At 39.9% G+C, this 105,468-nt stretch overlaps 4 protein-coding genes across 5 annotated transcripts; 1 reads left to right on the top strand and 3 right to left on the bottom strand.

Moving 5' to 3' along the window:
* Nucleotides 1–2,187: 2,187 nt before the first annotated feature.
* Nucleotides 2,188–8,090, bottom strand: ephx1 (epoxide hydrolase 1, microsomal (xenobiotic)). Of its 2 annotated transcripts, XM_076272319.1 has the most exons (10): nucleotides 8,006–8,067; nucleotides 7,271–7,407; nucleotides 6,101–6,287; nucleotides 4,587–4,767; nucleotides 4,264–4,473; nucleotides 4,029–4,158; nucleotides 3,563–3,777; nucleotides 3,355–3,463; nucleotides 3,152–3,274; nucleotides 2,188–2,846 (listed from the first exon to the last, which is right to left on the bottom strand). In XM_076272319.1, exons 3-10 carry the CDS (start codon nucleotides 6,281–6,283, stop codon nucleotides 2,645–2,647), a joined length of 1,353 nt encoding a protein of 450 aa, XP_076128434.1. In that variant the 5' UTR covers nucleotides 6,284–6,287; nucleotides 7,271–7,407; nucleotides 8,006–8,067; the 3' UTR covers nucleotides 2,188–2,644. The 2 variants fall into 2 exon arrangements, with proteins under 2 accessions (XP_076128434.1, XP_076128436.1); XM_076272321.1 differs by lacking the exon at nucleotides 7,271–7,407 and having other exon boundaries at nucleotides 8,052–8,090.
* Nucleotides 8,091–22,120: 14,030 nt separating this feature from the next.
* On the top strand, nucleotides 22,121–23,820 carry chac1 (ChaC, cation transport regulator homolog 1 (E. coli)). The gene is made up of 3 exons (XM_076272838.1): nucleotides 22,121–22,714; nucleotides 22,842–22,877; nucleotides 23,102–23,820. Exons 1-3 carry the CDS (start codon nucleotides 22,544–22,546, stop codon nucleotides 23,501–23,503), a joined length of 609 nt encoding a protein of 202 aa, XP_076128953.1. The 5' UTR covers nucleotides 22,121–22,543; the 3' UTR covers nucleotides 23,504–23,820.
* A 2,573-nt stretch (nucleotides 23,821–26,393) lies between these two features.
* On the bottom strand, nucleotides 26,394–88,373 carry ino80 (INO80 complex ATPase subunit). Its single transcript, XM_076273345.1, has 36 exons — nucleotides 88,281–88,373; nucleotides 76,904–77,084; nucleotides 75,283–75,443; nucleotides 75,125–75,186; nucleotides 74,877–75,020; nucleotides 74,649–74,763; nucleotides 74,016–74,218; nucleotides 73,881–73,934; nucleotides 71,800–72,003; nucleotides 71,350–71,548; nucleotides 68,739–68,806; nucleotides 68,443–68,652; nucleotides 66,108–66,188; nucleotides 65,617–65,712; nucleotides 63,011–63,070; nucleotides 62,787–62,929; nucleotides 60,833–60,917; nucleotides 60,594–60,711; nucleotides 57,196–57,281; nucleotides 52,109–52,276; nucleotides 51,869–52,002; nucleotides 51,674–51,741; nucleotides 46,789–46,882; nucleotides 44,090–44,258; nucleotides 43,810–43,950; nucleotides 43,157–43,382; nucleotides 42,198–42,325; nucleotides 39,358–39,452; nucleotides 38,686–38,758; nucleotides 38,135–38,293; nucleotides 36,271–36,373; nucleotides 35,409–35,497; nucleotides 31,794–31,955; nucleotides 31,311–31,464; nucleotides 27,963–28,178; nucleotides 26,394–27,587 (listed from the first exon to the last, which is right to left on the bottom strand). Exons 2-36 carry the CDS (start codon nucleotides 77,044–77,046, stop codon nucleotides 27,385–27,387), a joined length of 4,614 nt encoding a protein of 1,537 aa, XP_076129460.1. The 5' UTR covers nucleotides 77,047–77,084; nucleotides 88,281–88,373; the 3' UTR covers nucleotides 26,394–27,384.
* A 503-nt stretch (nucleotides 88,374–88,876) lies between these two features.
* Nucleotides 88,877–97,988, bottom strand: vps18 (VPS18 core subunit of CORVET and HOPS complexes). The gene is made up of 5 exons (XM_076272307.1): nucleotides 97,609–97,988; nucleotides 97,372–97,513; nucleotides 96,913–97,004; nucleotides 90,204–92,074; nucleotides 88,877–90,065 (listed from the first exon to the last, which is right to left on the bottom strand). The coding sequence occupies exons 1-5, from the start codon at nucleotides 97,709–97,711 to the stop codon at nucleotides 89,337–89,339; spliced, it is 2,937 nt and encodes a 978-aa protein (XP_076128422.1). The 5' UTR covers nucleotides 97,712–97,988; the 3' UTR covers nucleotides 88,877–89,336.
* Nucleotides 97,989–105,468: the final 7,480 nt, after the last annotated feature.

Below are 105,468 nucleotides of genomic sequence, written 5' to 3'. Positions count from 1 at the left end.
ACTCTTGTGATCCCATGTGTTAAACAGTAGGCCTACATCACATCTCTGCAAAGTTTATTTCAAAAATATTTCCCAACCAGCAGTGCTCAGTATGACTGGATTATGGATCCATTTAATGCAGCATGTTGGTATTCCATTGAATATGTACAATGCTGTAAAATGGCCTATGCTTAATATGTTGCTGGAAAACAGAAATGTGTGTGTTATTATGTATTTATTTATTATTATATCTGCAGCACCAGCTGATTTTAACTCTGTTGAAGAGGATATATTTAGAACTTGTCATTATTTCAATAAATTTGACAATTTTTAGCATAGTGACAATTTATGTTGTGTAGGGCCTAATACCCCTAGCGTATACCTTATAGCTTAGGAAAGCTATCAGCTTTCTATTAGGATCTAGTTTGTTAACTACCACAGTCATGAGTTGGGTCGCGATAGTCTGTCATTTTTAAAAAGTGGGTCCCCAGAAAAAAAGTTTGAGAAACACTGCGCTAGTGTATTGCCGGAAGTTGAGGGTTTACAGATGCTGCGTGATGTCTTTGCGCCTGGCAGCGGTGCTTTGCCGGTGCTATGCCCGAAAATAGTTCCAAATCTAAATTGGTCTAGTAAATCCCTTTGTGTTAATTTGCATTGATATTTGTACTCGATGTGAATGTACAGGTTACGATAAATAATTATAAAAAATCTTCAACGACACGCTTTGGCTCACTCATCCAACTCTAGGGACTGCGGGGAGTGACCCAATTTTTACCTAGGGGTGGCGTTTTCCTTTAATGAACTAAGTGCATGTTGAACAGATATTTATGTCCTTAGAACCCTCTTAAAAGACCCAAAACTCACAGGAACAGAGAGCACTGGACAACTCATTCCACCAACATGGAACCACTGAGGAAAAAAAGTCTTGAATTCGACCTAGTGTTTATGACTGGTCGACACAACAGACGCTCTTCAGAAGACCGCAGTGGGCGGTGGAGGATGTACATCTTGACCATTGAATTAAAATAACGGAGCAGATCCAGTCAGTGTCCTATAGGCCAAAGTGAGAGATTTAAATTGAATTCTGGCTGCTATAGGGAGCCAATGGAGAGTAACTAGGAGAGGAGTTACATGTGTCCCTTTTTGGCTGATTGAAGACCAGGCGTGCTGCAGCATTCTGAATCAGCTGTAACGATCTTACTACACAAGCAGGTAAGCCAACTAATAGTGAATTACAATAGTCATAATGGTATGTAAAACGGACATAGGCCTACAGTGAACCTCAAATCCCATTGTCGCCTGCTTCATATGCAAATCCCACAACTTGAAATGACCTCTAATTAATATGATAATGATAACTGACATGTAAGTCACTTTGGATAAAAGCATCTACTAATTGAATAAATGCAAATGTAAAACGGGGCAATTGCAAGAAAGCCCCAATGTTACATAAAACACAAGGACTCCACTTTTGGTACACAGCCACAATGTACATACACCGGCCCACTTTCTGGGCTAAGGAATATGGATGTAGCTTACTTATACAGGATCTAGAAGAAGAAAACAAAGTTTAAATCAACAATATAAAAAATGGCACACAACTGGAGAAAATGCTGTGCTCCAGGTTGTACAGGGAATGTCAGCTGTTTGTATTTCCTTCCCAGGGAACAGTCGATGCCTCAATACTTAAATTGACCATTTGCTCAAACCATTTGCTCAAACCATTTCACCCCAGACTGTTTCTAAACCCTAGAAACATTTCAAGCAAGCTTCGCTCAGAGGCTGACACTGAAAAGAGGGGCTGTTACAACCATATTGGCATCACAACCGCAAGCTGTAACAAGCCATACTATGGGATTTTGTCATTAACAGTTATTGGCAAGGTCCTATGACAATGCTATTTGCTAGGTAGCAGCTGTAGAATACAATTTAAGATGCATGTCTGTCCATATCTTTGGTTACATTTTAGTTCAGCATGTATTTCAACAACCAGAAGTGGCACATCACCAGTGGCAAGTGCAATCGCATTTCACTAAATGGGTGGATGGATGGATGGATGGATACTTTAAACACAGCAACAGCTAAACTGAAGCTGTAGATTAAGCCACAGGTGCTGATGTGAGAAATTCCTGTGAAGCCATGTCAAGTCAAGTCAACTTTATTTATATAGCACATTTCATACACAGAGGTCATTCAATGTGCTTTAAACAAAGGCGAACAGGAATAGCTAATAAACGCATAGAAGGGCAAGAGTGTGATTTCTTGCATCACATAAAACCATTAAATGTTAATTTTATTAAGAAGCATCTATGCTAGTGACAGACCAATTGCCCCTTTGTTTTCAATTACATAAGCAATCATGTGACATGAATTCTCACATAGTTTGCTTCACCTTTACAAAGGGAAGTCATCATAGAATGTGCATGCACACTGCGTTTTAAAATCTGAAAGTTTTTGTGTGTAAGCACTTCATCTGTACACCTTGTATTTATAATGATTCTATAATCAAAGTCTTTTCAAAATCATTCTCTAAGATTTCCAGTTCAACCTCAAACAGAGTGAAAGTTAAACATATTCGCACCATTCATTGTAAAGTACAGTGCAGAACAGAAGTTCTAAACAGAAGTTTAGGCTGCTAGAGTAAATTGAAAAAAGAATTTAGAATTTACTTCTTCTCCAGGATCTTGATGAAATGTTGAATGTCCTGCATCATAAGTTCTGGCTCCTCTAGGGCAGCGAAGTGGCCACCACGAGCCATTGGGGTGAAGGCAATTAGTTTGTGATACTTTTGTTTTGCCCAAAGCTTAGGAGTGTGCATCAGCTCGTTGGGAAAAGAAGCCAGGGCAGTGGGCACATATACTGGTATACTACAGATGTGGGAAGAGAAAGAAATTATTAAAAACACTAGTTGCCAACCTAATATAGGTTCTCTGAAGGAAGGCACAAAACATCATCTTCGGGATACACCTTATTGGCTATATCCCAAAGGTGACTTAGGATTACTTTGACAGAAAAACAAAAACAAAATGTACAACTCAATTAACAAAACATGAGTATACAGTATGAGTATACAGTATGTATCAATAAGACAGTATAGACTCAACAATATACTTATGGACAGTGGAATTGGTGATACATTTCCATTTATATTCCATATTTTTTTCCTGTGTACCTTGCATGCGGCTGATTCAAGCCCTGGCCAAAATTTTCCTTGTAGAATCGCATGGATGAAATAATTGACTCAGTCGTCCAATAGATCATTACATTTGTTAAAAGGTCATCCAGGGAGAATTTCCTAACAAAACAAAAATTGTACACAATTGTTTGGGTAAGGATGCTGTTCAATTGTGTGATGCTGAATTATTGATTATTTACCTTTCTAGTCCTCCATCCTCAAGGTCCCTGAACTCAAGATCTGTCCATGTGGAAAACTTCTCTAGAATGTAAGCAGCTAAACCAACTGGCGAATCATTCAATGCCCGTCCTGTAAGACATAAACTCAAGTTGGGTAAGAGGGATATGAGGGAAAACATCCAGTGACCACCATGGTTTTCCCTGTTTTATAAAGAGCAGCTTCTCTCACCTGCAGTATCTGGTTTGGTAGCCTGGATATGCATGTATCCCATCTCCTTCACTGGCTCTACAACCATTTTCTCCATGCAGGGGTAGAGCCGTTTCACGTCATGCTCAGTGAAGCCAAATAACTTTGGGAATCGCCAACCCAGCATCAAAGACAGTATCATTGGAAAACCAGGCTTAGCAGGCGGTGCAAAATTCAAGTGAAGGCCTTTGACTGCTCTGATGGACAAGACCATTTGAAAAGTTTAAATTTTAATTCGAAAGGTTTTGAGGACTTAATTGTTTTATGTAAACACATATTATCTGTAAAGGGCCATTGGTAATTGACTATCTCTTTGCCTTGGTCATCAGTCATCCTACCCACAACATCCCAGCAGTAACATGTCAGGGTTGCCTAGACAAATCTTGCGACTCCAAATGAACTTGTTTGGAAATAGCAATCTTGTTTCAAAGCTGTAACAGACACTCACTTGGGATCAAGCTGTGCCATGTTTGTAGTGATAAGCCAGCCCCAGTCTCCACCATGTGCATAGAATTGACTGAAACCAAGCCTCTTCATCAGCTTGAGGAATATTCTGGCTGCACAAACAGAATCAAACCCTACCCACAATCCATGGATTGATGTTAGTTACTTTCATAATGACTTTAGTTTGGACAATTTGTAAATGTAATCTAACATGCACATCAGCTCTTTTCATGACTAACCTTTTTTATGTGGGGCCTCTGAAAATCCATAGCCTGGGATGGATGGGCAAATAACCTCAAAGGCAATGTCATCAAGGTTGGCAGGCTCAGTGAGAAGGGGTATAATCCCATATAACTCATAGAAGGAGCCAGGCCAACCATGTACCATGATTATGGGTACACAATTTGTTTTTCTCTTTGGTTTCACATGGACATAGTGGACACTGATACCTGACATTTAGTAACAAAAAAAGCTTGATTCTTGAAAGAGTCAATCTACTTTATCATCGTACTATAGAATGGTCACAAATACACTTTTACAATCACATTCACAATCAACACACCTTCAATTTTTGTTTTAAAATGAGGGTATTTGTTTATTTTGTCCACTTGCTTCTTCCAGTCAAAGACATTTCTCCAGTATGTTACAACTTTCTGTAGAACTTTAGAGTTGAAGCCATAATTAAATTGGCTGTCCTCCAAAGAAGGAAAAGGCCGTGTTTGATCTATTCTCCTGTGCAAGTCCTGCAAAATAATGATAAAGAATGTAAGAGAACTTGCAAATGTGATTATTGGAGAATACTCAAAATGTGTGTGAGAAAACCAGCCAAAAATCTGATAAAAATACACATTTAAACATGAAGAGCCAAACCAACATTATAGACTTTAAAATTCAACGTCTCTCTTTTTTCATATAATTTTCACTTTGGCGCAGGCATCAGCGTAGTGCCTGGTGTCAGATTTTTAGCATGATAAATGCAAATGACTGAAGTTTCCACTCACTGTCAATGACATGTGCAGTAGGCTACCCTAACACCAAAGTAATGTGTGGTATACCCCCCCATGATTTGTCCTTTTTTTGGCCATTCACTGATGTTCCAACTGGACCTGATAACTATTCCAGGGGGGGAAATCTGGGACTACTTAATACATGTATAGTATAAGTATATATACTATTTTGATCCCGTGAGGGAAATTTGGTCTCTGCATTTATCCCAATCCGTGAAACACACTGCACACAGTGAACACACAGTGAGGTGAAGCACACACTAATCCCGGCGCAGTGAGCTGCCTGCAACAACAGCGGCGCTCGGGGAGCAGTGAGGGGTTAGGTGCCTTGCTCAAGGGCACTTCAGCCATGGCCTACTGGTCGGGGTTCGAACCAGCAACCCTCCGGTTACTCCGAAGCGCTAACCAGTAGGCCACGGCTGCCCCCTTGTTGTAGTCGCTCATCTAAAATCTTCTGTAGTCTGTACCCATCTCATACACTACACATCTCATAAGTTGCATGTCAGGTTATCAGTTGATACCATGCAAGGAGAGGCTGTGGGGAGTGAGTGAGGGGCTGCGATTGCACAAAGCTCAGAGGCGCAGCTTGTACAAACAACAATATGCTATTCCTAAGATCACAGTTGGGGGCGCTGTGGCGCAACTGGCTATAGCGCCCATACCACATTTAGTAACTTCCTGATCCTACCCCATCTCTTTCTCCTTTTACATGAGTATGAGAATTACTTTTCTCATGCTTCTTTTACTAATTTATCATGGACACAGTATGCATGGCCATACATGTTCAGACCAAGAACCACACTGACCAACAATACGGGAAGTCAGCTTCTCTGTCAGCTGTCATTGTTCTCAAAATCAGTTTGAAAGTGATCCCTAATGATATCGTTCATCTCATTACCGTTATACTTTGTGTGTGGATGTTGTCAATTCATATTAGCTAAAGCCTTTTTTTTTTAATTATTATAGCTATCATTCTTGGTGTGAGGGACCCCATACACAATTCCATTCACAGGTATGTATAATAATAAAAAGTTAAATATAAAACTAGAATTTGCTTAACCTCTCTAACCTCAATCTCTTTTTGGGATGTTTCAACCATGAAGGTAGAAATACTCTCATCCTCATTCCCCAGAGGTGCATCTCCAATACCCCACCAGCCATCTTCTGTCTTCAGTACAACTGTCTTTCTCTTTAGCAACACAAGACAGGCTACAATACCCAAGGCTAGAACCACCACAAACTCGATCAACATGGTGCTGAAAAGACAGGTAAAATCATGTTCATGTTCATAGAATTTGCCTGGCAGTGAAAGCAACTAAACATATTTAAACAAATAAAGCATTATGCATAATACCACAACATAACAACAAAACAATATAGAATATCAAGAGTGAACTCAACTAGAGAAGCATTTTCTGAAGGAAATACCAGAACATGCAAAGTGGTTGCTGGGATGTTGCTATAGTAATTGAAGTGATTGCTAAGGTTTGTTAGGGTCAATATTCCTAATTTAAACCGTTCTTAAGTTATTGCATACAGAACAATCCTGGAAGAGAGTGAGGAGAGATGAGAAGAGCACTGAGTGTCAGAAAAGAGAAAAAGGTAGGCTAGAGATTGTAAGAGTAATTGAAAGAGGGATGGAGAACAAAATAGAGAGTAAGTGAAGAATGAAAAAGTGAGAGAGGGGGAGAAGAGATCCAGCTGAATAGAGAGGGACACAGAAGAACACAGGTGCGAGATAGGATAACTAATAAATGGCTCAAGTTAGGGCTGGGCGATATACCGAATATACTTGATATATCACAGTTTGCTGTACGTGAGATAAATTAATGAAAACATAGCCTATTATAGAGTTTACAAATGATTTCCTTTAATTTCACGTTTCCATATCATTATAACCCGATTCGAAATTAGCCTATGTATTATTTATTAATTAATTAGAGTAGGCCTATTAATTAATTAATCATTTTTAACTCCTTTCCGCCATTGCCCTTTTCATCTCGAGTACCCCATAGTGGCAGCTAGTGTCAAGTCAGGGGTACGCGTACCACAGTTTGGGAATCCCTGGTCTAGTGTCTACCTACAGTACAGTCAATTGTCTGAGATAGTTATAACTGCTAATTTACTCCAACATGCAAATAAACTCATTAACTATGCGTGATACAAAAATGTCCCAAGCAGAAATGGATTCTACGTGAAAAAGTACTACAGAATCAACTGAGAAAAGTTTGGTAGTGACCTTAATCAGATCGTTGTAGGTTTTGCCCTGCGATTTTTCAACGACAATCAGGTGAGAGACAAGCTGTCTAGCAGCTCCACAGACCCCCATTCATTTTGCACTCACCAGCGATCGCCCCCAGTGGAATTCTGGTGGAACTGCAACCAAATTTGGTACATTAAATCTGATCATGTGATCTGCCAAGTTAAACATATCTAAGAGATAAACATACTTGGTAAATATGGCCCTATGTTCATGGATCATATTTCACGCAATTTAGCGATTTAGAGGGCTACAATTCAAGTGTTTAACTGCTAGAACAATCGCCTAGCCTACTGGAGTAGGCTATATAGGCTAACGATACAGAACAAAGTTTAAAATTGTGCAACACCGTGCAGGATTATGCAAACAATGAATCCCTTAGTAAGACTCAGAGCCATGTAAAGTAGCCTAAAAATGCATGATCACCCACACTCATTATGATCCAAAGGACACAAGGAGAAGTTCGAAGTAGAAGTTACCAAATAGTTCAAACCAGTGACATGTTTCACCAGTAAGCATCTAATTGAAAGAAATATGTTTCTTCTTCTAATGCGCTAAATTGAGCCGTGATGAATTGCGATAGTGCAAGAACCACTAGCCTACACACCATGGCTAGTAAGCCTATTCAAAAAATTGCAGTTAAACAAATGAATGCATAGCAAATGAAGTTAGCTAAACCGTGTAGACATGCATCAAGCGTCAAAAACAATTCACCTTTAAATGAGCGATTAGGTCATGTACATAACCATAACCAGCCTACCTACACGCTGCAGGACGTCACAACGGGAGGACGAAGAAAACGCTGGTGGCCAGACAGACCCTAACAGTTGTAGCCTAGCAGCACATGATGGCGCATGATTTCTTCCAAAAATTCAATGACCCATCGACAGACCAACCAAACTTCATATCAAGGATTAGGGTTCGGTTGCCACGATGGATTTCCATCAACTGGATTCTTTATCACTTTTATGTCAGAATGTTCATGGTAAGGGCCGTGGAAAGAGGGTGCAAAATCATTAATGTGCGAACTCCCCATCATTCACATTAAGCAAAGGTTTCATTAGGTCCCTTCCCTCAGCAGGTGTATAAAATCAAGCACCAGCCTGTCTGTAGATTTTTCTCATTTCCATACTCTATCTGTAGGCCTAATGCATAAAAAAACTATTTTGCATAATTCTTTGATTAAATTTGAACATGTTGAGGCCAGAAGACATGACTGTCTACCTACAGTCAAATGATCAAATGTCTGAGATAGTTATATCTGTTAATTTACTCCAACATGCAAATAATCTCATTAACTATGCGTGATACAAAAATGTCCCAAGCAGAAATGGATTCTAGTGAAAAAAATGTAGCCCTCAGAGTTCAGGCAGGATTTTGCTTATAGGGCCCTATGGAGGTCTGAATCTGCACTGAGAGCACTACTAGCACCTGCTATAGTCGGATAAATATCAAGAAATCTTTGCCTCAATGTTTTTGTTTGCAACCTCAAATGGCTGCCTTTGGTCCAGTGGTTCCCATGCAATGTCCTCTTTCTTCACAATGGGAGCATTAATAGCCTCATCCTTGGGCTCAACCTGACTTTGAACGGCTGGGGACAATTCAAAGATACATTTGAAGTTGACTCCTGTGATGTGACATAATTCATGGAATTTTCTTCTGAACAGTATGATTCCGAATCAGAGGTGTTGCCACTTTGAACATGTCTTTGCAACTTTGAGGTTTTTGCCTCATCACCTGATGGACTCGAAGCAATACTTTCATGTGTGATTCTGATAAGATGCGATTCAGACACTTGCATGATTCTTGATATGCAAGTGTTTCAGTCTGATTCCTCAGAATTTTTTAAAACAGTCAGAATGACTGTGTGATGTACTGGCAAAGGGTTACAGAGGGTAGAATGTTGTTTTTCGTTCAGCCGGTTGTGTACATCTCTGGAACTGACCACATTTTAGCCCTCTAGGTTACTTATTCTGCCTTTGAAACACAGCTGAGGCCTAGAACCAACCAGGTGAAGCTGTAACTCAAATTTGGCTATAGAATGAAAGATGAGTTCTCTACATGTATTTGTGTGGACATACCCATGCGTTTTGCTCAATGTCCTTTTGGAATCTCCAAAAGGACCTTTGGCTACCCAAAACGCATACTGACAATAAAAGTGTCAGTAACCTTTTCTAACCTCTTTGGATAGAATAATCTTGGTGTCAAATGAAAGCTAGTATCACCAGCCAAGTGCCAATGACCTTGAGTACCAAAATAATCCCAGTTACACACACCACAACACGAAGTAAATTTTATTAAAAAAAATACAATCTTTATTAACACGTAATAAAACATGCATTTAATCTAGGCAGGGGAGCAAAGCTTATAGGGGCAGATGAATTCAGGATTGGCCACTCAGATCATTTGTGCAATAATGCCCATCTCAGCACTACAGGGCACTTCATAAGTCAAGTCTGATCTCCCGAAGGACGCTGTTAATGATTTCAGTTACATAAGGGTGAAATTGTCTCACAGATGAGGTATCAGAATGGTTATGGTGTTCAGAGGACTCAACAAAGAGTCTGACAGGCCTGACTGTGTGCAGAATTATGTCAGTAGTGCCCTATAAGGACGAAGTTCTTGTCAGCATAGTCTCATTCCGGATGCACTCGGCAATTTTTCATCTTAAAAGAATCGCTACTTGAGTGGTCCAGTAGAGCCTGAGTAACTCTAACCTTCTTGTTAGCCTCGGGATCAAGTTAGTTGGTCGGCAGCATCGCTTTGCCAAGACAAGGCAATTTTGGATATGGTGTCAACCGATGTGGACGGCAATTTGGTGTCTGATGAAGATGCCCGCCATACAGAAATAACAAACAAATTAAAGGTATTCATTCAGAGGTCAGTAAAAGGATAAGACAAGTGGTATTATGCATATAAAATGTAAAGTAGCATCTGCTTAATCTATCTGGCTAGTTATGTCATGTCCCCTGGCTGGCAAAAGAGCAAGGCGTCTGAGTGTGGGCCTCCTCGGCACAGTCATTTTCTGGGATGATTTTACTACAAAAAATATTAAATAATTTACAATTCAGTGACAATCCTTTGGGTAGCTGTGGAGTAAAATGCACTTTAGATAAATTTACGGATGATTGGGAGTACATACGTTGAGTTGACATCCAAATCATGTCATTCGGATGTGTTTTGAGAAAGTTTGATGTTACCGTTTTTAGTCAAAACTCGTTAGCCTGGAAGTGACGCGGGCATGTCATTTCGCCGCTACAAAACGCTATTTTTATACCTCTTCTACAGTTCCAAACAACATTACACTTACGTGGTAGTGAGTAGAAACCGAAGTCAAAGCCAAACTGAAGTATCCCGAGGTCTTTATGTGGTCGGATAGAGAGTCCAGAATGAATTTCATCAAGCCGGTACCTTTCCGGAAATGTTGCCATCTTTGCTGCCATCTTCAGGTGGAAAGTCCGTAGGAGTCGATTGCTGAGTGTGGAGTAACACCGTTTTTTTAAAAAAAAAACGGTTGCGTCATCTCCACTGTCCAATAAATGTGCTGATTCAATTTCCTTCCTCCATTTCATAACCCTTGTTCAATACAGAGGGGAGTTTGAAGCTACATTAGCTGGTGATGGATAATAGTCACATCCGGGGAGTTAAACGAGTGAGTGTATGACTCTGCTGGTTAAACAAGCATTTATTTTTAGTGTATGTCCGTCATGTTGAATATTTTGACTTTTTTACTCAGAAATTCTGACTTTAATCTCAGAAAATATTTCTGACTTTGTTTCTCGAAAATTCTGACTTTTATCTCAGAATTTTCAAAAATATTTTCTCTTCATGTGGCCCTAATACGCTTCCGTAGATTACACTGATTCTAGCTAAGCTAAGAGTTTTTTTTAACAACGCCCCTTAGCTGTTGTAGAATCAGTGTAACCTACAGCCTCTCGGGGCTTATTGCTTAAATTGATGGCACAGGCCATGAATAAAACAATTTGTTTACGATGGTCCCTGTCCGTTGTCATGGTGGTAACAGGATTCTGGCCTCCACACTGGATCATGAGGAGGGGACTACTGGACAAGGGCCTGCGGGACTGGTGACCTCTTGATCACCTGCTGCATGATGAGTTGGGTTGATGAGTTGAAAGGAGCCTTTCATTGAGCTGAGTGCTCTCCCTTGCCAGTGCATTGAAAGAAACATGTTGAATCAACACGCCCTCTCACGTGGTGTAAATCCTACCCGCATGTATAGTATAAGTATAAGTATATATACTCTTTTGATCCCGTGAGGGAAATTTGGTCTCTGCATTTATCCCAATCCGTGAATTAGTGAGACACACACAGCACACAGTGAGCACACAGTGAGGTGAAGCACACACTAATCCCGGCGCAGTGAGCTGCCTGCAACAACAGCGGCGCTTGGGGAGCAGTGAGGGGTTAAGGCCCGGTTATACTCGCCGCACCGGACCGGTAGCGCGACAACGTGACGTCAAAATGACGTAGATCTCTCTGGCGCGCCAGGGTTTTGGCCGTGTAGCCCACGGTAGCGCACCACTCATTTTTTTTCAGACGAGCGCTACAAGGCGGAAACAGGAAGATGGACTAGTTCGAGGGCAAGCGAGTTGCAGTGTTTTGTTACAGTCGTGAATTTTTAATAGTTTGCTGGATAAGTTAACAAAGTTACCAGTCAGAGTTGCAACACATGGAATTAAGAGGAAAGAATAGAAACGATTTATTTTCAAAAAAAGGATATCTATTAAGGCCTGAACAAAATCTTTCCACTTCAGGAAATTACACAAACTCAGCCAGCTGCTAGCTAGCTAGCCAGCTAACTAAACTGTTTAAATGATTAAAATTTCCCTCGGGATGACTAAAGTATCTATCTATCTATCTATCTATCTATCTATCTATCTACCTGTGCGCACACCTTGGAAACTAGATGATAATGATGGTGGTAGTTGTGAATAGTAGCAACCAAAGTCTGAAGTACCATCACAGAGGCTAGGTAATAGCAGAGCCCGTTTACATTCTCTGCTACTAGTGTTTCTTAATGCAGCTTCTTCTGCTGTGTAGCCTAACGTAGTTAGCGTTAATCTTTTCACAACAGCGACACCTCTGTTCAGGACAATATTGCAACTAGTGTCGTGACCACGACGCGCGAGTATAAATGGTTACGGCGCTTCTGTGACGTCACATTGTCGCGCTACAGGTCGGGTGCGTCGAGTATAACCGGGCCTTTAGGTGCCTTGCTCAAGGGCACTTCAGCCGTGCCTACTGGTCGGGGCTCGGACCGGCAACCCTCCGGTTACAAGTCCGAAGCGCTAACCAGTACGCCACGGCATCACATCGTTGAGCTTATTTGATGTCCGCTGAAAATACTTGGAGGGGAGTAGTGTAAAAGTTTGGAGTTCCAAATGTCGGGATATGTTGTTTAGATATATGGACCAATGTCTTTATATGCGCAGAACATGCGGACTTACATGTATATGCAGGGTGCGATTTGTAGTGGGGGATGGTGAGGATTTCCCCCCCTCTGGTTTTCCTATCCCTACCTCTGCTAAATTATTTTTATCGTCGGGGGGGACAACATTTATCCCCCTCTGCCCCTCATATTGATTAATACTACTTCATTTTAGTAAAGCGCTGCAACGTAAGAACAGTCTAGTAGGCTAGCCCAGTGTTTTTCAACCACTGTGCCGGGGCACACTAGTGTGTGAGAGATCATCAGGCGTGCCGCAGAAAATTACCCAAATGTAACTCACTGGTCCAGAAAAGCAACTAGTGCATCAAAGAATTTATAACCACATGCTCTCATTGATTGTATGATTGCACTATTTGTGGTATGCAGGCATTGTACAACGGGGGCCCCATATCCAGTATTCACAGAATCAACACATATCCAGTTAATAACAACAATTAAATTAGATATAGTCACCTACAAATGAAACAGAGGGCGCTTGTTTTATTGAGCAGGTCTTGCATAGAAGCCATAATAAGGCCATATCTGTGTATTATTTGAAGTTTTAGGCTATGGTATGTTTTTTTTTTCTTTACACACGATGTTAGTGTGCCGTGGGACATTTTAAGTGTCAAAAGTGTGCCGTGGCACAAAAAAGGTTGAAAAACACTGGGCTAGCCTACATAATAATCTGACATCAGAAACGCACCGTCACCGTCAGCACTGATGCTGCTGACACAGTGGCTGCGTGATAACTTCATTTGGCCTTGATCGTGCAGGACATTTCAGAATGTCGAGTGTGTAATCCATCATAAATGGCTAGGTTCAATGGAAAAGTTATCTGGACAAATGAAAGAAAACGAGAAGGATTCAGTGAAGCATAATAATGTTTTAGAACCTTCAAAATTAGAAAACTGATGCAACTGAGATGGAGGACAACTGCACGTAGAACGTAGGCCTATTGTCCGAAGGAACTTACATTAAATGAGGAGATATTTGCTGAATGTCACAAAAAGTGTTACAGAAATTGCTTGGCATCGCTTATTCAATGGCTCTCTACCGAAACACCTGTAGTTTGCGGAGGACGAACGAGAAAGCACTCGTTTGATAAATCAGCCAGTAGTAGACAAATAACTTTTAGAAATAATCTGTACTGCAAAAACGAATGTTGGTGGGTATTTAAACTCTCTAGTGGGTGTTTTAACAGCTGCAAGAAATAGAAGCTTCATGGTCTTTATGTTCTGGTTCGTAAATTAGCCTATTTTCATAAAACTTCAAGTTGCCCTATAACTTTACTCTCCAAACTCTTCACTGCACTGTAGGCAATTAACTGACAGTATGATAGGCTATTTATTTTCTGTAGGCTACAATAAACACATTTATTTTTTCAACTTTTGCAATATTACGCACGTGGCTACTGAACGCAAATCAGCAGGAAAGAGAATGCACGTAGCCTACGCAGCGTGTAGCGCAATGTGTAGGCTATTTGGTTACCAACTAACACTGTTAGCCAATTCACTAACTTAAAGCAACACCAAAGAGTTTTTTATACCTTAAAATAATGTTTCCAAAATCGTTTCAGTGGTTCATCAACTCGTAACAGGGTGAACGGCAATTTTGCATTCGCTTCGCGGCCCTCTATCGGCTATAACCGCACTATGTAAGTTTGCCAGATCGGGTAGCGGATCTGTAGTTCGATGGAATGAGACATAAGAAACTACAACTGTCGCAATACATCGTACTTTTATAAGTCATGCAAAATATTCTACCTTGTCTGTAGACATCGTTATTTGCAAAGCCGGTGCTGGATAAACAAATAGCGTGTGTGCAACAGAGGGAAAGTTCTTTGGTGTTGCTTTAAGACTTCAGTGCCATCATATACAACATTTTTTTACACAACAAATACAGAAAGGATGGAGGCAGCAAAAGTAGAGAAGTCATTTCAGATGGGGCAAGAACAAGGTGAATTTGTATGCTTGTCAAAACGTAGTCCTACCCTGCATTAGAGGAGCTGATCATCATACCAAGCACACTCGCTGTTTAAAGTCATACACCACGGTAAACTAAAACTAAAATGTTACAAAGGTGGCAAAAATAATAGGGTATTATTAGCCATGACATTACTAGGCTATGAATCATCGTATGAATCATCGTTCATTTTTGTATTTCTATTTTTGGTGGTGGTTATTCAAAATCATCCCCCCCTCTGGTTTTTACACAAATCGCACCCTGTGTATATGACAGCAGCTTATGTCCACACCAACTTTTTCAATTGGTGCCCTGACAGAGAACTGCTGGAGCTGGGCATGGGACTGTTAAGGAGGCCTAACTTAGCTTTGCAGCCATCACACCATCTGCAGAAATCTTCTATGTACTTCCTGAACTACCCCCTGTAGAAGCCCTGCCATATAGGTGATGGACTAGCCAACTCCCGTGGTCCCATGCACCGCCTTCAGCACGGTTGTTCTCTCGGCTCTGGGGACCAGCTGCCATCTCAGCTATCCTGTTGTTGGGTCTTTCCAGGGCATCCGTAGAGCCTGGAACTTTGCCCACAGCCCCTTTCATGTTTACATGCACCCTAATAATCTGATCATTATCTGATTTCGGGACAGTATTTTGCCACCATTATTGGATTATGAGAAATTAGATTAACACACCTAGATTCTTCCCCACTAGTCTGAGTTATTTGTTGCATGTATACCGTTAATCGGATTGATTTTGTTCTTTTACATCTGCGCATACATGTAAAAATCATTGAAAACGGATGTGATGTAATAGTAAAAACGCGACCGGCAGCAGACAACAACAAACATGGCGTGCAGCAGTCATTGAGCAAAAGTCACATCTGGAGTGAAGAGGAAACCAATTTTATGAGGAGATGAACACCTTTAAAGCCACCCTTAGTAAGATTAGCAAATTCCGCCTCTGCTGGAGAAGTTGTGCACTATGGACTGTGGAAAAAAGTAACGATAAAGCACATGGATTTGTTTACAAGCTAGCAAAACGGTTAGCGTAAGTTCGGCATAACAATGTGGATGTTACAAGGTAAGAACACGATTTAAAATTAGTTTATTGTTTCTCACTTCTTTTACCGGGATGGTAGTCCCAATGTTGCAAGGTTGGTTTTCTGCCTGGGAACGCTAGGGGGAGCGGGGAAAGTCACCATTTTCACCGGAACAGGTCATTTAACCATCCAAATGATTTCTAAACAGGTTTATTAAGTTGAAATAGATGCCCTTTAATATACTCCATCTCCTCGACAGGAGGAAATAAACCAAATGTTTTGAAAATAACAGAAAGTTTGAGTTTAACAGTATGTCATGTACTTTGAGAGAAACGCGACAGCACAGCAGAAATTTAAAGGAGAATTCCGGTGTGATATTGACCTAAAGTGTATTGAAACATGATACCGAGTGTGAACGTATGTCTCATAGCCCATCTCGGCTTGTCCCCTGCACTCCAAAATCTGGCGCTAGTAAGCCGATGCTACCAACAGCTTTTTCAATTGTGGTGCTTCGGCATCAGGCTAGCCATGCAAATAAATCACTGTTTTACACCATTTACGAGGCTCAATGTATCTCCACACTTCATTGGTAGACTTCCGAGGGCCCTGACATTTAAAACGAGACATTGAGAACTTTGAAAAAGCACTGGTAGTTTACTTACAAGACGATTTATACAGACAGTATCTTCTCGAAGTTTAGCGTTTGCAGCCATCTTGAATTTAGTCACGATAAGTCGAGCGACGAGTAAGAATGAACAGGTATGATAAGGGATCAGATTCCAAAAATAATTCCGTGGAAATGCATGGATTCCAGTTGCTGCTACTGGAAGAAACTGTAATCCATGCATTTCCACAGAATTATTTTTGGAATCTGATCCCTTATCATACCTGTTCATTCTTACTCGTCGCTCGACTTATCGTGACTAAATTCAAGATGGCTGCAAACGCTAAACTTCGAGAAGATACTGTCTGTATAAATCGTCTTGTAAGTAAACTACCAGTGCTTTTTCAAAGTTCTCAATGTCTCGTTTTAAATGTCAGGGCCCTCGGAAGTCTACCAATGAAGTGTGGAGATACATTGAGCCTCGTAAATGGTGTAAAACAGTGATTTATTTGCATGGCTATGCCGATGCCCGAGGCACCACCATTGACTGCCTTGTTGGTAGCATCGGCTAACTAGCGCCAGATTTCGGAGTGCACTGGACAAGCCAAGATGGGCTATGAGACATACGTTCACACTCGGTATCATGTTTCAAAACACTTTAGGTTAAAATCACACCGGAATTCTCCTTTAAATAAAAACGCTCGCGTTAGCAACTCATTCGTATTTTGACTTTGATTCTCGAAAATGTTGACTTTTATCTCGGAATTTTCAAAAATATTTTCTCTTCTTGTGGCCCTAGTACGCTTCCGTAGTAATCTAGTGGCTTATTGCTTTTCTAAAACTGTTACTATAAATACCTGACAAAGTTTCAAATATAAATAGTTATTCCTAGATAATCATTCTTCCGCCAAGCAATATATTTCCTCTATCTGAATTGTTGCCAAGCAACATCGAGACACAGCTACTTTAACTTTTGTATCAAGTTATGGTAGTGCAGTAGCCTGGAAAATCCAGACCCTGATAATCTAGAAAGATTAAGGGTCTGGCAAAGAGCAATGTAATGGCCCTAGGGTGACCAGATGAGATTGGCAGAAATTCGGGACGCTTTTTTTCGCGGGGGGGGGGGGTCGTAGGCCTACATAGACTATTATAAAAGATAATGAATTTTCAAACCTGTACCAAAACACATTTTTATTCAAACATCAAGTCTGCCTCACAATACAGTCATTGTGAAAAAAACAAAACAATGACTGCGTAACAGTGCAAATCAGACCTAGAATAAGGATAGGCTAATAGCCTAACGCAAATAACAAGCCTTGCCAAAACTATGGGTCATTAAGTAAGAATACAAAATAATTGTTAGATTGAGTAGATTAGGCTATGTTAAAACGACATCGGACATTAGGCCGAATGTATTTTTTTTCACACATGACGCCTCCCCTCCGTGAGAAACACGAACTCTCTTCTACACACTTTGCAGAATGCTTTCATCTCGTCGCTTAAGGCTTTGTCAATCCACGGGTACCTCCACCCACTCCTCCCAGTACCTGCATAGACGCTTTTGCTTTTTAGCGGCGTGTTGGGGTTCCGGTACATCAGCCATGTCAAGGAATGAATGAAAATGAGCTAAAATCAGTTCATATTCGCGCCTAATTATAGAACGTCAAAAAAGAAACAAAGTAGCCGGGGCTGCATCCAGACACTTAGCTGCCGTCGGGGCTGCATGCAGTCGACTCAACCTCTCTATGGACAGTTTTTAATGTTAATCAGAAAATAACTACTCGGTATTCTGATTGAGTATAATTTTCGGGACAATTAGGGCAGGATTCGGGATTCGGGACAACTGCTTCGATATCGGGACTGTCCCGAATTTTTCGGGACGTCTGGTCACCCTAAATGGTCCAACTCGAGGGGCGGCAACAAGCATGCATTTAAAAATCTCACTGCACGCAATTGGATAACACTAGACCATGTTTACTCTGAATGATTTCGGACTTCGACGCAATCGGCTAACACTACGACCAATATGTACTGTCCTCCAACGTTGCAGCGTTGTCTTCATCAGTTTAGCTTGGTTCCCCGGAATGCAAGGGGAAAAAGTAACGTGCATCATTGCTCTTTGCTCATCATTGCTCTTTGCCAGAGTGTCTCAATTCTATTGTGCTCTCGCGAGAACTCTGGATTTCCAGGGTAGTAGCGCAGTAAACGAAATACGGTCAAGGTGTATGTTTATGCTGGATTTTACAACGGCATCGAACTCGATTCAGCCAATCACAATCAAGGAGCGGAACTATCAGTTTTAGAAGGCACTTTTGGACACGACTTACGTTGCATGACGCACATGGACACTTTTGTCCATGCATAGGCTACGTAGAGTTGCTGGTTTATGTGGGGGAAAAGTGTTCCGTTAGTTGTGGCGCGTCAGGTCTGCGCAGCTCCTGCGGATCTGGCCCACACCCACTGGGCGGACTCAATTCAGTTGTGGCGCGTCTGGTCTGCGTAGGCGCCGCACCCGCTAGATGGACTGTCACAGTTAGAAGCTACAGACAAGTCTGGCGCAAAGTTGGTGCAGATCTGCATAGTGAGAGCGACTGCTGCGCGAATCTGCTGATTCAAAAACGGATCTGGCACAGATGTAAATGCTGTCTGGGTAGGCTACTGGCAAATTGACACTTGGATTTGTTTGTGTGCAATTATTGTAATTTTTAAAAAGTTTGGTTTGTCTGTATTTAAGCTTATAATAAAATAAATGTACTTAAAGCTGACATTTGACTAATTTGCAGAAACACAACACGGACGGTTTTCTGTGCATTGGAATATAGCCTTCTCTTCATGAGCTCACTGTTGAGCACAATATTTGTTAAAAATGAATAAGGCCTAGCCAAATAAAACAAGGAAAATATTTGTTGCCATAATGCTCGATGTCACAAGACGTCGGGTTGAGAATGAATAAGGCCTTGTCAAATAAAACAAAGAAAATATTCATTGCCATAAGGCTGGTCACAGGACGTCGGGTTGAGAATAAATAAGGCTTAGGCAAATAAAATGAAAACGAAGAAAATGCTAGAACTTGTTGCTAAACTTGTTGCTAATCTGTTCATTAGAATAAACAGCAAGATTACCATTTGTGTGAAACATTACAATATTCTACAAATTCCACTTGTCAGTATCTTGTGATTTCTAAAAAATCTAAAAAGGTCTGTTTTTTTCTTCCAGTACTTTCTATGCTGGTTCCCTCTGGAACTTGGGAAGAGGTCAGCCTGGATGCCAGACAGAAGCAGTGAAGCATACAACTTTCTGAATTCAGGCTACGTTTATACGGTGACGATGAAAAGAGAAGACGCAGAAGTGGCGTCTCGTCTTCATTTTTTTATTCGCGTTTAGACGAGCATTCTCAGGGGGAAATCTTTGTTTATATGAAGACGCAAGAGTATGTGATATTCGATTGGATATGCATTCCAGACCGCTGGGTGGTGATGTGATAGAACCCCGGTACGTCACGCGCTAATTTGACAGTTTAGCCAGAGAGGTAATCAAGGATCTTTGGTTTATCCGTTTAGACGGAGACGCAACCCGGGTTGTCTTCAAAACTCTACTCTGGAAGGAGTCTTCAGATTTTTGCGTCTTCAAGCCCCGATGGCGGGGTCGCCGTGTAAACGAAAGGCACTTATGATAAAATTTTGTCGTCTTCCTTCGCAATCGTTCTCGTATAAACGGCCCCTCAGAGTGAATAACTTGATATGGAGTTAGTCATTTATACAAGTAATTATCATTTAAAGGTGCTCTAAGCGATGTCACACGTTTTTTAGGCTAACACATTTTATGTCACTTACTGCAAACATCACCTAACCAACCGCTAGCTGTCTGTGTCCTGACACTGTAAAAAAACGCGATCTCTGTGGACAGCCCAGGCTCCAAAAACGGCAACAAAAACAACCTGGGCAAACCTAGCCCATAAAAACATAACAAACTGTTCCAGCAAATCACAGACGAGGTGCGCGTTTAGGAGAGTTTCAATTGCACGGGAGCAGCACGGGAGGGAGGGGGAGGAAGTAGTAAGCTAGCTCTCTGTTTTGTTTGAAAGTCAACAGAAGTGACGTTACCCAGCATCGCTTAGAGCAGTGGTTCTTAACCTTTTTTCAGTGATACCCCCTGTGAAATATTTTTTCAGCCAAGTACCCCCTATCCAAGTACCCCCTATCCTAACCAGCGCAAAGCATTTTTAGTTGAGAAAAAAAGACTTAAAACAGAGCACTGTGCCATCAGTGTCTAATTTATTAAACTTTGGAACTAATAAACACATACAACTTATTTTTTCCTGAAATATTTATTAAATAATTGTTTTTTTTTTTAAAGTATTTTTGCATGGATTCTACTTTTTAAATATATGTATATTTTAATCCTTAGGCTAGTACCCTAAGCTGTTTTTAGGGCATTTTCACTACCTTTATTCATAAGGATTTATTCTGGTCATTGTAAGTGCACACACATATTATTGTAACGTCGGCGCACAAGACATTGCATTCTCCCACTCAGGGCATGCTGGGATGCGGGAGCAAACATTTGGGGTTTAATGTCTGTATTTCTTCTTAGTTTTGAGTGTAATGTTAGCGTCTTTGTTGTAACATGTTTCCCTTTTAGTTCTCCCTCGTGTGTGATCCTTTTTGTGTGGGGGGCTGCGTCCTCCCCTGTATGTGTAGTGTGTGTGTGTACTTGACCTGCTCCGTGTGTATTGTGTTCTGTGTCTGTGTCTCTGCTCTCGTTCTCAGCTAATAAACCTTTTGATTGGACAACTGTGTGTGTCACTATCAAATCGTTACATTATATATTGTTTTTTTTTCCGGCAGAGTCTAGGCTATCCAGATCTGTAATTTCATGTAGTACTAGCATTGATTTTATTTTGATTTTTAAAGAATTAAAATATAAAAAGCGTATTATAAAAAATCTTATATTTTGACATGTATCTCACCACAGCAAGTGTGTTTTTTGACGCACTTTGCATCAAACGGCTTCTAAGGGTTAAAATCTCACGTACCCCCTGGAGTGCTTTCACATACCCCCATTACCACTGGCTTAGAGCATCTTTAATTGAATTTATCCTGGCTGTATAGATTTTCCCAAAATTGTTCAATATCCTAGTGGTTTGCTGTGATTTAAAATTGGTGGAAATACCATTGAAATCCTGTAGATTTTCAGTGCTGAGGGTGCAAGCTGATATGTCAAGGACTTGATGCAGTGATATAGAATGTTAATTCAACCGTAGGCATATTTTTGCTATCTAGGGAAGATAACACATTTTCATATATTCATTATAGGCCAACAATTTTCTTTCAATAATATTAATTATTCAAGGAAGAACATGCTTGGCTGTGTAACATAATTCCCTCTGAAGTAGCCTACCCTTCACAGCCTGATGTAATCTTGTCTGTTGTTTCACTGTGCATGAAATGCTGCAGATGGTTGCATCAGCCAAACCTGCAGATAATCAGATGTAAATCAGTATGACGGAGACGTGAACAAAAACAGCTGATTGGCCAGTATAGACCCATTCTCCAATCGGGTAGGTGCGAGGCTATTTTTTCCATGCAATCTAAGCCAATGAAAAGACAAAGTTGCTTGGACTTCATACGTCACACTACAACCGAATATGATTCGCCAAAACAGTATGGCTAGTCCCCTTTAATGAAATCTAATTGGCGCAATAGAAAAAGGTGTGGTCTTGAAAGTTGTCATAAACGGCCAGTGTTTTTCAGTCATTATCACTTAAGGGAAGTAACCACGCCGTGGTAGGAAGATTCAAGCCAGTCAAACTATCTGTCTGCAGTGTTGCAGTTTTTTTTTTAATAGACATTTTACAGTTGATGGTTTAGCGAACGAGATCGAAGAAATAAGGGTTGTTTACAGACGTTTTATTTCGTTTTGACTTGAAATTCAGTTAGAAACATGTCTTTTTAATACAGCATGGAGCAACTATAAGCGTCGGCATGCACAGTGCAAGGCAAAAAGTAAACTATTCCATCTTTACAACTGCTAAGCAGTTGGGCTCTAATACCGTCCGCGGTATTGCGGTGAGCCAACCAATACCTCTTCTTCTCGATCGAAGGAAACAAACACTGGCAAGTTAACCTGCCATCTAAGTGTTCTGTTTAAAGTCTTTTTTTCGGAACCCGTCACCTCGCCAAAGCTAGATAATCCGCCATGAAACCCCAAGACATCTTATTGGGAAAAAACAGCCTATGGATCTTCGGATATGGCTCGTTAGTCTGGAAGCCAGACTTCAAGTACAAAAAAAGCAAGGTCGGATACATCAGCGGCTACAAAAGACGTTTCTGGCATGGAGACAACTTCCATCGAGGAGACGATGAAATGGTATGTAAAGTATGTCATATGTGGTTAATTATGCTAAGACATGGACCGTAAAAGAAATGAAGCTGAATTTTCATGGTTGCAACATTGTGGGCGTGATGCATGATTTGTTCCCTCTCTGTTCCCGCAGCCCGGAAGAGTTGTGACGCTCATCGAAGATGATGACGTAAGTAGCCTTTTCCTTTTCCATTTGAGCCAAGGGTTTTGCTTTTGACATCTACAAGAATTGTGTCTGGAGTCCCTTACAATAATATAGCACCTTATCGTAGTGGTGTATTGTATTATAGCATGATGACTATAAATAAAATAGTCAATTCTGAAATCATTTTAATTGAAGTGGAAGTCACATTTGGCTTTAATGTTTAAACTAATGTTGCTTTTTCTCTTTAGGCGTGCACATGGGGCACAGCTTTTGAGGTCATTGGCACACAAATGGAGGAGTGTCTGAAGTACCTGAACATGAGGGAGTCTGTGCGGGGCGGGTACATTACCAAGTTGGTGGAATTTTTCCCTCATGGCCAAAATCAATTACCTGTTCCAGCTGTGGTTTACATTGCCACCCCTGAAAATCCAATGTACCTGGGACCAGCAAGTCCAGAGGAAATTGCAGCCCAGATAATTGTTTGCAAAGGCAACTCGGGGCACAACATCGAGTACCTGCTTCGCCTGGCCGAGTTCATGAGGACCACCTGTCCAGATGTAGAGGACACCCATCTGTTCTCTATAGAGGCAGCTGCCCTGACCCTTGTGCCTATATTATTGGCATCCAAAAAGTCTGTACCTGTTCTGTAAGCTTAAATGCTGTGGCTGTTCAACACTTGTAAATCCGTTCTGTGTAGGGTATGTGTAATATGACTTGGTGCTTGTATGTACCCTGTGTGCGCTTCTCCATCGGAGAACACAAAGGGAGAACAAAGGGAAGTCTTTGATGTTATGTGTATTAAATAAGAACTGCAAGTGTATGCCACTGCTGTTGTGTGGATCTGATTAAGGAATGTTTAACTTGGTCAAAACTGGTCCTGTGAACTTTTTTTCCATTATTATTTGAAAAGAAACTACTGCTCAGTAAAACACTTGTGCAGCCAAAATAAAAATTAAGGCATGAATTATCTTTGTGTACTGATTGTGCCTATTGTATTGGAATGGGGAGGGCATCCTTCAGCAAGACTGAAAAAAAAAAAACAAGAATATTGAACATTACATTCTCGTCAACACAAAATTAAAGATGGAATGGTATACTGTATTTTACAATCTGCATACTGTAGGTTCAAATGGACAGTTATATCAAGAGCTCAACATCCTAGTGGTCTCAGATGTGCAAGTTTAATATCAAAATATAGCTGCAAGCAGCAATGTGGGGGCCAAGCAGTGCGCTATAGCAGGAATGGCATTGTCATGCCATGAGCAAGCACTCACAGCAAGTTTGATTGCAATTGGATAAAGAATGGCTGAGAAATAAGCTCATTTACTTTGTTACAGCGCCCCTAGAGGCCAAATTTCACCAATGTCCTTGTGCGTTCTCACAATCAGCTACCATGTCCCTCTACCAAGTTTGGACTTCATACACCAAAGTGTTGCTGAGATGTGAGCTCACTTTCTTTATTACAGCACCCCTAGAGGTCAAATGAGACCACTTTCCTTGCATGTCCTCACAATCAGCTAATATGTCCATGTATCAAGTTTGGACTTCATACAACGAAGCATTGCTGAGATATGAGCCCACTTCTTGTATTACAGCGCCCCCTATAGAGGCCAAATGATGCCAATTTCCTACTGTGTCCTCACAATGAGGTACCAAGTCCCTGTACCAGGTTTGGACTTCATACATCAAAGCGTTGCTAAGATAGGAGCTCACTTCCTGTATTGCAGCGCCCCCTATAGAGGCCAAATTATTCCAATTTCCTAGTGCGTCATCATAATCAGGTAACAGGTCCTTATACCAAGTTTGGACTTTTTACACCGAAGCGTTGCTGAGATACAAGCTCACTTCCTGTATTACAGCACCCCCTATAGAGGCCACATGATACCAATTTCGTAGTGTGTCCTCACAATCAGATACCAAGTCCCTATACCAAGTTTGGACTTCATACATTAAAGCATAGCCGAGATGTTAGCCCACTTCCTGTTAGGCGGCATCGTCGCCATGTGTGATTGGCTGTCACGGGCAAATAAACTTGAAATTAAAAAATCTGACAAGTATCGTTTGTGAGGCTCGGTCTGAAGATCATCTCCGCCAAGTTCTGTGAAAATCGGATGAAATTTGTAACCGCTGAAACTTTTCGTAGTGTTTGGACCAAATGCAATATGGCGGAGGTCCAATATGGCGGAAAGTGACGGGATAGGGGTCGATGAACTCGGGATGGTCCAAGGATTCAGACGCTACCTCAATTTTGAAAATCAGACAAAAGAGTCAAGGATCACGCGCATGAACGCATGTCCAGCATTAAACTGGTGGTGGCGCTAGTGTGTTCAATGTATATGCATGAAAATTGGTGTGAGTGATTGGGACAGTGTCCTGACTAATGGTATCGAGTTTTGTTATGTTAACTCAAAGCGTCACCTAGATGTTTGTCCACTTCCTGTTTGGCGGCTTCGTCACCATATTTGATTGGCTGTCATGGGCAAATAAAAATGAAATTGAAAAATCTGACTAGTATCGTTTGTGCGGCTCGGGCAGAAGATCATCTCTATCAAGTTTCGTGAAAATCAGAAGAAATTTGTAACCGCTGAAACTTTTCGTAGAGTTTGGACTAAATCCAATATGGCGGAGGTCCAATATGGCGGAAAGTGACGTAATAGGAGTCATTGAATTCAGGTCGGTCCAGGGATTACAGCAGTGCCTGATTTGTGAAAATCGGACCCACCGTTCAATGGTCACATGCGTGAATGCAATCCAGGTTCCACCCATTGGTGGTGCTAGAGTGTTGGGCATAGAGTTCTGTAAATTGGTGAGAGTGATCATGGGACGGTTCTGAATCAGTGCGCCGAATTTCATAACTTTAGACCCAGCGGTTCTATTTTCGGCCAAATTTTGACCCGTTGGTGGCGCTAGAAAGCTGGGTTTAGAGATCCGTAAATGATCGTGAGTGGTCAGTGGAGTGTCCCGAAACTTTCTGCCAAAAATCTGCACTTTTTAGCCAGGCGTTCTATGGGCTGCCATAGACTCCAATGGCAGAAGTATAATAGGAAAAGCTAGTAACTCAATGGGTGCCTTCGCAGCTTCGCTGCTTGACCCCCAATTACAAGTCTGAGCCAGGGTTTCAGTAAAACAACTTCAGCTATAACTCAATGCAGAGGGGGAAAAAAACACAAATGTAGGGTTAACAGTGTAATCTTGTCTTTAACCACTGTCATGCGTAAAATGCAACACACTGGCATACATCTCTACAATACAAATGATTAAATTAGCTTCAAATAGTTTAACTTCCTTGCCTAAACCTTCTGCAGCATATTTGATTTGATCAGGCTGATAAAGATGGGTTTTGGTAAAAAAAAAAAAGTCTCGTACAAATAAAGTAATAGGACGGGTGCAGTTTTTAAATAAACAAAGTCATAAAAAATACTGCCAGTGAACGGAGTACTTTTAACTAGCACCTTTTACATAATACACAATAAGGTGACGTGGAAAAATGTTCCTGGAAATTTCAGAAAAACTCAAATAATCACACATTTTAAAATAACATGGTTTCAATGCAATTATATTCATAATTTAACAATAAACATATCATACATTGTACATCAAGTTAAGTTATTACAATCAGTTAAATAACTGATCAAGCAGCTATTAACATTTTTCCTGCATTTTTTTTAATCCTATAAAATTATTTTAATTCTGGATTTGCAGAAACAGTTGTTTAGTACTTAAATATTTGATGCTGGTATCACAACACATTTGATCTTCACAATGAAGGGCTGTAAAAGCAGTCTTTCCTGATCAGTCTTCGTTTTCAGGGCTTTAATGAGTATCATTGAATGCATTGATTCAGGAAATGTATGGGGAAGACAAGACAGGACATTCCATTTTTAATACACCTGACAAAAGTTCAGTTAAAATAAGTTTAAGTATGAAACATGAACTGGAAAAAGGAATTGAAACAGGAAGAAATATGAGTTACAGATGCACCAGAGTTCGTAAGTGATCATTTAAAGAAGGATAAATATTTAAATGGCTGAGGAAAAGAAACAACAGACCTATTATAGGGACACCTTAAAACTGTTTTTATGGTCATGTACAACCAAGCCCTTTTCTAAAACATTTTGAGCTGGTGTTCATTTTACGTCAACCAAATATTCAACATGTTCTATAAAAACTTAATGTTAAATGTTTTGAGTAGTGCATTTCTTATGCCAAATTGCTCCGCATTGATTCTCTTTTTTTAAGTCCTGATTGGTCCTGCATTGCATGCATATCTGAACATTTTGAATATTTTACACAAATAGAGAAATATAAGCAGCGGTGTTGTGATACTAAATATAGCCCTCAGAGTTGAGCTGGTGTTTTGGGTCCACCCACCCAAGTGGACAAGCTTTGCTGAGAAGAGTGAATCTGGTTTTTGATAATCTCTTAACAATTTTTCCAAGAACAGAGGAGTCAACTTTCCGATATAGACATCTGAAAAATCATATTAACAGGTAACCTTAGTTGCAGTCCACTGCATTTCTTCTTGCTCTGCCTATTGTTGAGACGAGCCACTGGCCCCTTTACCTTTCTTGGCAGAGTTGTGATGGATATGGGAGCTACTGTGTGATACATGCTGTGGGCCAAGAGAAATTGTGCCAGTCTTGGTAACAGCAGAGGAGGCATTACTTGTAGCAGTGCATGGCATGGCTGAAGTCCTGGTCAATGAGGGCTGTAGAGGGCCTGATGAGGTAACACCTGGTGAGCAGAGGTCAAAATAGATTTACAAAAAAGAAAACGGCCAAGGAAAACAGCAGGCTACCCTCCATACCAACTTATTAAAATACTCATGAACATGCTCCCAGAGTGTAGCACAGTACCACGCACCCACCATCACATTAATTTCTCTCACATAGCCCCTACAAAAAGATATGAAATCCGCAAATCCGTCTGACCACTTTTGTTTTAAATGAGCATGTTTTATCAGGCTCCTATAGGTTACAGAGTGGTATTTAGCAGGTTTTGAAGCAAAATTATTTGATTAACATTAACATTCATTTTTGACGGAGGTGGCGTTTAGAGGCTTTTGCATCTGAAATCTTCATATGTTTTTTCTGGATGAGTATAGCTCACCTTTGGAAACACTAAACCCATATGCAGCATATGCAGCTGCTGAAGCCGCTGCTGCTCCTGCCATAGCACCTGCCATTGCTGCTGCACTGCCAGCTGTTGATTTGCGTCCTCGGCCTTTCATAGAGGATTTCCCCACCCCCCCTGACCCCTTTGGCCGCCCACGACTCCGGCCACCTTTCCCCTTGCCTGGATTGGACATCTCCTGAGATGAAACTCCTGCAAACCAACATATGACAGTGTAAAAGTCTGTGATGTAACACCATAATTTAAAGACAATTTGCAGTTACAATTTTGAGTGTTTCAAGATGAGACAGACACACACAAATGACCTGTTTGAACCACAGTTCATTTGTCATATTCATAATGTCAGAAACCCTTTCACATACAGCTGATAAAAAAAAGTTGCAATGTTAGTGGGGAAAACCCATTCATATTTCAATTTATAATAATCATAGAATGATCCATCTCTCATTATTGCTATGGAACTCAAACATGTTTCTAAGTCAGTGAGACACATTTACAGATTGGTATACACCATTTTGAATGCTATATTCCATTTCTGCTAATAGATTGGCTACATCAGAGTTGCCCAAAAGGCGGGCCGCGGGCCACATCCGGTCCGCAAGAACCAAGTGAGTGGCCCGCGCCGACATGTGTGTGTGTTTGGCACTGGTGGACAAGAATGACAACGTATTAAGGGACCGTTCGTTATTTATAAACGGGATCACCGGAGGGATTTTGAGTGCTTCGATCAAAAGTTGCATGACCCTCCCCGGCCAATTGTCGATGTCTTCCGCCCACGCTCTTACGCGCTATGATAATACATCAACATATGCTACCGTCCTAAAATCAACCTCTGCTTTCTGATCTTACACATCACACTTCACCAAGATGGTGGCCATTTCAGTAGATTTACTCCCTAACATTGTTGTGGAAACACAATAAGCATGGAAACTAAATGCACACTTCCTGCAACTGCATTAGCCTACTTGAAAAGTTACTCATGAAATAAAACAATAAAGCATTGAGACCATTCAACAAAGCACACTGGGTAATAACAAATTCAACACATGAACTTGTTGCTATGGACTCGTCTCTAGGCTTCCTCAGTCATTGTAAAGCTGCCGAAGCTGAACATTATCCAAAACTCAATTTCTCAGACGAGCGTCAATTTGGGAGCTTGCTACACTCCTTCCTTCTCAAATGACTTGAAAAGGCTGTTTGCACAATTTCACAAATAATCACAGGGACTGAAAAATACCTAACATGCCAACTTTTTCCGGGTTTATCATTTTAACGTTTCCCTGCTGTCTTGCCGTTTTAATTAGGGCTGTAAAAATAACTGATTAATTTTGATTAATTAATTTGAGAAAAAATAACTGATTAAAAAAATTAGTGCAGATTTAAACGAGTCCGTATGACCTTTGACCCCGAGCCGTTCTAGTCAGTAAAAATTAGACTGTAAAATGAAGGAGATAGAAGAAAACGTGCTGCCTGGATCATTGATTGGAACATTTACTTTTAAAAAATGGCCTGATGGTGTTGATAAAAATAAAGTGTTGAAAATAAAGTCCTCTGCAATGTCTGCAGCAAGGAATTTGCATATCACCGGAGTTCATCAACTCTATAGTCGCACATCAACTCTATAGTCACACATCAATGCAAAGAAATAAGTGTTGACATTGAGGGGAGTGTTAATTTATTTTCATTGTGTCCCCTAGGTTATATCTGTGGCCTGGAATGCCTTGTATGTGAAAAAAAAAACTTCTTCCCAAAGCACTGTTGAATTTATTTCCTCAGCATATTAGGTCATATCATAGATTATTATGGCCATTATTTGAACAGTGAAAATAATAATGAAAGAGTTTTTGAACTTTAATGTCAGTAATGCTGATTATTCAATGATTCATTTGAATTTAAATATTTAAAATACTTTCACAGCAAAGATTATATATGCGATTAATTTAGATGAATTAATCACAGAGTATGTAATTAATTAGATACATTTTTTTAATCGATTGACAGCCCTAGTTTTAATATTTTCCCGTAGAATATCCCATATTACTGTAATACTCATAACATTAGTCCTGCATTCTGGCCTGTCTCTGTGTTGTCCTGTTGTTACCCCTTGCCCTTCCAGTGAAACAGATGTATTCAAATCATCGTTTTGCTTGCTTGAATGCGAACTCAGAGTGATGTTAACCTAGGCCTATTTAAGTTAACGACGTGGTTGTCGTGAGAGCAAGATTCATTAGCGCTTGCGGTGTTCGGTGCACCTGCCAGGCTACTCAGCTAGACAAAGAATTCCCCCTGTATATTCACTCCAAGTTGGCCTACCATAACTTACCAACTACACTGTAGACCATAAACTGGCTATTTATATGACCAAATGTATTTGTTCAACTTTATGAAGCAGAATTACGCACTGCTACTTGGAACGTAGGCCTAACACATTTTTGTTGGCAGGAGAGAGAATGACAGCGATTAACAAATTGCACTTGTTGCTGGTTACCAATAAATACTATATATTTTTTTGCAAACAACAAAAACAGAAAGGATGAGACAGCAAAGCTAGAGATGGGGAGGAACAAGGTCAATTGGTAGAAATGCTTGTCAAAACGTTAGGAGCTGGATGTGTGGATGAATGAAGCACAAGTAGCCTATGCTTTGTGTTAAGCATGCACACTGTTTAAAGTTAGTCTACACGGTAAACTACAAGTAAACCAAAGTTAAATTTAGCTTTTTTAGGGCTGGATAAAGTTGACCAAATGGATATAGGCTGTTAGGCGTGAATAAAGTAGGCTACTTTGTTGCTCCAACCCTTCCAACGTTAATGGGGACGAATGTTGACATTTTCCGTATTTTGTGTGAGAAACCCGGGAAATCTCCCTCATTTTCATTGTTCAATGTTGACAGAGCTATGGAACGAAAGAGAACGTTATATGGCGACAGAAATCAACAATCAAACAAGCCACTTTGATTTTTTGCTGTTTTCATTAATACAAAAGATGGGTGACCCTCCCTCCTAGACAAAAAACAGTTAGGTGACCCTCCCCTCAACAAAGAATAAAAAGACATGACCCTCCCCTATTTTCCTCCGGTGACCCCGTTTATAAATAACGAACGGTCCCTAATAGAGAGAATCCTCACTGCATCCGACTGTGGTGGAGCATTGAATGCCCTCTGTCCGTTATATGAGTCATATTTCTTATGTATTTCTCAATGTATTATATATGTACACTATTTGTACATGGACATCATAATAATATACATCTCTAAAGAAATTGAACTGGCAGGGATAGCAACCACAGCAACCCTTCCCCAAATATGTATGTGCTTGACACAAACCGTTTATGTTATCTGTGCCAGTGACTGAGGCAGGCGAATTTGTGGCACGGGACTGTGGTGCAGAGGACACTGGTTCATCCACAATCACCAGCATATCGTTGCTGCTCTCATCTGGAGCAATGGAGCCCGGCTGCAACTCACTGCTCAACGAGATCTAGAGACAGAGTAATGCATTCAAACTGGGGGTAGGTGTGGCACCAGACTGATGTCAATGTGAAACAGTGGGGTGAATGGAGTGAGAGTGATGTCAACCACTGATATTTTTTGTGATGTGAACCACTATATTTTTTACAGTCTATGTATTACCTTGTATTACCTTGATCTTTTTCAAATCAATGCAATATTTCGATAATATGGTTAAAATCACTATTGGTGCTCTCAAAATAATTACAAACTACTAAAGCACACTTTAGGATATTACAAAGTGATCAGTTTCAATGCAGTGTGCTTCATTCTATATACATTACCCCCAGTCATCCTTACCTCGCTAAAAGGGCTAGGTATTGCTGAGTCCATATCCAAGCTCATGAAGGAGTCATCTCCGTCTGCTGATAAATTGGAATTGTCTGCTGAGGGAGCGCAGGGGATAACGAGGTTCACTCCTTCCTTTCTCCGTTTGACATCCACCTCATCTTCCTTTTTCCTCTGAACGACAAAAGGAATGTTTACAACAAAGAAACAACCACAGCAGAAGAATGACAATATAGAACATCATCAAAATAAGCTATGCCAGGCACAGGGTTTGACAGTCATGAGTACACATTTCATGTGTTCACTGCTGATTACATAAGATACAATGTACCACTTAGGGATGTGCATGAATAGTCAAATAACTTCAAGTAATTTGCGTAACCCTCATTATGGCATGATGGCATGAGTGAAGTGTCTCACTACGGGATGTGCCCCCTCCACATATTCTTCAGAAGCCTTAATACCATTACGCCAGCCCTTGTGTCTGAGGGCAGACCCCATCACGCTTAATAAAAAGGGTGACACATTGGGTTATTCAAAACAAGCCCACCTCTTTCTCGCTTCACACAGCAAGGAGGGTATGCTAGTGAGAAACCTCACTCATGCAATCAGAGAACTGGGGCTACACAGGTAACCTAAAGTTCTCTTTGAAAGATTGTCTCACTAGGGGATATCCTAAATCCTGTATTACAAGAGCTCATCTCCAATACCCACAGCAAACCTAACAGTTAAGGACTGAGGACTCAGGGAGTCCTGACACTCCTACACTGAGCACAGTGTAGATGATGGCTACAGATGATGCTGTGACATCCATTCTGTAAAATCTAATGAACATGTGATAGGATAACCAGCCGACTATCCTTCACACAACCTCCATAGGCGCACCAGTTATTAGACCCCTCGTAGAGTGCCCATATAAACCAGCAGGAGCCACCAAGCCTTTGCTAGAATAAGCAGAACAGATCACCTCCACAATCCAGGGTGGGAGACTTTGTTTAGTAAAATGTTTCCTGTGCGTGGTTATACCCAAGACGTGAAGCTGATTATTCTGCCAGGAGACGTAAATGGATGAGGTGAAATGCAATGAGCTCCAGAGGGGTCCAAACTTTGGCCATAAAAGTCAAGTTAGGTTATTAAAAAACTCTAGAGTCGTCAGGAGCAGGCTGCATGTGGGAGGAGTACACAGAAAGAGCATGAATGCTTAAAAGAGAACTGGCTAATCATTCAGTCAAATATTAATATCCCTATTTGGTTATTCTATAATGATCAGAATCACAGAAAGTTATAAAAAAACAGCATATTTGTAGGGCATCATATCACATGCCACCATGTCAATGTTAATTAAGTTAGCAATTTGCTACAGCAATATTCTATCACAACAAACTGTGGATCTTTCCTTGTTTTGTAGCCTACACTCGATGGTGTTTTAAGCCCCCACCGTCGACTTCAAGGCAGCGCTGAGACCGTCGACTTCAAGGCACCTAACCTTAACTCTAACCCTTGCCTAACCCTAGTGCAGGGGTGTCCAAACTACGGCCCGCCACGCACTTTAATCCGGCCCGCCGAGCATTTATTAGTTTATCATAGATCCGGCCCGCCACGCACTTTAATCCGGCCTGCCGAGCATTTAATTAGGTTATCATAGGCCGCTCGCTATTTTTTTCCAGTGATAGATGACGTTGTGATTAACGTTAGGCTACTGCAAACTGCTTTCAGTGTCAAAACAGCTTGTTACAGTACATTGAGATACATACAGTAGTATCTCCATTGCAGCAGATCTAACTACGTTATGCTACTCCATTTAATTGGGAACGCATTTGAGTGTCCATGAGAGGCAGGTTCCAGCTGGCTTGTCATTGTTGACAATTGATATCTCCTTTTTATAAGAAACTTTTAAAAGGAAATCGCGATGGCAACAGTAGTTCCCACTACTGATCAATTTATAAACTGTGAGAGGGCACAGCCATAGGCACAGCACTAGCCATAGGCTAGTGGAGCTGGCAAAAGAATCTTAAAGTGACAGTGCGCCATTTCTAAATGAATTAAACTAAATGAATCAAATTAACAGTATTTCTTAAGAAATACATTTTCTACAACAAAATTACTTTGTCATTTAAATGATACAAAATGTTATATATACACACACATATTATTTTTTTTGTTGTGTGGCCCGCCGGCCAATTTTTAAAACCAAATGTTGCCCTTGAGTCAAAAAGTTTGGACACCCCTGCCCTAGTGCCTTCCATGCAGCGCTGCCTGGAAGACGACATTTGGGACTTAAAACACCAAATAACGTAGCCTACACAATGCAGAAAAAATAAAAGGGAGACAACCAAACTTACAGCCTAGATATAGCTGGAAGCAGCAATGATGTGGCCATGGCAACTCGATGCTATTACATCAGACATGGCTGTGAGTGCTCACAGCAAGGCCCTTTCCGAAACTAGTTACTTCACCCCCTCCCTAGCCACTTGCACTCTGTTTGCACGTCCACGTGGAGGGTAGGGGTGTAACAATGCATAGGTATCGATGCTTCGACCTAATCGAACAAAAATACAGCTCATTAAAGGTGCTCTAAGCGATGTCATACGTTTTCTAGGCTAAAATATTTTTTGTCACTTACAGCAAACATCACCTCACCATCCGCTAGGTGCCTGTGTCCTGAATGCAATTTAAAACGCGATCTCTGTGGATAACCCAGGCCCCAAAAACAGCCACAAAACAACTTGGGCAAACCTTGCCCATAAAAACATAAACTGTTCAAGCAAATCACGGACGAGATGCACGTAAAGGAGAGTTTCAATTGCACGGGAGGAAGGGGGAGGAATTAGCGAGCTAGCTTTCTGTTTTGTTTGAACGTCAACAGAAGTGACGTTACCCTGCATCGCTTAGAGCGCCTTTAAGCATCGATGCATGTTTATTTTCGCCCCACCATTTTTTCCACATAAAATTTCTCTTTTGCCCTCTTTAACTGTAGATGGCGGCATGCAGGCTTGTTGTAGTACACCTTACATTTGAGTGTTTACACATCTTCCTCGACTTCTAGTCGCCATCAGAGTGCAGAACTTTGGTAGCAAAGGAGCTGTAGATGCCTTACAACATGGTAAACAATTTTAACACTTTTTAAAACAATTCACAACAATTCTAAGAGAGAGGGAGAGGGATGTCCCTGCTCTAGTAGGAACCGGTAGCCCGTTCCACCAACGAGGAACAACAGATGAGAAAAGTTTGGATTGGCTTGGGCTAGACGTCGTTCGTCTGAGGAGCGCAATTGTCGGGAGGTAACATGTGCCTGTATGAGGGCATTCAAGTAGGTGGGAGCAGAATCGGAGACTACTTTGTAGGCAAGCGTTAGAGACTTGAATTTGATGCGAGCGGCCACAGGTAGCCAGCGTAGCTGGATGAGCAGCAGGGTAACATGAGCCCTTTTGGGTTGGTTGAGGACCAGGCGTGCTGCCGCGTTAACTGAATAACTGAATAACTGTTAGTTAACACTGTCGCTGTTCGAGTATATAAAATGAACCAGATGCACACCCCTAGTACCACTATGAGTATTTAGTCCAAAACAATAAATAACCATAGCTCTTTCTGAGGTCTTTGTTCAAAAGCAGAACTACAAAAGCATACCCTCTCAGCATACTTTTCCCGTTTCCTTTTGCGGTCTTTTACTTTACTGCTCTCTTCCTGCTGTCTCTTCTCTTCTTGCCTCAGGCGCACTAAACAAAACAAGAGAGATAAAAATCAAACCTATCAATAACAATAAACCATAGCGATAGATAATATGTATTTTTTATCTGTTACACAGAATTTCCACCTCATACATCTATGCCAGAGATATTCAATTAAACTTCAAAGAGGTCCAGTTATAATAATAATAATAATAATAATAATAATAATAAAAAAATAATACATTTGATTTGTTACACAGCGCCTTTCAAAGCACACAAGGTCGCTTTAAAGAGAAAACACAGTTAAAAATAATAATAATCAGCACATAAATAAACAGAAAAACATAGTGGTAGTAAAAGGCACATTAAAGTCCACAAGCTATCTTAAAAAGGTGGGTTTTAAGAGCCGTTTTGTATTGTGAGATGGAGTCGAGAGTGCGGATGTGTGAGGGGAGTGAGGTTATGAAGGGCTTTGAATGTCATCAACAGGATTTTAAAGTTGATCCGTTGAGAGACAGGGAGCCAGTGTAGCTCTATCAGGAGAGGTGTAACATGTTGGGAGGACTCTGTGGGTAATAATTCATGCTGCAGAGTTTTGAATGTGTTGGAGACGATGGATGAGTTTGTTTGGGATGCCCATCAGGATTGCATTGCAGTAGTTGATGTGAGATGTTACAAGGGTGTTGACAAGCACTTCAGTGGAGCGTTGTGTGAGGGAAGGGTGCAGTCTGGACCCGGTCCGTCTACCTGTTAGTCCACGGAAAATGCAGTTTAACAATAAAGTTGTAAGTTTTAGTTAATAACAGAGAATGTGAACTCACACTTTTTTTCCAGCTCCTCATCATCCAGAAGCAGACTGACCACCTCCTTAGGCTTAAGTGTATCTGGCTTGAAGTTTCCTCCAGATATCACCATTCTCTGGATCTAAGGCAAAGGAACCACAATTGAGGTGTTGAGATAAGCAGTCACAACATCATTCCAAAATTATGACATCATTTGATTTGCAATACTATTACACTGTAGAATCTGACTGATGTCAAACTCAAGCTTTTACTGAAAGCAAACAGTGGATATTTCACAGGCTTGCAAAAGCATTTTTTCTACGCTCAGTGTGCAGGGATGGATTACTGCACGGTCCTACCAGGCCCAGGCCCAGGGGCCCAAGGGGTCAGGGGGCCCTGAAGCCCAAGCCTTTGCATGGAATCATTGCCTAAATATCAACAAATCAGGATGTAGGCTATGAATCTGATTGAATTTAGTATTGGCCATCCCCAAAATGCTCCAGAATACAGGAAATCACATCAAACAAATTAAAATTGTTCTGGGGAAGGACCCCCAAACCCCCCTTCCCTCATATGCGACAATTAGTGGGGGGCCCTTAATACATCTGGGCCCAGGGGCCCGAAAGTTCATAATCCGCCCATGTCAGTGTGAGTGCACTAATATATATTTCCCTTATACTTAATACTTATGTACGAAAACTGAAAGCGCCCATGAAAGCGCACGTCTGTTTTGCGGTGAAATATGTCCGCCTTGTAAAAGCAAAAGTGTTAATCGCGAATGTGGTTAAATGCGTTAATAAGAGGAACTTTCAAAGACAACAGAATCGCTATTCAGAGCAACAGTTTTGCGTCTTTGTACTATATCAAAAGCAACCTTAACTTTCGTTGGCCTTTCGATTGTCTTACTTTCACGTCATCCACTGACCAATCTTCCATAGCCTACGTGCACAAGTAGTTTGAGTAGAACTACTGCTCTTCATTATCTCCCTGCTTTTGATGACATCTTATCATGTATTGTACTATTTCATGATCTGTAAAGGCTTGATTCCTTTTAATGTCGTCATCAGTTAACTTCATTCAACTGCGCTTGTGATTGAAGTATGCGTTCAGTTGTGAACATTCGTAAATTGCGGTAGAGGGCGGAGAAAGGCGCTGATTACCCGATGAGCTACAGGTTTGATAAATAGCACATAAACTGAAGATCCCCTACGTTCGGTTTCTGCAGTTTTGCCATGGCGCTGATAACGCTACGTTCGCAAATGTAAGTACATCTGGCCTATTTCCTCAGAATAGAAGTGCCATTTTTTTTTACAAAATGTTTAGGCTGTATACAAAACAAACTACTAGATACTCCAGCAAGATTATACTGCTGTGATTATTAAGCTTTCTGGCAATCAGAACAAATACAGATATTACCCAATTTGGCAAAACAATGAGTGAAATAAACCTTTCATGTGCATAGAGAACCTCTTCGATCTTTGTTTGTGATAAGAAATGTGTCGTGTTTATATTTAGTTTATCTAATGTTTAGGTATATCTACTTCTGAAATACAGGTACATGTTCGATTATGGTCCCGTAAGACTGTCTGGTTGCGTGTCCATATAAAAAGCCCCACCCCATGCTGATGGTGAGGGAGACCAGCAGGTTATTATTGGGCAAAATTTCCCTTTAGGAGTAACAGCAAAACAGTTTTTTGTAACATTAAAAATGGCAGTTGTAACAATTATGTGGACATGACAGGTTAGCATGTGTTAATAAAGTGCTCACTGTAGGTCTCAGGGAATGATATATTTTTCTAAGTCAAACATATATGGTCAAAAGATGGCCCCCGTGGTCAAATTATGTGTTTTACATTTTGATTTCAATGGGCAAATGGACAATTTTGGACACAACTTAGCTTACCTCACTCTTCTCTTTGGCTCTCTGTAAGATGCGCTCCTCAATGGTGCCCTTGCAAATAAGGCGATATACAGTGACCTGCTTAGTCTGACCAAGCCGGTGAGCCCGGTCCATAGCCTGTTGGTCCACAGTAGGATTCCAGTCACTATCGTAAAATATAACCTGGAGAGACAAAAACATGACCCTTTAAGAGCTAATTGTGAGGAGGACCTGCTATGTGGTAGCTTATAAACTTTTTTGATGGGATTGGGCTAGACCAGACAAAACCATAAAAAGTTTAGGGAATGTTTTCTTTGATTCCATGGGAACAAAAATTGGGATAGGTGTCAATGGGGCATTGGTGTAACTATACAAGGCCGTGTGAGTTCATAATTCAACAGGCATATCTCAGGTATGAAAAGAGATATCTGGCTTACATTTTTGTATGATAGTTATAAAACATGTTAGACACTTTGAACAAAATATTAGCAAAAGTCTGAGACCATGGTGTCAAATCCAATATTTTTGTGTTGATTTGATATGGAATAACACTAGAGAAACAAACAGAAACTCACTGTATCAGCTGCTGTGAGGTTAATGCCTAGACCTCCTGCTCTTGTGCTAAGGAGAAAGACAAAAATATCCGTCCTATTGGGAAGACAAAAGAGGTAAAGTCATCAGAGACATAGCATTGGGTGCAGTGAGAAAGAGTTGAGGAGACAGACAGCAAGTCGGCCACCTTAAAATGAAAGAGCTTGTCACCTGGTGTTTTTACTTATCTGATATCTATAAATTAAACGTAGAGTCCATAATTGTAATCAAACACATTTTTTTGTCAAATTCCCCTAGCTTTCCATTCAGTTCAAAGTGTGGTCAAAGGACTTTTACACAAATGTGAAACAAACAAGGGACTCAGGCCCATAACATAGTCAATTCCAGTCAATTAATACCTTGCCTCAGAAGCACGGAAGGAAAGAGTGTAATTTGATTGGCTGTTGAGCTAAAATATTATCAAACTTTCGTGAGAATTGTGGACTCAGGGCTAAGCTACACCAGGCGCGTAACTGAAGCTCTCCGTTCGTGTTGCGTCTGCTGCAACAATAAGCTTCCACTATAATCAGTGGAAGTAGCTACACCAGACATGAAAAAAAAAATTGACAATTTTTCTAAAATGGATTTTACGCATCGCGAATGTAACGCTTCAGTTACGTGCCTGGTGTAGCTTTCCTGTCAGCCTTTAAACTCACCTGCTCTGAAAGTCAGCAACCATATCCCGTCGTTCTGAAATCTTGGATGAACCATCCAGACGCATGTATGTGTGCTTGCGGTAAACCATATACTCCTGACAGGATGAAAATAAATATATGGTACAATATACAACAGGGTACAACATGGTATAATGTATCTAAAGACACGTTCTTCATTGACACTGTAAGTGATGAAAATCACATAAAAGCATTGTTTGTAAACCTAAAGCTTAGATTAGACACAGACATTTTAGTTAGAAGAAGAAGAAGAAGAAGAAGAAAGACTTTGGATAACAGAACAGTGCATTTCTTAGTTCTGCCCACAACATTTGAGGTCGGGAAGTTCGGTCTGGCATTGCTCCATAGTGGAGCAAGTATGCTCGCCCTAGATCGGGCGGACCAATCAAATCGGACTTTACGATGATGGACAGGTGAGCAACAACGCCTGGTCTATCACGTCATCTGAGCATGCTTAGATTAGGCTTATGTTTGAAATAAAAACGGTGTGTCTAGAAGGATACATGGCTTTTAAGACCCCATATGGAAAATGCATATTATTTAATGAGGTTTTATCACTGAAAACGATTATTTCTGAAAACTTCTGGCCAATGTTGAGATGTGGGAAAACTCGTGGTTTCACTTTCATCAAAGGAAAACAGCACTGTTGCATTGCGACATGTTCCCTCGTTCGTTTGAAATCTCTGATTGTCCACCTATTCGAGGGATTTGCGACAGCCTTATCCAGCTGTTTAACATGTTTGTAGCATGTCAGTGTTCAACAGAATTATTTTTAAAAACGGAGGGGATATAGGCTATCAGTTTTTTCCTAATAGCCTACTCTATCTCTTAGATTTCGCTAATGAGTGTTGTAGGCTAGGAGTTATTGACGGCACTAACTTTTACAAAAGAGCAGAAAACAATGTTAAGGCATTTGTTGAGAAGAAGGATGGTTCGTGTGTTTTCTTCCTACACCTCACGGTAAGATATTTCGTTGCTCTGGTTGGTTAGGTCTATCCAATTGAGTGCATAGGCATTCCCCCCCTGTATCGGTTGAAACACGCCCCATAATTACGTCCCAATGGAGCAGTATCAGACTCATATTCTGACTAGAATTGAGTATGACTACGTCAGGCTATGCATTTCTATGCACTGTAATAATAATAAACATTGAAAAAATAAAATTGTGGTCAAGTACAACAGCCATGACAGTAGAAACGCCATTTTTTTTTTTAAATCAGTGTAAAAATCATTCAGCTTCTGTTTAAATTTGCTTAACATAAAAAATGCACAGGAAGATTGTGGAGATGACGTAATGTATTTTTAATTTCTTTAAACTTTATACTTTTTGAGATTAACAAAAAACAAGCTTATTGCCCCCGTAGACTTTGCATGGGCACTATGACATTATAAAGGGCCAATTAAACGGATTTGCACCTGTATCAACTGCCAGCAACTTTCTGCTAAACTAGGCCAACTCTCTCTGTGTCTCTCCATTCTACAAGGATATAAGGCACATTCCATCCAACTTTCTATCCATCAATCTTCTTCAAACCCTTCACTCATCCACCCATTAAACTATCTATCAACATCCATTACAGTAAACAACCTGCCTATCAACATCCATTAAACTTTCTGTCTATCAACATCCATTACACTATCTACATCCAACTTTTAAACTCTGTCTAAACTCTGTTTAAAATATACTCTGTCTCAGACTTTATGCATAAAATATGGCTCTCTTAAAACTACAGATCCTGTTCAACTGTGTCCTCTGCCCACAACCGTTAAAAAATAATAGTTCAGACGAGAAACTCACAAATGGAAAGAGAATGCATTTATTGATGTAAGTAAGTACAATGTAGTATGCTTGGTCATGGAGGCCTTGATCTGCTCAAGACGCTGCTGCAGAGCTGCATAAACGAAGCTGCATGAGTAATAACATTTTTGCTGAAGAATGCTGCTGCGTGAGAACATAACAAGCATAGATCGGAATCAAAAAGACCCCCCTATCCTATGCAGATCTAGACAGGTGGAGCTGGGTAGGAGGAGGGAACAATTTAGTGCCGTCATCTCACGACTGCGTGAGTCTGACATCGGACCGCAGATATATAAAATACCCCGGCAATAGAAACGAGACTGACGTCTCAACCAATTAGCAGTGTCACTCAGAGTTTCCCGTATGAACTAGTCATTCCTCACTACAATAATTCACTATTAAATAATTTAACTATTTACTCAACTATTTAACTGTTCAGCCATTCCAACTGACAGTTGTCATCAACTATGACTATGCCAACTGTTTCCTCTGGCCACAACTGTTTCAAAATAAAAGTCCTTACTACACTATAATAATTCACTATTAAATAATTTAACCATTTAAACTACTCAACTATTTAACTGTTCAGCCATTCCAACTGTCAATTATCATCAACTATGCCTCCAGCCAACTATATTAAACCACCACCTACCTAGCAACCAACAGGATACCAGGCTATGTCCAGGATACCAGGATATGTCAGTTTCCATAGCAACCAAAATGATTACCCTAGCAACCATCATAGAAACCGCATGACAACAAACATGTCTACCTAAGCAAAACCATTGAAACTATCTCTAAATTATCTGTTTTAACACTGTATATTTTACATCATGTTTTCATGCACTGGTAATTCCTTGGAATTACATTTTCTAGTTATTATTATTATTAGCATAAAAGACTGGTCAGCTGTATGACAGCAGTATACACTAGTGGGTTTCTTTCAGTGTTCTGGACTATAGATCTGGGAGACAGTATGGTCAGAATTTCGGATTAAAGTCCTTCTTTTGGCTCTGATACTCACCTCCAGCAAGTCAATCATTCGAGTCATCTGAGAGTAGATGAGAATGCGATGTCCTTGAGACTTCAGCATGCTGAGCAACTTATCCAAGGTATGTAACTTCCCACTGTGCGTAATTAGAGTCTCTTTGTCTAAAAACAAATGTTTAAAAAGAAAAGGTTTTAAATTAAAACAGAACTGTAACAATTGGAACTTCATCCAATGTACTTGCAGTTATGGCCATTAGGGATGGCTATTTTGGCAGATTTTACACTTGAAATTCAGATGTTTAACTGTACATGATGGCTGATAAAGAGTTGAAAATATGTTCTATGATATTCAGGTGATTTGAGTAATTGGCTAAAATGTAATTTAGTTTTGTAACAATAATTTACTAACACATCATTAGTTAAGAAAATGCACCACAGGTTCTTCTACCATCACTCCACTCTAAGAAAGTTAACCTTGAAATTTGTATCACATTCATTGGTTTACTGTAACAATCTGGCAGTCTCTTGATTTGATCTTAAAGTGTCCCCAGCACACACCAAACACTTCTTTTGTCTGCAACAATTAATCAAGTTTTTAATTGCAATAGCAATTTTAACTAATGCAATTAGCTAATCCCAAAAGTTGTAATTAACTGTGCATCATGCAACTCTGTCTAAATGGTTAATCTTGTCATATACAGTATGATGATATGATTCATGTCATCCTCCTTGTGTGACATTGAAGCTCACTTAACAGAAGTGCTGTGCTTCTCATGCACAAGACATGCTTACCAATCAGAAGTGGCCACACTTAAAGCCAAATTTTAAATATTGACCTGCAGCTTGAATTACAAAAAATATATCACAAAACAAATCGCAATGGCAATAGCTGTCTGAAAAATCTCAATTAGATACAGTATTTTCCCCAAATGGTGCAGCCCTAACAAATGCATACATTATCTTTTCACAGTAACAGTCAATATCCCTAAATACCTGGTATCCTAATGAAGGACCATCCATGTCTGGGGTATTGTGCCATCACTCCACCAAGATATTCTGTGTGGAAGACCTGGGATCGAGAAGCCCAGGCTGAGGCTAGCTCTGGTGATCCATACAGAATGCACTGCTTAGCAGCTTGGCAACTTCCAGCCCGCATTAGACGCCCTTCATACTCAGCACTGCGGTCATCACAGTAGCGCTCCATTGGAGGTGCTGTCACCTGAGAGACAAAACAACGTTTGGTAAGAAAAGAGTGAATGATAAATACATTTTAACTCACCAAACAGAATGCCTATGTTTTCTACTGCTGTCGTTGTGCTCACACTTTATTTTCGCCTATTTTGCATGAACCTCTTATTTTCCCATGGGGATTTGTTCTTGGGAACACAGGAAACTAAAAATGACTTGCTTCCGGTTGAATTCCACAGTCTAGACATATAGATAGGTAGTGCAATGCTATCTTTGATAGAACTATACACTTATACAAAATATTTTCCAACTTATTGTGACAGACTACTTTCATCAATGGGAGTGATTTCAAATAATGTCAGGAGAGGTGTTAAGTTCACTGTACTACAGGTAGGGAACTTAACGCCTTAAAGCAGAAGAAACATAATTGAATATCAGCTGCAGAGTCATGTACATACCCTCGGCACAACAGCGAGGAGGAATTTGGGTAATTCATAGGGCTGGCATGGTCTTAGAGCAGGAGTTGAAGAAAGTTTCCAAAGGCCAGGTACATCCACAGGTGTCAACAACCCTTGCTGATGCCTGGTGAACACCAAATCCTGAAATCATAGAAAAAACATGCACTATTAAAAAGGAGACAACATTTCCATAATTTGTCTATGTCGAATATATTTGGGGGCTGTGAGAACACATGGCCACCTATAAAGAATGTGCTTGAAGTAACAAGATGAGGCTCACCTGAAGGACAGGACTATAATGTGTGCTTGGGAAAGAGGTTGGTGTGTTGAGCCACAGAATCATATCTTTTGTGATTAGCTTCTCATTCTGATCCTGGTTCTCCATGGCCCACAGTCGTCGCATGTAGAGCCGGTAGGAGTCCTTCTGGGACAGAGCGATCGCTAACCATCTGTTGAGAGGGAGAACACATAAGGGTCAAATAATCAGATATGGTTGGTACAGTACCAACTCAGATTTTGTTCAAACATTGTCTATATCAACAAAAGGTCCCAAAACCAAGGCCTATAAAATCTTTATGTTTAAATCTGCTGAAACTGGAGGGTGGGTGTGGGGGAGGAGAGTGCAATTGCCATACTGATCGCAAGAATGTCAATCAGAGCTGTTGCCCATGCTCAAAGTAGCCTAAAGGAGCCTAAAGAGTTCAATATGGATTTTACCAAATATGTGAACAAAATTGGAGTGATCTCAAATCATTCAATTCAATGTTTTGCTTCCACTAATGAAAAAGGACATGCCTTTATATTTGGTTGTTGCTGCACCGTCTTTTAAACAAATCTTGGGTCCGGCGAGCCGCCGTCTTCAGAGTCAGGAAGTCTTGCGGGTCTATCATGTCTCGATGGTCACGATGTAACAAATTGCTTTACGGCACTATACACATGCACATCAGGCACTGGCTAGAACGAGGTAGCGATGGAGTTTCTCACACATTTGTCATGGCAGAGCCGGCAAAAAGAAGCAGAAAGCGAGTAAACCGTTTTCTGAGGAACAGGGAAAGAGGAAACGGCAGACTGACCTAGTGAGGAGTGTCGTGAAATATATACTCTGAAGCTGAAGGGGGAGCTCTGTAGAGAAAACTGCGAGCAAAAAGCGAGATAACAGTGAAGAAATAGCCAAAACTGCATAGGGTCCCTTTAATTTCTCTATCATGAATGGGTCCCAGTACCCTTGCTCTAAAACTGCTTGGACCCCGCTCATTGTTGCTACTATAGCCTATTTATTATTATTATTATTATTATTATTATTATTATTATTAGTAGTAGTAGTAGTAGTCGTAGTAGTCGTAGTCAATCTACTAGCCTACTTGGAATGAGTTCAGTGTAATGTGAAACAATGGTTTCCATGCACACTACATTTTGATTAAGGACCATATTCTGGTTATGGCAATATTCAGAATAGGAAGTAGCTGTATTCTCGTTTACATGTTAATATGCTGAATAAAGCAGCGACGTGCTTTGTCCCTGAATTTCATTCATGACTTCATGACAAGGCTTTTCACCGATTTTTAATGTCAGCAGTGCATGCAAAACCTGCTTCTTTGAGCATTACGACCCATCGATAAATGCCATCTTGACCTTTAAACTCTTTGAATACGGTTGTGTCGCGTTTTAAGCACCATCAGTTTGGAAAAGCCTGCGCAGCACAAGTGACTGACCTAGCCTAGAGAAATAAGTTCTATGGATATTCTTGCACATTACACAGAGGGTTATGGTGCTTTAACCAATAAGCTATTCCTATTTCTAAAGACAGATGTTGTAAGCTACTTGCGTTGCAGACAAATGCAGATTCATAACACCGTGGACGTCAATTTAAATGTAAACATAGCCTAAATAGTACAAATAACTTAAGTTGTTATATTGTATTTGCGGAGGTTTCTTTATTTGGGAAAGTGAAATCCCATTTTCTTCTCAAGTTAAATGTGCTTGCCTGTGCCAAGGCTATGCACAGTATTGGTGTTGTGTTGTGGCTAGAATGTGACATTAATATAACAGTAGGCTTTTGCATAATTGGCGAAGAAGACAGAATGAACAACAATGCGCCTTTACTGTAGTGGAGTTTGTGAGACAGAAACAAGAGGAAAATAGCGAAAATGTCCATTTAAATTGTAGCCTCATGCACTTTTGCGTTTTAAATCTGAAATAAGGAGGAATGTGAGAAGACTGCTATTAACTGTAAAGAATGCATCTGCCGTTTTTTTTTTTTAAGAACATAGTCCAGTATTTCTTTCGAAATTGAAATGAAGTTGTATGGACTGGACTATGTTTTAAAAAAAAAAAAAAAAAAACGGTGACGAAATTGTGAATTTCCAGAGCGTGTTACTCCACACTCAGCAATCGACTCCTACGGATTTTTCTCCTGAAGATGGCAGCAAAGATGGCAACATTTCCGGAAAGTTACTGGCTTGATGAAATTCATTCTGGACTCTCTATCCGACCACATAAAGACCTCGGGATACTTCGGTTTGGCTTTAGGGACCCTCTACTCACTACCACGTAAGTGTAATGTTGTTTGGAACTGTAGAAGAGGTATAAAAATAGCGTTTTGTAGCGGCGAAATGACATGCCTCGGTCACTTCCAGGCTAACGAGTTTTGACTAAAAACAGTAAAATCGAACTTTCTCAAAACACATCCGAATGACATGATTTGGATGTCAACTCAACGTATGTACTCCCAATCATCCGTAAATTGATCTAAAGTGCATTTTACTCCGGATAATTACTTTAAGCTTTGCGCCTCTGACCATCCGTTTCCGATCGGCAATATAGGGCCCTTAGTGTACAAAGTGCAAATGTCACACCTGTTCCAACCACTTTCCTGGCAGCTGTCTGATTTGACATGGATTCACTCAAAAGGCAATATATATGAAACAATCAAAATATTTACACAATACAACCCACAAAATAAGAGAAAATGTCACCCACCGAATTAGACTGCCCTGCAGCATGATGTTGGACATCTCAGATGGGGAGACATCGATGAAGCGTAGGAACGAAAAGCAACTTCGCTCATCGTCACCTAAGCAGACAGAGGAACATATGTCATAAGGAAATACAGTGGAGTGCCAATTTGACTCAAAGCTAATAAAATGGTAATTGCATATGTTGTCAACCAGATGCTGTAAAAATGCATGCTGGTTAACAGTTTTACCCTATGTACTAATAATAATAATAATAATAAAAAAATAAAAAAAATAAAAAATAAAAAAATGATTCTGTTCTTGCATGAATTTACACATACTGTAGCCTACCAATGGTTTGCAATGGGTGTGCCGAGGCAATTTTGAGGTACCCAATGCATTTATCGATTTGTATTGAATTCAATGACCATCAAACCAGCTAATAGGCTAACTGAAAAAAAACACCATGCCAATCTCTAGGTATGGTGAAGGGTGTGTGATGATGTGGGGCTATTTTAATTCCAAAGGCCAAGGGAACTTTATCAGGATGCATAGTATCCTGGATCCATGAAATAAGTGGCTTTTAAAAATAAAAAAAACCTGCCTGCCTCTATGGGAATTTAACATAGGGGTCAAATACCCCTGTATTTTAAGGAAGAACATTTATTTATTTACGATACATTCGTCATTCACTAAGAAAATTGGTGTCCTTAAAGGTTGGATTTTTACTCATTTTTTAAATTAAGGCATTAAGATCAATTTCTAACAGATTATTTTATATTCCTCTTTTTAGTCAACTTTAGCATGGGTTCAAATACTTATTCTCCCCACTGTATTTTATTTAATATACTTTAATATTATTTTACACACTTCTGTACGCTATCTTGTCATAGCCAGAATAAGCATAAGTGGCTACAGATTGAAAAGCAGTTACTTCCAATTCATTGCCAGCCTATTCTTCTACTTTGCATTGCCAGAAGTCTTCACCATACAGACAATGTAACCTAAAAACAATGGCTATATTATGGGTAAACCTATATTTAAGCTATATAGCCTAGGCATGTCCACTCGGACGGACTGACAGAGTAGGCTATCTTTTTTTCTCAGCCGACTGTCTCTGTCATGTCCTGCACTGACAACATGGCTACATAAACGAATGCTAGGTTTTTCTAACTTGTACGCTTGATTTCCAGTGCATTTGCTTTGCTTGTGAATGAAGTTGTATGCCTGCTTTCCTTGTCCAATGTGATTGTTGAACGATGCTGGCCAGAAATGACAAGGTGAAAGTTTCCGTGTCATATCATACCTCTCGCCTCGTTGCTACTCTAAAATGTAGCAGCTGGCAGTAGGGCTGCACAATTAATCGAATTTTAATCACGATTTTGGCTTCCTGCGATCAAATTTGCGTGATCGAGCGATATTAAAAATGCGTGCTCTACCCATACAACTAACCTGGCAACCCATAGAACGCTCCGCTACAAAACTTTTAGTCCTTGTTTGCTTCCTCCGATATAGCCTATAATAAAGAGTTGAGCTAACGACGGGATCCGTGAATTTTATTCATGTATTTTATAAGCTACATGTGCAACCTACAAGGCATATGCGTTTCAAGATACAGCCTACTCAAAACGAGTGAACAATAATGAAAATGTAGCCTACACGTCAGTGTTTTATATATCAACGAATTACTAAACCTGGGTGCCCAAACTGCGGCCCGCCACGCACTTTAATCCGGCCCGCCGAGCATAAGTTTATCATAGGCCACTCACTATTTTTTTTAGCGATAGACGTTGTGGTTAACTTTAGGCTACTGCAAACTGCTTTACACTCTTCTTAGAGAACGTTTACAATGTCAATGTCAAAACAACTTGTTACATCGAGATACATAGTAGGCCTATCTCCATTGTAGCAGATCTAACTACGTTTTGCTACTCCATTTAATTGGGAACGCATTTGGGCGTGCACAGTGCATGAGAGGGAGAGAGCGCGATGGCAACAGTAGTTCCCACTACTGACCATTTATAAACTGTGAGAGGGCATAGCCATGCACACTAGCCATAGGCTATATTTGAGTGAAGCTGGCAAAGTCTTAAAGTGACAGTGCACCATTTATAAATGAATTAAACAGCATCAAATTAACAGTATTTAATTTTCTACAACGAAATTACTTTGTCATTTAAATAATACAAAACGTTACTATTATTATTATTTGTGTGTGGCCCACCGGCCAATTTTCAAAACCCAATGTGGCCCTTGAGTCAAAAAGTTTGGACACCCCTGGACTAAATGATTAAACTCATGAACAAGAAGCAGAGCTTAAGTGGCTGATGGGGAGTGTTGGGAGGATTCCCGGTGGGCAGTTAAAGTTTCCCCAAATAATAACAAAGTAGCACGCACAAAAAATTAGTTTGGAAGTCGCAGTCAAGTCTATATTTGCAGTAATTTAGGGGAGTAAATGTGAGGGGAAGAATTTGGGTGAGCCAGATAGCAAGTCCATTATGTTTAGGGAAAAAATATTTTTTGTCACTAAAATTAATTAATAATTGTGATAAATAATCGTGATCTCAATATTGATCAAAATAATCGTGATTATCATTTTGGCCATAATCGTGCAGCCCTAGCTGACGTTATTGTCTTTACTGAGCTGTTAGATATATAGAACATCTACTTCCGTGTAGTAAGCTACAACATGGTCTGATTCTACATAGGCCAGTAATTACTTTCATAATCGCGGGGCAACGTAACCATGTATTCTGAAGCCCTGTTTCTTTTCTCCCATGCCGTTGTGCACTGAGGGAGGGGTGCGCTTTTCTCCCTCAAGATACTTTCTCCTCCGATAATAAACTTGTACTCGTAACGAAGGGCAATTGAAAATGTAGCAGAGTAAAGAGTAGACCACTGGCTCAAAAATGTATTTGAGTATGAGTAGAAGTACAGTTTTGAAAAAGGAATATGGAAAGTTGCCGTTCCTCGAAAAAAATACTTTTTTACTCATGTGCGTTACTTGTAATGCGTTACTACCCACCCCTGCAACTTCTAGGCATGTGGGTGTGTGTGTGTGTGTTTGTTTGTACATACTGTTGATGACTTGACCGTCTATCTTTGGACAGTTTAACAGAACCAAGAGTTCCGAGGATAGACAATGGTCTTCACGGGGGAAGACAAGAGAAGGCTGCACAGCCGTATATATATATATATATATATATATATTATATAGCAGGGGTTCCCAAAGTGGGGGGGGGGGTCGCGGGACGGCGAGGGGTGGGTCGCGAAATGATTTCCATAAATCAAATAAATTTGGAAAAAATTAAATTCTGAAAAATTATGACTGGATAAGATCACCATTCACTGTAACCACCGCAAGTCATCTTTCAGCCGGCATGGAGGACGCACTGGTTGAGCTGTCATGTGACCGCACTTTAAAGACAGATTTTAATTCCAAGACGCTTGTTGAGTTCTGGATTTCAGTCGAGAGGGAATATCCACCCCTATCCAAGGCCGCGATGGACATACTGACGCCGTTCTTTGCTGCACTGACATATATTAAAAACAAATACAGATCGCGTCTAAATGTGGAGGATGGGGGGCGCTGTGGCGCAGCAGGCTACAGCACCTGTACCATATACGGGCCCGAGTGCCCACGGGGACCCAGGTTCGAATCCGACCTGCGGTCATTTCCTGATCCCACCCCATCTCTCTCCCACTTGCTTCCTGTCACTCTCCACTGTCCTGTCCAAATAAAGGCAAAAAAGCCCAAAAAATATACTTTAAAAAAAAAAAAAAAAAATGTGGAGGATGATCTCAGTGTGGCCGTCTCCACAATTAAACCAAGAATGGACTTGCTGTGTTCCGCGCATAGCGCGCATCCATCTCATTAGAGGAGATTAACGCTGAAACGTAGTTGCCAAAATGTAAATTTGCGCAGCAACAATGTACATATGTTTACAACAGTTTGTGGATATTACCTTGACTGAGATATTTTTCTGTTAAAGCAACACCAAAGAGTTTTTTGTACATTAAAATATTGTTTCCAAAATCATCAACTCGTAACAGGGTGAACGGTGAACTGCATTCTCTTCGCGACCCTCTATCGGCTATAACCGCACTATGCAAGTTTGCCAGATCGGGTAGCGGATCTGTAGTTCGATGGAATGAGACATAAGAAACTACAAATTTGACTTGCTTCTGATATCGCAATACATTATACTTTCATAAAATCATGCAACGTACTCTACCTTGTCTGTAGACATCGTTATTTCCAAAGCCAGTGCTGGATAAACAAGCGTGCGTGTGACAGGAAAAGTGCTTTGGTGTTGCTTTAAAATGGAAATTAAAGTAATGTTTCAAAGTTAAGTTTGCACATGACAGCAATAATGTGCACTCATGGATATTATTTTTTGACTAAGGTATTCTGCTTTTATCATATAGTAAAGTTCTATATGTAAAATCATAACAGGCTGCTCTGTTCTTTTGTGTTGTCGTTAAGCCCGTGTTTGGATAAGCCTAGTGCGTATGGCCGGTGCGCACATTTTATTTTATTTTTTGAGTCACATCCAGGGATAGTGGGGGTCGCCAGTCTCTGGCACGGTTATTTTGGGGGTCGCGGGTTGAAAAGTTTGGGAACCCCTGTTATATAGGGTGACACAGGGGGCTTCTACTAGCAATGTGCTTCCATGGTCGGTCATGCCAGAGATGCTCCCCATAGTGAAATAACTCACTCATGTAATCAGAGAGCCATGGTTCCATTAATGAACTGCTGTTCAAACTGTCAGTAGCAGGGCACAATTTCAACAAACATAAAAAAAATATGACCAATATAAACAGCATTCTTTAACCAGCACGTGAACAAAAAAACATGGCAAAATGTAGGAGTTTGCACAGGGTTGATGAAGACAGTTATGTGTACTCACTATTTCTGTGAAACAGGGACTGTTGAATGTAATGTGGAGAGAATGGAGAGAGCAAAACCTGAAGCAACCTGTGGTTGAGACAAACACAGAAATTAGGCAGGAATATTTTTTTACTTCAATGTCAACTTCCACATAAAAAATATTCATATTCTACTCTTCTAGAAAATGTAAAGAATGTTTTAATTTACCACTTACTTAATCCTGTTCTGGTTTGTTGTATGTAGAAGGCCTTGTCGGTACATGAACTTAGAAATTCGGAAAGGTTTGAGAGTCATGTGAAAAGGTGAACGAGTCTCTTGCCTCTCAAACAGGTCTGGATGATTACACACCTTTAAGAAAAGAAAAAAAGAAAAGAATTTGCCACAAAATCAGAATTGTAACCGACTGACAACAGACTGAAAACCAAGTTCAAAAGCCCATCAGTAGTTCTCTCACCTTCCTGAACTGCATGACGAGATTCATGAGGCTGCTAGTAGTGCTATGAGACTGCTGAGAGGATCCCATAGATGACTGCAGCAGGTCTTCTATGGAGATCTTATTCTTGAGAGCTTGGTACAGGAGACGCTGTCTACTGGTTAGTTGGCAATATGTCAGGATCTCAATCTGAAAATAAAACAGTTTGAAACAATTTAGACCCATCATCCTTGACATTTGCTAAACAGTAAGTGCATTTCTCTAGCCTGGCTAGCGCCACCACTTCTCAATGAGGCGTGGTCTGGGAACCAAACGTTAATTTTCTCGTATTTGAAAAAAATGCCCAGATCCGTTTATTGGGTGCCACGGATGTCTATCAAATGCGTCTGTGCATAGCTCATCATCGTCTTGCTTTCCCCCTTGTTCTGTGATTGGTCGCCTATCTCAGGCGAAAATTTGCTCCATGGTCTCCAGGCTGCCTTAGCAGCGTGAATCAAATCTCGCGCAAGGCAGCATGGGAACACCCAGGCTAGCATTTCTCAAAACAATTCGTACAAATAGCAAAACACCATGGATTACCTGCAAAAGCCAGTCCCTTGCTCAAAATCCTTAGTTCATCTTTCAAAAGTAAATATCTGTGTCAATGAACATGTCAGTGCCATCAGAATGACAAGTTCTTGTGTCATTGTGTACAAATAAGGCAGTCAAATTGCTTAGTCATGTTGTCAGTGTACTCTGGGGGGATGTTCTGATGTAGCTATGGCTAAAGCTGATGACAATTATTGTAAATTGTAGGTTTTACCTTAGTGTATGTGGGAGTTTGATTGCAAGAGACTGGACAAGATTCACATTTATGCTTTTCTGTTTGTACTGTAATTTGTTGACAGACCATGTCATTGCGATACAGAAAGGAAAAGACAGCACTGCATAGGACAAAAAAAAGTGAACATAGGACAATGTCCTTAGGGAAAACTGTACATGCAGTGCTGTAGGAATTACAGTGCAGTCTTCCTACACCTCCTGATGTTCCTGTCAGTTATTATGACAACTTGTTCAACCATTTTGCATGTAAAGACTTATGCTAGTATGAACTAATCCCTAAATGTTGTGGGGGGTGAGACTATTCAACAGAGACCCATATATATTATATACTTTTAATTACTTTTTTCTGCTGTTAGTGAATGTGTGTGTGATGTCTGTATGCTACTGAGACCTTGAATTTCCCCTTGGGGATCAATAAAGTATCTATCTATCTATCTATCTATCTATCATTAAAATCAATAATTTCGATCAACATGACATAACCAATGAAAAATAATTTGCATGGATGTACCAAAGCATTTGCAACTTGTTCAAAGAAATTATTTTTTTGATGTGCACAAATGACACAATGATGTGAAGATTGAGAATTTCAATTCTGATCTGAGAAATGTACCAAAGTGACTGAGAAAAACTGTAAAGAAAATAATGCAGCTGAGATTACTCAAACCTATGGATTAGTGTCACTCACAAACAAGATAATTATTGTAGTTTTACTGCATTGCGGATTACTGCAACCAGAAGCTGCTTTAAATATTGCAAGACAACATTTAGGTTAGAGTTTTTCAACCTTTTTTGAACCACGGTACATTTCTTACATTATAAAAACCCTGCAGCACACCACCAACCAAAATGTAACAAAATTACACACTGTAGCCTAATACAGCAAAAATAATGACAATTTAGTCTCTCCATTTGTTTACAGTTCAGTTCAGAGTCTGCATTTTTCCTTTTCAAGTAGGCCTATCCATCGCTGGTTTAGCCTACATCTGTTCACCCATGGGCTAGATATTAGAAAGCTAGATACCGCATTGTCCGTTGAGTTCTATGAAGTGGCATAGGCTACATGAACGCGGCCGTCATATTGCTGGTGGCAAACACCTTACTGTCTATGGGCAACACTTGCCGACAATCAGAGACACCTGTCTGATTTTCAATCAGAGACACCTGTCTGATTTTCAATCAGAGACACCTGTTTCTCCATTGGCCTCTAGTGATTGTTGCCCCCACTATGATGGCAGCGCTATTTAGGCCTATGTACGTTCTGGAGCCCAATGCGGTATCTAACTTTCTAATATCTATTTTTCACTGCCACTTCTTGTGCGCACCGCTTAATTATCCAGGTCATTATTGCGCTACCTAGTGCCACCCACTGACAGAGTATTTATTTACTTAACAAGTTACTACATTGCAGGCACAGACGCTTGCTTTGTATTATCCAGCTTTATGGAATGTCATAGTAGAATATTATGAGCTGTTTTATTGGGAAAAGGACATGTGTAATGTAGGGATGCACGATATATCAGCGGCCGATATATTATTAGCCGATAAGTGAAAAAATGAAAATATTATTATCGGTCCGTAACAGCCGAATTCTGGCCGATAATTTGCGCCGATTATTTTTTAAAGTCCTAATTTAGGCCTACGTAAGGTCCGTCTGGCTACACTGAGCTAGCCTACTTGAGCTTGGTAGGCTATACTTTTTCCTAAATATAATGTCAGCGGTGTGAATGTATTTCACCACTCTAACAAAATCTGTGGATATGCGTTCATTTGGGAATCTGTGCATCTCAAAATCCTCTCGTGAATGATCCGCCATTTAACTTTAACAGAGCGGAGCTCAGCCCTATCTAGAGCCGTCTTGTGCTGGTGTGTTTGCACTTTACCACGCTGGTCGGGGAAACAAATAAACAAACTCGTTAGTGGGACGAGTACATAAGTAGGCCTAGTTCTAAGTTGTGTTTTAGTATTATATTTGCATTACTTTAGCTTGGGTTTTGTATTATTACTTAGAAATATGCTAACCATTCATGCTTCAGTTCCAGACAGGTCATCATAATAAGTTATTAAAACCTTCGGGGCTAACGCCTTTCATTTCTGCTGCAGCAGGTTATGCGCAACAGAGTAGACGGACATAAGATACAGTCTGAGGAGTTGCAGCTTTATTCAGTTACCCGCAGTTGAAACTAAACCTAAGTTTCCCTCACAAACTCTGATTTGGTGGCTATACTGTAGCTTATTCCAAGCTGAGCCGTTTATGAGCGTTTAGTCCTAAATGAAAACGATTCAAACTCTCTGGCCACTCACTCGCAATTCACTTACGTCAGGTTTACTTAAAGGAGCCACTAGGGCTGTCACTTTACGTTCGAAAATCGATTGCACAATCGATTGGACCAAACAACACAAGTTTCGAAAACTAAAATAGAGAATCGATTTTAACCAAATATGTACAGTATTAATTTTAAACGAAATAAACAAATAAAAAAGATAGATGTAACAAAATTCACAAACAAGAATATAAGAATATAAAAGAATTCCGAAGTGCAGTAAGTATTGCGAAAGCTAAAAAGAAAATTCCCACCAATTTTACGCACCGGGAAAAGCTGTTTCAATCAGCTGCTATGCTGCTCGTGTTTTGCCAAAAAATGGAGGACAACGCGATCAACCTGTGCAACATGTAGAGAGACGAGTGATAGGCCCTAATAACTTGAGGAGATGTGGAAGTACTTCGGATTTTTGGTATATCAAACTATGGAGAAGAACAAAGCGGTATAGGCTACGCAAACTGTGCAATCGAGTTCTACGTTGAAGCCTGCAGTCATGTCACTGATGTAATGGCAGTCCACTCGGCTTACTGGTTTTCGAGAATGTTGTACTTCTGTTTGTCATTGTGCACGAAACTTCACGCCAATAAATCATCAGAAATATTGCTGGCTTGCGTCTACAAGCGCCCTCTTTACGTTCGTCCTAATGCCTGTTAGTTGTTTGTGGATTGGCCTATATTTGGCGTTGAAAATAGAAACGTCTTTAGACATAAAAAATCGATTTTACAATCGATTCAATGAACACTTATGTCTCAAAAATCGAACAGGATTTTTTCACAAAAGTGACAGCCCTAGGAGCCACACATACTGTAGGGCTAGGCTACTGTTATGTTGTTGACTGCCGTACTATTGAGAACTATTATGAGTTCTGTCCATCATTTGGTGGTAGGTAAAATTACTGCAATAAAATTATGCTTATTAAATGCTTTCCCCAAATCACTTTTCACAATTTTTTTTCAAGAGTAATATTATCGGTTATCGTATCGGTATTGGCAACAACAAACCAATAAATATCGGTTATTGTTATCGCCCATAAAATACCATATCGGTGCATCTCTAGTGTAATGGATGCCAGCTAGCTTAGCTGTGATTGTGGAACGTTGGTAAACCTCACGTCCCGACACCTCAAGACTGCTGCTGGCATGCAAGCTAGTAGCCTGGGCTTTTAGATCAACTGTCAGCACGCTTGCCTCCCGATCCGAGGTGCTGTTGTTCGCGGGTTCAAGTCTGGGCGTGTGCAGGGCTGAATCGTGAAGGTTCAACACAACGCAGGTTACACATGCAGGGGTACCAATAATTGTGGGCAATGTGTTTTTGTTAAAAATATTTATTTCTTTATGAGGTATTTTTTTTTTCTCAGAATAAATTAGCTTCCTGTCAAGGTTGGATTTGTCCTCATTTTTGTCCTCATTGTGAAATTACAAGACATGACTTTTTAATACCTGTTTTACTCACAGTTACTTTACCAAGTGCCGATAATTTTGGAGGGTACTGTACTAGTATCCAGTCTTGACCGAAGCACATGTAATAACTTTCAGTACTCCTGACCCATACCAATCCATACATACTATACAAATTAGATGTATCTACTGAGTTTGTTTACTTCCCTCCAACCACACTGGTGAAGTGCAGAGCTATAACCAACACACCAGCCATGCACAAGTATTTACACTCAACAAAGTGTATGCCACTTGCATAGGTTAGATGAGCTATAGTTTCAAAAGAGTATCATTTGTGTGAGGGCAATAGGATGCGTAGATTCAACACAGATCCATAAATCTTGCTAGTTTTACATGTGGCGAAGTCAGCGGTGTCAAGGTAGCAGCTACACTACTATGCTTTAGTGGAAACAGTGTAATTAAGTAGCATCGGTGCTAGGTACCAGAAAATATTAAATGAGTAAATGAGCATAGTATCGGCCTGATACACAATGTTGCTATCAATATTGGTGAATCCCTTAATTACCTTATCCGACAACTCGTTTTCCACATCCTTCTTGATTCGTCGGAGCATGAATGGTTTAAGGATCATGTGAAGTCTGGAGAGCTGGTCTTAAATATAAAGGAAAACACAAGAAACACAATTATAAAAGCTCATACAACACAGCACACAGGGTCAAAACACATACGCATCAATCACACAAAACAGGTGATAACAATACAGTATGAGAAAACACCTCCGACGTCTTGTATTTTCCTGTGTGTGTGTGTGTTTGTTTCCCTTTGTTTCCCTCTGACCAAAAGAAGAATGATCCAATGAATTCCTGTCATTGTTTGTGTTAGGGGTGTTCATAATTCACTGTTTGACCGATAACTGATTAGGGATGCAGCGATTAGTCGACAAAGTCGATAATGAAAATATGTCGACAAAGAATTTATTGTCGATGCGTAACATAATAAAGTCTTTGGCTACTCCACGCAAATGTTCAATAAGTATAGTATATATACTCTTTTGATCCCGTGAGGGAAATGAATGATGGCACAACAGAGAGAGAGAGTGTTGGTGAGGCCAATACTTTCAAACATGTGGGAACATTTTGGTGAAATAAAGCAACAAAACAGGTTGAATTCAGACTGTTATTTCACAGCAGACGGGGATGAGCATCTCAAACGCGAGCACCCTGGAGTCATGATGTAGCCCAGTGTTTCCCAAAGTGTGTGCCATCAAGATGTTGCAGGTGATCCACGAGAGGTAGCCTACATTATTATTATTTTGTTATTTTACATTTTGTAATTAAGGTTGAAATACTGAAAAAGTTCATGATTAAATATCTCCAATTCAAAAGTAGCTAGTTTATTCTTCAAACTGACATTCATTTGATGTTGATCCGGAACATATTTGATGGGGTTGTCATTGATGGATTATTAAAATCCCATTACATAAATGATAAGGAAATTCTTTATCATAGTCTCGTCTCAGAATTGTGAATAAATGTTTGGGTGGGCCGCAGAAGATTTTCAGAAAAATGGGCCTCAGCAATCTTTAGGCTGATCTAGCCTACTCCCGATGCCTACATTTTGGCGAGTAACTATTTCAAAGACTGTTGGCCAACTGACTATAATGTTATATTGTAGTGTTTATGTTAGCTTACCTGGCGGAAAAAGTCTCAATGATGATTAGTTTGTGAACGCTATCATGCTACAAGTGTTTATTCTGCATTTAGTATCCAAGAACTATAATGAACTATGGTGGCCAACTATGATAAACTATGGTGGCCTTAAATTTATAAACCTAAATATAATACAGTTTTCTGTTTGGATCTGTCTATTTTAGCAGTACAAAACACATTATTGGCATATTTGCACATTATATTTTTGTTGGAGTTTAATTATTAAATTAATTGATTTCAATTTGGATTCATTTTGTATAAATGTTACAAATATATTTGATCAAGCTAGCAAGCTTAGATTTCATATTTATCTGGTTCATTAGTCATTATTTTAATCTACTATGGGAATGTATTTATGTTGAGGCAGAGACTGGACAACAGTGTGACATTCATGGGGCATAGACTTGAGCAGGAAAGGTAAAACATGAACTGGAGCCCAGAATAGAAGCCTGTAGAAAGCAGGGATGGTGGGCGTGCCAGAATTAATCATTGACTAATTGAAAAAATAATCAACAGATTAGTCGACTACCAAAATAATTGCAGCCCTATAACCGATAAGAAGAGTTTTAACTGATTAATACTATAAGTTAAAAGGCTAAAAAAAGAAGTGCAGTGTGGTAAATGCACACAATGTGGATGCCTATATGAGAGACAATCTCCCTTAATGCATATGAATCCTTTCGACCGGTGGAGAGCTAATCAGACAAGTTTCCCAAGGCTGGCCACTAGGCATTATCTTTGCATACCGGGGACATATTAGTGGCACCTGAGCAGGTATTCTCTGCAGCGCCTCTCACAATCAATAGACTGCGCACACAACTAACTCCACAGCTGGCATGCTCAGTGCTCTAACATACTTATATATTACAAAGTGTGCCTGTCTAGGCTCCTTGCTGTTAATAGGCCAGAATTTAAACATATTTTCCATCTAACACAAAATATAGGCTTCCAGACCTGCTGTTAAAGCGCATTTGTGTTGGAGGATTAAATGTTAGTTTCGGTTTGAATCTGTTTTGTTCACCACGCAAGCAAAAAGTCTGGCAACTTCTTACTCATTATTAACATAAGTTGTGAATTGTTTCCACTTGAAAAAGAAAATCACTTCTAATTTCTAACACGTTTTTTTTATTTATGTGACAGTCTCTTATTTGTTCTAAATGGGCCTATATTTACAGTTAACGGTGAGTAGTCGATTAAGGAGTGTCGACTATCGGTGACAAAAAAATCCGAAATGGACTTTCAGTTCCAATACAGCTGATCTGAGTTAACTCAATCAACACAAAGTTTGTTCTCTTGGAGTTCACAGCCCGATGACTATAAAAAGCCATCATCAGTGGAACTCCATTTTAGAAGCACAACATGTACATTTTCAGAGGAAAATTTAACACAGTTGCAGACTTCAGTGAAACTGGTGATTTCCCATGTCATTGAAAAATATTCTTTGTGATGTAAAAATTATCGATTATTGTTCTTCACTGTTTTATATTTAAACTCTACATTTTCCGCCGCAAAAAATAATTAACGCTTACAGCACAAACAATGATTTTATGGCACAAACCAGCATAAACTGTAATAGGATGCCCTAGGCCTACTATTATTATTATTATTTACTGTGCCAGTCAATGAGTCAGTTTTGGGGTTTTTTGCCTTTATTGTGATAGGATAGTGAGAGACTGACAGGAAGTGAGTGGAATATAGAGATGGGGTGGGATCAGGAAATCACCCAGGTTGGATTTGAACCCAGGTCCCCGTGCAGTGGCGGTCCTAGCTTGCATGATGCCCTGGGCAACCACCCCCCTGAGCTGCCCATACTGACCATATGAGAAACCGCCCCTGTCCCCGTGGGCAGCACACATATGCTATTAGTTTACAGGTGGGAAAAGTGGTGACATATTTGGATACTGAAATTTAATTTCAAAATGGTAATGATTAGTCATCAGGGGATGGTGGCACATCTATTTGGGATCTAAAAATCCATTCTGGGGGTAATTCAGCTTTGCATCGGACCAGACTAGAAAGAAATACTGGGTTTGTTAAAAAAAACTGCTTCGGCGCGGCAACTGACCCAAAGTTCAGTTCCTAACTGGAACAGAAAGCTCAGAGTTTCCCCTCAGGGTTAACAAACTCAGATTTTTAACAAAACCCACTTCCTGGAATACCCCCCACATCTAGCAGTTAGCTCATAGACCGTATATATATATATACAGTCTATGAGTTAGCTAGCTTCATTTTTGAAACAAAACTTTTAACTCACTCTCATCGATGGCAGACTTATTCTCTGCGTGGCTTTCGATGTCTTTTGAGAACCACTCATTGAATTCCTCATGCGAGTCAAACAAAGTGGGCATGATGAAATGAAGAAGGGCCCAGAGCTGAAGACAGAATACTTATTATTATTATAAATATTATTATTATAACTATTATTATTATTATTATTATTATTATTATAAGCACAGGAAATACACACAGTCTTAAGACTACAAAGGGTCTCACCTCAGCCATTGTGTTCTGAATGGGAGTTCCTGTGAGTAAAAGTCTATTTCTGCACTGGAACTGTAAAAGTATCTTCCATCTTACACTGCCAAACAGGGAAGAAAAAAATCATCATTACATCAGTGTATTTCAGCAAAATGTATGTTTCTGGGATGTATACATTTCTAAAGGCCAATCCTTATCAGACTTCACCAGGCCAAAGGAAGTCTTAAAACCTTGTTCAGACTGCCAGCCAAAATCCATTTTTTGGCATATGGTATCCAGATTGTTTTTTGAAAGTCTGGACAGCAAAAAAACACATGACAAAAGACAAACAAATTTTGCAGATCAGATCCAAACTGAGGCGACTGCTCTAAGAGTACAAGGGAAACCCAGCCTCCTCTGAAATGTCACTAAGAAGAGTTCCAATTAAATTTGTTGTATAGTATTTACATGACCTAACTCTCTTATTCCAGATCAACATTTTGCGCTAGAATCGTTACGATGAAGATAAAATATTTTCTCATAGAAGCCTGTCAAAGTACGACCCACTTATCCATTGACGCTCAGCATCTCTGGGTTTCAATGGCACTTGAGATTATTATGCTTTGTTTTCAGTGTGGTAAAGCTTCTGTATGATGATTGGAGGATCTCTCAAAAGGGCTGGACCTCTTTTAGACATCATGGCAATGAACACGACTGACACTGATTTAAAATGAAATGTCATCATCAGAGGTATTCAAGATCAATCCATGCAGTGTGTTGAAGTTCTGGGGCAAGCTGCTGCATATTTTATTATTTGCTAGCAATATACTATTTCCATTTGTACATACTGTAAGTAAAATTGCAGATAGTTCTTAAGTTTGGTACTTTGATTTCAGTCCAGTAAAGGTCGTCTGTGCGTTTCCATTAACCCTGAAAATGCGCAAATCTGAAATACGAAATGAAAAAGGAGTAATGGAAACCCTCGAATATCGCAAATACTCACAAATATCGCTGAGAAGTTTTTATACTCGCATGAGGTGGTTTTTCAGCACAAGGTGAGTCACATGACACTAAACACATCCAAAATTGTGGCACTTTTCATGTGGTCTAATGACAGGATTATATTTAGGCTTGGTTCAAGGTGAGAACATCGGTGCAAATATTAGTCTACTCTAAGCAATAACAAAATGTGTGCATTTATAATGTTAACTGTTTTGACAAACTACGCCCTCCCAGAATTGTCATTGTCTAAGTATAAGGGTTTTGATATTTTCACTCCCTTTACATTCTGACCCCCTCATTTTAACTAACACATTTTTGGATAGATGCAACTGATAAACTCAAAACTTCAAAACTTGTCCAATTTTGGAAGATCCATTGCCATGAAATGTCATGAAATGTTCATTGAAATGTATTGCGAGAAGATAAAACTCACATTTAGTTGCATTGCATCACTTAATGGAAACACTGACCATTCGCAATTGTACTTTGCTGAATTTAACAAATACCGCTTTTATTTTGTGCAAAACTGTAATGGAAATGCAGCTTATGGTAAGCTAGGATGTAGGGAAATCTAAACAGCTAACTGCAAAATGACAGACTAATGTTGTCAATCGATCACTAATTCTTTTTCAGAAACAATGTACCTTTAGAAGGAATCCATCACACATTTGCACTGCTGCAACTAAGCCTCCCATTAGATCAAGAGTGCCTCACTTAAATGCTGATATGGTAGTTGAGTCAAGGTGTAGGAAATACTACGTGGTTTCTTTGGGGTCATCAAATATTAGTATCACTGGTATATACTGCTGTCTGTTTTCACTTGCAATTCAAGTGCAGGTCACGGTAACGAATATTGAGACTTTTGACCCAGGCTGCACATTTTGCACATCATGGGGAACATAGGAAAGAAGCTTCCACTCCATCATTCTCATGTAGATGGCCTTGGAATTTTGGGATATGGCAACATCAGTTGCAGATTTTTCATTACCTTGTGCTACTCTTTAAGGCCTGGGCCTCATCCAGAACCATGTACTGCCACTTCACCCGCTGGAAATACTTGACATCTTGTACCACAAGTTGGTAGCTTGTAATGACAACGTGGAAGGGGGCGTCCTGGGTGTACAGAGTTTTCTGGAAGAACACAGGAAATATTAAATAATGTGTCTGTCCAAATCCTTTCTATAGGATATTACATTAGTATTTGTGACCTACCTGGCTCCAGAACTTCCTGATGACTTTTCTGTCATGGGGATTACCCCAGTATGGCAAAACCTAAAGAAATAAGAGCAATTAATTAATCACTGCTAAAGGGGAAATACATACTGTTTAATTTGGACGAAGATGACAAAGATGACTCAGAATAATCTTCCCTCCCATATTAAATCCTGCTCCACCATTGACAATTTTAAGTCCTGTTTAAAAACATATATTTTATTCTCTTGCTTTTAGTTCAGACTAAATATATGTTTCCCCCCTCCTTTTATATTTTATTTGTTTTTAATACCATTGTTATTCTGCCACTTTGAGTTAACTCAATTAGCATTTGCATTTTTGTTTTTCATTTGCATTTTTGTTTTGTCCACATTGTCCAAAGTGACTTACTAAATAAAACAATACAATTGTTAACAAATAACACTTAAACACTTTTGACAACTCATCACAAAAAGTTGATAAGACTGCATTGAGGAAAATAGCAATAATAACAATGTCAATGCAATATCAACGATCAATAATGAAAAACAAAACCCCATAAAGACCATACATATACAAACCATAACTAAGAACCACTTAAGCTGAACAGATACGTCTTTAGAACCCTCTTTTTCCTGCATTCTGATTGGCTGGCAGAATCCTGCGTTCTAATTGGCTGTCGAAATCCAGCATTCTGATTGGCCGCAGGGGGTCCCATGGTGGAATTCAAGCAAGGCTAAAGCTAACTCCACATTGACTCGCTCTTCCTAGCCTTTTTCTCGCCAATGTTCACTCCTTGGCGAACAAAATACATGGCTCTAACACCATTGTCAAGTTTGCGGACGACGCTACAGTGATTGGTCTCATCAGCAACAACGATGAGACGGCCTACAGGGAGGAGGTCCAGCACCAATCCAGCACCAATATCGTGGTGCACTGACAACCTGGCTCTCAACACCAAGAAGAGCTCATTGTGGAGCTCATTGTAGTCTAAAGCTAGCACACACACCCCTATTCTCATCAACGGGACTGAAGTGGAGCGTGTCGCCAGCTTCAAGTTTCTGAGTGTCCACATCTCTGAGGACCTCTCTTGGACCATCAACACCTCTACCCTGATCAAGAAGGCTCACCAGCGTCCCTTCTTTTTGAGGAGAGTAAAGAAAGTCCACCTGTCTCCTCAGATCCTGGTGAACTTCTACCACTGCACCATCGAGAGCATCCTCACCAACTGTGTCACAGTTTGGTATGGCAACCGGTCTGCTTATGACCGAAAAGCACTGCAAAGGGTGGCGAAAACTGCACACATCATCAGTTCCTCTCCCCTCCATCAAGGCCATCCAGAGCAAGCGATGCTTGCGTAAGCATCATCAAAGATTGTTCTCACCTCAACCACAGACTGTTCAGCCCACTCCTCTCCGGGAGGCGTTACAGGTCTCTCCGCACTCGAACCAGCAGGACATCCCCAGCCCCCCCACTCCCCCCCCTAGACATTTGCCATTTGCACTACCCTATCCCATCCATAGTGTTCTAACCATTTATTTACAAAATGTACAAATACACTTATATATAACCATTTTCTACTGCTCTTCATACTATTCATCCTGAACATACACTTATTCTTTCTACTCTTATAATGTTACTGTTTCTGCACTACAAAGGTACTGTTACCACACTGCATATAGCTGTACATTCTGTACATATCTGTCTATTTTTCATTGTTCATATTACATAGCTATATTTATTATGCTCTTATAAGGTAACTGCTAATACACTGCACATATTTATATTTCATTTATATTACTCTAAACCACCTTCTGTAAATCAACTGTATACTACTGTCTACACTGCACTGTCTATGCACCACCTGCCTATACTTTGTATATCACATTGCACTTTTCTGCTTTTTTGTACTTCTGGTTACACACAAACTGCATTTTGTTGTCTTTGTACTTGTACTCTGCACAATGACAATAACGCTGAATCTAATCTAATCTAATATCCTATTATATCTGAAAACAACAGGAGGATAGCGGTTTCAATTCTATAATTAATTTACATTATTTTCAATAAATTAAGAATATGTTTCCTTTTCAAAGCTGTTCGCAGCTAACCTGGCCCTAGCCAGATGAATGTCGTTCCGCTTAGCTCCGCCTAGCTTCACTCACATCCATCTGGAACCTCTTCCATTGAGAGTGATTTCTCCAACCAACTTTATGGTTTAGCCAATCAGGACGCAGGGCGGGAGTTTCATAGATGTGACATAGCGTAGAAGCGACTGTGAGACTGTTATCAGCGTCACGGGTTGGCTTCGATGTGAGTGAATAAGCCACTTGTCCGTCATCTATTGACGTGCTACTTCAACCAATCATATGCAAGCATTTTTTGATTAGGTCCAGCCTTCTGAAGCAACACTTCAATGGATCGGTTCCAGATGGATGAGGAGCTAGGCGGAGCGAAATTCATCTGGCTAGGGCCAGGTTAGTTCGCAGCTACAAGTAGAGAACATTTTTTCTCCTATGTCTCAAGAATGACAGGTATATTTCACGACATAATTGCAAGGTGAGGAAGCAGAGATAGGGACAAGGAAAAGGATTATGAAAAAATACTACACAGATCCAACTTCTTACCTTGAATTTAGGCACAAAACGAGAGAATTCCTGGTGCCAATTATTGAGAGTTGAGGCAGGTGAAATTATGAGGAATGGTCCCCAAATGTTGTCACGCTACAATTGAACAACATAACAAGATGCAGCACAGACACATGTGTGAGTGTAGCAAACAAGAAAGCAGACAGAATTGAAATCATTAAGACATGAAAACTCACAAAATAATGACACAAATATGAATATCAGTATGCTGGTATACTGGTTTAGGTTTATAAAGCGATAGGTACAATTTCAAAATAACAGGACCAAAAATACAACAAAAAACATCTCATAATTCCAACTTTTTTTCTCAGAAAGCTCCAAATTATGAACATGTATGTTTATAAATTATACTATACTTATACTATACTATATACACATACATATATAAATGTTTCTTCAAGCAGTTTCTTCAAGTTAACCACTGAAAACCAGTAAATGTTGACCTATTATGTGAAAATGGACAGGCATACCTCTGCAAGGTGAGCCAGCAGAGCAATGCTCTGGACTGTTTTGCCTAAACCCATCTCATCTGCAAGAATGCCATTGATGCCCTGTAGAAAAAGGGATTTAAACTACTTTAATGATATTTCAAAATAAATATACAGCAGCTTGGGAAAGTATTCAACCCCTTCGAAGTCATCACCACATCAGTCACAAAATATACACATACACATGCGGCTTCTACAATCATTTTATACAGAAAAATCACAAGACCATTCAAGTACACTGGGCATAGGTATTGTCTACTCTGCTTAGTTATTTAGGAAGGACATGCGGGTGTCTGCTAGCCTGGCCCGCCTATCTACAGTGCTGTGCATAAGTTAAGACACCCATGCTAAAATTTACTAAAAAGAGGAATAACAAATAATCTTTTGGAAATTGATCTTAATGCCTTAATTAAAAAATTAGGAAAAATCGAACCTTTCAAGGTTGTATCAGCGATGGCGGGGATAAGTCACTTCTGTTGATGTTCAAACAAAACAGAGAGCTAGCTCGCTACTCCCTCCCGTGCAATTACAACTCTCCTAAACGCGCATTTCGTCGGTTATTGGTTGAAACACTTTATTTTGCCTTTGAGTGGGTTGCCAACCCTTGTTGGTAGCAATTGTTTTTGTGTACAGATCTCGGAGCCTAGGCTGCCTACAGAGACACGTTTTTTTTGACGGCCTGCTTGTGGGGCAGAGAGCTAGCGGATTGTTAGGAAAGATTAGATGAATGTGATCATTTATGTTTGGGCCTTTTTTGGGCCTGAAATCGCTGATACAACCAATTAAATCGCTGATACAACACCAATTTTCTTTGTGAATAAATCATGTATCGTAAATAAATGTTATTCCTTCAAATACAGGGGGCATAAGTAAGGAACCCCCTATGTTGGATTCCCATAGAGGCAGGCAGATTTTTATTTTTAAAGGCCAGTTATTTCATGGATCTTGGATACTATGCATCCTGATAAAGTTCCCTTGGCCCTTGGCCACATGAAGATATTAACCCTATGAGCCCTAATCTATTTTCAGGGCATTCTCACTACCTTTAGTTATAAGTATTTATCCTGGTCATTGTTGGTGCCAATCACACATGCTATATATTGTTTTTACTCAAGTAAAAGTAACAAAGTACAGGCTCAGAAATGTACTTACGAGTTTAAAAGTAAAACGTATCCTAGCCTCGGACTATTTTACCAGTTGTTTCTGTTAAAAGAAGCGGACTGTAGACTACAATGTTATTCCAATTTAACAACTGTAACTCCTTAACAACTATGTCAATGTCCCTAATACATTTCATAAAAAAACCACCAAGCCAATGATGTACAAACATTCTGGGGTGCGTTTCCCAAAACCACAGTTGCTAACCTGTTAGCAACTTAGTTGGTTGGCAATAGGAAATTGTCCTCCAGTCTAAGATAGGGCCAGAAATCTATCTATAAGGATATATAAAACCATTATCATTGTTATGGTCTTGTTGTTGCACATTTGACACTAAAGCAGTCAGTGAAAACATGCACATCAGTGGACTGCTTTACTAATGCAAAATTGCAAACAATTACAATGACGCATGAGAAATACTTCCTAAAACAACAGTAATTATAAGGATGCCATTTAGGGGAGGAAATCACAAGTTTGATTGATTCAAACTGATGATTTTCACCCCTATGAATGATTCGATACAATTTCCCCCGCCCCCCCAAAACCTCCTGTCAGTAGCTAGATGCTTTCGAATTTAACATGGTTTAAACTCATATGTTGCAGTAGAAACAGTAGTAACATTAATTAGATAGATAGATATATAGATAGATAGATAGATAGATACTTTATTGATCCCCAGGGGAAATTCAAGGTTCAAGTTGATACAGTGTATGTCTCCACCATGGAAGCTAGCTAAAAGATGGCATAATTTTTTAGATGTTCATCATGGCAGAGCCAGTGAAAAGACCAAAAAGATGGTTGTGAAATATGCACCCCAAAGCTGTAGGGGACCGCCGAAGAGAAAAATGTGACAACAAAAGTGAGAAATCGGCTGGAGTTACAAAACGGCCCTTTAAGTATATTTTGGGGGCTTTTTGCCTTCTTTCAGATAGCGAAGAGTGAAAGGGATCAGCGGAAGAAAGAGATAGGGCAGGATCTGGAAATTACTGCAGGTCAGATCCAAACCCGGGTACCTGAGCACGCCTGCACCACAACCCTCCTCTCTTTAGAGAAAATAGTTTCTCTTTAAATGAACAGTGTATCATTCAGGGTGCTAACCAGACATTTAATAATACCACAAATGGAGTTTACCTATGGAGGCATATGACATGGAGGTTACCTGCTCATAAAGGTTAGCTAGCCAATTCATGCCTTTCAGCTGATAACCCTTCAGCTTTCCATTAAAAATAGTGGGCTGCGGAATGTCTTCCTCTGCACGAATCGATGGGTTGGCCAAGCTATAGCTTTCTCCAAATCCTGAACCAGATATACTGGCCACATGGAGAGATGCAGAACGACTGTCCTTTGCCTCCTCATCAAATAATCTGGTCTGCAGTAAAAAAAAACATGTGAAAATTCATTGATTTGATTTTAAGACAAAAACAATTTATAACACATGAGGCTTTAACAACATACCCTGGTCTGGTGGATCTGATAGGCTTCTTTGGCATTTCTCAGAGCCTGTGCCTTGTAGTATTCACAGTCTGTGAAGAGGCAAATAAAATGAATATGAAAAATACATACAGTTGGTGTTATACAACGTTCAACATGCTCGCAACGTGCATTTCCATTTTTTATTGTTGAAATATATAGTTTGTAATTTAGTGATGTTTACATGTATAGGCAATTATATTTAAATATTTAAAACATAAGTCCGGCAGATTTCCTGCATGTCCGGTATTCCGGAATATTAACAGACATTTTGTCCGGTCAAAAAAACAGTCTAGCATAATCTCTGTTTTGAAATAGGGCGGTAATTTTCAAGAGAAGAGGGATCTCCCCGCTTTCAGAGGAGCAACACATAAGCTGATTTCCAAATGTCTGGAATGACATTGAAAAAGAGAGAGAAACTAAAAATGTATGTTAAATGTTCTGCTATAATATCTGCTTCCAGTTTCAAAAAAGAGAGATCAAGACCGTCAGGGCCAGCTGATTTCCTAGGGTCAATTTTAGTGCTGCCGCGATTAGTCGACGTAATCAACCATGAAAATTAGTCTACGGCAATTTTTTAGTCGATGTGTCATTTTACTATTGACCGCCTATTTTGATCTCCCAACTCTTGAGAAGTACAATGACTGTCTTTGAATGTTAAACAGGCTACTTAGACTTTGGCAGTAATGTTTTAAACCCGCATGGACGCAAGTGTAAACGCCTTGAATCCATGAAATGCCTGCTTTCAGCGTAATTCATTATTAAAGGATAATTCCGATAATTTAGCACTTTGAGTCCCTTTTCTGGTTTGTTTTGGATGAAGTGGTGGACACCGAAATTTTGACGATGCGTCCTATCTCGACTTTCTGACTCGTTTTTAATTTGACTGGCTGGCTATGGGCATGCCCAAACATGTCCTTAAAACAACCCTTACCGTTAATTTTTAAAACTCTGCAACTCACCGAGTGGTTAGTGATGTTCGTTGATGTTCCAAAACAAGTAGCGAAATACAGTTTCTGTTGTGTTTTATTTGCCATTTTGTAAAATCCCATTGATTTCTGTTGGAAGACTCATTGCTCCTTGATATCACTGCACTACCGGAAACGGAAAGGGGGTCTGTTTACGGTTGTAGGCTTTCCCCCGCGAGACCTTCTTTTACTGTCTATGCTTCAGACTCAAATATTGAGCGGAAGTTTATACACGGTTGTGAGGTATCTGAAAAAATAGTTCCACAATAGCAAATAACACGGATTAAAATCATACATTGAGCTGATATATTTGTTTTTTAATAATCAATGAACACCACCACTAACCACTCGGTGAGTTGCAGTTTTGAAAACGTTAAGGGTTGTTTTAAGGGCATGTTTGTGCATGCCCATAGCCAGCCAGTCAAAGGCGATTCAAAACGAGTCAGAAAGTCGACACAGGACCCATCGTCAAAAATTTGGTGACCACCACTCGAGTTCATCCAAAACAAACCAGAAAAGGGACTCAAAGTGCTAAATACCGGAATTATCCCTTAAGAAGAGCTAAGCAAGGGGAGATAAGCTAAGCATAGTAGCCTAGTCCAGACTCGGTGTGGTATACTATAGCCAAATGGAAATGCAGATACTTACGCTTAGATTGTTAATACATAATGTTTTTGAGCAGTTAACTTTATGAGCTTCTAACAAAAGTAGGCTGATATTGATGTGAAGGTTAAGGTGAAAGCCTTTTTAAGTTATTTATATTGTTTACATTTCTAATTGTTTATTTGGTAACATTTAAGTTATTTATATTGTTTATGGAACAGGTGACATTTTATGTTTTGGCCCTTCCATTGAGTTAAAAATAAAATGGACACAACAAAATAACAAACACTTGAATTTTTTCTAAGTTAGTCGTTTAGATTAGTCGACTAAACGTAAAAATTAGTCGAAAGATTAGTCATTAGAAAACTAGTGGTTAGTGGCAGCATTAGTCAATTTCTTTAAGAACTGCAGAAAAAGGTATGCATTCAGTCAAGTCTATACTTGTCCAGAGGGGCAGGTAAACCAGAGAAGCAGTCACTAAGTGGGGAGACATAAGGATGGGAAGCTTTGTCCGGATAGATTTGGTCAAATAGATGACCTGCCTTAATGAAATGATTATTAAATAAATTAATAATATAATTTTTATTTCAGAATAGCTGAGCATGCTGTACAATATGCTGAGGGAACAGGGTGTGTTAGGGCAGAATCACATCAACAAACTCATAGTGAACATGAATACTTGAGTTACCATATCTCAAGTATTCACGTTCACCATGTTGAGTTTGTTGATCCTAGCTGCGTGAGAAAACAAGTCTTAACGAGTAGCTTCTGATGGTGTCGAAAAAGTTAAGAAACATTCAATTGACTAAAAATTACAACGTAGTTAGTTAAACTTGCATTAAGGCAGGCACATTTGACTGCAATTGACTGCATGCTAACTTTTTACACAGTCATTCATGTGTAAAAACTGCCACCAGAGCTGAGGCCAGTTCAAGAAATATCCATTATAGTATTATGGATATACATCCATTACATACATTGACACGTATCATCCTGTCTAACAGTCAAGGTAGATCTCTTCTTACCATAATCTTCCTGGCCCATGTTCACAATGACCCCTCCACCAATATCAATTTGCCTCTGGGAAGTCTTGTCCTCCAGTTTCTTCAGGATCTCATCTTGGGTGCTGTGCCCTCCTGCCAGGTTCTGTTTGCTACCAATAAAGTGAGCATATAGCTCTGTCTGTGTGATGAGGAAGTTCAGCTTTCTCTGCTGTCTCTTTGCCTGCAAATACACATCATAAAAGCCCGGTAGTAGCGGATTCTGTATGTAGACAGTGATACACTATGTACCAAGGAGCAGGTTAATTTAAAGTCAGAAAGACTGTGTCACTTGTAATGAATGACTGCAGAAGAATAAATGACCAAAACGATTGAATTCACGAAGTACAGGGCCAGTTAAATCCATAAGGCCAGTATAAGTCCAGTGTTGGTGTTTGCACTGATACACACTGCTATGAAATCTGTTGAGCGTACCTCTTTCATCTCCTCATCAAGTCTGCGCTGCTCAAGAGCTTCTTTCTCGGCACGCTTGCGGTGCTCCTTCTCAACCTTCTCATATTTCTTCCAGTAGAGCAACATTTCCTTGGTGAGCCGACGGGCACGTGGCAGAGTCTCTTTGCAGTTCTTTTGGGCCTGGATAGCAGCGCGACGTACCTCACGCATGCACTGGTGTGCCAACTGAAGTACAAAAGAATGTGCACAAAAACGCAATCAAGCACCCACAAGAAACTGAGGCAAATTTTCCACCACTTACATTTAATACTGGTAGTTGGGTTGAACACTGTGGAATAAAATTACATATAACTATTTGGCTAGTTAAACTTCAATATCTTACTGTATACTGTGGACCTAATTTAAGGGCCTTTGCCTTTTTGGGATGCACCACAAAATGGAGACGCATGCTCCCTGCACAGAATAATTTAATTTTAGCTTTACTACAGGGCAATTCCATGGAAAATTGACTTTTTGTCACATCCATAATGCCAGTGAAATGCCTTGGCATTTGTATGATGTGAATGATAACATTCATTTTTTGTGCATTTTTTTCTCATGTACATTCTTCAGCCAAAAATAGCAAATGCTCAAATTTCATGTAATCATTCACATCATACCATACCATCACATTTTATTGGCATTATGGATGTTACAAAAAACATAATTTTCCATGGAATTGTCCTACAATTATGTTTTATTTAGATTTAGATTGCACTGCAAAAACTCCTAGAATTCTAGAATCTAAATTAGATAAATAACCTAAAATCAAGTGAATACACTACCGTTCAAAACTTTGGAGTCACTTAGAAATGTCCTTGTTTTCATCATTAATGTTGTAAATGACTGTTGTAGAAAGAAATGGCTGATTTTTAATGCAATATCTATATATAGTATACAGATGCCCGTTATCAGTTCATCCAATGTTCCAAAGGCACATTCTGTTTACTAATCATTTTAAAAGGCTAACAGAGAAAAAAATTGGAGAACCCTTTTGAAATTATGTATGGGCATTGGGTTGCTGATAATGGGCAATGTAGATATTGCATTAAAGATAAGCCATAGCTTATCATCAAAAGATGAAGCAAACCCTTTCGCGTGTGTGTTGGGGAGTGCAATGTTCCAAGAGAGTAGGGAAGAACTAACCTGACCCTAGCCAGATGAATTTCGTTCCGCTTAGCTCCGCCTAGCTTCACTCACATCCATCTGGGACCTCTTCCATTGAGAGTGATCTCTGCAACCGACTTTATGGTTCAGCCAATCAGGACGCAGGGCGGGAGTTTGATAGATGTGACATAGCGTAGAAGCGACTGTGAGACTGTTATTAGCGTCACGGGTTGGCTTCGATGTGAGTGGTTGAAGTAGCACGTCAATAGATGACGGACAAGTGGCTTATTCAATCATATGCAAGCATTTTTTGATTAGGCCCAGCCTTCTGAAGCAACACTTCAATGGATCGGTTCCAGATGGATGAGTGGAGCTAGGCGGAGCGAAATTCATCTGGCTAGGGTCAGGTTAGGGAAGAACTGGCACAATCGTAACACTTTTCTATTCTCTCTGTTCAAACTTGATTTACACAAATAGACACACGATAGACTTGAAAGCTGTGAAATTTGGCCAGAAAGGAGTCATACATGTTTAGTCCATGTACTCCATGAAAGTTGGAACAGAATTAAAAAATATGTTTTTATTTGTTAAGAATTTAACTTAACAGCAACATGTAGCCTACCTTTGCTACAACCTGACGCAGCCATTTAAAAAGTGCAGTAGCCTACCGTTGTAACAGTAGCATAAGCGTCATGAATGTAACAGTCCTAAAATCATGATGGCCTTGTTGATAAACTGCTTATTTCTTTCATGTCTGAAGCATTTGGTCCAGTGATCTTTTAAGTTGTGATGAGTGTAATTGGGTGTGATCGTGGTACAAAATTCATAATCCATACACTCGCAATTTCTCGCTTTTCAACTGTGGTAAGAAAAAATCCATACCGTCTCAGCCCTAGTTATCACTGACAATATAACAATGGCAACGGCAATGAAGAAATGCACCAGAACAGTTTTACCTTTTTGGCATTAGACAGAACAAAGTTTTTCGCTGATGCTTTCTGTTTAAATGCCTGGAATGACAGATACAGATAAAGATCAGTTTCACTTTTTGGTTATTTAGACAAATCGTTTAGTGTCGATCATGTTTTTACCTTTGGGTTCTCTTTTTTTGCAATGGTAAGCCAGACTTTTCGTCTCCTTGCATTTAGTTGCTCAATGGTTAAGTGCTTCTTCTTAGACAAGGGAAGAGGAATATCATGAGTAAACTTGGCAAAGATTTTGGTGACATATGGCCGTCCTTCTGCACAGAAGTCATCTCCCCTTTTCTTCTTCTTCTTTACCTTTTTCAGTTTTGCTGCCAGAGGAATAGAAACTATTAGTCCTCTGTTCTCCTTTCCACCTGTGTCTTCTCTATTATAGATTAATGTTTTTTTTATACATTTTTTTTATAAAATACTGGCACATGGGCCCCTAAACTAGCCTGGAGATTCCAGACCCAAATCCGAAAGATTAAGGGTCTGGCCGCAAATAATGTAATGGCCGCGGCACCAAGCATGCATTTGAAAATCTCACTGCACGTAATTGTTTAACACTATACAACCAATATTTACTGACTGATTCCAGACTTCGACGCAAAACACTACAACAAGCAAAGTTCTTTTGTTTGTACTTCAATGTCTTGCCCATTATGTTGAACTAGCAAATTGATTTTGTCTAGTTATTAATTTAGCTTTAGTTAGACTTAAGACTTTGCCTATCATTAAAATTAGGGCCCATGGTCTTACATTTCTTTTCCTCCTTGAACTTCTTCTTCTTTGGCCCATAAAGTTGTCGCTGTTGTTCATAGAAGGGGTCATGGGAGGAGAGAAGACCTGTACTGTAATACTGATATTGCTGCAGCTGTGGTAACACAAAGGTGAGAAAAATTATTTTTAATATTAAATTTACATTTAATTATTTTATTTCCTATTCACTATTAATCGAAAAACAGCAAGTATTTGTGCATTTCTCACCTCACGGTCTGAATGAAACCTGCTCTGATGGAGTTTGGTGAGTTTGTGGAGCCGCAGCATGTCTTGTAGCTCTTCATGGGACATAGAGAAGTCTGAATCACTCAAGTCAGACTCTGAATCAGAATCGTCTCCTAAGAGAATGCCCTAAAGAAAGAAACAGTGTACACCACTTAAAAAAAACACACACATGCCAAATATTGGACTTTACGCTTCCAGGCCTCACAGTAGAACATTTGGACAATACACACCTTCAACCACTTTCTGCTCTTCTTCAGCTTGGAAAAATTGTACAAACTTCCTTTATTTTGCTCTGTAAAGAAGGCCATTAGAGTGGCAGTCAGACACAGAAACAAAATTATATTTAAAAAAAAACTTTAAGAACATCTGATTCGGAAAATTAACTAACCTAACAGCACAGCTCCATTCATTGGGCTGCTTTCTGTCAACCTGGTCCTTCTCCCACACTCTGTGAGGTCTGCAGGCTTTTCTTTGATTGCCTGGAGAGGAGCGTGTGGGTTTGAGGCCAAAAGAGAGGGCCCCTCCGCCAAAGAGTCATCACTGTCCTCACTGAAGCATAACAAATAACCAAGTTTACCATATATTACAATGATCAAACATTACTTGCTCTGGTGTATAATTGCTAACACTATTAGAAGTGCATTCTGTGACCAATAAAAAAAAAGACATGTGTTGACAAGTGTTGAAGAAAACATATTGACAATGACAAGCTATACCTTTAATGATTGCAGTTTACATTACACTCATTTACATTACACTCATCCATGTAAACCATGGGCCAACAGACACGACAATCTACAACCCCACAACAGAAAAAGTTGGGACGTTGTGTAAAATGCAAATAAAAACAGAATGTGATAATATACAAGTTTCGTAAACCCAAATTTAGCAGCTAAAAAGACATGGACAACATATCAAAAGTTGAAAATAAAAATTTGGACTATTTCATGGAAAATATATGTTAATTTTGAATTTGATGCCAGCAACATGTTTCAAAAAAAGTTGGGACAAACGCATGTTTACCACTGTGCTGCTTCACCTTTTCATTTAACAAAATTCTGTAAATGTTTAGGAACTGAGGATTTACTAGAGTTTTGAGAATTAAATGTTGTCCCTTTACTCCCCGATATAGGATTTCAGTTGCTTAACAGTATATTCTTAGTCATGTTTTTCATTATGCACCTAATTTGACAAATCTGGACTGCAGACAGGCCATCTTAGCACCTGGATTCCTCCTCTTCCTCTATGGAGAAATGCTATTTAAATATGTGCAAAATTCATGTTGGCATTGTTTTCCTGAAATATTCAAGGTCTTCCCTGGAAAAGACATTGCCTGGATGGCAGTATATGTTGCTAGCTCAAAACCTGTATACATCATTCAGAATTGATTGTGCTTTGCCAAATGTGCAAGATGCCCATGCTGTAGGCACTAATGCTCCTCCACACCATAGATGTTGGGTTTCAAAGTGAGCACTAAATCAAGTTGGATAGGTTGGATACTTGGATAGGCCCTCTCCTATTTAGCCCAGATGAGTCAATGAATTCCAAAAAGAATGGCAATTTTTGATTGGTCTAACCACAGGACCTTTTTCCATGTTACCTCAGTCCATTTTAAACAAGCTCAGGCCCAGATAAGACAGTGGTATTTTCTGTGTCATGTCTCAATACAATTCTAGCTTAAGCTTAAGGCGGGGATCACATTAGCCAGCGGCAAGCTGCAGGTTTCCTATTGTTCTCTATGGTTTGGCAGCGGAACGGTGGCAACGTTGGCGTAACGCTAGCGTTGAACAAGCTGAGCGTTGAACTTGGTTCAACTTTCAAAGCGCAACGGGAGCGTATTCAATTGACAAACCGTTTGTGTTGCTTAGGAACGAGATAAAACTTATTATGGTCTGAGCGTTGCATTACGTTTGCCGCTGCCTGATGTGATCCTCGCCTAAGTGAATTCAATTACATCACACTTATTATTTTCACTATGAGCGAAATCTTTAGAAAACTCTATAATTTACCTGGAAATGTCTCCATTAAACGTATTGGCTGTTTGCTGCAAGAAGGAATCCAATCTCAGTGACCGCTCCAGGTACTGCATGTGAACCGGCTTGGCCAGCTTTGGGCAGGCTGTGGGGTCTGTCTCATCTTGCTGAGAGGCCATAGAGATGCACGACGGTCCATATAGGGCACAGACACTTACTGCAATAGTTGGAATTTCATTAAACAGATCATTTATTTAATAAAAAATCTACAAATCTAGAACAGCTCATACATACTTCATACATCACACATTACCTCAACCTTTTGAAAGTACAATTAACCTTGTAGAAACATTCTTAATGAGAAACATGTACAGCCAGTTTAGTGTTGTGCAATAAAAAACAGTGGAGTCAACAGATCAAATTGCATTATCTATTCCTTTTTCTTTTCTACCCGAAGCTACCAAGGCAAACAAAATTACAATGTGCATATTGTTTGTTTGTTTGTTTAATTTAAGGCCATTTCCACAACTAAGGCTATTTAATGGCCAGAGCACTGTGTGTTATAGAAACTTAAATATGTTTACAATGTGCATAGTCTAATGTCAGAAACATGTCATGTGCATCAAGGTAATTATGTACACAATATCAGTTAGCACTGTAGATATTGTACAAACTTGCTTCCTGTCAAATTAACTGCAAACCTGAGAGCAATGCAGGCTGTGATGGATCTGGTCTGTCACTGCTTACAGATTTATGTATCTTAAAATATGCATTAAAGCGCGCATATAAATGTAACCCGAAGTAATAAAAGTTAATTCTTAACAAATATTTCAGTTGTTCTTCAAATTTCATGCGTTTAAATGCAATGAAGGATCTGAAATGGTGAAATGGTAAGCACTGATTTCTTTCTGTTATTTATTTTCTTACACTTTTAAAGGAGAAATCCGGCAAATCTACACATATACTCCGTTTCCCGAGGTGAACGAGTACTGTCGATACAAAACAATAGGTTTTACCTACCTCGATTTGCTACAGAAAGGCCCTCTAACGAAGCAAGGCAGCATCATCGCTACACTCTGGGAACACGTCTGAGTTCCCATTTACATACCCACAGAGTATAGCGCTGTAGCTGCCTGGCTGCATTAGCTGCTGGCTATAGCGACTCAAGCTAGGTAAAACCGATTGTTTTCGGGGTTTTTTCGTACCGACAGTACTTCGTGAGATCTATGTGAAAACTAGCCGATTTCTCCTTTAGTCATAATGATCAGTGCTCATTTATTTTATTAATTGTCATTTTATTGCCATTGCAACTGGAATTTTCAACTTCTACAGTACAGGAGTATATTATTATACGGCTCTTCAAAATGCTAGTAGAACGTTCTGTTAACTTAAATGGGATTTCCAAACATTCTACGGTAAAATATATTCATGTAATTACCACTGAAACATTACCACTGTCAATGGCAACTGGTTTTGTGCTTCTTATTTACGTCTTTCATATCACTCCGCAAGTAGTTCTTGCAATGGAACTTCATTCAAAAGTGAAAGCAGACATTTCTAAAGAATGTTTGATTCAAGTTCAGCATGTGTTTTGAACTATTTGTTTCTCAGCAAAAGCCACGAAAAACGGTAACAAATAAATGTTAAGACACATATCATGTGGAGTTTATTTTTTCGTTTTTGGAAGTAACCGTATAATAAGTGGGATAATGTATGGAACGCCGGTCATTGTCCAGTTCGCCCTGTCAGGACTTATTTTCCCGAAAATAATCAGCGTTCCATACATTATCCATCCATTCCATACATTATCCCTTACATAACTTCTGATGCACTGTCTGATGCACCTCTCCTTTAAGAGACAGAGGGTTTTAAAGTAATAAACAGAAGGACACATTCTGCTTCAACCTAGGCTTTTTTTACCTTTACTTTTTATGTTGTTCACTTTTACTTTAGGCCGCTTGTGCAACATTTTCAACTTAATAAAACAGATTAGAAATCATTGTGATGGTTAAATAACCTATTGTGGCGAGAATGGCAGCTTTCCTTGCTCCCCTACTGTCTCCTAGCGGAAAACCAGGTATTTGTTGGTACCCACAAAGGTTTTTGTTTTGTTTGGTTATGTTGCTGATGGGATCATAAACAGCCACATCAATGAAGAAAACTGAATTAAGAGTTTGTTGGTATTGCTGTGTTTCCCACAAATTCAACACTGACCGCCACACACAAAAAAAAATTCTTGTCCAATTTAAATTCTGTGAAGTTCTGTTTAATTGTGTGCCCTTGCACTGCTATGCACACCTCTAACTAAACCCGCCCCTCCTCTGTGTGCTCACCAATTAAAATGCTATTGTGCAGGATTTTTTTTTTACAGTTTATGAAGACAACAGGCTAAAAAACACTATTAAATCCGATTAGCATCATGACCATACTGAGCAAATCTGATCAAAACTGTTCAAGCATACTGAGCAAATCTGATCAAAACTGCATTCAAGTTAACTCTGGTAAGTTCTTGTTACAACGCTGTCTATAGAGCTGCACAGTCCCGCCCACAGCCAAAATGCGGTTAGGTGCCGGAAGTAAGATTCCCATTCATTTGTCCCATTGACGTTTTGGAAAAATCCGTATCTAAAGACTTTTACAGCACGTCTTAGGCTAACCAGATACGGCATAACTCATAAGCATACAACATATCATTTTGAGTGAAAAAACGAAGAGAAAATCCAAAAAAAGTCAAAGGTACAAGACTGTGTACATATTTTCATTTCCGAGCGAAGGAACTACTCATCCCATAAACCACCACGTATCACTGAATAATATAAGCAAGGATGAAGCGGCGCGAATATATTGCCATTTGAACACCAGCGATAGCACACGAACCCTTTCCTCCAAACAGTGATTTTTATATAGTGAATGTGCAGTTAATCGAAGTTATTTCAGGAGTAATCGTGTAAATAATAGTGTTTTGATATTGAATTTTATATTTATCATCGTGTATTTTATATCGTGTGTGTGTGAAAGCGGTTAACGTTAATGTTAACGTTAGCAACATTGTGTCTTTGTATCTTCCCACAAGGTGTTTAGGTGCTCTGAACATGATAACCAAAATTATTTTTTAGAGTTCTAATGTCTGCTGTTGAGATCCTGAAGGAATTTATTTTCTGTTCATTGTTTTTTGTGAGAGTGTTTCTACTTATCTCAGTAAGGAAAATAAATCAAGAGCCTATGTTGAGTACAAATATGTCTTCTGAAGGCTTAAACAGAGCCCAGACAAAAACTCCAATAAAATTTGTATCAACTTTTAGGGACAGCTATGACCGTGCAGGATTATCCAGACCAAACGTGACGATTTTGCTACATACTATTCCTATTTATGTACCAGCATGCAAAATTTGAGACTCCTACATGGTTTAGTTCTTGCGCTGTGGGCTTGTGAACTTTGACAAAAAAAAGAGCCCGAACAAAATCGTCACCCCCTCCCCCTGTAAAACTGTCTGTAACTTGGAAAGTATTGATCTTACATAAGAGTCATTTTATAGTGTGTCTCCTGGGTAACATAGGTACACCTGGTAATTTTTTCAGAATTTTTTGAGACCTAAGTGCGTGGGCCCTGGTTGAATTGACGTGGAATGACCCGCAGGATAAGTGTAACTGCAGCTTACTTTTAACTTTCTTGACTTGTGTTTGCTCAATCCAGATGTAACTCAAGAGGGCTTGTCCCCAGGATATTAAGTAGACTGTTAGTTTGAAATGTCACACTATTTATAAAAGGTCCATCTCCAAGTTTTATTCAGTGTTACAGACTGATGGACAGCTAACACAGCTATAAGCAGGCTAGGTGTCACAAGTAGAATGTCAATACAATGGAGCTCAATCTAATCAGAGCATCCATAGGCTAAGCATAGGCCTACTGCACAGTGTGTAACCAATAGACTAAGCAACAGTAGGCCGAATACCTGCATTATTTGTTAATTCATTAATGTCTGAATTATTTATTTGTTATTTGTAGTATTCACCATGGAATCCATTACATGTGAAATATGGAAATAAAAACTATTAAAACGATTTTGCACTTTTTTTCACACACTATTTATTTGAACAAATTTCAGGAATTCTGAAATGGCTACGGAACACAATGTGTTCTGTGTCCTTATGATGTACAATAGCCTACTACCTAGCTGAAGTACTGGCCACTACAGCAGCCTATTTAGTAAATGTAAGTGGTTATCTACAAGCTGACTAAATAAACAAACAGGTAGGTTAACTAAGTAAGGTAAGATAAAACAAAATAGTATGCATCTACCATGTCTGAGACTGACCATATCTACTTTTCACATTTTCTCACTTAGCCTTTTGAAATACAGGAGAGATATGTTTAGTGTTAAAGGAATTATCCGGAGTAAAATGCACTTTAGATCGATTTACGGATGATTGGGGGTACATACGTTGAGTTGACATCAAAATCATGTCATTCGGATGTGTTTTGAGAAAGTTCGATTGTACCGTTTTCAGTCACACAACTCGTAGCCTGGAAGTGAGCAGGGCATTTCAATTTCGCCGCTACAAAACGCTATTTTTATACCTCTTCTACAGTTCCAAACAACATAACACTTACGTGGGAGTGAGTAGAGGGTCCCTAAAGCCAAACCGAAGTATCCCGAGGTCTTTATGTGGTCGAATAGAGAGTCCAGAATGAATTTCATCAAGCCAGTACCTTTCCAGAAATGTTGCCATCTTTGCTGTAGGAGTCTTATTGCTGGGTGTGTTGTAACACGCTCTGGAAATTCACAATTTCGTCGCCGTTTAAAAAAAAAAAAACATAGTCCAGTATTTCTTTCGAAATTGAAATGAAGTTGTATGGACTGGACTATGTTTTTTTTTTTTTAAAGGCGACGAAATTGTGAATTTCCAGAGCGTGTTACAACACACTCAGCAATAAGACTCCTACAGCAAAGATGGCAACATTTCCGGAAAGGTACTGGCTTGATGAAATTCTATTCGACCACATAAAGACCTCGGGATACTTCGGTCTGGCTTTAGGGACACTCTACTCACTACCACGTAAGTGTTATGTTGTTTGGAACTGTAGAAGAGGTATAAAAATAGCGTTTTGTAGCGGCGAAATTGAAATGCCCTGCTCACTTCCAGGCTACGAGTTGTGTGACTGAAAACGGTACAATCGAACTTTCTCAAAACACATCCGAATGACATGATTTTGATGTCAACTCAACGTATGTACCCCCAATCATCCGTAAATCGATCTAAAGTGCATTTTACTCCGGATAATTCCTTTAATATCAGTTATTATGACCGCCGCGCAGCGAATGTTTCTTTTTCGCATGTCCAAATTTCTGTCAAGGATTCCCGGCAGGGGCGGAGCCAGACATTGTAAACATTCGGGGCTTAGCCCATTTTTTTTTTTTTTTTTTAATAACCCCTTAAATAATGACTTCTAGTGAATTTTGTGTAAACTAATGGACACATTGAGACTTAAAAAATGTGAAACTAACATTCAACAGATTCAAGGTATCTGACTGGCACTACACTGTGTAAAATTATAGTTTTGGGTCTTTCAAGAGGCAATATCTGTTCATATCTGTTTAGCATGTACTTAGTTAATTAAGCGTTTCTTATGGTTTGCATATTATAGTATTTGTTTATTTTGATTAGGCTATTGTTTGATATGACATTATTGTTTATTATTGCTATTCTCCTTATCCCTCTTCCCTGATCTCATCTGTGTGACAAATATATAGAATATCTTATACTATAATATAGCCTACATAATATTATGATATAATTACAGTATGGCCAGTCATCATGATACAAGGGTATTTTAAAAGGAATGCATTATCATCTTGACATAGGCGTTTCTAAATTATATTAATTTTGTAATTTAGCAAGATTATTCATAGGTTTCATCAGGTCCCTTTACACAGGTGCATAAAATCAAGCACCTAGATTATGAATGCAGACTGCATGGTGCTTGATTAACACACTTATGGAAAGGGCCCTCTTTTTTTTTTAGTTAATAATTAGTTAGGCAGCCAAAACAATATAACATGACTTTTATATTTTATATTTATGTGGACTCTTGGATTATAAGATCTGTGGATATCAACAAGGTTTTAAGGTAGGCCTAGGCTAACAGTTAACATTCTTTTGTGCAACATATGACACTGAAAAGTTGACATGGGCAGATAACTGTTAATGGGGTTTTCTGACATTTCAAAACAGTGTAACGTTAGCCTAATTTATTACAAGACGAGGATCACTTTGTTTTGGGAGCTGGAATTTCTTATCCTGCAGTAGGCTTAGCTAGCCTATGAGAGTACTGAATTTGCCTTTTCCGCCGACGAACGAGGACATTTAACGTTAACGTTAAGCATTTGGGTAGCTAGTCAAGTAGCCAAACGTTAGCCTGCCTAACTGACTGAAAGCTCTTAACGTGAAATCACCAACCTGAAACAACACCATCCGTCAGTTCACTGGGCAATGCTGTTGCTTGAACGGAGCTGGGTGGTCTTTTGAAAAACTTTCTAATATCCATAACGTTTCAACAACATGTACAAAAAGTGTTTTATCACAGACTGTAAAAGTGACAGACTTCTGACAGGCTTTTTGGAACACCGAAGCCATGACGTAGCGTTGTCAAGGCAGCATTTTTTTGACTGGATCTAAACAAATCAATCTAACCATTGAAATCACCATAGCGGATAGCCCAGAGACCTGGCATATCGTGTAGCAAGTCAAATTATTTTTCAATATTGGGCTTTGAAAATAAGGGATATATTTCCTCAGTAATAGAGCATTTTGTGACATTTATAGAGAAACCGAGGGGAAGTTATATTGGAAATAAGAGTTGCCAGGAATTTAAAACACTAAAAAAAGATTCGGGGCTTAAGCCCCCTAAGCCACCCCCTAGCTCCGCCACTGATTCCCGGGACACTGTAAGACCGGGGTACACGAAACTTGGTCTGCATGTAACCCCACATGGATAGCATGGAACCATCGCTTTTCGTTTTGATCTGTAGCCCCCCCCCCCGCTGGACTGGACCCCCCGAAAGGAGGGTAGGGCAGACACAGTTTTCTGTGAATATCTTGAGAACCGTAGGGCCTAGGATGACCAATTTTTTGCGTATGTTTGCCTCCAGGGGTCATGTAGACCCATTCCATATGCACACATGTGCATAAACAGATACACACGCACACACATACATTCACAGTAATCCTACGTATGACACATACTCACACAGTAGACATATATACGCATGCATGCACATGCACACACACAGGCACATAAACAGGAAAACACAAGCACATGCACGCACACACACCCACCCACACACACATAAACATAAACATGTACACGCACACATGCACACAATTCAAGAATTTCTCAGAATTATGAACAGGCAAGATGGGGGTGGGGTTGTATAAAATGTATATTACATGTGAAATCTATGAACTAATCATGTTTTGGTACTTGTTGTCTAGCAGATACCAGTGAGAATTGAGTGTGCATAATGCAATACAGTGAGACAGTTAGAATCATATATGCCTTTCAGCGTGACTTATTTTTGTGGAAAACATGTGCTGGACTGGGCGGCGGTCATATTTTGTACCGCTCTGCGGTACATCTAGTTACTATTATTGCTAGGGATGGCCCGATACCAATACTGGCATCAGGGATCGGGCCGATACTGGGCCCATATACTTGTAAAAAATCACCGATACCACCCACTCTGATACCACTTAATTACACTGTTTCCCTACAGAATACATTTCAAAGTCCTACTCCTGGCATACAAGGCCCTACACAATTATACCCCCAACTACCTCACTGGCCTCCTAGACATCTACACCCGTGCCCGCTCACTGAAATCCTCCTCAGCAGGCCTACTGCATGTCCCTAGTGTGAACCTCAGCACACTGGGAGAGAGGGCTTTCAGCTACATCGCCCCCAAGCTGTGGAATTCACTGCCAGACTACATCAGATGCTGTGACTTAATTACTGACTTTAAAAACAGACTTAAAACATCTCTCTCTTCAAGATGGTTTATGGACTGACTGACTTTTACTTTTATCATTTTTTTGAGATGACTATAATTTTAACAACCTTTTTGTTTTTGTTTATTCGTGACGTGACCTTGGGTGACATCAAAGGGGCTCTAAATAAAATGTATTATTATTATTAAACTATAGCTCACCTAAACTATGCATGTGGCATACACTCAGTTGATGGTGTAGCTCTTGCGCAATCGCGCTAGTTGATCGTAGTCCAGATCGTAACGTTAGTCGGATCATTATATGCTCCAAGACCGAAGTCAGCGCCCAATTCTTTTCAACTGTAGGTCATGCATAACAGGTAGATGCAAGACATATTGTCCGAGAAATCACCACTTTATTCAGTGGCCAAGAGTTTAAACAATGCAAGTCTCCTTCACTAACTTTGCTTTGGCAGCAATCAGTAGACGGGCTCTGCAGCAGCAGCAGCATCTTCTCTTTTTTCCTCTCTCATTGAGTAGCCACTCGCTCCACGCACTTAAAGGAGCCACACCAATTATACGAAGTAGGGTGGTTCTTACTTTTAAAGTCTCCAATTGTCATGCTCTTAACCCTTCAAATTGTTCCTTTATATAAGAATATATACAGCATGCCAATGTTTATGGCAGTAACATAATAATTACTGGTAGCTCAATAGCTTTAAACTTTGATTTTCTGTTTTATGATTTTCATAAAAGCAGCTAATTTGAATTGGTATTGTAACTGGCTAGTAAAATTCCAAAACAATCTCCATAAAAGCATCTAATGCACCATATATTCCTAAATATGTATTTTAGATACATATTTTAGATACATATCTCAGTTTACTTATTGTAGAGCCTAAATCCAAATGAATCCATCCATGACCCGGTTTAGCAGATTTACCTTTCCTGGTGGAATCAATACATATTTCTATTGATGATCACCTTGGTTATTGTTTGGGTTTAGAGCACATTTTTTGGTCTTCATTAAAACATTCAAACAATTGTATCCACGGAACCCCAAATATGTGCCACAAAACTGTATGAGGAAAAGGCACCTTCACCATTCCTTGCTCAGCTTTGCTTGTAGTTGTGTTGTGTACCAAGAGAAAAATCATGGCATAAACAAGAAGTAAAGTTTATTTGATTGGTTTCACCATACCAGAATTAGTTGGATCAAATCTGCCATCTATTATAATGGAAGATCACTGACGGATCTATCCAGACTGCAAAAAGTCAACACTGGCTGCTGAGCATCAGAAATAAGGGATTGTTAAAAAACTCAGTGTTGCTCTGATTTCAATATAATGTAGTTCATTTGCAGCAACTTTTAATATTACTTCCAAATCACAATAACGCAGCACGGCTTAACATAGGCAATCTTCCACATGATTGAGCTACCGCTAAATATCATATTTTTGTCAAAATGCATATTTCTAATTTTGAAGTTAAAAGGAACAGTTTAAGAGGTCACTAAAAAAAAAAACTTGATAGACTTGATAAGGACCACCCTAATACAAAGGTCTCTACAGTGGGGTCACGTGGGATCACGTTTTGTTGCCCTATCAGATTTTAGTAAGACAGTGCAAAATAGTCTAGTTAATATTTTGTTTAATTAAGATACAGCGACAGGGCCCCAGCCGTGGCTCAAATGGCTGGGGCACCTGTACCGTACGCCGGCGACCCGGGTTCGATTCCCGCCCCGTGGTCCTTTCCGGATCCCACCCTGACTCTCTCTCCCACTCATTTCCTGTCACTCTCCACTATACTGTCGCATTAAAGGCATAAAAGCCCAAAAAAATATACTTTATTTTGTGGTAGAAATATCGGTATCGGTACTCGGTATCAGCAAGTACACAAATGTAAATACTCGTATACTCAGTTTTAAATAAATGGTATTGGGACATCCTGGATTATTGCTGACTTGAGGAGCAGAGTGCCACTTATTGTAGGTCACTGATAATCTTACATAACAAATACAAGCAGGGTCATTTTCACTGTCACCCACAAAACACAAAATGTCCTTTTGCTACACAGGTTGGGCCTATATTAAATGAAAATTAAATAACCTTTCCATTCTTAGCCCAACAAGTGGCAAATGCAATTTCATGACTTTACTCAATATGTTCAGTGAATGTATTGAATTTCATGACTTTCCAGGCCGGGGTGGGGTTTTTATAATCCATTACTGTTACAGGATCCCCATGATCATGAAGGAATAATCAGATTCTCTGGCCATGGATCCGTGTTCAACATCATTCATTTATGCCTAATCATCGTTGTTCTTCTGTTTCTTCTTCTAGCCTATTCTTCTATTATTATTATTGTAAGGTTTTTCTATTAACTTCCGGTCAAGAAGACAAGACACTGTAGGCCTATTTATGGGGGGAGCCATGCACATTCACCCACGCCACACTTTACTGTGGCTTGCGTTAAATTAACCCTTCTTTTTGTCAGTTTGGAGTTACATCCTGGTTGCACTTCGCTAACATTATCCATCATAACCCCTACATAAAAATCTTCTTTCAGAAATGGCTGACCTCAACAGGCTAACGTTAGCAAAAGGAATGAGTGAGGCGTGCCTGACCAACTGACCTGGCTGCGTGCCCAGGTAGCGTACGTCTGATTCTCCCCCCACCCCCCACCATAACATTAACGTAGTTCCATGAAAACCCACGGCAACTCTGCACGTGCCATTGGGTATATCAGACACTCTGGAGGTCAAAATTATACACCTTCTATTGTGTTACACTTGCTCCAGCTAGCTACCAGATGTTAAACGTTAGCAAGCTATATTGTTAGCTGCTAATATGCTATCGTTAGCTAACTTTAGCTAGCTCCAGCCCGTTAACGTAGCAGCGACGTCCCCAACTGTGCAGGTCCACCTTGACATGACGGCAAAGCTCAGCACTATTAAAGAGTGAAACGCATTTGTTTGGTCCCACTGCTTTAGCGTGGCGTTTGTAGGCTTTGCTTTGATTGCTGGTGTTAGCAGTAGATTTGACGAATCAGCTAAGTAACTTAATGTTTCAGATGGTTGGCTATGGCTCACAATGAGTTAATCTAACGTTTAACCAGGCCATAAGGTAATTTTCTGATAACATATTTCCCAAATTTCAACCTTTGAATTTTAATAATTCAAATGGGGTGTGTCTCTTTAAGGGTTTCGTGAGACAGCCGAGGAATGGCATAAGGTAACTTAAATACTGCTTCAAACATTGAACGCATACGGATATTGCGGGTCTTGCCTTGTATCGAACTCCTCGCGTCTAATCTGAGAGAGTCAAGCAACTGGGTTATACGACCCTTACATAGAGCTAACACTTTTCTCCCTCCCGGCCATCTTTCCCCCATTGCTCCTCCATGTTTTCTCATAAACACTTGCTCACCTTGGGCCCCGTGTCCCCCTTTTCGTTCGATCTCTGCTGCTGCCAACTCTGCGCTCTCTGCCTTCAAAATGGCGGTTGTGGGTACAGAGTGATTCTGAGAGCGTAGGGTCGGCAGTAGAAGAGAGGCGGCCACTTTCAGTAACAGAGAGCAGGGACACGGCGCCATGGCGAGGACAGAGAAACGAACAGGCATAATGAACGATAGCAGATAAAATTGCCTTTCCAATCGTGTTCTCGCCGAGATCTAACTGCATGTTTCATTAAACGGTGCTGGTTCAGTATCTGTGTTAGACTATACATTTACAATCGCATTGCCTTGTTCACAAAAACAAAAATATCAGCATGTTTGATATGCCATGTATCTATTGGTATAGTCTGAAACATTCCGAAGATTGCCGAGTGGATAGTGACGTAAGGACGTCGCCACCAGAGCGGCATGGCTTTCTCTGGCTCTGGTAACCACTGTTGGAAAGTCTGAGTAACAAAGTATCGCGAGTGCGCGTTATCAGTAGTACCCTTGGATTGACTGCAAAGATGCCCTGGACTAGTACACCACCATAGCCTTTTATTTTCCCAACAATCATAAGTCAGGGATATACTGTAATAATCGTTTTAATGAATATTAGCGAGATGGGCAGCATAAACAGACAAGCTAGCCTAGGCCTATTATTGTGCACTGAAACAATCATTTTCATTGGTTTCCTATCACATATCACATGTTAAATATATTGCCAATGAGGCGCATACAAACAAATAGTAGTATTGTGCATGAATATTATACAATTCTTATGACAATGGCATTGCAATGACTCAAAGGACAACCACTGGAAAATGCTTTACAACAACTGAAAAGTAGATCATTTAACTTGAGTAAAAGTAGGCATATCAACTATTACTTATAAACATGTGACTCATTTAAAAATACATTTCTAAATAAACAAGCTGCTCAAAAACCCTGAAGCAGCATTCAAAAGCATTCTACTGTAATTAACAAATAAATCACATGCCATAAGATTTCTACATGATGTCAGATCTAGAGGAAGGAGGAATGCATTCTCATAACCAGGTTGACTTCTCCTCCTCAAACCTCTCTGGATCAATAAAAGGCTTATCAATAGACTTGATCATCCGCTCACCACAGTACACACACTCAGATGCAATGATATCATCAATATCAGACTTAATCTGTTCACGGCTAACATGGGTAATTCCCAAACTGACTGAATCATCCTCCTTTTGCCGATGACGAGACTTGGTTGTCACGGTAACACCTGCAAGCTTCTTCTGTAGCTCCTCTAGCTTGGTCTGCTCGTGTGTGTAGAGGTGCGTACTAACCTCCTGATAGAGGCAGTCATAGTGAAACATATGGCCACATAGAAAAAGGTAGAACGGGCGGTTGAGAAGAGGAAAGTCACAAGTTGCACATTTCTCTTGGGACTCAACCACACCATACTTGTTTCTCATTTCCAGAATATCTTCTCGGATTCGTTTAGCACTCTCTGTAGCCTCTTCCATCTCCTGTTTCAGCTCTTCAATGTGCTGATTATACTCCTCCAAGGAACTACATATTGCCTCTTTAAAGTGGTCAATAGTGACAAAATCTGGAAAGAACGGTAAGATGTCCTCAATCTTTAAGAGGTTACAGCTGGATAGACAGTTCATGGCCTTCTTTACGTCCTTCTCTTCTTGCACAACATGCCGAGCGATTTTCAGCCACAGCTTCTTTCTCAATTCCTCATCATCCTCTGGAAGGTCTGCACAGGACTTGGCTAGGTCTACATCCACCTGTATGTACACAAGTCATATTTATCAAAAACAATATTTTGTACTAATCATTATTTGTACCTGTCTAAATGGTAATGAACATATAATGTTTGTAAGAGTGTTATACGTTAACAATTACAAATAATTGGCAGTCCAAACCTGCAATGCTAAATCCACAGCTTCTTCATACAGCTCCATAATCTTGTAGACAAGGACACATGCCTGTAGATATCCATGTTCAGCACACAACCGTAGAGCATATTTTAGGTCATAGTTGATTTCCGAAGCTTGTGTGCCAGCCTGTTCTAGGTACCATAAAAGTGAGTCAGGCTTATATTTTGCATATAAGGACAGTAAGTAATTGTGGATGGCTTCTTCCTTTACTTCGAGCTGATATACACAGAATTCCATGTACCGAATGGTTTCATTTATCTGCTGAGTGCTTCCCATTTGACTGTAGTTCACCAGAGCTGGAATGAGCTTCTTGGGATCAAGTCTGTTTCCCATTTGGATCCAGGCATCAACCACTTTCTTGGGTATGTGCTGCATTAAGACAGGAGAGAATTTGTAGAACAGCTTTTCATCACAGTGTTTTGACAGAACTTCCAAAGCTGCACTGTAGTCATCGTGTTGACAGTGGTGTGAAATAACTCTCTCATAGTCTTGCATGATGACTGAGAAATACACCATGTCATCTACATTGCCATGACTAGCCAGCAGGTCATAGATAGTGTCTCGGTTGTTGTAGAAACATTCTTTGTGTTTGGTGCTGCTCAGAAAGCGTCTGAACTCATCACGAGTGTTTTGGAGAAGAGCATTCTTGCTGTCATCAGACTCAAGAAGCCCAAGTCGATTGAGGTAAAGCTCCGTCAGCCAGGTAACAAGCAAAGTGATCTGAGTCTTCTCACTTGGCTTCAGATTGTTCAGCTTTTTCATGAGGAATTCTTTCAGGGCTTCTTCTTGCTTTGCTTCAATAAACTTAAGTGCAATCTCTTCAAAGTAGTTCTGGGTTAGGGCATAGCATTTAGCACTTTCCAGATAACGTTTATTCTGAAAGCAGTGCTCTGCCTCTTTGGCAAGGACCATGTCCATGCACTCTGGACGATCCCGGCAGTATTCTTTGGCCAAATCAAACCTGTTCATGTTCATATACATCTGCCAGACATCTCGTGCCTCTCTCTGTATGTGGTAACGAAAGACAGCCTTCTCTGTATAAATCCACACCAGCCCTCCTGCCGGGTCTTTGATCATCTTTTTCAAGGTGCCAAATTTATCCGGAAATACATCCTCATGTACCACTTGCCCATTTAAGGTACAAATAGCTTTCACTCTGTCTGGAAGGAGAAGCAAGAAGTGAAACTGGGTGAGCACAATGGATATGGGCTTGTTGAAATTGAAGTCGATATCTGATGTGTACTCCCACACTTCGACATCACTAAGGAGTGAATCAAGTCTGACATAGTCCAGCTGGCCATATAACACACCATTGCCCATCATCCAGGCAAAGGCTTTGGGACATGTGCGGAGCTTGGAAGTATAAAAGGTAATTTCACTGTAGCCCATGTTGACAGGAAACTCCTGAAAACTGGGAAGTAGTTCCTGGTTTTGAGAAAAGATGGAACTGAAACCTTGCTGCTCAGATCCCTCTGCTACCTTCCCCACAAACTGAAATAGGCGCTTCCGGGTAGTGGCAATGATGAAGTATTTTGACTCCAAACCACGTTCAACCTCAAGACAGCAAACAGGTGCTGGTTTCCCATCCTCTTCAAGAGAGTGGACCTGTCTAAAGTACTGATCTGGGTTAGTGTTGAACAAGCTACCCTCAGAGGCAGAAATCTCAGCTTCAAAGATGATGCCTTGACTGGTGCCCACAAGAATGGGCCCTGTTGTCACCTCAGTTCCAAGCACTTTGTTCCAACCCACACTCTCAATGAGATGACCCCTCCACCTTGAGAGGCTTCGGATCTTCTGGGTGTTTCTATTCAAATAGACACATTCACTTGAGGTAAGACTGATTACCAGGTGAGAACCTAAAAGAAAATAAGAGCACAACATTTTTAATTTTCTGAATGTGTCATTATAATACATTTGTTAAATTGAATAACTATCAGCTATGTACTTAGAATTCAAAGACAAATTACTTTACATTTGCATGTCATACTGGAGACATTACGAGAATGCCTGGATACAATAACAATGAATCAGTTGAATTGGTAAATATATTTAAATTAAAAAAGTTAATTGCTAGAAGTAGCACCTAAGTCTTAGAGGTAGTCGAGAGGACTCCTAAAAGTTTTGGTGTAGTCCTGTGTCTGTGTCCCGCACACTCAGTGTTTTTGACGAGAATTGACCTATGGCTAAGCCAAACGCGATGAGCCAATCACAGTGCGCATAGCTAACCCAATACACTCAGACATTCTCTGCTTCCACGTCCATTGAAATGCATTGCAGTTAGTCAGTTTTCATTCGCTTCTATATGTTTTTTCTTGACATTTTTAGTTTAAAATGGTCAAACGGTGTGCATCGGGTACATGCAACTCCGACACTAGGTATCCCGAGAGGCTGGGCGATGGTGTGTATTTTTCATCCTTTCCCAAGCCACATCTCAACCGAGATAAGTGTCTGCTCTGGAAAAAGTTATGCGGTAGACCACAACACCAACTAAACATGGATAAAATTAACAAGGATGTCTACATCTGTTCTAAGGTAAGTCAACAACGTATTTGAACATTATCTTTAACATCTCTAACGTAATTAGAAAACATTAGAACATTAGAAAACGTTAGTCTAACGTTAGCTGTGTTGTACATGAGTTCATTGGCCTGTTATGTGCTAGTTTTTGTACTTTGGCAATCGTACATGATTGTTAGCTGTTGTCCAAAGGGCTCTAGTTATACTAACGTTAACTTTTGGAGCTTAGCTTCATTAACATATCTGTAAATAACCGAGATAACAAATGTTAGCAATGTTGTGCTGAATGATTCATGTAAATACTGTAGCACCAAACTAACGGAGAGGTATTCTTGGTAAAGATGGTAAAAAGGCTTGTCCTGGAAACGTAAAATTATTAATATAACCCTCCAATGCATAGTTATGGCCCTTTTGGTGACTTCGAGATGATATATAATCTTTCTATCTCCAAAAATCATCAATTGCCTCCTGTGAAATGTCTCCTACTGTGACAGCTGCCATAGCGCCTGTCACCGAATGTTGACTGTTTGTCCGTGTGAGTGGAGGGGGCGGGGCTTAGTCATAGATCGATTTCGTCATCAACGCAGCATGAAGGGGTGTCATGTGCCTCCCAACAATTGAGACCGTACCAATGTCACATCTTTGACCTGCGCAAATGCGCATGGAGGAGCATACCACTAAGACCTATTTACAAACCATGGCTGAGATCTCAATCCATGGCAATAATTGTTCATTGTAAGGGCCAACAACAGCCAAACCCATTCATTGTCAAGATTTAAACTAAATGTAAAGTTTAATTGCAAAAGAAATTAAATTGCTTCTCGCCTTTGCAAACATGTCTTCATATTATGCTATGGAGTGAATTGTGACCATACAGCAGTTCCTGGCACATTAGGGCTGGGACAACGCGTCAACTCCCTGCCCCACAAATAACACAAAATATTCACGATTGTTGAAGGATTGTTGTTGCCACATAGAAGCATTGCATAGAACACGGCTGGCTAAATTGCTATTAAATCCGCTTAGCATCATGACCATGCTGTGCAAATTTGTTCAAAACTGCTGCAGTCAAGTTAACTCTGCTAAGGTCTTATCACAACATAGTACATTGAGGAGACAAAACTTAGTTAAGTTATGCAATCAAGCAGTATCTCAAAGCTAACGTTAGAATACTGTTTGGATGTTGAGTTTAGCATGCTTACTTACAGCTGCTTGTCAATTTCGTTACTCAGGGCTCATTTTATTGACTCTGACACTGAATGTTTGCAAAATCCCGATGTAAATGGAAAAGTGTTTTCCAAGACTCAAAAGTGCTTGTCCCAAGGAGAATTTCCCCTGGGGATCAATAAAGTATCTATCTATCTATCTACGTTATGAATTGCATCCATACATCAGCTGCGTTTTAACTGCATTAGTGTTACAATTGCAAGGGAACGAACGTCTTGAAGTGACAGGCACTCAATTAGACCTATACACTACTGAACTTTTTACTTTGCACTTGTATAGTCTTTTATTTTGGAATTTTAAGAGCAATAAACATATATTGCAATGTTAAGGAATTCATGTTTTTTTCATTCAGATATATAAATCAACATGTATAAATTGCTATTAGTCAATTAATGGGGAGATAATCGATAATCGAATCGAAATCAAATCGGACTGAAAAAATTAATCGTTAGATTAATCGATGCATCGAAAAAATAATCGCTAGATTAATCGTTTAAAAAATAATCGTTTATCCCAGCCCTATGGCACATTACATTTAGAATAAGTGAAGGCAGCCAAGAGGAGGGCAGGAAGGTAATTGCAAAGCAAAAGAAAATGCCATGTGGTACACCAAAATGTATCTAAAATGTGGAGAATACAATGCAATCAAGCATTTTGGGCGATATGGAGTCACAGCGCGGGATTGCAGGTATCGCGCATAAATTATTACTAAGTATTGAGCATAATAATAAAAGTCCCGCAACTCTAGCCATCATAATGCGAGAAATTCCCACATATTTTACAGCGCTGTCTGACGTTAATTTAATAATGGTTAGCCTGAATGCGGGACTATTGACTGGACGGACCAACTCTGACTTCAATTGAACCCCATGCAGACACACACGGGCGCGCAGGACCACTTTGGGGGGTCTCTCTCTCTCTCTCTCAGCAGGATTGTCACCGCTGAAGTCAAATTATAGCCTAGGTGCTTCTACATAAACCGCTATCGACAGGAAAGGAACACAAACGTTTAGCGATCAGGAAACGTCAGGAATTTTGCAAACACAGAAGCATGACAGCCTATAACGCGAGAGAACACACGATGGAAAACTACATTGTTTTTAAATGTTTTCATGCATGTCTAGATAACGGGTGAGGAATGTTTAGGAGACAGACATCGTATATCCTCAAATTATGGCTAGGTTGAGCAAAGCAAAGCTTGTATTCGAGTCAGCTATAGGGCTTTATTTCTTGTGTTTTATTGTGAGGCATAGGTCTACTTTTCGTTTGGAGCGGCATAACGGTAGGCTATCAAAAGCAGAAGATGTTCAATTTGAGATTTCATTTACATTTGGACTGTTTGATTATATTGCTAAATATCGGGACTGATGACCACTGAAATCTGTGGGGTATTTAATGGTTCACTATTAGGTTTCATGTATGAAAGAGTGTCGGGATTTCCATCCGCTTATTGCGAGATAAGGCATCCGCTTTCAATCATTCATGGAACTTGTGCTGCAAGGGAAACCTTATTCCGTATAGCCAAAGAGGTCTAGGTAATTTTTTAAATAAATTTAGTTGTTTTTTAATTATGCATGATTTACTTTTTTATAAAAATTCGTAGGCTGATGCCTGGCAGCAACAATTGTGTTTAAATGTAGGTTACTGCTTCAGCCTCTAGCTCAGAAGGGGGCGGCATGCGACTGGTAGCTTGAGAGCAACGTGTTGGAGACTCATGGTGTTGGACAATGACTTAATTGGCAACAATATTAAACCAACCAACAATATAAAATATTAAGAAGAGCTCTTTTATGAGTTAAATTGAAACAAAATTATACTGGCTTTTATTTGTCCGAATCTGAGACCTGGCTATAAATAGAATCCCGGCCATAATTTGAGGATTTAGGTATGCACGTGTGATTCAGGCATAGCGCAAGCACTAATCTCTGGCACAGGACTTGTGCATTTGAGAGCGCTCTCTCGCGGCTGTAGACAGTTATGTTTCATGTAGGGTTCATGTCAGTTAATCTAAATTAACATTTAAAAACTTGTTCAATTATATTTTTTTCATATATAAGTCGCACCTGACTATAAGTCGCAGGACCAGCCTAACTATGAAAAAAAGTGTGACTTATAGTCCAGAAAATACGGTAACCTAATAGTCGGCTGCTGTAACCCCTGTTGTCTCAATGATAATAACATCTCATGTCAGACTTTATTTCAGAGTTTGTTGATAATTTGCATTATTATAACATCATCTTTTGTCGTTTTTGGCGAAGACATGCATTCCGTTAGGGATATTGAACATACTCTAACCATCGTGATTTTGAATTGGTGCAGTTTTCAGCACAAAAACTCATTGTATTCTTTTCATGGAGAGCACTGCTCTATGTTGTTCTATGGTGCTTTCTGCCTTTTAGTTGGGCACGCATGAATCCGTGACGTTGCATAGAAATCCATGTATACTACTTTCACATAAGTAATGGCACCCCTGGTTTGCTGTATGTGACAAAAAAATTGCATTTGGCAATAGTATTTTGAAGGGGGGGGGGGGGGTCAAATATTTTTGACATGAACAAACTGGAGCCTGGAGCCCTGCCAAACTAAATGTAATTAAAGGCCCAGCCACAAAATCGACAGTCAGTCACTGGATAAAACATAATTACTCTGTATTGAAACTTGTTGATTTAATCAAATCATGTGAGCGATCAATGGCTAACTTTGCATCGTGGCATCCTTTATATATATGATACTGCTTTGATTTCAATTATTTATTTATTTTTTTAAGTACAGTCATCACATACCTTAACTGTAAGACTGGAAACATTTGTACATGCTAGTAGGCCCCATGCAACAGCCATTAAAAAGGATATGGAAAATACCATATTTTACAGTAGAATAAATATGGCAGAGTAGAGTAGCCTGCATAATCCTGCAACATAATACATTCATAAAGTCATGCAAGCAGTACCTGTGGGATCGAGGAAGAGTTTGTGCACTTTGCTGTCATCTTTACGGCCCAACTCTACTTGGTTCGGCTGATCTGGTTTTCCAAGATCAATTCTTAAAAACAGGAAATATTTCGATGTTCATGGCACAAAGTGTTAATGTGATATTTGACCTGAATGCATTTGTTGAAAGTGTACATTGCAGGATGCCCTCTATTTTACAGGGCTAGCCTACTAAGCAGGTCAGAGGTGCGTTCAAATTCGCAAACATAGGCGAACGTTTGCAAACAGGTTGGCGACCGTATGGAGGTAGTTTTCCACAAACATACAGTGGACGTGAGATGAACGAATTGTTAACGTTACAATGTAATAACACCAAATCGTTCAAATGTAGGCCGTTCTGAGAAGACATGTTGATCACGAACGTTTGCCACTGCTTGCCAAATTCCAACGCACCTCAGGTGTAGTTTGATGTAGCCTACCTTAGAATAGTGTCTTTTCCCAAACTCATGCAAAGCTGATTGTTGCATACTGCAAAATGGTTTATCTTTTCAGGAGGGGAAAAATCAATCCGTTGTTTGTTGAATATGGGCTTTTCTTCCTCCAACCTTACATTCACAAATCCTAAAGACCAACACAGACAGATGTAGTGGTTATAGCAACTAAGTTAATTAACGAAATATAGAGGGTCATGTAACCACATCTTTATAATACGTTACCCGAATGAGTTATCCCAATGTTGGTTGCTGGCAAGCGGTTATGCGAATGAACCGGGTGGCGAATGTTCTGAGAGTCTTCATATTCATCAAGAATAGAAGCCATGTCTGCATGTGTTGGACTAAATACGACGAATGTTTAATTCCTTCCTTATGACAAGCAACGAAATGTTTGCATTGTGAAAGAAGCTAACTTGCTAAAACGACGGCTATAGCAACCCCTAACGTCAGACTCGTTATCTTGGAGATAATAAACGAAATGTTAGGCTACAGCAAACTGTATCAAATAACTTCTCTTCAATGCAATCACAGAAAAAACAGATAAAGTGCTCTATTGCGATCGAAGAACGTTCATTGCAGGAACGCCTCACTTAGCAGGAAGAGCTGTCTTGTCAGGTGATCAAACATCATGTGACTACCACAGTCAGTTAGTCTGACGAGCCAGCCCCGCCCACAGCCGATGCCGGATGTAAAAATTCAATGCAATTTCTCCATTCACAATTGCGGTATAAGCCATAAAAACTTAACTGCACGTGGTAGACTTAAAACCAGCTACGGCTGTACTAAGCGATTGTATATGCTCCTATAGACACCAAGAGTTCATGGGGCACTAACCTTGTTTTGAGATAAATGCCTTTTATTCGCGATCTCTTGGATAAGTACTTCATTACCCACAATCCTGAACAATCCCACAGTGATGACTGATTGGTGGAAAGGCCGTTATGGTCTAGTTTGAACATAGATATATACACTAGATGTCGCCTTCTGCTTCTCAGCATGCGTCAACACCGCCGCCATCTTTGTACAGGGATCTGACTCGCTAAACTAGTTCTCCTGTATTGTCAGCGTTACCTATTTAGCGACGTTTGGCCATCCCCAGCGATAGAAAACCTTTTTAGCGATTAGCGACAAATTTGGGAACTTCTCACAATGATGGCAGATCGGCTTCTTTGTTGTTGAAACGTAAGAAAATCACCTTTCTCATGGCTTTGTCATTTATGAATTCAGCTACATCTCGTTTGCCCATGGCACTGACCCATGATTATAAAAGTAACGACTGGCGTAGCCTATGTAGTAGCAGAGGTAAATGTTCTACAGATCTACAGCAACTTCTGGTGAGATTACAATTTACATGAGTAAACGAGACGAGGGGTATGTGGCCTCAACCAGAGCCTGTCTACGAAGAGCCTGTTTACTTTCATTGTATCGAACCTGGTTGCAGTTTACTCATTGTTCCTCTAGGGGCCGCCGCTAGCTAGTGCAGAATGAATGGGAGTCTATGGGGCTAGACGGGTAAAATGTATCTTTATTATCGTCTTAAGCTTAGTTTTCTGTAGACTCAACCATAAATACATGCCTGTCAGTTGGAACAACCCAAAAAATTAGATAATTGCTTGAGATTTTGACGATTTATGGTGATTTTATTTTTGCTAGATCTTTGCCCAGATTGACGCTAATGCATTATAGAGGAGTGGATCACTGAAGCAAGATGGCGTCTCGATTGACGCATTCGTTCCAATGAACAGCAGTAGTCAAGGCGACATCTAGTGTATATATCTATGTAGTTATGTTCCTATGTTCCCTATGTTCCCTGGGTCCTATGTTCCACGGGGAACATAGGACCCTTTTTTGAAAAAAGGGTCATATGTTCCCCGCTGCTTCCAAGTAGACTGCAGCCGCACGGCAAGGCGCGGGTTGGTAAAGTGCTGTCGCGCGTGTTTGAGCTCCGAGTCGCCTCTTCTTGGAGGAAGAGCGCATGTTTGAATCTGCAAGCGATACATTTGAGTTAAATGTCCAGTTACAAGGCAAAGACAAGCACCTCACCTAGCAAATAAGATTACTGCATTCACCAAAAAAACTTGAGTAGGACAGACGCCTCGATCGCGACAGTATTATGCCTTTGAGATTTCTGAGCGAAATCGCTGAAACGTCTGATTGGGAGGCACTCTTGTGATCCCATGTATTAAACAGTAGGCCTACATCACATCACTGCAAAGTTTATTTAAAAAATATTTCCCAACCAGCAGTGCTCAGTATGACTGGATTATGGATCCATTTAATGCAGCATGTTGGCATTTCATTGAATATATGTACAATGCTGTATAATGGCCTGCTTCCTAATATGTTGCTGGAAAACAGAAATATGTGTGTTATGTAGGCTATTTATTTATTATTATATCTGCAGCACCAGCTGATTTTAAGATATATTTAGAACTTGTCATTATTTCAATAAATTTGACCATTTTAAGCTTGACCTACCACTTTCTTAGAGCGATGAGGGACAGGTGGGGCTCGAGAATGCCCCCTCAAAGTGGGGAATGAAAGAAAAAGTTTGAGAACCACTGATCTAGTTTGTTAACTACCACAGTCACGAGTTAGGTCGCGATAGTCTGTCATTTTTAAAAAGTGGGTCCCCAGAAAAAAAGTTTGAGAAACACTGTTAAATCTAGCCGAGTCTGCATGGCTTCAGTCCCAAGCTTGTCAATGTCTTTGCACTTGGCATGTCATTGTTGATTCTTACTGTACAAGAGGTAAGGGAGGTGATCTATAGCCTTTGGTTGAGCTGTCGGAAGAATGGGATTAATTTTAATGGAACAAAGAGACATCAAACTATACTGGGCTGTAGACCCAAAGGGACATTTTTGGATTATTGACGAGTCAGACCAAAGGGGCTTCGGAGCAACGCGCAGTCCCCCCTGCAGCGTGCCAGCGAACGGAAAAATGAACAAAACAAACCAATTAAATATCAACTTAAAAAGGCATGTAGTTGTAGCGCGTTTCTTCTGTGAGAGGTGCAGCTCGTGTACGTTGCTGTCCTCAATTTAGTGCTGAAGCGGACAATGCGAAGTTACCTAGAATGTTAACTTTGAACTCGTTATATTCAGTAAAGAAGCACAAGTAAAACCATTGTAGGCCTATGTTATAAAAAATGTTCTTCATCTATTCTTTTACTCCGCTATACTCAACGTGGAAGTTAGGAAAATCGCCCTTCTGGCTTGTGTCAATATTGCACCGTGCGCGTATGTGTGGTCTACCCATAGACAGTAAAAGAAATGGACGAACAGACTCCGTCGTTCTCAATGGGAGGGCACTGAGTCATTTTTCAGTTGGTCCCCCCAGTACTGCGCAGACTCGCACTTAACTTCGTGACGTTAGCCATCGAACTGAATCTTGTAACTCATAGATAGGCTACACAGAAATTCTTCTCACACTTCCTTCGCCTTCAAAGTCATCAAAGTTAAACATTTATTTATGTATTATTATTAATATCATCCTCACAAGTGATATCAAGTCGTGTTAATGTTGAAACTACCACACATGATCATCTTCAAAAACAGTCATGGTAAAACAAAACAAAAAAGTTATAGCCTTGAGGCTAATCTTCTTTCCACTTTTCTGACCTACGTCAATCCATCGAAAACCTCTGAAATGATTATCGTTAGACTACCTAACGGTAAAACTACTGTTTTTCCATTAGGTTTACTTGCCTCTATGCTTTACCTTAACATAGGCTACAATGCTATTGTAGGCTACATTTTGTTCACGAGTTTCCGTGCTGGCTGGACTACGCTTCTTATCCAAACAATACGGTTATCTCCCTTCAGTGCGTTAGCTTCCCTTCAACCGGACATGCTAAACATTCTTCTTACGGGAACCTAACGTTACGTACGAGGTAGTCGAGTCTTGTTTTGCCTTTTATTGTTTATGTAGATAACACAGAAGCTAAAATATCGGCACATGATATATGTTATATGAAGTTATGGGAGTTCAAAAAAATCCTAAATGGATGGGCGTTCTATGGGGTTAGCAGAGAGTTGATAACCACCGCTACATCGATGCTTCTACTTCCGGGAATTCGCCTGCTCCCTTGGGTCTACCTGGTGTGCCACGGCAAGCTAACCTGGCCCTAGCCAGATGAATGTCGTTCCGCTTAGCTCCGCCTAGCTTCACTCACATCCATCTGGAACCTCTTCCATTGAGAGTGATTTCTCCAACCAACTTTATGGTTTAGCCAATCAGGACGCAGGGCGGGAGTTTCATAGATGTGACATAGCGTAGAAGCGACTGTGAGTGTGCATTCAGAGCACCTTGGAATGACAAGGACCGCCCCCATGGCTACTTTGTTTTTCCAACAGCAAGTGTTCAAGTCCTTTGCCATCGAATGTGTGACAAACACGGATGCCACAACAAAGGTTAAAACATACACTCACTAATCCTAAACAAACAACTGTATTTGCTTAAAATATAGTGTAAGATGCTCGTGAAATAAAGATATGCAGCTTTTCAAGTGATAAAAAGGGCAAATTCCCAAGTTCACATTAAAACTGTTGGACATGAAAGGCCACATGGACTACAAACGAACTACAACTTGACGACAAAAGTGATGACGAGCCCCTAACTGGGCAACTCTGTTAGCAAAATCTAGCCCCAGTTTCCGACCTCTGACTCACACATTAAGTGACGTGAATGACACGGAATGATGATGTTTTCACTTGAAGAAAGGTTTTTCCGAAGCCCGTGAACGCTAGGAAAGACTGTTATCAGCGTCACGGGTTGGCTTCGATGTGAGTGGTTGAAGTAACACGTCAATAGATGACGGACAAGTGGCTTATTCAATCATATGCAAGCATTTTTTGATTAGGTCCAGCCTTCTGAAGCAACACTTCAATGGATCGGTTCCAGATGGATGAGTGGAGCTAGGCGGAGCGAAATTCATCTGGCTAGGGCCAGGTTAACGGCAAGCAACATTGATAGAAAAATACACTTTGCTACCGTTTGTGCACGAAATGTGCACTCGCAAGCATATCTCATGCAATTTCCGTGGTCAGATACAAGGCGGGGAACATAGGACCCTTTTCTACAAAAAGGGTCCTCCCCGGTCCCATACAAATAGCGGGGAACATAGGACCCGGGGAACATAGGTGCGCTCCCTGGCGAAAATCTTAATGTGATTAAAAACTTTCTTCGCTTATATTGGTACTTGTATCAACAAGGATTGGGGTTTATACATCACACGAACTTAGTCAGGGCCAATACACTATCAAATAGACCACTGTAAATGTTAGTTTAAACACTCAAACTTTTCAGGTAGCCGACAGGCTAACCTTTAGCATTTCCGACATTGTATGTCATTACATAACGCAGCTAACATAAGCCTACATGCTGCAACACAGGTATGAAATATATTGTTTTAGTGAGTGTCCAAAGGGGTGAAAGCCACTTTAAATCGGGTCACATTATTGACTGTTGTGTGTCCGAGAGTCAGTTTGTGGGTTTTGTAAGGGCCAGCATGAGGGACAAGACCTAAGTTGTGGTGAGTTAAGCAGGGAGGTTGGTAACGTTAATGCTGCTAGCAGTGCTAGTTAACATTGGCTAGGCTACTGTAGCCTTCATACTGTATGATTCATATCAATCATTAACCTAGGAATACTTCGTGCATTTAATGAACATTTTGTGTAATAATTCACGGCAAATTAATAAACTGAATATGGTGGTCCAAGAGCAGACCATGCACCAGTCCATGCATCAGCCCGACTGAGCAGTGATGACAGCATAGGATGAGTCAGGTAACGTTACGAAGCACTGCCGTTAACGTTAACCGCTTTCACACACACACGATATAAAATACACGATGATAAATATAAAATTCAATATCAAAACACTATTATTTACACGATTACTCCTGAAATAACTGATATTAACTGCACATTCACTATATAAAAATCACTGTTTGGAGGAAAGAGTTCGCGTGCTGTCGCCGGTTGAAAATGGCAAAATAAATCGCGCCGATTTTGCCTATATTATTCAGTGAGGCGCGGTGGTTTATGGGATGAGTAGTTCCTTCGCTCGGAAATGAAAATATGTACAGAGTCTTGTACCTTTGACTTTTTTTTGGATTTTCTCTTCGTTTTTTCACTCGAAATGATATGTTGTATGCTTATGAGTTATGCCGTAGCTGGTTAGCCTAAGACATGCTGTAAAACTCTTTAGATACGGATTTTTCCAAACGTCAATGGGACAAATGAATGGGAATCTTACATCCGGCACCTAACCGCATTTTGGCTGTGGGCGGGACTGTGCAGCTCTATTTGCTGCCGCTAGGGTGCGTCTAGATTTCTAGGCTAACAGTCAGTCGCATGTTATGTCTATGTCAGTTGGCCCAGAGAATGTCTGGTAGGCCTTCATTCATGATAGCAGCAGAGGATGTCTAATAAGTACAGGTTCTGATAGCAGGGAGACGAAAGCCCAAATAAGGTTTCCTGTTTAGCCTACTTCTGGCTTTTGGCAATGGCAGCCGAAAGTAGTAAAAAGCTTATCAAAACAGTCTGCTTGCGATTTCAATATTCGACCGTGTGTTATTTATGGCGATTGAAGGCTACGAACGGCATGAATGACGAAAATAATGTTAGTAGGCCTAAATAGTTAAGGGTCATTCCGTGTGAAATCACCCAATTTCAGCGCAATTTGGCAGGTGACCCCCTCCGAAAAAATCTGAAAAAAATCACAGGTGTTTGTAGACCAAATCCATGCATAGATCTTAAATAGTATATCTGTATAACTAATCGTTGCAAAACTACAGCCCTTTGAAACTTCAAGTCATTTTAAGCATTGTGGTGAACAATCCTTTTTGTTCAACTTTCAGCATTATTGGTTCTTTTGGTATTTCACACACATTAGTGAAACTATGTGAATAGAAGTACATTTTCCTGTTGAATTAAAAAATCCAATCGGATCAGACGTATCTTGTATACTTTCCCCTCTGCAAAGCTCTGAAAATGGCTATAAATTCATAATGTGAAAAGACATCATCACCTTTGAGGGCTTCTCATTCAAAAAGTATGTGACACAAATTCATCAGATTTTTTTCCTACACATATATGTATTATAAGGTCCTGTCCATGCATTAACTTTGGTTGTTATCATTTTCATATTTTCAGAGCATTTTTTTAAAATTGGGCTTGATTTTCAAAAAGCCTGTTTTCATCTTCTCATTTCACCACGTGGACAGTTAACAGGATTTTTTTTAATTTTACCATATATCATTCTGTATGTGAGGATCATCTGCCCAACATTTGGGCTTGTTGCTGAGTTTCTTCATTGAGATAAGATTTTTTTTAAATATTGTCTATAAATCCACTGAATTTGTACTGGATCTGCAGTACCACTTTGCACCACATGTGGTGCTCTTTTAATACAATGGAAGTCAATGGAAGAGTAAGAGAGTCACTTGTTTGCTGCACATATCCAATCTAAACACACAGTTTATGGTTCATAGTTGAATTGGTCCAAATAATTATTGCAACATGAACAACATACTACTCATACATAAATCTTATTTAGAGAAAATAAACTGATCAAGTAAATTATACACACATAAGACTGACTGGTCATCCTACATGCAGCAAGAGGATTTAGCATAATTACCATCTTTGTAATGAGTTTTCTACACCAGCTTCAACCTATCAGTGCCTATGTGAGCACTTTAATATTTTTTAGCCAGCTGGTTAGGCAAAGTCTATATTCATCGTCATATGCTTGGGATGCAGTCCTCTGTGATACATAGACAAAGAGCATCAAGATGGAGATCAGTGCTTTAACAAACAATCAAACAATGGGTTTCTAAAATTCAGTTCATGAAGGTATTTCACTTGATGAAGATGACCATGTGTGTTTCCATCACAAGTATTCATAACAAGGTTTGAGGACTCATGGATCCAAGAGGCATTTGTAAAAAGATGATAAATCTTTAGTATTGATTTTTCTGCATCTGACAATGCACTGAATTTTAGAACCCCCTTTTTACTTGAACCATATGAACCATAAACTGTGTGTTTAGATTGGATATGTGCAGCAAACAAATGA

Source organism: Alosa pseudoharengus, unplaced genomic scaffold (assembly GCF_046254945.1).
Source record: "Alosa pseudoharengus isolate Yale_2024_CS ecotype anadromous, Long Island Sound unplaced genomic scaffold, YU_APseudo_1.1 YU_APseudo_1.1_scf_7, whole genome shotgun sequence".
Taxonomy (NCBI): Eukaryota; Metazoa; Chordata; class Actinopteri; order Clupeiformes; family Clupeidae; genus Alosa; species Alosa pseudoharengus.
The sequence above is the reverse complement of the archived record's forward strand: the minus strand, read 5'-3'. Positions and strand labels throughout refer to the sequence as shown.

Bases quoted from the DNA above. Each gene is read 5' to 3' on its own strand.
- ephx1 (XM_076272321.1), bottom strand. From the start codon at position 6,283: ATGTTGATCGAGTTTGTGGTGGTTCTAGCCTTGGGTATTGTAGCCTGT. The intron at 4,474-4,586 runs GTGTGTTGATTG...ACTAAATGTCAG, and splicing joins TTTTAAAACAAAAATTGAAG to GTATCAGTGTCCACTATGTC. The intron at 3,778-4,028 runs GTGAGTGTCTGT...CTTGTCCATCAG, and splicing joins ATGGCACAGCTTGATCCCAA to AGCAGTCAAAGGCCTTCACT.
- vps18 (XM_076272307.1), bottom strand. From the start codon at position 97,711: ATGGCTTCTATTCTTGATGAATATGAAGACTCTCAGAACATTCGCCAC. The intron at 97,514-97,608 runs GTAACGTATTAT...GTTGGTCTTTAG, and splicing joins CATTGGGATAACTCATTCGG to GATTTGTGAATGTAAGGTTG. The intron at 90,066-90,203 runs GTTTGGACTGCC...GTGTACATACAG, and splicing joins CTGTGGATTTAGCATTGCAG to GTGGATGTAGACCTAGCCAA.
- chac1 (XM_076272838.1), top strand. From the start codon at position 22,544: ATGAAACCCCAAGACATCTTATTGGGAAAAAACAGCCTATGGATCTTC. The intron at 22,715-22,841 runs GTATGTAAAGTA...CTGTTCCCGCAG, and splicing joins ATCGAGGAGACGATGAAATG to CCCGGAAGAGTTGTGACGCT. The intron at 22,878-23,101 runs GTAAGTAGCCTT...TTTTCTCTTTAG, and splicing joins CGCTCATCGAAGATGATGAC to GCGTGCACATGGGGCACAGC.
- ino80 (XM_076273345.1), bottom strand. From the start codon at position 77,046: ATGGCCTCTCAGCAAGATGAGACAGACCCCACAGCCTGCCCAAAGCTG. The intron at 52,277-57,195 runs GTAATTAAGGGA...TTTTATTTTCAG, and splicing joins AAAACGAGTTGTCGGATAAG to ATTGAGATCCTGACATATTG. The intron at 43,951-44,089 runs GTGAGCCTCATC...CTATGATTTCAG, and splicing joins ATTATAGTCCTGTCCTTCAG to GATTTGGTGTTCACCAGGCA.